Raw genomic sequence first — 120,233 nt, 5'->3', positions numbered from 1 at the left:
GGAACCATTTTATTGTGCAGCACTGTGGTAATGGGCTACTTCTTGCCCCAGTGAAAGAAAAAAATCTTCAATCTTCAGTCTCTTTCACTCTATAGTCGTTAAGAACCCAGTATTTCCATAAACAAATACCTGATTTACATATAGCAGACAGCTCACTAGGAAAATGATATAGCTTCTATAAAAAATACTGCATTACTGAATTAATTCTCAACTGTGAACAGGATGGCACATGTGGACACTGGGTTCTGATATGTGTCTTGAGTGTCTTCACATTTGAAATTGGACATTTTAAACAGAATATTTAATTCATGAAAGGTATGCACGTACTCCCGTTTTAGATTTTCACTGAGCAGCTCTGCATTTGTCTTTAGTTTTACTCTTTTGATGTAAAGCATTAAAGATATCGCAGAGAAGCAGACTTTATAGGCTGTCTGGTAGTTGAGGAGAAAATATGTAGCATAATGTCCTTGAAAGCTGATGTACATTTGTCTGTGTACACCTGTCTACATGTGTGCAGCTGTGGGGGAATGCATATATATGTAAGTACACTAGTATTTGTGTCTTGCCTCCTTGAGAAAACCTCTGGAAGACCATTATGCTTTGAAATAATAACACACACAGATCCTTTCTCTGGCACACAGGCACACCAATGGACATGCTACATACACCTCTGCACATCTCAGCACCGCCAAAATGCACTAAAAATTTATGACCTTAACATTCCTGCAGGGTCAAGCAATTTATCAAATGCTGCACATTCTGGTTTCAATTACACAGCCGATTGTGGAGAGAGGTTATTTTAGCAGGTTCATTTGGCCCAGTAGGGGAGGTCGACTCTTTTTGCTTAACGCACCATCCGCTGAACACAACTGGGCATTACTTTCTGCACAGACACGCCTCTCTCTAACTGCTACACATGGCAACAGAGAAGAAGTCAGGATGCAAGTAAGTGAGCAGATGAGCTGCGGGTGTTATCACACAACTGTCTTTCTCAATTTCTGTTTCCCTCTTGTCTTCTGGCTTCGTCCTTCTTACAGATCTTTTCCAGTGGCAAACACAGTCTATCATTCTACATGCTTGTTCCTTCATCCATCTGAAGCTTTAAAATGACGAAGAGTCTTCCATCCCTCTGTCTATTCATTTGTCTCCCACATCACCCTTCTCTATCTGACTTTCTTGATCTCTTCGTCCCTTTCTCTGCCTCACACCCTTTCCCTCCACATCTCTCCTCTCTCTCTGTGGTAGAGTGGTGATAAATCCCTATTTTATTGCTCGAGAATTCCTCTCTCCCTGCAGGGCTGACAGCTCCCCACGTTCTAAGACACTGCTAGGACCAAACCCAATCCTCCCTCCCTGCATCACTCCATCTCTGCCTCCATCTGGCCCTGATTACCGAAAGAGTGGAATGGTGGCGAGGCGGAGTGGGGGAGAGACTGGAGGAAGGCATCACAACATTGCACCCTAGGATGAGGAAAGAAAGAGAGGAAGGAGGTATGTTGTGAGTGGATGATGCACAACACGTTGGTATGAAGGAGGAAAACGAGAACGACACGAGAGGTCTTTGTAGTGTGTAGATGAAGATGAAAACGGAAAAGAGCAATAGAGAATTTCCGAAGGAATGATTACATTTTATTGTTGCTTTAAAAAAAAAATATATATATATATATATATATATTTGTTTTACAGGTTCAAGAAAAATCAAGTGCAAAAGATGAGATATTGTAGCATTGTGTTGCAAGCAGCTAAACTTAAAGAGGGAGGGGAAAAATACCCACTCTCCAAATAACAAAATGTGACACTGTGGGGTAGGGAAGCTGTTAAGGGAGTAACAATGTATGCAAAATAATGTCATGCTCTTAGTGTTACTATAAAGCTAGAAAGAAATCAGCAAAGTCAAAAGACACATTTAAATGAATGTGAGAAGGAGATGCACAAAGCAAAGTGATGGAAATAAAGATTAAGAGAAAACTGCAGAGAACAAAGAACAACAGGTAAGAGTCACAGTCAACAAGTGTCAGGAAAAATTTAGTTAAATCTCCAAGCAGAACAAACACCCTAAGTGTTCATTGGAAATATTGAATACACAACATACAGCCCCGAGGAGATACAATAAAGAATATTATACTGTGTTGAAATTTGGTGCTTTACCTGCATGAATGCTTTAAACCTAAAGTTGTAAAATCTCACATCAAAGACTGTTAAAAACACACAAAGAGTGCTGTTATATAGTAAAATGCATTTAGATTGAACTTGTGATCCTTTGAGTTTAAATATTGTGTTCACAGTGGCAGGTTGAATATTTTTAAGTTTCCTAAAATAGCAGAGAACACCACTGATAGAGCAGTTGAGTCCTGCAAATGTAATTGAAAAGTGATAATGAGCGTCATTTGGTTGGAAAGAGGCTAAATGGAGAGGAGATTTTGGAAGACTGTGTGTGTGTGTGTCCTGGCAGGCTGACTCAATGCAGCAGGTGCCAGAGGAGTGTGTAATAAACACAACTGCTTTGGACAAGCTGGCCTCTCACATCAAATAATGTGTTTTGGCGATGTCCACCTCAGCTGTTCACACAATCAACACTCAGCAGGCTCTTAAGACAACACAAGTAATTAATATTACAGTTTTTCACCCAAGCATAAAGGACTAGTATTGGTTTAGTTATGGCTCATTTATGAATCTGGGGTTCTGGAAAGTAAAGCGCCTGCTAACTAATGTGTCAATTCTGTAATTCAATATTGTTTAGACTTAAGAAAATTACACAAATACTGGATATATTGTATGTTTATACATTTTTAGGAAGTATCCACTAATATCCACACGTCTGTAAAGACAGTAGGTTCCAGGTTGAGGGTATATGAAGTTTTCTCATTAATTATATTATGAATGTTTATACCACACATCTTAATAATTTCTTTATTTTAGGGTATTATCAGTCTTTATTTACCTTTAATTACACAATATCAGTATGACAGATATCATGCTTTTTAGCTTTTTTACACAGCACCTTGTTTTCCTCTACAAGTAACTCAGCAAACATTAAAGGAAATCCACTAGACACTCTTGACTAAGCTTTAAGCTTCATGTTAGATTATGACTCACCCCCCAACACACCCCCACCCCACTTGCTCTCAAACCACCTCCACCAAAATAATCAGGATAATTTCTATTCATTATTACACCTCCATTTATCTGCGAGACGAGACATGGGGAGGACGGGGTATAACTCTGAGGAATAACAATACCATTAAAAAGCCTGTGCGGCAAATATCAATCATTGTTGCCGTTAATGTCCCTCCAGCCTATTCAGATGGCCTCTCTCTTTTCCTAATGTCCACCCATCTGTGTGTGTGTGTGTGTGTGCCTAAGTGTGTAAGTGAACAAGTGTGTGTGTGTTATATTCAAAGCCCTTTAATCAACAATCGCTGCATCTGGGCCAGATAATGAATGGCATTGTTTATAACCTCACTCCTGTATCTGGTGATAAATGCATACACGCCTAATGCTATCATTTGAATAAGAAATGAGATTGTGCTTTATTTCAATATCGAGAAGAGATTGCGTTAATATAAATTTCTTGGTAAAGTTGTGATGATGGTGTTGATCATGATGTTCCATTGTCAACCAGCCAAAGGATTAAGCTATGGCAATAAAACTGCAAAGATCCAAAATGAAGATATGAAGCAATTGCTTTTGATTTATGACCTGTGACAACAGGATAGATAAACAGGAAGGGTTAGAAGCAGAGAAAAAAATCCACTGAAGTGAAAAATAGCCAGACATTTACAAAAAAATGAACATGTAAAATGCTCTATGAGCATTACTCAAAGTGGAAAAACAGGATTCTGTATATCCACTAAAAAAATCTTCCATCACATGGGCACTAATGTTTGTGCAAAGGTTTTTGTTGTGTTTATTTTTTCACTCTGACACATAGCAAAATTTCTGCGTAACTTTGGATACACTGTGGATTTCACACTTGTAAAGTGGTCGAAGGAAAGCAAACCTACCTCAAACGTCGTCAAAATTACATACGAGGTGTTATGACAATAACGGTTTAGATGAAATATCACACGTGCTGATGGGTAAATGGACGGCAAAAGTTCAGCATGACTCAATCCAAACTCATTTAAATCACCACAAAAGTCACGCTGCAAAGAGTTTGACAAAATCATATAATATACTGTATCATTTATTAAAATTACATCCATGAATAGAAATTACATTAGGTGCAGACAGTAGTTATATACTGTAACTGAATTAGAAACAGTACAATGTTCACACACAAAAAAATAAATTTGAAAAAGTGACACAAATTCACAAAATGTGTTCATTTTCATAAATGTTTGCATGAGAAAATTAAAAAATAAAAGAATACCGTATTATAGCAAAAATACTGTGCAGATGTTTTTCTGGCACTATTTCCTCAGTGACATTATCCCACTGGAATAGCAGTGATGTAGTGTTACAACCCCGCGTGCTGCCACAGTGGAATACAGATAGAGAACAGCTCAGCATTTGCTACCGGGGGATTTTAGCTGTCCAAATCTTTGACAGTTTCTTAGCAGCTCTCGGTCCTAAACTGTGAAAGATTCCAAAGACAGATAGAACCCCCGCCCCACGCCCTCCACCAACCTCCACACCCCCACCATATCAGCCAGTATCATTGATAAAGACAGCCTTTCAGGGATGACACTGATAGCTGCTCCAAAACCATTCGAAAAGTGATTTGCCTGCCATTTTAGCTGCTGCTGCCCTCTTTATGATGCACACGTGTCCAGGAAGACAACGAGTCTGCTTTTACAGAAGGAATTAGGAAGGACCTTAAAAGGTTGCAAATAGGTAGTCACATTTTCAACAATTTCTATACATGACATATTGCATGCAATTAACCTTTATATTATTAAGCTTTGAATTTGTTGTAGTGGCTCAATTTAAAAGTAATTTCATTTTCAACAAAATACACTTATTATAGCGTCATGTTGATTTAAGATGCATGTGAGCATCTCAAGAATTACTGCATTTGCCTGTTCAGTCCTGGTTGCAGAAATTCTTCACAAAGCATTTAGATGATATGGCATAAAGGACCTGCTCTATGTTGTTAGCCAATCGGGGTGCAGTGTTGTGAGGACTTACAATGTGCCTTTGCGAAAAAACTGAAACAGTTTTTTTATACAAAGAAAATAAGACCTTATGTAAAATACAATTTAAAACATATTTAATACCTCAGTTTTTCACCAAAGCGAGGTTTAAACATTCAATCAGCTGTTAATTTGAAAAAGGCACTTTTAGGAGCAAAATTTAAAAGATATTTTTTTTCAAAAACTATAAAAAATGTTTGATGATAATTAAATTACTGCATTCAAAGGCCAACTCTGGCAATCAGATATGTAGACGCTGTCCTTATTTCTCTGCTCCTGCATCCCTTCACCCCTCCTCAGGCCTTCATCCCCATCTTCAGTCCAAATGAATGACGCCAGCTGGGGTCGGCCGGCTGATGCTGGGCCCTGTTAGGTGGCACTGACAGCTGAATTATCCCACAGGCCACGGTGGCTGATTATCAGCGGAGAAGTCATCAGGGCATCCCAGCCTCGCCTCCAACCCCCAAACCCCCCACATCCTCTTCCCCACACCCCTGTCACCCCTTGTCAAGAGAGCAACGCTTTCTCCAAGCTCACTGTCCAGGTCCTCTTGACAGGTAATCTCAACAATAACAATTACCACCATTACTGGTGTCATAAACAAGTGGCCAACCCCAAGCCAGGCAATAACAAAGGCTTTATAATTCACCATGCAAGGCCTTATAAATACATTTCAACAGGTAAGAAGTGTGAAGTAGAGAAAATGAGTATTGGTGCTCTCAGGCACTGAAGTAAAACTGTGTATTTGAGTATGCTGGTTGAGAGGAGCGTTGTTGGTAAAAGCTGAGGATGCAGCAGGAAACTGAAATCAAAGCTGCAGACAGATGTAAATATAATCACATGAGGAAAAGGGATTTGAGATTTTGAATATATTTTATTAGGTGCAAGTCAGATTTATTTATTTACTTACATGTTTAAATGTAGCCAGAAGTGCAGTGAAGCAGTTTTGTCTGATTTTCCTATCGATGAAGCCATTTTATCTGAGAATAGCATTGACTTTATTATTGATTTAGCAATAGAGGCAATATTTCACTGTAAATCTTGGATTATCAGAGAGAAAAGAAGAAAATCTAATTCATCAAATAAAATATCTTCCCGTCTTACATATTGACAACCAAGCAAACAAATCCCAAACAGAGGCATTATAATTTCTTTTTAATGAACTCAATTTGATTTAAGAAATAAGTGATGTGAAATTAAGTGAAACATCACTGTGTTTCGATAATTTAAAATGTATACTTCTACCAATAAAGTATATTTCCAGCTTTATTTAATACAGTTGCAAATTCTCTTTAAAATTTTTATTAATGTTTTTTAAGATATCCTTTTTCCCTCTATGCATGCTCTCTTGTTTTCCATATATATATATATATTATGCATCAGATTATTCTACCCAAGCGATTCGAGCCTTACCATTTGAAGTTTGGGCCAGCTTGCTTCCTTTCCTCAGCAAAGCAAACAAGGCGCTGTGGCCCGGAGCGCTAAAATAATTTGAGACTCCCTGATGAGGAGAGCTGAGCAGCAATTAACACGTGTCAAAGTCGACATCATCAGGTGCCACTCTCATTTTCTTCCCAAGACTCAATGGATTTTTCCCCACTTCTCATCCCGTTTCCTCTTGTTTATTCACCCCCGAAGGCGACGGTGGAAAAAGAGGTTTCCATTTCTGATGCGGCTGGACTCTGGCGCTTTTTACGATCACTAGTTAACGCCGTCGAGATCGTCGCGCTGATGTCTCGCTTCGTCCTTTATTCGTTTTTCTTTTCTTCCTTCCTTTTTTTTTTCAAGCGGCAATCAGATCAGACAGGCCAGTAATTCCTGCAGGAGCGATACTCCGAAACAGAGAAGAGGAGAGGAGAGCAGGGACTGCACCGTAACGTTAATGCTGATGTGAATTCTGCATAGTTTTTTTTTAAATCAACACTTAAATGTTCATTTAGTTTGGTAACAAGTAAATTAGATAATTTTATATAGCGCTAAAAGACGCTTTAAACGAAGTGATTTTTTTATTTACTTTCCCGTTAACATAATAATAATAATAAAAAATTAATGCACAATTGTAAATAAAATCTATGATAACGTTACTGAAAAGTCTCCCCAGAAAACAGATCTGATCATTAGATAAACAGAAATATCAGAAATTATTTACTTGCATTCCAAAAATATTGATTTATTTATTAAAGGCTACTACAAAATACATGGCTTATTTATTAATTCAAGTATAATTTCAGGATAAATTAAAAGTTTGGCACTAAAATATATAATAAAAACAAAATGCATGTGAATCAGTAACTGAAACATACTTGATAACACTGAAATAAATATAAATTGCATTTAGCAACATTATTTCCAGTAACAATCATCTTTCCTTAATTAATAACAAATACACTTTATTCCTGAATGAAAACAGGTCATTTCATTTAAATACTGCCCAATTACATACACCATTATTAACTAGGGGTGTAGTGAGTTTAAATTTCTAAATGAAGTATCAAAACAAATTAATATCAATTTTTCTATTATTAAAGACAACTTTGAGCACAATTAGAGGACACACATTGCATCTCTCTGGAGCACAATTTCATTTTTAACTGTCATTATTTATGACAGTTAAAATTCTGGAAAGTCTGGATGTAAACCACAGATGTGTTTAATCTCCAGCTAATTCAACCCACAATGTCAATGTGCTTGCAAAGATGAAGAAAAGGAAAAAATGAGAAATCCAGAAACTAAAATACATCAACAGCAGCATCATGTGGCAACACAACCTCATTTCTAAGGGTTTAAGTTAACCAGTTTTTCTGTGCCCTTGTGGATGCGGATTGAAGAAAAGGGAAGAAGAAAAGGAGGAGGAGGAGTTTTTGTTGCTATTCTTCTGACCTGAGCTGCTCATCTTCCTCAGAGCTCAGCGGGAGCTCGGCCAGCACTTGCCTTGCCTACCCAGGGTCCTTTTGGTGTGTGCATATCATTAGCATACATTTCTTCCTGGCTGACGAGGCCTCGCTCTCATTAAAGCTTCATCTCACAAATTCCCTCCCAGAATCCTGCTGGTCCTTGCCGCCATGAATCCGTACCTGTGGTGGTGGTGGCTGCTGATGATGGCATGCTGTTGTCCAAAATCAACCAGATGAGGGTGAGAAGATTGGGAGGGAAGGGGAGGGGGGGGCAGAGGGAAAAAAGATGGGATGTATTGGGAGAAAGGGCAACAGTGTCTGTGGAGTGAAAACAAAAGAGAAAGCAAAGGAGAGGAAGAAAAAACTGAAGTCAAGTGAGAGAGCGGATAAATGAGTCCTCTGTGTGCACTAATGCTCTCTCACCCCCCCTCTCTCTCTGTCTCTCTCTCTCTCTCTCTGTTCCCCACTCTCTCTGTGTTTCTCTCTCTCTTTCTGACTCTTGCACCAGGCTCCATTTTGTGTTAAGCAGCTCCCTCTCTCATGACAGATCTCTGGTAGGGTCATGGGCCAAAGTTGAGGATAGGGTCAGTTGTAACACAGCTTGTAAGGGAACTCTGCAAACTCTTCATCTCTCCCCCCTCACAAATATCTCTTCTATCACTCTGTCACCCTCGGCCAAAAAGTGCTTTGCAAGCTCCAGGTTGATGAACTACTGCATCTTTAAAGTAAAAATGATAAGCATATGGTGAAGAAAGCCCATGAAAAGATGAGCATTTAGATTTGTTCCTTTTTTTCAAAAGACTAAACAACAGGAAGGAGCTGGAGGAGTGGGGTATATCACTGCAGGTAAGATCCAAGATGTCCAGTTTGACTAATAGAGAAGTTGCTTATTAGATGCCAAAACACTGCACTCTGGTTTATAACTCCACGAGGACAGATTTTACAACTGTAGGAAATTATAGCAGTGACAATTTTTTAAATGAGCGTGAGGTAAGCAGAAATCCAGTGCACACATTAAATAGGAATCTTGCAGGAATGTGTGCTACTCGAGATTAATTTCCTCACCAGACAACTATGTATTCCCCCCCCCCCCGCAGGACACCTGGGCTTTGACACCAAAAATGCATCAATAGAGTGGTCACACAAGTTTAAACAATGTGTACTTCTGAGTACATCTACATATTGTTTCAGTACTTTTTTCCTTTCCTATCCATGTAAGCTCCAACCACATTTATGAGGGTGCAACTTCAGAATGTATACAGATTTCTAGCAAACTTTTTCTCAAGTATTATATATGTTAAAAATGTAAAGCATGGATTCATTTACCTTTGCTTCAAAATGGTTATTGGTAGCCATGCTCACGATCAAGTAATGAAGACATTGCACATCACTAGTGCAACAGTGTGGTTCACTGATGTGCTTTCCTTTCCTTGTTTTTAAAAACTAAACATTCAGTCATACGCCGTAAAAGCTTGCATCCACTCATGAAACAGACGAGTGGAGGGAAGATGTTATGAAGAGCAAACCATGGCACACCAAAGGAATTTATAGACATTCTGCATGTATGCAGAGCCCATACATGCAAGGACTCGCACTCACACGCAAAATGAACCACACATATAACACAAATACACGGACAAACCGCATCAGTCAAACCTCCATACCGCTAAACACTAGTGGAGAGCGGAAAACAGAGAAAGAGCGCGAGAGAGGGAAAAAATGATGAAGTCGGACTTGAACATCAAACAATAAACAGTCCATTAAGTCTGTGGGTGAAAGGGTTGGGGGAGCAGGGGGTGGGAAGGCAGATATTGGGGAGGTGGGGGGAGAGGAATGATGGGAGTTTATTTAAAGCATGGTGACCCCATGGCCGAAGGCTGCCTCGGTACAGGGATGAATAAAACTTTAATGGCTCATAAAACACAGCGACCCCTTCTCTGAGCCCAGCTTCACATCGTTTATTCCTCCTGGAACAACCAATCAGAATCTGTGAATCTCCAAACACAAAAAAGGGCGAGAGAGGAAAACAAGAGTAGAGTTAAATAAATAGTTCTGAAACTTCAGTTTAAATTCTTGGAGCGAGAGTCATGACTAATTAAGACAAATCTCACTTGTCCTGTACATTTACCGAAGAGAACAAAACACATTTTGAGACTGCAAATCGGGATACAGGGTGGGTTGCCAAAAAGAGTCAAAGAGCGTAATGTTAGACTTGGTGCTTGGACAGTAAATTAAAGACTGTGTTGTGGCTAAACAAAAAAGGTACGAGGCTTAAATTAGTGAACTTCAGAGGTGTTAGACTGCCATGGTTTTGAACAACTAGAACAGAGCCAGGCTAGTTGATTCGGTGTACTTTAAGTCTTCATTACTTTGTGATCGTTATATGGAGCTGGAGCTGCATAACTAAACCATATGCAGGAGATTGACAGCATTCTTCTAATATTACTCTGAGGGAGAATGCTACAAGACAGCGCTTTCCAAAAAAAACATGGACTCAGATGAGAGGCACAGGAAAGGTAGTTGAGAAAGAAGCAGAAAGAGCAAATTTATAGGTAAAAGAAAGACATTTATCATCAGAATGCTCTGACAATGCAGAAATGAAATGTAAAAAAGAAAGAAATTGAAGGCATTTACTTTGTCAAGTAGAGCTTGACAAAGACATGCAAATCACACAAACGCATGGCCACAACCTTTTTATCACCACACTGCAAAGGTACAAACTATCATCAGCAGTTTAATCCAACCCATGTGAACTTCACTTATTGCCAAGGACCATTTGCCTCTTTGGAAATGGGCCCGTGACAATCTGAAGCTGAAGTGTCAATCCACGCCACCCACACCCCTGGGCTTTGGGTTCTGTAAACATGCAGCTGTCACCTTATTTAACGCTCTGCAATTTCTTACCCTCCACTTCACTCAATCTGCACTAGTCTGACTCCAGGAGTCACTCTGTTGATGTGTTGAAGTGCGGTAATTTGCATTTCTTAGTTGCCACTTTTCCCAGGATCACTCCTACTTGTTACTTTAATTAGCAACAGCCATTTCACTGAATTTTTTGTCTAACTTGACCACTAAATACATTCACTTTACATGCATGTCAAAGCATATAGAATTATTAACATTTGATTTTAGTCAGAATGCAACAAAAAGTTAACTACACTTTAAAATAAATAATCTGTGCTGCAGACACGGGATCCAAAAAGTGCAGGCATGCCCCTATGTGACCATATTGGATGAAAACACATAATGTGTGTCTGTATATATTTGTGTGCACTACGGTCTGTGACCCTCCAAAGCCCTTTCCTCCCCTACTTGTTCAGCCCAGCGGGTGTCATTTTCAGGTCATGAGACTGTAAATATACATAGTTAGACCCTACAGCCATAAATCAGAGTGAACAGCCTGAACTCCTACACAGACAGATAACATGAGCCAGACGTGATCTGCCTGCTTTAATAAATAATAATAGCACATATTCACATCTTACAGTAAGATAGGAGTAAAGAGTATATCAATTAAACTGACTACTATCACACCCACACACATCATCACACAGTGTAATATAATGTACAATACTGCTATTTTAACTGCAACTATTCACCATCTTTAAAACCAAATATCACTATATATTACCATACAGTAAATGCTACAAACTATACCATTTATATAGTGATTAAGCAAACTTTTAAATATTTAATTAATTACAATTTGCTTGTTTTTATAAAAATATATCTTTTTATAAATTAATTGGACTTAAATAAACTGGATTCTAGATACACATTTAAGTCCACAAAACAGATAAAGAAGGAAAATCTGGAACTGTTAATATCACTGTAATCCCAAGGACTGCGTCCATATAAGTGTTTTTGACACATATGGATATACACTCCTACGCTGGATGTGTCCAAATGGATGGAGTTTTAGTTACTTACATGGTCACTATTTTCAACCAGATTTCAACAACAACAAGAATTTGGTGGAGTGATGATCTGGAATATTGTAAAGTGATAAGATGACAGATTTTTAAGGATACTTGCAGGTGAAAAAGTGACCTCTGAGTAGCTATTTTGTCCCTTGGTAAAGAAGTTTTTTTTTCTTTTCTCATGCAGGACAATGCACCAACCCACGGACTGCTTTGTAGACATGAGAACAAAACCATAAAATAAATATTCCTAAATTCAAAATTGGAAAATCTATGAAGGTAGAGGTTTTACTGGTGCCAATGCTTGTACATCACCTGCACCACCTGCACTACTGTGCTACAGAGTCTATTAATTAAAATGATATTGTGATATTGTGTCTTCTATTTATAACACTATCAGTGGCATTGTTGCTTGTGTTTTGAACTTGTCAAGGCTCCAACAATTTCCAGACTAAGCTGCTTGATCTACAGTGCATCACTATAGATCATGCAGCATAGCAGTCACACATGCCAAAACTCATTAGCACAGTGGAACGATGGAGGAAATAAGTTGAATCTTTTTATAAAGTTACTTTTCATGCAGAAAGACAGCTCTGTGACTGAACTTGCTCATTTTAATTACTGCTTTGTTTATAATTATCATTACCCATAGGCTAATGCATATTGACTTATGCTATGGCAGTCTCCAAAAGTTGATTCTGTTCATCTGGACGTAGCGTTTTGTGGGAGAAACGTTTCGTCACTCATCCAAGTGACTTCTTCAGTCTCAGCTGACTGCAAGTTTCCCCAATCTTATAAACAGTACATTTGCATAATGACTGAAACCAGCCTGTCAGTCCAAGAAGGCTAACCTGCCACTTTTCATATCCTCCCTGGTGAATTTGATGTGTCGGTCCACCAAATTAATGTGATCCGTGAATTGTGGTACATCCTGAGATTTGATTTTCACCCAGGTGTCATCCACATATCTGAACCAATGGCTTGGTGGTGTTCCAGGGTAGGATAGCAAAGCCCTCTTTTCCACTTCTTCCATGTACAAATTGGTCACAATGGGTGAAACTGGGGAGACCATGGCACACCCATGTTTCTGCCTGTAGAACTGACCCTTGTATGTGAAGTAGGTGGAATAAAGACACAGTTCCAAAAGCAAACACACTTGGTCGATGCTGAGAGTGGTCCTGTTGCTGAGGTTGGTGTCATCCTGTAATCTCTTACGGACTACCTTCAACACTTCCGTGACTGGGATGCAAGTGAAGAGAGATGTAACGTCGTACGAGACCATGGTTTCATCTGCCTCCATAATGACATCTCTCACCTTCTCAACAAAATCCAGGGTGTTGTGGATGTGGTGTTCAGAGCTGCCCACCAGCGGGTTGAGGATCGAAGCCAGAAACTTGGAGGTGTTATAGGTGACAGAGTTGATCATGCAGACAATCGGTCTTAAACGTGCACCCTGTTTATGTATTTTCAGTAAACCATACAGACTTGGTGTAGACTCCCCTGGGTATAGCCCATCTTACAATGCTGTGATTGCAGCCATTCCCCAACTCTCTGTGAGTGGTACTCATGGCTATTGATCAGTGGTCTTTGATCAGTGGGTTTTGGTCAGTGGTTGATGATCAATGGTCATGAGAATTTGCATAATTAAGACCATTGTTCCTTCAGCAGGCTGGTTTCAGTCATTATGCAAATGTACTGTTTATAAGATTTGGGGAAACCTGCAGTCAGCTGAGACTGAAGAAGTCACTTGGATGAGTGACGAAACGTTTCTCCCACAAAACGCTACATCCAGATGAACAGAATCAACTTTTGGAGATTTCCTTTCCTGGATGATTGAGAATGCATCAAGACGTATGTTGAGAGTATTTTGAAGTCGTTAGAATAAAGTAAAACTGCCTTTACTGGTGCCAAGATAGACTGCCTGTATATTGGACCTGGAGTCAATATATTTTCCTGGTCATTAAAGGGGGTCCAATAAATTGAGAGGATATTCACCCCAAAAGATACGAAACACACTCGGTGTCTACAATGACGATAATACGCACGGTAGCCACAGTAACTGAATACTGATGATCGTGTGTATGCAAAGTCGTAAAGCAAAAGTTACTTGCCAAAGCTTGTCATTAATGCCAGGTGTCAAGTGAGATAACTGTTAAGTTTTAAACAGAGCTTTAAAATTGCACTTCTTTCAGTCTACCAAATTTCAGAGAGGTTTTATGACCAAGAAGGTATTCAAGCTTTGCTTCGAGGCAACTGGCCTCTTAAAACATACTTCTTGTAAAAAACTGAGCCAACACCTTTTCCTCTCTCAAAGGCTAGAAAAATTAAGACGGTAGGCATTCTTTGTCATAATTATCGACAATAAAAGTTTACTGAATAGACTCTAAAACCTGTTTGGTGGTTTTCATTGTAATTAAGAGCAGAACATTCACAATGTGCAAAACAATATGAAGCTACTGAGGTTTCTTCTCTGCACAGGGAGCATGAAAAAAAGTGAATGCTTTATAAAAAAAGAAACAAATACTTTAAAGATATATTTCCCCATAAATACAACTACCGTTGTTCACTGTGATCTACTATTACTGACTAAATTTGGAAAAGACTTGGGTTTTAAATTCCTAGTTAATCTGGAGGTACAAATTTGAATGTAGCTGGTTTTAGCAGAGCAGAACTTTTTATCCCTCAATGAAACCAGCCAGCAATATATGCAACTACAGAAAAATAGCATGTGTTCTCCCACTTCGTTTTAAACCAATAAATAAAAGTTAAGTAAATCTAAGGCTCTAGCATAGCCGGTATTATCTGCTATTACAGTTAAATTAGTGTCAACTCCTATCCAGAAAATCATCGACTCAGTCATCCAGACGTTAATAATAACGAGTGAGTTCTACTTGACCTCATCAGGATCAGTCACTACATGGAGTTCTCATTACTATATTAAACAAAATAAAATCATTCATTATGTCATCTATAATGGTGATGCTGTAGGTCAAAGGTGTAAAAGTAGAGTATGAAATGAACGCATTTTTTGTTCAACACCCTGGCAACAGTTAGGACAAAATATGTCAAAAATCTAAACTTTACATCATCGCATGATATCAGGGGGCAGTTAACCTGAACTGTGCTACATTTACATCATTCCGTCTGTGATCTCTGAGGCGGTAAATGTTTGTCCAGGCATTAACACATCATCAAAGTGTCTGAAATCCTAGGGGGTTTGATCCTCCGGATCTCTGGAGGGTCCGTGGACACAAAGTCTACAATTATCTCTCTGTTATGTCAAGTATGCTTGAGCCAAAAATTGCTTGCCTTGGATTGTTCAGAGCTATCGGGTTCCCATGTGAAAACACAAGTACATGACATCACTGAGTCACTTAGCTAGCTATAGCTACCTCACACACACACAACTCACACGCACACACTAATCCCTAGTCTTAAGCATTTGACCTACAAAGACCATATGGCTGACTGTTTCTCCACTGACTTCCATTATTGAACAAAGCAAGGGAAGTATGGTAAAGGGAATACCCTTGTCACCATATTGGTGTTATGGCAATCTGAACATGTCTTTAAACTATTTTGGAGGTTTTTAAGAGGAAAACATTTGATATTCATTAAAGAAACCAGAGGTAAGCTTTTTTTTCTCTGAGCGAATTTCATAAAAAATAAAAAAACAAAAAAACAATATAATACGCAATATGCCAAAATCTATTAGATCAAAAAGACATTTCATGTATGGGAAGTCTGTATATACTCTATAAAAGCCCTCGATTAACTTGTGGTAAACTATATAAAAGAGGGTAGATAACTGCTGATTTTAGCTGGAATGTGACATTTGCATACTCATAGTTTAAAAAAAAACTTGCCAGCTGAGACAAAGAGAAAGCAGCTGTTAAAAGCATCTTTTAAGAAAAGTAAAGTAAGTAGTAAGTAGTAAAATACTCACAGTAACAGATTCGATTAAGAAAGTTAAAGTTTTATTCTTCGGTACGTGAATACATGTTTATTACTTTGAAAATTTATTTTTCTATTGTCCCAACAAAGACAAACTTTGTACAACTATAACATTTTTGTTGGCATCACTAAAACTGGGCTTATTAAACCAGCTTTTTTTGTCAACTATTAACTGATTTTAAGTAGAAAGAATTCAAATACTCAAATAATGCTCCATATAACAATTTAAGCTTTATCCTGCCTTAATTATCCTAAATCTCAAAAGAATTTAATTTTCAATCAAAACCAAAGCTACACAGAGCAGCTACACATTAAATATCAAAAAGCTATACAGCAAGTGAAGTGAAAGTAACAGCGTATAACCCCCTCTGCCCCAGACAAAGGACATTATTGTTTCTAACATTTCTTTCACTCTGCCGACCCCATAAATACATAAATAATTTAAAAAATGTATAGATAATTTAATAAAATAACAATGGCTTTGTGATAATCACAAAGCAGGAGTTCAGTATTCTTTCACCTATTGGTTAAAAGTACCAGGTACATTCATAAGTTTCCACACTACTGATGCAATTAGCAAAACATCTTTTCATAAAGTGAGGACAGGTGAGAACAGGAGAGGAGGAGAGAATGAGGCAGGAAGTTCAAGTTAAGTCATTCTATCAGGAACAAACCTGACAGTAAGTGTAAAAGATTAATGACTGCTGTGTTATTTGAAATGAACTGACAATACTTAATTAAATGAATAATTAGTGTTCATTTGTTGAAACAGTTAAGTGCTGTTTTGCTCGTGTACTCTTTTTCTTTGCAACAGACCTTTACCATGGTAATAACTGAAAAACTACGATTGCTAATAATAATAAGTATAAAAATAATAAAATTTGATGCACAATGTGTGATGCAGCAGCAAGATAATATGGACCCTGGACACTTGTTAACATGATCGTAATAAATGCAGCATGTATATATATATATTTAATCTCCATCAGGACCACAGAGTTAAATTTCTAGGACTGCAATATATTTAAAATAATACTGACATGACCTTGTGTAAAAATAAAGAGGAAGCTAAACCAATGTTGTATCAAACCATAATTCAAATTTTTACAGAGGTCATTATTCATCCTCTCTCCATCTTAACACTGACACTTTCCCTACTCTTTAACTGCCACCATCAACCACAGTGTAATAACATGCACATTCATAAAAAGCACACAGTGTAATAAATTACTAAGCACATGCAAATATCCCATCAAACTATGCAGCAGGGAACTTTACACCACTATCACTGAAAATGTGTCTTGTCACTGCTGGAGAAGCAGAGATACTACAGAGAACATACAAATCATCATTTGTTTCCGACTAAGCTTGCTCTAAATCTCACGGTCTGCCCGGTGGATAGAAATCAGCATGAACTGCCTTAAAAAACAAAAACAAAATAGCAGCCCAGAATTGTTTTTTTTTTGACAAACAACTTTAACTTTATGACAGACCTATACGACCTCACTTTTTACAACGTTTTTTGAAGTTATAAAGACTGAAAAGCTTTAAAACTTCTGTTTATTTCAGTCATGATCTAAAGCTAAAAGAGCTAAAAGATTAAACTCAGAAATCAGTACTATCTTGTTATTATTGATGTTATTTTTACAGAGAAATATTCTACTAAAAAGACTTCTCGACCCAATGCAACAGACTCAAATGGGCAAAAAGTAGATTTCTGAAATAAAATTATTTTTGCCATACCGTGTAAGTTCATTTCTATGTTATTACTTTAAGAAGTGCATTGAGGCAAACTTTAAACGATTAGGACTAATTAAATGTTGGCTGTTTTCCATCACAGTGCAGATACTGCTGTAGGCTGAAAGTTAGCTCTTTCTCACTTTATGGTTCAGCAACTTGAAACTCTGAATGTGATCTTTGACAAACCCACTCTCTCTCTCTCTCTCTCATACACACACACACACTCCTTGTTTTCGTATTGGCTTTGATAAAAGGCCCGGGAGGTGGAGAAGGGAATAGTGGAGTGTGTCGGCTGCTGGTGTAGGCTTACTGTGCTAGGAGATGCACTGGGCCATTACACGTGACCTTTGACCCCAGCAGGCACCTTGAGGTGAAATGACACGGGCCTGCTCTTACTCAGCTGGAACAAGAGAGAGGAGTAAGACACAGGGTGAAGATATATGCAAGGTTAGTGTGTATATATGCACATGTTACGGTGCGTTCATACTGATGTGTGAGTACCATTCATGAATCCCTCCCTTTACGAATGCAGGACACCACCAGCTCGTTCCCAGACGCACAGAGAGCGGCTGGCCTGTTATGGGGCTACGTGATGGGTTGGGGGTGGGGGGTTGCTAAATGTAAATTTTAATTACAAACACCTCTTTCCAGTTACCAGTCAGTGAACCTGAAGAGAATTTGCCTGAATTAAAACACACACGTATATGTATTTTTTCCAAAAATGCAACTGTAACATAGTTTCTGTATTTGAGGACAGTGATTTGCAGTGAAGTGCACATTTTTTGATGATATTCTCAGTCATAGGAATTTTAATTCAGTCAAAATTAAAATATTTATTGAATTTGGTATTTGAGGGTATTTTCTGTACCCCTTTGGATAGCTCACTAAATTCACACATTTAATACACTGTTGAAATATTTTCGGAAGCTACAAAAGAGTAGATTTTCAGATGTGTCAAGCATTGGCTTTTGCTGTTAGCCTCTTACGATTAACAAAAACTTGGAAGAAAAGTATTACATTTCCAGCATCAAAGCTATAGCAGGATAAATGCATCCAGTCAAAAATAAATAAATAAATGAAGGAATAAAAACAGACTTCCACTGACACAAATTTTTTCATCGACTGAATAAAAAAGAAACTCTTCTGTTAATATTGTCAGGAACATCACCTTTCCATCAACAGACTCTGATGTCCCTGCGTGTTGTCAGATATGCCTGATATTTTTATATTTTCATAATCTTGTGCCATTATTAAGAATTAAAAACAAAACAAAAACAAATAACAGATGATTTCAGAGTGCAGCAATGACAGATATATTTCACAGACAGAGAGCACAGATGCAGACATAAGTATAAACTCAGATATAGCACTTGATATTAGGGATTCTTAATTGGTAAGAAGTCCCTTCATCCTTTGCGTCCCCATTGCAGTCACCCATAGTTGTGACAAGTCTGTCTGCGTTAACATGGCCCTCCTCCTAACTGTCCACTCAACTGCTCAACAAACGATCACTCAAGCATGGACATCTTACTAATGATGGATTAATGTGCATGTGTGCTTGTGTGTGAGTGCACGCCAATCAAGGTAAATGACCTAATAGCTAACACCAACAGTCTGCCAAGTACAGTAAAAAAAAATACGGCCATGTGCAAATATTCTCAGTTGATTATCCTTTTCTGAACAAAGAACAACAGGATCAAAAAGACTCTACTGTCTATTATGTTACATATTAATTTAAGTGAATATGTTTTTTACATTTTATCAAACAGTTGCCTCTATTTAGGTATGCATCCATTATTGCATGTACAACTCAATGATCATGTGGTGACTGAATTGAAATGTATTATACATGGAATTGTGTTTGGGCCTAATGTTTGTATTAGTTGATTCAATTAATTGTATATGTCAAACTTTAAAACATGCATTCAGAGACATTTTAGTGAATTTCTTTGAATCTCTCCTGCTGCGCTCCAAATGAAGACTCAAAATGAAAACAATATTTGATTAGTAAATACTACTGATTGCTGCAATAACCTGGAGAAATCTATCAGATCTCTACACCAAAGATATCATAAACTTATCATCTTGATTACCTCAATAGCCACATCTATTCTCTTTTAAAGGCATCAGAGTGTCCAGATGACAGAAAGAAAACACAGTAAATGAGGAAAAATGAGCTTCTTAATCACCAATAATTTGCATTTACTGAATCCAAAATTTTTACAATAACATATTAATCAGCGCTACTGGCTGAAAAAGAAAAAAATTAATAACTTCCCTGCATATTTATGATAACAGAAAGCTCACAAATGTTCATTATGCACTTATCAGCATGCAACACACACACACACACACACACACACACACACACACACTACAACTGCACAGACATTTATAAATCTACACACTCATCATATCAGTGATGAAAGTTCCGTATAGGAGACAAGTTACAAAATAGGTGCTGACATTTATATGTAAATACAAACCAGGGCAAGCCTGTGCCTGCAAGCACCCACATGATCCTTTGTTCATCTGCAGTCAGATACACCCTTTGAAAAACAAAGAAGCTGAGGGGAAAGAGAAAAGGGGGCAGTGCCAAAGTACCCTTTTGCCAAGAGAAGGTGGAGGGGGTCGCAGTAGGCGGTGGTCAGAAGACAGTGAAGAAGGTGAAAGGTCAGCAGTACAAGAGCATGTTTGTGTGTACGCCGTTCTAACTATTGTTCATTGTGTGTGTATATGTGTGTGCGTTTTATCTCCTAGGGCTTACATCACTCACTAAGTGATCCCATTTGTGCTTAGTTAACCAATAAAATCACTAATAATCAAAAGCAAATTAAATAGTTATTCCCCAACTTAAAGTTTTACTGAGGCAAACACTTAAGGAAATCTGAGGGGAAATGGCGAGAGGATTGCAGATTACAGACTAAATGCAACATACAATAGCCTTTCTGTCTAAGTCAATCAGTGTAAAGGTAGGTTTAAGTGAGTAGGAATTTTCTCACATGGTGTAAATGGCCACGTTACCACATGATTATGAAAGTCATTTGGAGCGGCTCTAAACAACTCGGAACAATTTAGAAAATACTCAAGGACACATGAGGTAATCATTGGAGGGTGCCAACTGGCTTCAACATGACAGTTGCGATTAAAAAGATTTCCACACAACACACTTATGCACTCAGAAAATATACACTTCCTGCACATGTACATATATGAATTCATGCAAATAAACACACATGTGCATATGACACATATGTATATACACACATCTTCGAACTTCTCACACATCTGATTTGGCTGCCCTGTGGCTGCACACACACACACACACACACACACACACACACACACACACACTTTATCACACACCAACAGAGCCATTATAACCAGCATAAACAAGAATGACAAGTTGAGATTAATGAAGGGCCTGGCAGTGACAGGCCAATTTAACTGTCAACCGTGATGGCTGTTGAACTTCACCAGTGTATTTATACAAGGGTACCTTAGTGCCTTAAAATGTTACTAATTGATCATGACCAATAAGTAATTAGAAAAGCTGATATTGTGTCCTTCTTCCACACGTGTCAAAGGCACACACTGAGGAGGCGCGACTAAGAATAATGAATAGAAATGGATAGATTTTAAAATGAAGTGTATTGGTAGCCATCTTATTCCTTTTAAAATGTAGCTTCTGTTCAGTGTTTTTTTCTGTTTCAGTGGAAGTACACTGTCTCATAGCCTCTGGCAGTAGACCCATCACTGTGCTTGTCCTGTTAGACCTCTGTGCAATTGAATTTTAACAGGACGTATTGTTATCAGTACCACTGACCACAATATTTACTACAGTATTTAGAATACTATGTTGATATTCAAGGAAATGTGCTTCAGTGGTTTGAATCACATCTATCTCATAGATTCCAATCTGTGCGTGTAAATAGGGAGTCTTCCTCACACACTTATGTTAGTCATGGAGTTCCACAGGGTTCTGTGCTGGGACCAATAGTTTTTACAGTATACATGCTTCCCTTGGGTAATACTAGTTGAAAAACTGTATATATATTTTCATCAGTATCCAAAAACCATCCAGCTGCATTTGTCCATTGAGCCAGATGATACAAATCATCTAGTTAAACTACAGGCATGTCTAAAGACTTAAAGGCCTGGATGACCTCTAACTTCCAATTTCTAAATCCAGACGAAAGCTGTACTTGGAAATCTTACCAATATGGTGTCTAACAAAATATTTACTTTAGATGGCAATACCTTGGATCCAGCCAACACTGCAAGGCATGCTGGTGTCAATTATGATCAGTCCTGCAGAACCAACCGATATGTATGACTACACAAAATATAATTTAAAAAAAGACTGGTGCTTTGGAACAAAACTAAATAAAAATGTTTTAATTGTTATCTGTAAAATGTGCCTGTAAAATTTAAAAGGGATGAATGAGCCACTTCCAGTATAAGTGTGTGTGTGTTTGTACATATATACAAACACAAGGGCTTAGAATCATGGAACTAATGTTTTCATCAGCAACAGTGGTGGCCTTGTGGATGCAAAATAATTTGAAATGCTGCAGTTTCTATTTTCAGAAGTTGCCTAAACCCTGAGAGCCTAAAAATAAAGCATGAACCTTAAGGACACTGTCAAAAGAAGAAAAGCGCTGAGTAAAATGCTGATTGACTATTTCTTACATATTACAGACTCATAATAAAGTTAAAAAGTTAATTCTTAGGTAACAGTTTTGCAGACAGGAAATAAAGTAGGTAATCTACAAACCAATGACCTTTTTTTTAACTACATATCAAAATATTAAAACATCTCTGGTTTCATTTTATCTGCTTTTCTTGATATATTTAACTTCACTTGAAAAAAAAACCTCCCTTATCTATCATCTTACCTCTCACTGATACTCTTTGCCAGCACTGGTCCAGTCCCAGCCCAGTTCCCTGCAGAATTTATTGGGTTATTCTAACCACTGAGAGAGCTGACAGTGGCCTTGGCTCCCTGGCTTGATTTCACATCCTCCATTGGCAGCTCAAGGCCTGGCTCACTGAAAAGGAATGTGTGAGAGAAATATAGTGTAAATATATGGGGTCTAACAGTGACACCACTCTCAGAGGAGACCCTGGTGTTATAAAGAGAATAAAAATAATATATCTTGGCAGCTGGAGAGAAAGCTGATGATTTTAGACACCTGTTACATTTGTATGATGGATTTTACACATAATTTGTGCCAGATATAAATATTTGAAACAAATTCACTACTCCTGCCATTCATTAACACATACTGTCAAGTCATATCAGGTCAAGACATCAATTGATCACACAATTTTACATGCAGTTAAATGTTAAATATGCTAGAAATCTGCACATATATGCATTATGTTTTTATAAAATAGTTTTTAAGACAGTCTCAGCATGCAAAAAAGAACACACATTTCAAAATTAGCAACTTTTTTCCAGGTTCCTACTTCAGTGCATTTCCAGAAATAACTAAAATACATAGCAAACAACAAGCTCTTCAGCCTGAATTATTATTTTTGCATGTTTTCTTTGAACACTTAATGACATTCAGGAAAATTGTTTACAGCTTAATCTGCTAAAAGTGATAAAAGGAACCCTGTGTAAGTTTACACAAGTAAATACCACACGGCATGGGTCTGTATTTCCACAATGACAGTATAAAAGTATAAAGTATAAAAGTGTGAAAATGCTGTATTGGTCAGTTGTGGAGTTTGCTGTTATTTTGGACATGCACTAAATTGGAGGAGACCCTGGTGAATGCCCAGAACTCAAGAGAGGCAAGGGAAAGAAAGGTCTAGGCATCTCTGTCAACGACCAGCCCCCACAACCCAAGACAAGATAAGATTAAGAATGAGTGGATGTACAAAGAAATACAATCAAGCAAATATAAATTAAAGGGAAAGAATAACAAATGACAAACATAAACATACTGTTTGCTTGATCTGAGAGAAATAAATCTTTGGTTGCTACTTGAGTTTTTTTTGTTCTCTAGGCAATACGGTGATATATTATTGACAAGAAAATACTTAGATTTTTGGGTTAGATCTTAAATATGTTAAGAGCTGAGCCATGAATGAAATGTGCTTGGGAAGTTTCCTTTTTTGGCCATTCTCTTGCATGTTTGAGGAGGCTGAAAAAAAAAGACAAAGGATGTAAGATAATGATTCCCTAAAAAGGCACAAAGTAAAATACAAGCCTTTTGTAATCTGGAACACAAGTTAACTTCTCTGCAAAACAGTTTAAAAAGTACAGTGATGATTTTGTGCTTATCTTTTAATAAATGCATTCAGACTTGTGCTAGGATATGTTCAAATGTCATCAGATGAATGGAAAGGAGTGCATTTCTAAAACAGGCAAGAGTGAAAAAACAAAAGTTTTCTACTACACTACACTACACAAACACTCAAGTAGACCCCAAAAAACACACTTAAGTTGTGATGTCACCTCTGGATGCTATCAGAGCAGATTAATTAAAGTGTCAACAAATTTCTTTCTAAACAGCTGATACGCATCACCTAAATATATCACTCTGTAAAAAAATCTTTGCCAATAGGTGCCGTCTCAGTTGGCATCTACAGCTATCCCAGCAGCAAATGCACAACACTTACTTTGGCATTCACTGCTAAAAATATGTGCCTGCCTATTTTCCCAAGTTGTCTTGGGGACCGCTGTTAGTGTAAAGGCTAATGACATCTAGCAGGTTGGGTGTGTTCGCCTCTAGATATCAGTGTGTGTGGAGGGGTAAAAGGTGTTCACCCTTTATTTGCTGAGTGGATACGAACCTCTGCAGACACCTAGGCTGAGAAGGGAGGGTGCGACCTCACCCCTGACATAGGAGTTGGCACCTGTCACACACATTGACACTCACGCATGCAGTACAAACACACAAAGACATGCATGTGTAAATGTACAAAGGCAACATTCAAAACACACACACAAACAGACACACACGTAACACATCCTCTCAAACACTGTCTGCCACCTCCAGCTCTCCTGTTGGCAGCAGGCTGGTGAGCACAGTGGGCACTGCCAGATAAGAGGATATAGACAGGCTATGTTTCAAGGTAAGGTGTGTAACAACAGAGGAAATCAGGGAGCTGATTAAAGTCTCATAAGGTAAATAAAACATTAGGACATCCATTATGAGATACCACTGTAATTAGTGCATGTCTGTACAGGAATGCACAGTAAAAATAGCTGCAAAGGATTACTGTAAAGAGAAGTGCACAATGGAGGAAGGTCTGAGTTCAGTCACAGAGAGGGATCCAAAATAGCAAAAATGTGAAAAAAAAAGGAAAATTAACTATCATCTATCAAACCTCTGTAAGTTGCAGTCATCCAAAGTAAACACTGTGGAGAATCTAGAATTTTACAAATCATTCATCAGGGTCAGAGAAGTTAGTACGGGTCCAAGGTTTGCACAATTTAATTTGACTTTAGCGGTAAAAAGAGCAAATCTAGAGAGCGAGGACTTGCCCAGAATTACACATTTAATGATTTCTTGCGCTGTGGACACATCTTAATGCACTTAATAATATGTTTCACAATTTTGCTCATTGCTGTTAGTGCTTCCTTTTCCTTTCAGTTGTATCATCAGTTTCATTTAGCTGAGGAAAAGTAGCACAGACTGAGAAGTGAAAAGTGAAAAAGATAGATGAGCCAAAACTCAATTCAGTCTCTGTAGCTCTCTCTTGATGGTCCAAAATAAGCACTTGACCAAAGCTAACATCATAGACTAGGGCGATATTTATGGTGCAGATAAAATATTTATATAGTGACTCATAAAGTCTAGTTCTGGAAAACAGCTGCATGGGTATTAGACACTGTAAAATTTTGGCAATTAAAATACTGCTGTTGCAGGATATGCTATTATAGATGGTATGCTGTAACTATTTTTTAAAAAAGGGCTTAACTCAACATCTAAACTATACTGTCTATTATTATTATACTATTTTTGTACATTTGTACCTGTATGTTTTTAGCATGAACAGTGTAAATAATAATTACCAACAATTTTTCCCAACACATCATTTGTGTTTGTTTAAGTCATTTTTATTTAAGTAAGTGATTTGATGTCACCTGAGCAGACAAGAGAGAATAAGCAATACTGTGCACTGGAGGCAGTGGATAAAGCACATTACAAAGACTATATGAGGACATGTTACACCTAAGATTATTGGCATAATGTTGGGGGAAAATTATCAAACAAATTTAAAAAAAAAAAGTTCATTCACAGATGTAAATGCCAAACTGGACTGAAACTGAAAGAGCATTAAAAAGCACTGACAAAAAGAAGGTGAGAACTAAGAAAGATATCTTTTCTTCCCTAGTTCTCTAATACTGAACAGCATCCCTGCTTTAAAATTTGATCTTTAGTGAATAATGGATCGTGGCACTATCAAATACAGAGAGGTAGATCAACCTTGGTATCCCAGACTAAACATTGGCCTAGATGCAGGAGTCAGTTATGTCTATTCTGGTCTATTGTTTCATGATTTTGAATGAGCAGCTAATTAGAGATAAATAAAACATGGCAAGCTATCTGTGGCTGTAGAGCTCGTGTTTGGTGTCGAATGGTAGATCAAAGACACAGTAAGGTCCAGATTGAAGTAAATAATGGATTAAACTTTAAAAGCATTGCTTCTAGTGGTCATAGATATCCTGCTACATGTCTAGCCTTTGTTAATGCTTGTTAGCATGTCAAAGTTACATGTACCCTGTTCAGACTGTTTAAAAAAAAAGTTTGCTGACACTGACTTGATCATGATTATAGTAAGGCCCATTACTGCCAGTTAGGTGAAACTGAATGCAATGCAATTATGTGACACTTTGTTTGTGCACTACTCTCTGTGGTTTCAAAATCCAAAAACCAAAGTAAACAAAGATACAAAAAGAAATATCTTGATTAGGGTGTGCAAAAAACTCGATGGCATGATATCGGTGCCATATGACAGCTCTGGGAGAGACTGATATGCCATGTGAGCCAGGCCTCATCATCCAACAGCAATGACCTCAGTAGTGCTATAATGGCTAAATGGAAGAAAATCACTGCAGGCAGATTCTAACAGTGGGTGCCATTAACGTTTGGCCATGTAGGCTATTTAAAGTTAGACACTATAAAAGCTGGCATAGATAACATGAATATTGCCACTGTTATTAACATTATTTTAAATAGCTCAGGATAGAAAAAAAAAAGATCATTTAGACTGGGTTAATATAGCAAATTGCTTTTGGATGGAAGCTTTAGATTTTCAAAAGATCTAAAATGTATTTACATTATTTATGCCTTTTAAATTGGCATGCATTGAGTGCCTGCATTAAAGTCTTCTTTAAAGGATGTCAGTGTATAATATCACCAGTTATCTGTAGCACTGATTCATAGACAGGCCTCATTTTGCCCTCTACTTTCAGATGCAGCACAAAATGAGACAAAATACCACCAAGATCCAGAGGGGCGTTATGGAAATAGAGCAAGAATCAGGTCGTGTTTGATATTATGCACAATACGTACAGAGGGACGGTGACAGAAAAAAGCATTAATGCAACCATTAAGACACTTTTCCCCAGTCTTATTCATTAAACATACAACGTTCTCACACTCTCAGTGCATCCTCCCCTTGAGATGAAATTCTAATGTGATATTAAGAAAACTGGGGCGATAGCAGCTTATTACCATGAAGCTGAAGGAGGCAGGCTGCCATGTCCTCTGTATGTAAACATGAACAGAGGAGAAAACATTAAGTTGGACTTTGTCACAGCAAGCGCTGAGAGTACAGCTCTCAGGAGTGCAGCAGTGTTTTGGATCAGTATTGACACAGCTTGCAAGTGTGTACAAACGGGGGTTGTAATTGCAGCTTTAGTCTTGAGTGCGGATCAACTCTCAAGAAGGCCTCATGGTACATTAAGCAGAGACAGTGAGGCAAGGGCATCCGTCTGGTTAACATGTATAATGTCAGCTCCAGAAATAAAAACTGCACATAGACTATTTTTGTTTTTATACACCTGAAACTACTCAACTAGCATTTAGTCTAGCAGGATAAAAGATTTTTCAAAAATTTCTCATTTAGGGCTAATTTAAAATTTTGTGTCTAATTATGCATAAACTATTATGCATAACTACTTTTACCTCAAAACACATCTATAAGTAACATGTCTATCACCTAGCCTGTGTCTCAACTCTTAAAAAAGTCGAATAGGATAAAAAGAAATACAGTTTTGCATTATAGGGTCACACAACTTTCAATATATCCACTTTATCAAGCTCTTATAGTGCAAGCACTTAATTCACCAAACATCTATTATCATCGTGATATTTATTGAAGTACAGCTAATCATTATCTTAATTTAAGCGATGGTCAAATGTTTAGAAGAACTGAGTGGTATTTTACTTAGTGAACATTTGCTCTGTTAGGTGTGGTGACACTACCGAACACCAGATGTATTTGTCAGTGTTAGAACGGTTTCGTCTGAGATGATGAGAAAAAAGATTAGTTGAAATGGAAGAGAAACGCTTCTGTGATTTCATCTCTGTGCTGTCATATCATAGTGTTACACGGACTGTGGATGAAATAAATTCTAACCTCAACAAACTCTCTGGTTGCATAAAATGTTACCAACTAACTGGCCTTTTAACTCATTGGTTTCATTTTATAAACACTTTGTTCTGATGAACTTACTGCATCTGCAGATCATCGGTGTAAATCTAATAGACCTGAGAATATAAAGAATATGGAAAAACAGCTCTAGAGGATGTCAGTATCTGAGCCCAGCTAATTACTTTTGTCTGTCCCTGAAGAAGGACTCCATATGTGATTTTGTGTCATCCAAGCTGACGCTGCTCCTGACTTGTGATGGATGCTTTCCTGAAATCCAGACTTTCTCTTCCAACGACGGTGTCTGTGTCTTCCCCTCTTTCCTGTTTTACCAATCTCCTGGTAAAGACTGTAGTTTCAAAGCCACGAAGGCTTACAACGATATGTTTAACAGCAGTTAAACACGTCATATACATGGTTGATATCAAATTATCAAACATTAAAGCCTGTGGTGTGCAGCACTAATTTGTCTCAGCACTGTAGCCCAATCTCACCCTTCCATGCTTCGACAAAACACTGACCCAGATACAGAGATAAGAGCCAGACATCACCTTCTCTCCTTGTCTTTCTGCCCACCATCTGCATTTTGAAGGGTTAAGGTAAGGACGTGGAATCAGTGACCATCTCCAAGTGTGATAGTGACAGCCAAATGTCAGTCTGCTCTGCTGCAAACTCTTCTTCCACTTCTTAATTTATTACGTTTAGATTAAATCCACTGAAATTCAATATTTTAATTGAATGTTTAGAGCCTGGGTGTTCAGTGATAAATTTCCATTGGCGCCCTGTGCTTCACTCTCATGTTTCTCGCACTAATTACATTTGCATAAATGATGTTCGTCATTATTACCGCAGGTTGGTTAGGCACTAGAGGGGTGAAAAAAGGAGCTGTGCAGTGTGAAGGGGCAAGGACGCACTGAAAGGAAACTGGCATCGATGACAGTTTTTTCTTGTGATGACCCACAAAAGTGCTTAGGATACAAGTCTCTTCTGTGCCATGAGAATTAGAGTGGTAGGTTTCCAAGAAGTGAGCACTGGCATTATCAAGTGTCAGCCCTTGAACAACCAAACAATATGGTGAAACTGTGTTCCTCGGACAAAGCTGAACCTGCTGAGGCAAACTGTCTCTCTGTGACCTATTGTTTAAGATCAATGAAAAATAAATTTATCTAAATTTGATGTCAGGAAAATCTAATGTAAAGGCAGTTCAGTTTATTATGTGTTGACCTTTACTAGCTGTTCATTAATCATAGCAAAAGACTGGGTGGCTTGAGAGACGCTACACACTGTTTCTCAAAGAGTTAATGCTGCAAAATCTGAAGCAGCATTAACCTGTACCTTTTTAACTCCGATATGAAAAGCTTGATTGCATGCCAAATTAGCAGGAAATACCACACATCTCTGCAACTCTACAAAGACTTTTAGACTCTTTTAGCTTATTAATTTAGTGTTACAGTCTGCAATTTTACTGTGTGTTTTAACCTCATCTATTAATCCTGCTGGAAGCAGTTCCAGTGGGGAATGAGTGCAGACAAAGCTGCACTGTTGGAAAAAAGCTTGGCATCACTAAAGCATTGGAAAAGAGTGGCTCAGTATTTTTTGGCAAAGTCCAGTACAGTACTAAAGTGAGAGTTGTGAACTTACATTCATCAAGTGGGCAGAAACGTGTTACTGTACTCACGTTACATTTTTCAGTAATTTAGTAATGTAACCAATCACTAAATTCAATCATTACATTGCAGTCACAATTATGTCTTTACATACGTTACATAGTTCCTTCAGTTATTGGCACGTGAAGAACCATACCGAGTAATGTGTAATACATCACTTTTCTTGAGTAACGATCCCAACACTGTATCTTATCAGGGCTCGCAAAATTTCAAAATCCCTGGTAGCCCTTCGGGCAGGCACGCTTCAGTTTTTGGTAGCCCAAAATAAATTTAAGTAGCCCGAATAAAAAAGAGAAGGATTTTTTGATTTATGTTTTTTTTCCTTTACAATATTATACATTAAAGTATAATATTGTGAAGGAAACAAAACATTAAATTACAATCATCAACTCAAATATTTGGTTCTAATTGAGCAGAAATTTCTATGAACTTGTCAGAACTGTGTAGAACATGAATCAGTCTGTGTCAGATCCTGAATCTGAAATTTCCACTGAAGTTACAGGTAAGAGGTAAGTGGAACCAAGATCTAGGCCATTTGCTTTTTGAAGTTTGCAAAGACTGCTAAATTTTGCCAATGGTAGTTCACTCTTTGCAACATAGTACGCTGTTCTAAACAGATTTTTCAAGACTTCTTGTTGTGCTTGGTTTATTTTTAGTATGTTTTGTGCAATTGGTGTTTGTCCTGGGAAAGATACTGCAGATTGAATCATGCATTCTGATGGGGTCTTTCTTAAAAAGACTGGTCCCAGTAACAAAGGCGCTTGTCGACTCAGAAATCAAGGGAAACTCACGACACACCCGGCAGAACATTATGTTATTTAGCTTGTCATATTCCAGCCACAGAAATTCTTTTGTCCATGAAACCAAAACAGCTACTCTTTTTTGCCTCATAGTCTGATTTGTCATAACTTTTCCATTTTGTGGTAGGCTTTTCTTTGTCTGTCCCTTCTTCACCCTGACCTGTCTTATTTGGCTCTGCAGAACTAAAATACCTGCGTAAATCCATCTGTTTTTACACAGATGGATTTCACACACGTAACGGTCAGCTATTATCTGCGCAATCAACCTCTATCACATGTTTAAGCTTGCTGCGGGAGATTTCACTTGTCACATTTGAATAGTAAGCTAATGAGTGATAAGGTGATGTCAGAGGAATTGGTGCACAATTAATCTGTCACTCACCAATCAGTACAGCGGCTCTCTATACACAGTTCGCGCGATCGCAAAGTGAAAGTGAAAGCAAAAAACAAATGCAAATTCAAACGCAAACATATGTCACATATTGACAGTGGCTCATCGATGCCAATGACAAAATTACCCTTTGCGACATTTGCAAAGGAATGCAAAAGCATTGACACATATTTTTCCTTCCTATGATAGCCCAATGGGCAGGACTGAGTTAGATTTTGGTAGCCCGACTGGAAAAATCGTTAGCCCCGGGACGTCGGGCTAGCGATTTTACGAGCCCTGCTTATACACTCTTCTGGTAAATGAGTTTAGATTGAACCACTTGTGGGGGACCTCACAATACATGCATTTTAAGTACATGCAAACAGTATTAAACAGATACGAACATTGCATAGAGAGCAGCAGGAAGTCGCTCAAGCCACAGTAAGCTATACTGATGCTAGGTTTCAGTGTCTGTGCTACTTAGTGCTATCCAAGTCGGACTGCCCGAGAAACAGTATTGGTGGAACGAAGGAAAGGTTTTCTCCCCATTTCCTTTTCTTCTTTTTGACAGTCGCCCTTCCAGTGGGACCATTTGTGATCAGGCTATATTGAACAGTACTGTAGAGCAACTGTGACCAAATACATCTCTCGGGTTCTGTGTGATTTACTGGATAAGTGGGATCTTGAGGACGTAACCTTCAGATGCTGTTCATATGTTCTAGATAGTTATGAGGACTATCACTTTTTCTTTCATCTTCTATTTGTCCAGTTTCCTCAGTTTTTTAAAAGACACACTGCACACTTGTTGGGCACGTTGTCAACTAACAGGGAATCACTTTGCTTGGTGCAAAAACACTATTCTATGCTTCTCAGTGTGTCATCTTTGGGACTCCACATTCATACATTCAACTAAAGAGCAGAGGGAAACAAATTATGTGTTTTTGCGACACGCTGCTACCAACAATACTTTGTTGCTAGCAGCCTGTCCATGGTAAATGGACTGGTTCTTTATATAGAACATTTCTACTTTATCTGAGCAGTCAAAGCACTTTACACAACTTGCCTCATTCAGTCATTAACATAAGCACTTTTTTCTAGGCTCTTCCTAGGTAAGTTCTTTCTATCATACATTCACACACATTCATACTCCGATGGATCCATCAGAGAGCATCTTGGGGTTAATATCTTGCCCAAGGATATTTGGCATGCAGACTGGAGCGGACAGGCATCGAACCACCAACCTTCCGATTGGTAGGTGATCTACCACCTGCTCTATTTGTGCCAACAAATACATTTAAAATGTGTTCCTTGCTCAATGTTATGTGAAAACATGACGCTGGTCTATGGATTCATTGATCAGTGTTTAGTGGCTTAACCAAAAAAACAAACAAATCAAAGCATTCGTCTGAAAATGGTCATGGACTGGACTAATGATTGAAAAAGCAGCCAATGTTGAAAGAAAATCTTTGGAAGACCTTTAGAAAGCCTGGAGAATTGTTGCTCACAGTCACTTTAAAACGATAACAGTCTTATTTGGGAAACAAAATCAGGGGTTCACGCCTTCAACACAGTAGTTTACATCAACATCAGCAGACAGTCATAAGGATGATGTACCACAGCATCCACACATTATTACAAACTGGGCTTCTGTCAGATTTGCAACTCATTACAGAGGGTAAGACAGTCCCTGGTAACAGTAACAACACTTGTGGTAATGTGTACACTGTGCTTCAGAGCTCTCAAGTGGGTGTCAACCACTGATGCAGGCAGGGTGGGGAACGATATACTCCTGAGGAGAAAAGTGGGATCAGAAGAGATGAGCAGAGACAGGAATCAGGGCCTGCTCCCAGAAATTTGCAACAAGCAAGATGTGACTAGAAACATGAGATCATCTCTTGTGCAACATTGGCAATTTCAATGCATTTTAGAAGACTGACATTACAAGTTGTTTTTTTTAGTTGTTATGTGGACGTTTTGAAAAATACCAAGTGACACAACAGTTTTGTAAGCTACAATCTGTATGAGATACAATCTTTTTTTTTTTTTCCAAAACACACTTAAAAAAGAAAAAAAAAAAGAATGTAAATAATGGACTAGAGGTCTGAGTTTTAAAAGGGGAGATTTTTCAGAATGACATCAGCATAGACTGTTGTTTGTATAACGTCCACTGCCTCTTGATTAAAAGCCTGCTCATATTTTCACCCAGAGGATTTCTTAAGAGGAGTAGCTTGGCTTTAGCCTTGGCAACCAGCTCCTATTGAGAAGTGCCTTGTAAGAGGTTTTCTTCTCTTTGCTGCGGAAATAACTGCTGTAATGTCTCTCCTTCTTCACCACTTTGGAATGCCTCCCCCCAGCCTCTCTCAGTTTCTTTTTCTGTCTTCCTTTTTGCTCTCATGCTGAGAAAAGTAAGTGAGAGAAATGATTAAATCATATTTTGTGGAGGTGGGGTCTGGTCAAGACAGACGGGGGTTCTTAAAACAACACAAGATACATTGTCAAAAAGCCATTTTGGTGCTTAGGTTACAGCCACTGACGGGCCGTTACACAGCACCCCATGGTGTGGGGCTGGTGGTTAAAATATGAGTGAAGCTGAGAAGACCCTCTCATAGTGATTGAGGAGGATTCCCCACTGTTTGAGGCAAGCTGGAGGTTAGGGCCCAGAAAGATTCACTACCCAGTGCTCTGCTGGACAGGATAAACCTGTCACCTTGATTGCCCCATTAACAATGGCAGTGCTGCGTTATGCACCGGGATTAAACTTACTATCTTCCATTAAACAATGCTAATTTAACTCTTGACAGAACAAATGTGCGCACAAATTTAGGTCAGCTTTGTTTTAACTGACTTCAAACAGATTTCCAGATGGAGAACTTCACTTCTTTTTTTTTTTAACAGAAGCAAGGTGCTTTTATACACCAACAACAGCAGGGAAACCGATAGCATAATTTGTCCGCTTAGGGAAGCTCCTGTCGCAACTTTAACTTTTGTTGGAATTAAAGCCCATAGAGGGTGGGGGATGCCCAGGGGACCCTGGCGTTGTCTGAAAAGTTAAGAGTAGGGTTACTAGAAAACCCCATCCCTAGAGTAAAACCCCCACTGTGACTATTTTCCACCCCAGGGATGGTCCAATGTAGGCCCTACAGGTAAGGATTGAAGAGAGTGCTTCATGACAGAGAGACAGTAAGTGGTGCCATTATCAAAAGGGCAATCCAGCAGGATATCAGGGGTTAAGTGTCCTGGAGAAAGGTCCTATTATTCCACTTCTATCTAAACTGCCTTCCCAACGCAAAAGAGATCCTCAGCTCCTTTCTGTCTATATATAGAACACTACAATATACTGTGTCAGAGTCCAAATACCACTGTATACACCACACACAGCATCTACACTCCTCCAAATCTCTAAAATGCTGCTTTGACATGACTCCATAATCTTAATGGATTGTTTTTTGTTGTTTTTTTTGCCTGGTTTTTGTTCTTTTTCATCATTGCCAACTTCAAAGCAGTGACTTGTGACAGACGGTTACATTGAGGGGCTGTCACTGGTAGACTTCAAAAGCTGCCATATAATGCCACATTGTCATAACTGCCTACCTGGGCCTCCTGTTATGATGTGAAGATGATATGCCCCCACTGACCTCAAAGTGCCCTATTAAAACAGGCATTCCTTTTGTGTTTTCCAGTCTTTTGATACAGATTGAGTTTTTTAATTAGCTGGAAATATCTGCAGTTTGGCACTTTAGCAATCGTTATATGTGTTTAAAGCCAGTAAAGAGTTTTTCCATCCTTTCTATCAGATTTATGTACATAAGCCAATTTAAATGTGTTAAAAATTTTGAATGCTACATATATCTTATACTGTGTGTGTGCAAGCGTACGGTTCTCCTTTCTTTCTAATAAGACTTATTTTACACTGCCTGCCTATAATTGGATTTTGCAGGTCACTGAGATTCACCAGGAAGTCACTTAGACCGCGATGAAGATGAACACGTGGACTTTTCTCACAATTATTCCTTCCATATTTGTCATCATTTCTGCTTTTCCCTCACCCTCTTTCTCTCTGTCCTTCCGCCTCAACACAACTTTGCCCTGTCACGGCATATTAAAAGTGGTTTACATGTGCATGTCCAATGCGATGAATATGGATGTGACCTCTTTCTTTGGCGCCTGGCCGCCCGCCTGCCCTCTCCCTGGCAGCCCCCCTAGGCACAAGACACCACTTCTCAATGAGCACAGCATGCATAGGAGACAGAGTTTTACCCCCTCTGAAAACACACATGCACACACACACATACACACAGCAAGGAATTACACTCATAATCACATGCACAAATATATATACATACATGCATGCACACATGCACGCACACTCGACTCTCTCATGCTCTCGTTTCTTCTCTGCTGCTTCTCTTCACTGACCTTTCACAATGTGTTTTACATAAAAATAAAAGAAGAAGGGGGCGGTAAAGGCCTGAAGACTGAAGTGGAGAAGGATGCTGATTTCAATTCAGATGTGTGACACCTCTGATGAAACAATGGCCTTGTCTTTATATGTCTTTATATGTGAGAGTTAAGCACTTTTATGCATGTAGATAGGTGTATTTCTCCCCTTACCTTGAGTTGGTATCTGTGAATAACTTGCTCTCTTATAAATTAAATAAAAAGATGTCTTTGACAATAGTGTTGCAATTTTAAGATGAACTGTTTAAATACAAAGCGAAAATAAAGGCAAATGTACATTTTAGAAGATAAAACTTAGTGATAACATTACATTATGTATTGTGTACCATATAAAAGCTTATGCTAAACAGTATATTTTTTACTGGCTGTTTTTTCTATTTTTTTTTCTATTCTTTACACTAGTTTACACCCACTATATGATGTAAAGTATTATCGACATTAAGCTAACATACTTTTTTACAACAAAGCAATTATCATAATTCTGCTTTTATGTTACTTTGCAACAGTTGAAAATAGAGATCTGTGCACAGGCAATAACATTAAAAAGTTACCTCATTTTCCTACTAGAGAAAAGTCTTTAAAAAAGTCTTGAACAAGATTTTTTTTTTTTTGCTTTAATTATTAAATCCTTGATGGGGTCACTTGAATGTTGTTTAATGGTGTTCAGTTATCTTGTTAAGACTAATTAAGACTAATTAAACAATAGCGAAGTTGATGCTGGATTTGCCAATTAGCACAAAAGAGACAAGCTCAGGCTAATAGTCTCAAGCTCCTCTGTGGCACGTAAGATGAGATGCTGGCACACAGTGGCGTACCCTTTGTGTTGAAGGAAAAGGAGGGTTAAACAGTTGTGAGGTGATCAGAGACCAGAGACGATGGAGTGTTTATATTTATAGCAGTATGTATGTTAGTGTAGGCTTGCTTCTTTGTGGGCAAGAACCTATTCTCTTAATTCTTTAAGAGTTTACTTCACATGAAATGTATATGCCTCTGCAAAATCAAGCAAACTAGTTCTTCTTTTTGGCAAACAAAATAGGAAATTTGACTTTCCCAGTGTCTATGAAATTTGGAAGGGAACATTTCAGCAAATAAAAAAAAAAGGATAAACATCTGATTCCAGGCTAGCTTCACGCCAGTCTGGCTTATTTACAGGTTTAATCTGTTACTCTAAACTTAAACATGCACTATTTTAAGGCGCCCACCTCAGACTCATCCTAAGTGTTCTCTTTAAGTCTTTTGGCCCAACTCATTTCACATTTTAGTAATGGGTTTTAAACTGGTGATGTTAAAAAGAAACAAACCAACGGCATTCTAATAATTCACTAGTTAACAATTGCTTTCCAGTAGTACAGTCAAGTTTTGTCAATGGTACTTTCCCAGATGAATTATCCTTGTTTCTTAAACCCAAATTTCCCAAAAAGCTGAATGAGTAGGATGTGGAGGGGAGGGAAATTACACATCGTAGCTATTAATGTCCTTGAACTCTGGTCTTTCCCAAGCATGATTAACAATATGCCTTTTGTGTGGATTCGTGACACGGCAGGGACAGAGCGAGGACTCTCTGAGTGCTGTGGCACCACTAGACCAACACAGTGGCATTGGCAGGCGTCTGGGGTTGAGTCATGAGTCAAGCATGTCTTGCCAAACTATGAATGTGTGTATACATAAGAGAAGGGATGTGCTACTGTATGATTACTCATGTGATGGAAGTGTGGGGTAGGGGGTTATTTTGAGGCAGGATGTTGAAATAGACAAGGGCAAACGAGGCCTTCTTTACCATTTCTTTCTCTATCTAATATAAACACTCTCTAAATGTATGAATAGAAATCTGCATTTTTACATACAGTACTATATAGTTGGATTGATGGATGCATAGATAAGAGCACAGCCATCTCACTCATCTATCATTTGTCAGATGGTTTTCCTCCCTGGCATGGTTTCTGAGTTATGAACAGAGTTCAAAACCCAAATTCCTTTGGTTAGGACTTGTTTTCTTTCCCATTGATCACCAAGCAGCTGCTGACTGATTCTCAGCATAGCCTACATAGCCACAATGTTTTCTTAGCATTTTAGACATGCAGACAGACAGGGTGAGAAAAGAGAGGAAGGGAGAAATGGGAAGAAGAATGCAAAATGGAAAGGAAAAAGCAGAGAAATAGTGTGCAGGAGGAATATTATTTGTTTCTGTAGTTGGTTAAATTCAGAATTAAGCTAGATAGAGTTTTATGATTTGAAACTTGATCCAGAGTTCACAACTTCAGAAATAGAATAGGAAATTATGGAAAGTGGCATCACACTCAACACTCAGAATCTTTAAATGTAAATTTTCACATTACTCAGTGTTGAGCTTTGATTGTGTCTCTCTTCGGCTCAGTCTTACATTCAGTTTGTTGCTAGTCCATGTTGTAAGCTTTCACATTCGATCTCAGTACTAAACAGCCCATAGAAGCACAGTACATAAAAACGATACTCTTTAAGAACATGGAAGTCTTCCAAACTAAAAATTCTCTTGAAAACTTTTATTTTCTAACTCCAGCTAGTTAACTCCACTTTCTGGTTAACAAGCTGGGAGCTTAATTTAAATAACTTTGTTGATAATGAGACTCCTAAAATCTTAAAATTAGTTTGGTGAGCTTCTGTGCAAATCAGCTGTCAGTGAGGAAGCGGTGGATAGGGATGAGAATCGAGAACTGGTTCTTGTAGAAATTGGTGGAAAACTGCATCCAGGACAGAAACAACTGCATTATGCTGCTGAACAACTTTGGTTCTTTGCAAGCATCTGCCAAGACAGCATGCTAACGCTAAGCTAGCCAAGAACCCAAACTGAAAGCTGAGTGAATGCTGACCCCACTAGGCAGACCCTGAACTTCAACAGGTAACAAGCAGACGAGCAGTCAGCAGTCGGGCTGCAGTCTCTATTTTTACCTGTTCACATTTCTAAAACAGAATCACTGTGGCGACCTTAGAGAGATGTGTCCTCATTAGGGATTTGTGTTGTTTGGAGGGGTTGTAGCCTTAGGTTTATATTGTTAAATTGTGATTATGAGACAGTTTGTTAAAGCTGTTTCAAAGAGTAACATAAAAGTAATGTAACGAGTAGTTACAGTACTAGTAGAAATGTAACTAGTATAACGAACAACTTTTTCCCAGGAATAATTAAATGACATACTGCATTATTTTTTAAGAGAAGTGGTTTGTGTGATCTGTGTAATAATGACCTTTTTGAGTAACAACTCCAACACTGACCACAACAAAGAGGTGAAAAACCTTAACGAACATGCACAAACATTTGAACCACGGTATGCAATTCATTAGCATAAATGTCATTTCTTTATTGGTGCTTAGCAATGGTGGTCACTCTCAAAATGGAGCCAACGAGAACCCAATGACAATAGACAAGAAAATGGATAAGGAATTGAATCAATAAATGATATCGATAATGGAATTGGTATTTCTAAATTCGTATCAAGTCCCAACCCTAGTGATGGATCGTTTTTCTTTAGCAAGATGAAATAATATGAACTTAAAATCAATAACATGTAAGGTGGTGGTAGTTAAGATAAACTGTTCTTTAACAAGGGCAATATAGAAAGGTAATCTTTAGTTATGCATAACCACTAAAGCCCCAAACAGAGGACCTAAATAAAGCATTAAATCTTTGTACTGAAAGGGCTTAAATGTAGATTTGATGGACATTAAAATGAATTATATATAAAATAATTTTAAAATTTCCAGTTTTTTTTTTATCTATTCATCCCACATTCCCTCAGCACCAGAGCACCATCCTCCTTTCTCCATCTCTCCAACCCCTTTTTAATAAACGAGCACTGGTGGTAATTGCCCAGTCTGAGACGACGCCATTACTCATTCAGATGTCCAATAAGGCTGCAGAACCTGCAACATACACACATGCAGACACAAGCACATACACACACAGGATGGAGGCTTGGGTTTAGTCTGTACATGCAGATCCATATCATTGATCTCTCTTCCCACCCTCTCCTCTCCTTCCCATGCTCCATTTTTCATATTCAGTGAGTGACTTGCTCAATACAGATATGTCTCAATTAAGAAAAGGCCAGGGTATGTATTGACATACATATGTACTGGTCAAGTAGCCTTGAGGAAAACAGTTCAAGTACTAAGTAGTTCAAGAATGAAGTTTTAATGCAGAAGGCAGATTTCTACATATGCTGAATTCCTTACACTTGAACACTTTGCAAGTTCATGCAATAGTCATACTAGAGACTGTCTGTGTGCAATGAACTGCTCTTGAAATAGTTGCTTCAAAGACGGGACCAGGTCTGCGACCACTTGCTGTGATTTGCCATCTTCAAAGCAACTTTTCTTTGCTGTGCAAATCTGTTATATCTAAACTCAGTGATTTACGTTAACTACTTACATTCAGAGTCCCAACATAGATTTAAAAGAGAAATTCAGAAATTCATCCACAAATAGTGACATAGTTGTTGCAGGATGGTGATTTAGAACAGCAACCTTGCTTTTATATAGGAATATAACCAGAATACAACCAGTTGGCAACCAGTTGGCAACCAGCTGAATCAAATCACCTATTGCAAAAAGACACACTGCAGACTGACTCAGGATGTCAACACGTCACAATCAATCAGTCAGCGTTAATAAATTAGATGACAATTGTTTTCAAACCTTCACCAATCTCTCAGAGTGATTGTTTGCAGACAGGTCGACTCACACCAAGATGACCTGCGTAATCGCCTTGCTATTAGTGGTTGACCAGATTTAAGGGTTTTACCGAATGCAAAAAAAACAAAAACAAAAAGAAAAGTCAATGCAATCACTTGGAAGCCACCAATGTTTTTGATGGCTACCAAGGAACAAGGAGGGTGATAACCTGATCTTTTACTCTAGTGTGACTAAGCCAATGAATTACAGTTGTGCTCCAACTCTAAATGACTTCTAATCAAAGTGACTGATGCATTGCTTTATCAGCATCAACAACTATGATAGAAACACATGTGCTCAAAACTTATGGATCCAAGCTAAACTGAAGTTGAGGGTTTGTGGCTATAACCAAACAAAATTTTAATACTATTTCTACTTTACTTTCTATTTGCGCTTGAGGGAACAGTCTAAGATTGGCAATCTGACAAGCACCCAGTGGTAAAGAGTTCAAGGGTTAAGGCCACAACTTCCAGACAAAAATACACTAATGCCAAATCTGAAATTTGAGGGGGTTCACAACTAAAAGCTCACAGGTTCTAAGGAGCTGATGAGATGTGGTTTCTTGAGTCTAAAATCAAACTCCCTACAGGACCTGAGGGAAAATAAAGCAGCCTGGGAAAAGAGAAAGTGGACTAGGGATTGTGTATTTAATGGAAGTATACACTTCCCAGTGAGAATGAATGCTGTTTTGTCTGTCTGTGTGTGTGTGTGTGTGTGTGTGTGTGTGTGTGAGTGTGAGAGAGAGAGAGAGAGAGAGAGAAAGAAAGTGTACAGATATGTTTTAAAGATTTTTTTTGTCTTTGTTTCTAAATGCATTGCCATATTTGTTCCCTGTAACACAAGGATCATTTCCTTTATGTAGTTCAAACATTTGGTCAAAAACATCGCAAATCCCTGCATCTTAAATGGCTGTGATTTTTTGTGTCTTACTTAGAGACAGAAGTAAGTATTTGATTAAAAGGAACAAAGACACGAAATGCCGTCTCAAACCCTCAAGGAAAACGTAAAGGAACCAACGGTTGAGTAAAATCTTGGAATGTGTCGTCTTTTATGAGGGGGAATGAAAGACTAAAAGCATGCATATACATATACTGGGCAATTGTACATCTCACTGATGTACATCATAAATCTCCAAGACTGTAAAAGCAAAGGATGAAAGACCCAATTGGCTTATTTTGACTGATCTTCAGACGAGTAGTCTTAGTGGAGTTTTTTTTTTTTGCCTGTGGAGAGACACTCCTGGGTGAAGCCAGGGAATTCACTGTCATTTCTGTGTTAATATTAATTGTCCATAAAAAAGTGTGCTAGTCTCAGGAGAATGGTGGTGTAGCTAAACACTTCATAGACACCGGTATGATATCACTGGTGAAGCAGTGTATGGAGTCTATGGTTATAGCTTTCACAGTAAAATATGTGTTATGTCTTTCACTTAGACTATGTAGGTTATGTGCATAACTTTTGAGTTCATTTATACTTACATGGATTGAATGGATTTTTGGCACTGACGCAGCTGTGCAAAATCAAACTTCATAATACTGTGCACTTCAACATTTTTCTATTGTACTACTACACTGTAAACGAGGACCATCAAGCCCCCTCAATGATCAGTGGACCATAATGCTTTAGATAAATACCTGACTGCAACCACTGAGAAACTAAGTGATTTTTAGTTCTCTATATTACAGATTATGTTGCTCAAAAAGCATAGTGAATAGGTAAGGGTAAGAGTAACTGCAAATGGCATGTATTTACTAAGACATTAATGAAACAGTGGAATAATGGTTTCACAGCAAAGCCCCACTGGTCAGTTTATTTTCTTGGCTTTACCTAACTGGAACATCTGGGCAGATGAAGAGAAATTAAAATCATACAAAAAACCAATTTGAGATTAGAATTTACCTTAAACACATACAGCAAATGTATGGAAAATATCATTTTTAAAAACATTTTTAATTATCCTCTTACATCTTAATAGTATCCAACATAGTTTTACTATAAAAACTTACTGTTAATATACCTGAGTAAGAAACTGATCTCCCTTCCAGATGTCTAAACAACACTGAAAATAGACTGAAAAGTTTAAAGTAGAATTCTCAGGTTGTTACAAAAAACATCTAGAAAAAGAAATCCCTTTAAAAAAATCCCTAAATTTGGTTGGAAAGTGAAAACATTTTCCTCATCAACAAACTCCTCAGGTAGACAGCAGATTCTTATGAACTGAATTAAAATTTATTAAATAAAAATCAAAAACATTAAAATAAGAATTCCATGCGACGTGTAAAGAAGCAACAAGTTTTTAGAAAATATTTCTCATCATTTCTGAAAATATAAACAATAAAATATTATGTTGATTTGTACCACTCTTCACACATTTTCATTTTACCCTGCTTATTTTTTTAAACCTCTCTTTCCAATGTACACCTTATTCTTTCTTTCACTCACTTTTACAGGCTTCAGGAATGCGGGGTCTCCTTAGTGATTTATAAACATACACATAATAAATAAATGGGCGGCTGTAGTTTAAGCAGTGATGAAGGATTCTCTCTCTGAGACACAGTGCTGGCCCATGTGTGATTTAAAGGGCTGACATTTATGGCTTGCAGGCCTGTTATTCAGAGTGACTGTCTGTGTACAGACCAATGCTTTACAGCGGCCACGCAGCGGTGAGCTCAAAACGAAGCTAGTATCTGACACAGGAAAGTGAGAATACTTAGAGTAACGTGACGTTAAGGTGGTGAATGCTTGGCAAGATTATCTGGTCAAAGCTTTACTTAATCTTACGAATATCTAATCTAATGCCATTAGACATAGGTTAATCTATCAGATTTCACACCATTTTATGTTTTCGACTTGCTTGAATATTACCAAATATGGCCAGCATGTTCTGCCATAGAGAGAGATTAGAATAGCTCAGAATAGGGAGAACTGTATAGCAGTACACATTCAACAGTTCAACACCAGATGGTTATTTAATCATGAACTGGAAGCCTTGTTGCGCCGCTTTGGAGTACTGTTTTACGATGTGCATCAGTTGTAAATGCTCTGTATTTGACTGGATTAAAATAGCCCAAATTATCCCTAGAGTTAACTGTCCTACTTTGTTTTCACATAACCCATAACGTGTCAGCCTGCCACCAACGTGCAGTGGATTGCAAATCGACGACTCAAAGGCCGATATCGCTATCTGTCCGGGATAATAGATGACAATAATGGAAAACTGTCCCTAAGCACTCGTTTGGAGTCTTCCTGCTCATTTACTGATACCCTTCATATTTAATTCCCCTCCTATAGCCAGGAAAACAGACACTTTAAGCCCATCTAGAGGGAGCGCATTTACAATAAAAGGCCAGCTGAATCCTCAGCTCACATTTCCTTCTAACTGTGGCAGGACATAAACCTTCAAGCCAGACCTCATTTTCTCGGCGCCATCTCCCGAACACTGCTAAAAAAAAAGGGAAAAAAATCAATAAAGCTGCACACAGTACTCTTAAGTTTAGAAGCCATTGTGAAAATGTCTTTGTCGAAAGAATATGGGAAATATTTTTCTTCTTCTGAGCTTGGTTTTCTGTGCCACTGTGATTTCCCTCTAATAGTTCCAATAGTAAGTGTAGCATGTGACTTGTTGCTAAATTAGCATCTTGCTGTGTGCCCTGCTAATCTAACACATGTCTATGACAAAAGCAGTATGTTGTTGTGCATTATGGTCACTGTAACTCGATTCCTCCAGCTAAGCAAGAAGAAATAATTCAATCCCGTTGCAAAGATAAAGATCCCTGGAGCAGGGTGGAGAGATCTGCTCTGCCTGTATCAAGTTATACTCTGGAGATTAGCACGTAGCATGTAGCATTTAGCTGGTAGCAACAGTGAACACTGTGATTCACGCAGTCAATAAAACGGGGGAGGTTCACTGCATCACCTTCTTCACATACATTAAGCTGTTACAGCATAACACAAGTGAAGATTGCCTTCCAGGCTATAACAGCTAAGTGCATGTGTGATGAAATCTGACAGATTTATATTATTTGAATATTTCAAAGAACAACAACAACAAAAAAGCCCCCATCCCAAGGATAAAAACAAACAAAAAAAAAACCAATTGGCTGATAGAAAAAGTAGTAAAGCTGAAGGTCCCTAGCATCATTTTTTTTTAATAACTACCAATAAATTTACATTTTGGGTAGCACTTTATAATGTCACTTTATTAGGCATCAGGAAGGTATTATTAAGGTATTAGCGAGTGCTTAATTCATCATTTATATATCATTACCGCTCCTTGATATGTCATTTATATATACAGATATATTTATCCATCTGTTACTATAACACCATATACGTGTAAGTGCGTATAGCTATCACTACCACTACATCACTGCTAGTAATAATCATAATCATAGCCATAATAATATATTTGTATTTATAAATGGCATACGAAGGAGGAATAATCCTATATTAATGATGAATTACTTATACATTATTAATTGTTAATAGTGTGACATTATTATAAAGTGCTACCAAATTTTGCAACAGTCTATTACTAACTTTTAAATACCAGCTACATTATCATGAGTGGATAAATAAAAAATGCTTTTTGAGGAAAATTGCTTGAATCAACTTTTCTAGTGCTTTATCACATATGAATAATATAATTTTGCAGCTACTGACATACATTTTGCAAATAACCTTGCACTCAATGTCTGGTATGTGTGTCTGTGTGTGTGTCTGTGTGCGAGTGAGAGACTGAGTATGTGCATTTTTGTGTGTGTGCACATTTTCTCCCAACAGACTGCCTTCAATCTCTTGCACTCTCAGCATCTATTGCCTTCTGCTGTACATCACTCTGACAGGAGGGACTTGAGCAGAGGCTCCGGGTGGAAGAGGTCTTCTGGATTGCCTTATATGATGGACAGGAATAGTCTGGAATCCCCAAACGGAAGTAACCTCATGCTGACCTCATCTAGCCATGACTTCCTTGACCCCTCAACTTATAACCTGTGACCTTTGTTGACTGATTCCACAATACATAAACAGAAGTGGGTCAAATATTCTTGCTGTATTTATCTTCAGGTTGGCCGGATCTAATTTTTCATGTTAAGCTGCTACGTTGCCAACCTTAGGTATCACATACAACCAAATGACTTGATTCTACACTAGATATTTTACTTTATACCAGATCTATACTGGAGCCAGCAGGAAATCTTTATTTTTATTTATTTACTTTTTAAAACTTTTTCTGAGAAGGCGCCTAGCTTTAGGCACTAACTTTTGACATTTGTCAAAAATAAGTGTGAACTCATAAGCATATCTACAGAATAATGTGGCTTTACTTTTGAGAAAATACAGGAAATCTCTTTGAGCCCATAAAGGGTTAAAAAGCAATATGTATGCTGCAAAACCAAAGCCACTTCTCCCCAGAGCTGTGCAACAGTGATATTCTTCTCCCCCAAAATAAACGACGAAGCAGCCAGAAGTGCCACATAAATTAAAGTGGCAGGTTGATTGATGACTAAGAGAACAGCAGAAGAGGTTTTTGCATTAGTTTTTTGCAGAACAAGGGGATATGCATATACACAAACATACATACACAATTTGCACATGTATATACATGGAGATGACACAAAAACAATTATTTATAAACACACACAAATAAATGCAAAGACACCAATTGCCATGTGTAACCAGATACATCCAAAACCCTTTGCAGCATCCTAAAACGTACCCTCGAGAGCTGCCGAGAAAGAAAATTACAAAGCAATAGATGTGTTTGCATGCTAGCATACATGTCTGCGTGTGTATTGTACCCCATCCCCACATCCTCTAAATGAGCTCCATGCAATATTAAAGGATGCAAAATTAGTCTGTGAGTGTGAATGTGCTTGGAGCACCATTGCTGACTGACCTTCCAAGGGCACCATGGGAAATAAGTGGATGGGGCATGCAATTGAAACACATATCACTGGATATCCATCACTTGCTCCACAACATAGTTTTCATAGTAGACCGTAAGCCATCCACATGGTGCTGCCATACAACCAGAGGGGATGTTGGCTATATTGAATATGTTTAATGGCAATTAACCCATCAAACTTTGGGTTTGTATTTTACAATAAATGGCCATTCTTTCAGTGTGGTGAACTAATAATCTACACAGGGATTTGGAATTAGGCACTAATTAGCAATTCAATAAGCACTGATGACCACACTGTGACACATTTCTGAAGTATAACGTCAGCAAATATCTGCTGGGCATACACAAGCATCTTGAGTCAGCATTTGTTCTGATCAGCCATGCTTCCATAATTGTTTCCCTCTCTAAATTAGCAGCTACGGGAATACTTTCTTGTATAAAATTCCAGATATTCTTGGAATGGCAGTTATGAATTCCAAAGAAAATTCTCGCAGGAAGAATGTGAAAGAATACTGCAAGAGATATTCAAGTTCTTGAGGGTGAGTCCAGGTCAGCTCAGAAGTGTTTATCACCAAAATACTCGGTCAAATGTTCATAAAACCGGGCAGAACAGAAAAGAAAGCTGTTCATATAGTTTATAGAATTTTTTTCAGAGGACATTCCAGATAATGAAACATTTAAGGTGTGTGGTCTATCTGTTATTAATGTAACAACACAAAATTTGAAATTTACAGTAAATATTTTTTAAGTATGTAAAGCTATTTATAGGGAATTATCTTCATGAGCTGTCTAATGTGAGTCAGGTATTGAGTCCTGTTTTACTAAAGCTTTTAGAGCTATTGAAGTGGCTCGCTGGCTGGATCTGTGTAAATATCATGGTTGAAGAAGGCAGAAGGAATCAGCAGTGAAAGAGTAGGGAAGGAGCGGAGGGTAGATTTCTTTTAAAGCCCCATTCCCACAGATGAGCAGCATCAATCTTTACTTTGCCACTGAGATAAGGCCTGGCTGCTGCTATCAGCAGACTTTGGTATTGGAGGGGTTGATATAAAGCAAACACAAATTCAGTCACCTTCTTCACCAGATAAATGACATCAACACCCCTAAAAGCCAGCTGGGGGGGGTGTTCTGTTCGGTCATCCACAAAACCCAGCTTTAAGGTGGGCTCCAAGTATTGTGCAGGTGAGGTTGCTGGGTCCCTGGATGCTGTCTTCACAGGAGTGTTTTAATTGCACTTTGTCTGTTCTTTTCAACCAGGATTATTTTGCACTGCATTATTTTGCCCTTGATAAAATAGCTCCTGGAACCACTGAAGCACACAAACATCTCTACCACAAAAGGGTAGCGATTGATGGAAAAACATGAAGTGAATGTATGAAACAAGAAAAACACAGATGCTCATTCATGCGGATCATTCACACATACTCACCGACACAGGAACATTAGAGCAACAGTCAAATGAACATCAAACACAGAGGGAGGGAAGTGCTGTCATGTTTTTGGAACATTTGATCGTGTTTTAGTGCCATCTTCCCGCACCAGGTGTCTTCAGTCGGAAACATACAATGACTCACGTGCCACACATGATTTAAAATACCTGTGTGTGCATTCAGCAAATTAAAAAATAAAGAAAAGAAAAAAAAAAAGGGAAGAGCACGTTTGGTGTGTAGTGATGATGGAAAGGTGTTAGGTGTGGTGAGAGGGAGGGAACCAACACATGCAGCAAAACAGAAAATGTTTTGAATTATACATTCCTGCCACCCGTGATAAATTGAGAGAAGGTTTCATCATAAATCACAAGAATACTGTGCTGCCTATCAAGAGAATTGCGTGGTGGGCAGCAGCCTGAGATTTAGGAGTGTTGTTGCTCCCGTCTGCAGTCACACCTTTACCACCTACTCACATGTTATTTTCAACATATACTAGCCTGCAACTTAAACTCTTTATTCTTATCTTTGTTTTCCGTGGTGCTCTTTTCTAAACACAGCGGTTTACATAGATATTCTTGAAAATATTATTTTAATAATTTGTCATCTCTGAAAAAAATTTGCTGATGTGTCAGACAGAATGGTAGATGAATTTTAAACATGAGCATGGACCGTTTTCTTATATTTCTGTGTGAGTATGTGCGTGTCTGATTCACCAAATGCCAACTTAAATACTATTTCATGTTGTTATAACTGTCCACACAACAAGTTCTATATCAGCTCTAAGTTTGGTACAAATGTAATAATGGCATTTATATAAAACATTATTTTCTAAAGTCTAAGAAACCATATTTGAGCGTACGCCACAGAATCGTGTTCAAATTCAAATACAGTCATATCCTTTTCACATCTGTGTTACATACTTGTGTTTTTTTTGCCATACTGGAGCAATTCTGGACAGTTTTTCATGTCTAGAAGCTGTTTTGTAGACCAGACACACCTTTCCAAATAAAAAAAGTAAAGCTAACAGACAAGTGACCAAAAACATCAGGAGAGGAAGACCACATCAGTCATGACAGCTAAACAAACAGCAGCAGGTTAAATTAACAGCACATGGGCAAAAACAGGGATTACTAATGTGATGTAATATGTGTGTGTTGCCAAAAGGAAAATCAGGTGAATACTGGGCTAAAATGAGCATTTCAGGCTGTATATGTCTCTCTGTGTGCTCTCTGCAACTGTCGTGGGAAAGATTGGAATATAAAATCAAAGAAAATATCTCTGTCAAGGTGTGGTGTTAAATATTTAAATGATTAACATCTTACGTAGTTTATTGCACATGTGCATGTTGACCAGGTTTAACAAAATGTTTTGAGACAAAAAAAGTTAACGATATAAATACAGAATTACAATGTTACGACCACTATGACCACACAAAACTTACATACTGAAGTTTTGCACACTGTTGAACTCTTCTGCAATTAATAAGCAACACAAAATAGTTTGTGATCTGTGTCTCAACAGCCATTTAAAGTAAAACACAGTGGCACACATTGTGCATGAGCCCTGTAGAGGTCGAGAATCTCTGGTTCCCAGAACTCAGTGGTCTACCCTCCACGTCTGTAGTCAATAAATAAATCACCAATGAAGTCAGACTTCTGTATTTACACAGTGATTAAAACTCACGAGCCGGAGCGCATAAAACGAACCTAAACAAAACAAATGAGTACAAAGTCGTCCCCACACACACACCCACACACATATATGTTCTTATATGCTACACATGACAAACGCTGATCTAATTTTAGAAAACACACATGCACAGGCATTTAGAGCAAGCTACAGAGTATAAACACTCACAGAAAGAGACTAATCAAATAGAACCCTTTAAAAACTACAAATTTCCTTTTTCATCACAGTTATATAGTGAAGAAAACATCGGGTTTGTTACAACTTTAACATCTAAATATAAAATATCTGAGTTCTAAGATAAAACAGCTATTAGACTACTAGACTACAGATCACTGATAAATATGAAATTACATGGAGTATAAACTTAAACATAACCAAAGATCATTTCTTACAGTATTTTTGATACATTTAAGTTATATCCAATAAGTTATATCTTAGACTTGTACTGTATAAGCTAATTAGATCTATCAATAAAAACATAATGGGCTGGTAAAATGGTCCACAACTTTCAAGCAGAGTGGAGAGTGCCACCTGCTCAGACTAACCTGGTGAGAAATTTTGGCTAGAAGATGGGAATATGGTATAGACATTCAAGTAAACATCCCTAGGTAAAGAACTGACTGCAAGACACGGTACACATCCAAAACCATGCAAACCCACATCCCCTTGACCCAATCTCTGCTCAAAGCTTCTTCAAAGAGCCCCATCTCACTAACTATCAGACAGAAAATCAAATATTTTGTTTTGAGCTTCACTAATATCAGCATTTTTACTCCACCCCTAATGGCATTTTTATTGATCGGCTTCTTAATGGCGGGCCCATATATTTGACGGCACTCATTTAAAGTAGAAGTGAGTAATAGCTGTCTGAGGGAAGGCCGTAAAGCTGTGTGAGAGTGTGTGTGTGTGTGTGTTTTATCGTATTCTGTCATTGGGGTATGGAAGAAAGGGAAAAGAAGAAAGAGAAAGCGACGAAGGAGGAGAGGGGGGAGAAAGAGTTTTCAATTTACTGAGCACAAGAGAGCATGAGGAAAATGGAGAGGAAGTGCAACCAAGGTAGAGCAAGAAAAAGGGACAATTTAGAGAAGAGGGTGAAGGATAAGCAGTAAAAACTCATTTTCCATACCAAACAGAATTCATTCTAAAGCATTTCTGCAAACGCAACCCGTTTCACCTACACACACTCATACATCACCTCCCTGCTTTCGCAAACAAACCTCAAACCCCCTTTTCTCTCCCCTCCTTCATCTCTCTCTCCTCTCCATCCCTCTATCCCTCTCAGGTCATCAGCGAGCGAAGCCACAACAAAGGGGGGCCGTTGCCGCGGTGACCTTGGCTGTGACATCATGTGGCGGCAGAAAGAAATGAAGCCATTAGGCCGAGGCAGCACTTGCCCATAAATCAGACTGTTTCCAATAAGCTGCCTTAATGGTCATCCATCACGCCGCCAGCCAGCGCCCTCCACACCCAACAGCCTGGGGAACGGCCACAGGGACGTGGAGAGGAGGAGGGGTTTGAAATCTGGGAGAGTTGGAAGGAAAGAGTAAAAAGACGAGTAGAAGGGATGTGGGAAATACAGTAAGATGAAGAACCAAGAGGAGATAAGGGAGTACAGTTTGTGGGAGTATGTTTTGCAGCTCTCTTGTTCAGGTCACTGCAAAAGACGAAAATTCTGATCTCAATCAGGCCTACCTGGTTAAGTAATCATTATAATTAAAAATAACAGTGACAATAAAAGGGGAACGATAAGGGGCTTAATAAAAGACTCATATCAGTCAAAATAAGGTCATGTCGATTTTAAAGGGGACAGAACATGGAGGAAGAGGAAACAAGTAGAGAGTGTTAAAACATAAAATTATAGGTGAAGGGAAATTAGGAGACGAGATAAGGAGCGGAGGGTGATGTGGCGAAGGGCTAAAAATGGGACAGATAGGGAGACAAACAACTCAAGTCAATTGAAGACAATAGGAAGAGAGGCTTAAAGAGAACTGCCACAATGATACACAATGAGATGTAAGGGGAAAGAAAAAGATTCAATTACATGAGAGAGCAAGAATCTGTAGATGATGGCAGAAGTAAGAAACTGATTAAAAAAAAGATTATCGATAGAAGAAATAAAAGAAAAAAAAAAATTATAATATTTCACACCATTAGGCTAGGTGTAGCACATTAACTCTTGCTATTAACTCCTGATAACCACATTATCAGCTAATTGCGTTGTCAATAACAATAGATATTCTGTAGTTTCAACACCACCACCCGAGTGAGACTCTATTAACAAGATCTGCATAATCTGTGGGAGGTTGTGGTAAGTTGTGTTTAGGCAAAAACTACTTTGGCAATGAACGCTGAACCTGGACGATCCACATGCTGTGGTATCTTATTACTGAAGTGCTGCATTATCCTTTCAGCATCATAGTGGCCTGAAATGTAGGATTTTTGCAGTGATCGATACAAAACTGTTCAATCAAGAAAATTCCTTTAATTCTCAGAATCACAGATCTTATTTGATCCAGAGGGGTCATTTGTTAGTAGTATAATTAAATCAATCGTACTTATAATTTATGTCATGCATGTTGTGCCCTACTCCTATGGAACCACTTTTCCTCTGTCTCAGTACAAACGTGTCCACTACCTAAATGACCAGTAATATTCTTTTCAGTAATAAGCAACATTTAGACAATTTTTTCCCACTTTTCTTGTTGATGTGTTTCTGTCTAATTTGATTTAATTTTCTCTTTTAAAATCATTTCTTTCCTCTGGGTGCAGTCTAATTTAATTAAATTTATTTATTCCAACTCAGCTGACAGAATTTTATTAACTGAGCGATTTGAAAAGTTAGAAAATATTAATTTGACAATTAGATGGAAAATTTTAGATGTCGGACAAACTCACATAGTGAGCAGAAGTATATCACATGAAAACATGCTTGTGCTGTGGAAACGTCAATGTGTGCCAAACCTCAAACCCGTGGTAGCTAACCATAGCTGCAGGAATTACTTCACACACTCCCAGGACTCATGTCATCAGGAACCTGGTGTAACCAGCCCATTTTTTACCTTATACCACACCAGCCTCTTGCTGAAAGGTTCAATCTAAGCTACGATGCCTGGAGCCTGCAATTGTGGTACATCAACCTTTACTTTCTCTCACTGGTCTGTTGTTTGGTTTTCCTTTCTTATTTTCTGTATCCTTACTCAACGTTTCATGATCTTGCCTTTTTTTTTCACCCCTAAATGTTCTGAGTGTCTTGTATTCTCTCTTCATATTTTATTTATTTCCCTTCTCTCTCCACTTTTTTTCTTTTCACTCTCTGCTTGTGTATGTGTGTATGTGTTGACCATAGTGCCCATTTTGGCCAAAATCAACTCACTGAGAAGTCACTTTACAACCCGTGCTCTTACGAGCCCTGTAAATGTAAGCTGAAAAATGATGTGTGTGGCGTGACTCGCCTCTTAGGTTTCCCCAAGTACAGCGGCCAAATTGTTTTCGCTAGGCACTACGAGAAGCATTATCCATCACTTTGAATGAGCTCTGTAATTGGGATTATAAGAGCAAAAGTGCAAAAATTGACTTTGAGAGTGATAGCATTACAAGTGGGCCTTTCAGATGAAATCACAGGCCAAGTGTGTACAGTATACTAGTGTTTTGGCTCATGTTTGGTTAACCCTACTTAAATCTGGGTGAATGTATGCCCACTTTAAACACTACTACTTTCTGCAGGTGTAGTGTTGAAAATATATTAATTAAAGCAACATTTTATAAATGTGCATTAATGACATGATGACAGAATGAAAGAAATAGAAAACCTTTCACTTAGTGACAACGGATCCACCACGTTTTATAGAAAACATAAAGAGAATCTCACAAATCGTTTGGAAACCATCCAAAAGATTCAAATTACAAGAAAGGAGAACAGTGTGCATGCAATCATAATTACAGCACAAAATTACAGAACAAAGTACTCCATGTCCACCTGAACTTACTCAGTCTATCTGAATACGTGTTTCCATTCTCGGTGTAATTCTTTGTGTACATGTACGCTGCTTCAGTCTGCCTGACTTTGCCATAGACATGTATTTATTGTGAGTGCTATGTGGTAGATTGTGTATACAGAGCAGGGAGGCAGATAAACACCAGCCCAGCAGGTGCTATTTTATTCATGGTGGGTAATCTCTGCTCTGCAGCTCCTTAATCTGCTGCCTTAAAGTGTTTGCCCTCTGCAGTTCACAATTTCTCTGACTTTTACTTTATTGCTCAGGCTATGTACTTGAAGTCCAGTTTTGATTTCTACTCTCCAGTCTAACAGTCTATCCGATGGCTTGTAGCTGAAATGTATTTCTGCTTGTAGGCAGAATGTCATGGAACAAAATCTTCATGACTGATGAAAGTCAGTTCCTTCTTATGAGAGTTATATTAAAACACTCAGAATATACCCATTGCTCTCATTTGGTCATTCTGTGGTGGTATATGCCATTGTAAACTGTACTGCATGTTTAAAATTATATATACATAGACTAATACACATTATTTCAAAGTTCTTCAAGGGAGAAAGTACAAAAAAAAAAATCACAGAAATAGTTTCATTAAAAATATGCATTCTGGTCTAAATAATGAATCGAGATCTGCACTTTCATTGCAAATATCACCAAGCTACTATTTGAGATCAAGAACTTATTTTTAGAGGTTGATTTCTTGATTGGGTATTCTGATTAACTATTAAATTATATGATCCACCATTTTGAAAAATTAAAGCTTCATTTTGAAGATGTACATGATAAAAATGCATTAGATCTTCAAACTAGCTCAAGAGACACCGATGCCAGTGAATGTCAGTTCTGTCCAGCATGTTCTGTCAACAAGACCGGCTTGCAGAACTTGGAGTGAAACTCATCCAATCCTAGGGCACAGCCATCAAAGACTGTATTGATTAACCCAGTAACCTTCGTTCTGCTGATGGGCAAGTTGTCCTCCTTGCAAACTCCTGCAAACACAAACTGTTGCTTCAGCTACTGCCAAAGCAGTTACTGGGACTGTTTCCAAAGTCTCTGAACTTAACCACATTAGATTTCAGCTTGATGGCTCTTTTTACTTCTGGTGTCCACCATCTGGTTCAGGGGTTCCCAGATAGGCGCAATAAACTTAGGCCTGAAGCTGTGCGTGCTCAGCATTGGAACTATGGCCCAAGGCGTATCTGGGCTCAATTGAGTCTTTATTTTTTTTGGAACATGGTGTTTAAACGAAGTAGATCGCAAGTCCAAGAACATTATATGTTGAAATCCCTAGTAGGAAGATGCAGTCATCAGATGGGGGACCTTCCAGCACCAGTCCTGTGGAAGGCTGGGAACTTAGGTATGGTAATTACAGAGGCTGTTCTCCCCTCTAAAGACACAACCTTCTCCTCTCCTCCTCTATAGACCTCCTCTCCAGGAGTATATCCACCCCCAGCTTACAACCTCTGATGTGGACAACTTCAGCGTGGATTAAAGTCCAGCCCCTACACAGGAGATTTGTTTGAGACCCATCCTGTACATTGAGGGAAGCTTGACTATACCTCCTTTAAATCTCTAAGATTTAAAGTAGGTATCCTCACAACTGAGGATTCATGTTCTCCTAGGGCCAGTTCAGGCACCCTGGGAGTGGACCGCCAAAGCCTCTGACACCTAATCCACAAAGCTCTGAATCTGCAGGTGATGGGTTGACCCATGTGGCTTGTTTGCTGCCCATGAAGTAGCGCCTGGCCACAGGCATTTCCCAGCAAGGCTCTCCTGCAAGCCTTGCTTCAGGGCGGGGCCCTGTTTCAGGTGAGGCTGGTGGCTGTCTAGATGTTTTCTTCAGAGTGCTTTGAATTGCACTCGCTCTGGCCCCTTAAGCCAGTATTTTTAGGACTCCACCAGGGGCTCATTACCCCAAATGACATAGCTCCTGGGATCACTCAGGAGCTATGTAAGCCATGTAACCCTCCACCATAATAATGTGCCAATTGACATCTTTGATCAAGTCAGTTTATAAAATGCTACTTGTCAGTCCACCAATTGATTATTTAAACCAACCTTTTCACATAAAATGAATTGTATGAAAATGTTAGCAAATGATTCATGGAACCCAAACATTTCCTATTCTTAGCTGCTTTTATACTGACACAAATACACACGTTTATATTACTTATATTGCCTCCTCGGCAAACACCTTAGAAAAAACAAGTAGTCTTGTCTTATTTGCCCCCACTCTCCCAAATATATTTTATACTACTTTCTAGGCACGTGAATTCAGTTATTATCGCTAATTCACTCTTTGTTCCTCTCTCTTACACACACCCACATATATATACACACACACAGCAGACCTCTGTGGCCTTTCTCAGCTGGTACCAAGCCCCATATGCTCTAACTCCTGTTGTTATTGTTGTTGTTCAGCTCCCTGGCTCATTTGACGTGTGGACCCATGACAGTGTCCAGGACCCCTTCCAAGTCTTGCCTGGTACCACTTTGTGTGTGTTTGTGCATGTGAATGTGTAAGAGAGAGAGAGATAGGTGAGTAGTATAGTTTGTGACTGGTCTCATGCTGTCTATCTATTTCAAGGTGTCTTGTGTCTACGTATCATCAAGATGTGTGTAGCTATGTGTATCTGAAGTACAGAATATGCCACATGGGGCAAGTATCAGTGGTAAATGCAGGCCTAGTTAATTTTTTTTCATGTATATGAAAAAAATAATTAACTATGGTTAGCTACCAGGGGTTTGAGGTTTTGGCACACACTGACATTCCCACAGCACATTTAATCAAATGTTTAAAACAATCATTATTTTCAGGTCTGATACTTCACATTTGACACTCGTGAATTTGAATGATTGTGAACATGATACAATACACTTACTGGGCTGTTTTCCATGACCTTTTTTTTAGTTTTTGTATGTTCCTTTCATACAGAGAGAGAGATATAAACAGACTGTAGAGTGTCAACACAATATGATCTTATAAATGACACTTTAGAGCAGAAACTCTGTCATTTTCTTTACTTGATATATTATTATTTGTTATACTTTGTAATTTCTATTGGCCTCTTGGCCAGGTATCCGTTTGTACATATACATATATATATATTTTATTATCTACATCTCTATTTACATGAGGCAATATGTTCATAAAAACACAAGGACGTGGATCTGTGCTTTGTGGCGTGACTTTTAGTCATCTTAGCCATCTGTCCACTAAGATTGCTGCCCACATTGCTTTTCTACAGTCTGATGAGCTACAAGGACATTATCTCCACTTAGCTCTCGCCGCTTGGCAATTGCAAGAACCATAACAACAAGTCCTTATGAAACCCACTTTAAGCCATAGCTTTTTTGCTGCCTTTGGAACACGAGGCAACATTCCTATGGGTTTCTAGACCTTCCTTCTATTTTGGTTGTACCAAGACATCCTCCTCTAAAAGCCTTCGGTTTTCATTGCTGTAGAAATGTATTCAGAGAGACATTTATCAGTAAGCTGCGTGCCACTGGAGACTGCATTGGCGGCCATTTTACAGGTCTGGTCAGGGAACACAGGAAAGGGGAACTTCACTGCAAGAGAATGACATTTACATGTATATTTACATTTATTCACAGCTGTTGCAGAATGGAAGCAGCCCCAAGCGAGAGAGCGGGAAGACTAGAAAGGTCACAGCCTGGTGTATGCATTAAGCCTTTATTAGTTCTGCGCATTACCATCGCCTACAATTCACAAATGTTTTATCTTTTATATTTGGCATCTTCTAATGTAATCTTTCACATAATTGAATTATATTTATTTGTGTATATTATAAAGATAATGGCGGTAGCAAAGACAAGTAAGTTATTTGAGTGGAATTGCTTGGCGAGTCTCATTTTCTGAATTCTAAACTTAGTCATAGGCTGAGGAATTTGGTCATCTGCACAATGTTTTTCAAAGCAAACAATAAAGTGGTGCTTTGCCACAATAAGAGGAAAAGAGACACAACCAGTTCTGAAATCTAACTGTCAACTAAACCAAAAGTATATATTTTATGACCCAAGTAATTATTTCACTTAACTTTAATGTGTCATTTCATATAGGACATAAATAAAGAAATGATGGGATGAAGCAGCCTCAGATGGACAGAGAGGTTGGTTTTATTTGTGGGTTGTTTTTTTTAATCACTGAAGCTTCTGCTCTAAAGTGTCATTTCACTGAATTTTCTTAACATACAACAGTAACCAAAAAAAGGAAAAGAAAAAAAGAAAACAGATCACTAAGTAGAGTCAATGCAAAATGCCTGCTGTGTTTAAGTCTTAGATGTGATGCTCATTTTCCTCATTTAATGTGTTAGATTACATAATTACTTCTTTCCTACAAAGAACTGCAGCTGTGATAATTCCTTGTTAATTACATTAGCTAACACTTTTTTTTAAATTTAAATAATTCTCTCAAATAACATCTTATCTCCAGAGATGCACATGGCAATGATTCAATTACACAGAAAGATAAAAAAAAAAAAAAAGGATTTAGTGTCTGCGAAAAACCTTTTATACCATCAACGGTCAATAAAAGGTATATTTATTTGATCTTATGCTGAACTTTTAATGTCAGTGTGCCTCCATTCTGCTTCTAACAATAGGCACTGTCAATACCTGAGCAGAAAACCTCCTGACAAGATGATAAATCACACCTTCCTACAGATTCGTGCACATGAATACAATGCACAAACACACATCGTGTTTTTTTATCCACACATATGCATATGAAATACACCTCCAGGAGGTTCCCTTCAAAATTATCTTTGGCCAAGACGCTGGCCTTGGAAACCACATCCACCATCCTATACCCCCCAACCTCTAAACTCCCCTTCATGTCCCTCTCAGGAGCCAAAATGGCGTCCATAAATCAAGGAGCTAGATGTAATCTGCAGTGTCCAGAATGCAAGAGGCGAGGCTGCAAAGCATAATGCGACTGGTTCTCCGCTGTCATTCAGATGCAGGCAGCAGCACAGCGAGCCTTGCCTGCACCTGATAAGGGTGTGCTCAGAGTGAGCTATAAATCACAGATCGTGCCAAGGGTTCCTCCACTGATTTCACAGAAGCAGAGACAGAATGTGTGAGAGGCAAAGAAAGGAGAAGAATCAAGTACAAAGAGTATGGAGAAGGTGATTCCAAATAATCTTTGGTGATAGATGGCCAAGGATGAAGATGAAAATATGAGGAAAAGTAGAGAGAGAGCACATTAGAAAGCAAAATGAGAAGAGAATGCCAAGAATGAGAAACTGGGTGGAAGGTAGAGAATACAAGGAAGAGGAGGGAGAGAAGGAGGGAGGGAGTGAATGATAGATCTGCAATTTACTCCCTATCTCATCTGGCAAGAAGTTTCTCCACACAAAAGGCCTGACCTTCAGGAAATAAACACCTTGCTCCCCCAGAGAGCTCTGCTGATGTCTGTGCTGCATGTCAATTTCATCACTAGGTCTCAGGACAGCACTAAGATGAATACAATTTGGGGAAAACAAACTCTTCCATCTAAACTACTCTGTTAGAACTACAACTATTCCAATGCTTTAGAGAGCGCATGTTAAACCCGTGGACTGTTTTGACAAGGTCTAGTGTAATATTTTCACCACCAAGTCCTCCAATTTAAATCCCACAATAATATTCTTGTTGACATGATTTACAAGCACCTTCTATTACAAACCACTACAAATCATTTTTAGAAGTATAGGAGCACTTCTGACCTGAACTGATGAGAAGCAAACTGGAAACAAAAACGGTCTCCCAGTCAAAAATTACCTTTTTTGTCATTTTAATTCAAACCAAGAAGTTAAAGAGAACATCCTGACAATGAACATGCACCAAAATACCAAATGGTCTAGTTTAAAATTCACCTTTTAATGAACAATTTATAAATCCACTTTCCCCACTTCAAATCCTGTAATGGCGGCAGAGACAAATCCTTCAGTGGAGTGTGATCTTTCCTCTTCCATCTCTAAAAGTGATTTAGGTCTTTGTGTCTCATCCTAGTCAATCTACCCCATCGCTCCACCTCGAGTGGCAGCTCTCACTCACCCTAGCCGCTATTCAATCAACCCCTTATTCCTTATTCATATGCTAACCCCTATAGCAGAACCCCTTTGGCCAAGTGTACTGTGAGATAGATGTTAACATGTGTAATCCCCTATTAACGCACACAAGACAACGTATCCTCCGCGGACACCCTCTCTCCCCGTGGGATTTGCCCTGTGAGAGAGGAGGGGCTGATGGGTAATGGTTCAGAGAAGCTCCCCTCTGTTTCAAGGCATTCTCCCTCCTGCCTCCTTCCCCTACAAACATGGTGTATGAGCTGAGATCACCACCGTCGACGATTTAACTGATATGGACGAGCGTTGGCATTTATATGGCATTTATTCATATTGATCCAAGCCCTAAAGGAAGTGCTTTGATTTGTGAAAAATATAGTCAATTAAATGCTTCTAATTAAATTAAGCAGGTAATGTAGACATTACCTTAGTAGGACCTAAATGTGATTCCTATTTGGTAAACCTATATATGGAAAAGTCTGTGAAATATCTTTATTACACATATGTGAAATACTAGCATTGAAAAACCCTGCAGCACAATATAGTTTTTATGGGACTGACAAGCTTGTTGATTTATAGCCCTGATCAACTAACTGTAATTTGCCAGTTTATTAGATGATGATTTAACAATAAAATAATTTAAAGACTGCTTTCTTTGAGCCACTGGTGTCACAAAATACACACAAGATTCAATTCTCAGGACTACGGTTGGTGTTCTGTCTAGGAGCTTTGCATTTTGTTTTAGGCCACAGACCAGCTTCTGTTTCATTAACTCTGTGTTTATAGGTTATAGTGCCAAAACTGACTGGCTAGGAAGAGAAACAGGCAAAACTGACTGAAAGTCAGTTAGTTAGTTTGAATGGTCATCAATACATGCAGAGCAGGAAAGGAGAAAGGTACAAAAGCTAGTGTCTACAGCCATCTGTAACACACAGTGGGGGCTCTGTCACGGTGCTGCATGTTAGCCAGTGGTGTTGGAGATCTTTTGAAAATTAACAGAATTATGAACACAGAAAAGGGCCGTCATATTTTGATCCACCGTGCAATACCAGCTTGTTAAAAAAGTACAAATTCAGTTTTTGACTTATACCCTGCACTTCTATTTATGCATGCACATTTTGATAAATTACTGCACCTACTTGTCATTTTCCTAGCAAAATATAAAGACATGAGATAGCTCAAGAATTTTGCACAGTACCGTATCTCAAAGAAGACAAAGGTTTCTGTTTATAAGCATCTCAAGGGCAACACCCACCAGCAGTTTGTGATGTTTATAAAAAAAAAAAACACCCACTGTTAGAACTGTCAGGATCAAGATGAGGGTCACTGTTTCAAGATAACCCACTGTCATATTATTCAGCACCAGCCCTCTTGAAACAGCCCAGTGTCCTACAAATTACAAACACATTTGACAATTACCCAACCTCACAATTTTCTCCTGAAAAATGAGTTACCATTCTGTCACAAACAGGCAGTTAAGATTTAGGTTTCCATAAACTGTAATTAAAACTCTTCCCAAGCCTTAACCATGTGTTTCAGCATTATAACCATGCCTTAACAATACGGATTTCCATTTATTAAAAATAAAAATACTTTATTACTACCTGGATAAGAACATCCTATCTACACCTTGATCCTGACTTTTTCTTGTGTTTGTGCTGTGGGCATATATGTTTTCTGGCAGGCAGCAAAATAATACATATACATATTTTATAATGACTATACTGTACTTGTGAAAAGTTATTAGAAGCCTAATAAATAAAAGTAAAAAACAAACAGATAGCAATGATTTTTAAACATGAAAGACTACACGTCATCTACACTCAGGAAGAGTTAAGCATAAACAGTGGTGACATCATCTTTGTGGACTAAGTGGCTGTTTTAGGTTGGCCTGTATGTGCATGGGATGTGTATGCATGCCTCATTGAATTTCACATTATGTACTCTAATCTGTCCAGAGAACTACAAAGGAAACCTTAGACGGAAGACCTTGAAAAGTTTTGTGACTTTTTTGTGAGCTGGTTCTCTTGAAATGGTTTCAAAGTGCAGGCAGACACATTTCTGAGAGAAGGTGTTGATAACTTTGCTGCTTGGTGGTTGTTGTTGGTTGTTTTTTTTTTTTTTCAAAGGAGCTGTATGGGCTAGCAATGAGAAGCATTTCATATCTGAGAAAATTTCCTTAAAAATGATGACTGTTTTACATTTCTGGATGTAGATATGGGAGTAATTTCCACAATAACAGAAAGAAATGCTAGAAAGTATTTAAAGCTCCAGAGGTTTTGTGGTGCAATGGACTCTAAACACTCCCAAATCCATTTCAAGTGACATCAACAAAAAAATCTAAGGGTGTTACTCCTTCAAGCTGCCAGATTTCTTTCCTCTTTCCCATTATCCCTCCCTTATTCTCTCTGGAAATGTGAAATTAGCTGAAACATGAGGACAATTACAAGAAGGCCTAGCATAAAGGCTGGGGGACTGGGAAAATAAACTGATCACAGACCCCTGAACAAATCTGGTTTACTTTACAAAGCCTCCTCTGAACTCCTGCCAACGTTTCCCCCGTCTAGAAATGTTCTCCCAGAGCAGCTTCGTGTTTACACCTTGAAAATCGCTGCATGATCAAGAGGGAAGAGACTCTGATGCATTCCCTTCCTTTGTTCTGACAGAGGACGCTCGGCTGAGAATTGTACGTCAAAAGTAACATTAGAAATATCTAATTGGCTAAAAATATGTAAGTCATTCTTTTGAAGGTTTTTTTGCCCCATTTTTTTGGTTTTAGGGCTCTCGGCTATTAACATCAAATGTGTGGGAAAACACACCCAGTAAGCTATCGTCTATGGTGTCTCTTACTTAAGAATAGATCTTTTTTTTTTCAGCACCAAAGATCACCGAGGCATTATATAGCTTTTCTCATTACTGCATTTTCCAAACAGAGTGCAAGGGGCAGTAGTGCATGGCTGAATTATTCAGGGATAGTATTCAGGGATAATGGTTGTAGGGCTGATGTCTTATACTGCACAGCTGTAAGGGGGTCCTGTGAGAGACATCAGAGGACTGTCGTTCATGTAAACTGATTTTGTCAGTACAAAACTAAAGGACTTTATTTTCACTGAAAAAAAAAACAAACCAAAAAGTTTTAATTGCAGGATTAAGCTAGTTTGGGAGACTTAGCTTCTAGTGACTGATCTTTAATGAATATGACTTTAGTGGCGACTAATATAGTCCAAAGAAAATTGTTATCTCCGTGTGCAGTAATTTATATTCGATACTACGGCTCTGTTCTGGGAACTCCCTGTTCTTCTACAGGCATACACAGAATGAATAAAGTGGGAACAACAGCAGGAACACATCAGTTCAGCGACTGATAAAGTTAGACACCAGAAAAGATGGATAAAAGTGAGTTTCAAAGTGGCTTGCAGGAGCTGTAAACAACTTAAAGCAACTTAAATAATTATTACTATATGAAATGCATAGTAGGGCATAAGCTGGCAAATGCAGCTGAGCTGGACTCCATGGCTAACTACGTTTCTATTTACCCAAAAGCTGGAACTGGACTTCTTTATTCCTAACTGAACCAGGTTAAGTTTTTGAAATATATAAGAGGTTAATGAATGTTCAAAAAGTAACACAATTGCTGATACTTTTTCACAATTTGCTGAATCCTTAGACAGCGGGGTTAAATATTTATTGGCGTGATTGCAAAGGAAGCTTCAAGGTTCTCAAATGACATACATTTCCAAACGTACACACAGAACTATTTAAATAGCCAAAGAGTCATAAAGTTTAGTGTGTACATTTGTGCTCTCATGAGGACAAACCCAATACATTTCAAACACTTGCCTCTCTCTTTATCTTCAGGCCAAAGTGTAACTTTTCTACACAAGTTTTCTCATAACATAATAGTCATGCATGCTGTTAATCACATAAATTCTCTTGGGAAAGTTAAAATCCAAAAACAAATGCTTGCCTTGATGAATCTGCTTGCTAAGTGACAAAAATATCACCTGCAAACTAGTTTCTTGGCATATTTTATGACTAGATATAATTCGTTTTTCTTATTATTATTGTTGTGTTATTGTTTAAGCTAACATTTGTTAGCTCTTTGTTATGACTGGGAGACAAAAGGTACTTTGAGGTAGGTTAGCTGGGGTGGCAGCATATGGCTTTGGTCATGGTACAAAACCTACAGTGTCTGCCATATGTGAGCGCATTTTGTATGCTCAGCCTATACAGCCTTAGAGCTTAATGGCTATAACAATTATACATACCTCCTCTGATCTTGTATCACAGAAGACTTGGTTTCACTCCAGCATGATTCAATCAGCTGCAACATGTCTGCCGTCTCTGAAAAGATAAATTATGCCATTACTGTTCTGAACTGCAGCACTGTGCTCTTGAAAAACTGTAGAGCTACACTGAGCTTTAAAGGAAATGTCACTAATTACCCCGCTTTTGTTAAGGATAATATTGTTAAGTCATTCATCATTGCAAGGAGTTCTGCTCCAGCTGAAGAATTATGAATAGGCATGTCTTTCGCCTCCTGGCAATATACTTTATATACATGATATTTTGGCTCCTGTCATATTCCTTACACTGACGCTTTATTCAACAATCAGTAGTATAAAACACAACAATCCTGAAGAAAAAAAAAGAGCATATCAATATATCAGAAAATGTACTGTCGGCTGTTTAAACATGGAGCCAACTTTCAGCATAACATTTTCTTGGCAGACCTAAGATAACTATTCTTTTAAAATGGAGTTGCAAAATATAAATTCCAGACAACATCTGACAACAAAGGAAAGTCAGTTTGACAGGGGAGACACACTTAAATAATACATCAAATACTTTTTTTTTGTATTGGTTTTTAAAATGGCTTTAAATTATTGCAGTACCTTGCAGCATTTACTCTCCCTGAAACCTCCACTGTTTCTGGGAGATTTTTCACACCCCTCTCATTTCATTTTGATGCTAGCGTGTGATGGTGGCACAGCAAGGCATCCCTCACATTTCCAATAAAGTTGGCACAATGTGGCTCTGGACTATTAATATCACACAATGCCACGACCACAGTGGTGGCATCTGCCGACTTAGGCCTCCCTCTTTCCTCTACCTCTCCCTCTCGTCTCATCCCCCACTCCTGTCCTTTCTTTTCCTCCCTCTCCATCTTGCTCAGATGGACTGTGCAGCCTCGTAGTATGACGCACAGCTTGGTGAAAAGCAGTTGAACCGTTGCCAGAAGCCCCATGCTGTTCTGGCTATTTCTATCTTTGAAAAGTAAATGAACTGAAATTGCAAAATATGTGCTAACTTCCTTCAAAGTCAGGGCAAATGAGAATCTTAAAACTCATCGGCATTTTTTTGCACTTTTTAAACACAAGACAGTATTTTTTTCTCTCCAGTACCATTACTGTTCATCCTTCACAGTTCTGTCTCATTCTACAAGTAACTGCTTGAGCTCTCAAGTCATTTATGAAAGTAATGCTGGATTATATCAGCTTTGGAGAGGACTAAAATGGACATTACTTATGGGCAAATGTTTGAGATTATGACTATAATATGAACACAATGGCATTTATATCAAACAGGACTCCTCTACAAAGGCCATCATCACCAGTGTTTTATGTTTGAGGCAGCACTTCACACTAATCCTTTCTTAGGACTCAGTTGGCATTTATTATGAGAAACATTTTGGACAACTGTCCGCCCGCTCATGGCGCTCGCGTTTCATTAGTTTCACTTGTGCTTTAATTGATCTTTATTTCCCTTGATTACGATCATAATTAAACACCAGAAAGCTGTTCAAGCTACCAGCCATCTGCCAGGTTGGATGATGGGCAGCATCAGTGTGGGTATATGGGTACAAGGCCACAATGGTGCCCCATCAAATGTGCTATAATAAGGTCAGCTGGATTTAGCTTCAGTGTCCTGCATTTTTGCAAATAATTTGTTAAAAACAACGAAAAAAAGCTTATTTTATTTTTTGTTTTTTGTTTTGGAAAAGAGAAGAAGTGAGGAAGAAAGTAAAGTGGATGATTGTAAAGAGACTAAAATAGTCGATTTATTGAGTAAATGTGATTACTGATCTGAATGTACTGTTGCTTATCAAACAAAGTGAATCTTTGAACACAGAATATAGTAAGTGGAACTTCATAATGATTAAAAAAGAGAGATGAAAAGTAAAAAGGTTCAAATTAAGTACAAATACTTTGTTATTGTACTTAAGTAGAATATTTATGCATCTGTCTTTTACTTGAGTATTTATTTTTCTGAGAATTTTTCACTTTTAGTCCCTACATTTTACCTCAAATATCTCTACCTTTTGCTTTTTACATTTTCAGCAGGCTTGTTTGACGCAAGTGAGGGAAATCATTTATTATTTTTGTTACTGTGTGTGCCTTGCCAATGTCAATCCCAATTGAACCTAAATCAGATGACGATAACATATAAAAGCCAACCCACTGGTGTATTCATCATTGGTGATGACTTATGTAGTTAAGAAAGAGGCAAAACAATAAGTGAGCAAATTTCAGAAAACACACAAAATGTGTCTGCAAGATGAAGATATAGTTCTTAGTGAGAGAAAAGAAAGTTAAAGTGCACCAAGTTTATCCTCAGAGATGAAGAAAGAAGTAAGAAAGAGAGAACGGGACCCTGGTATTATATCATATTATATCATATTAATATAACATGAAGTCCAGTTAGCTTTGCACAAAAATGGTTAATAGAAATGTCCTCCAAAGAGCTACTTTATTTTTAATATGTTGAGGGCATTTCAGAGCTTATACTTTTTACTTTGACTTTAGTGAAGTTGAAACACTACTTTAATGTTAACCAGTGTATTTTTTCACAAGTATCTGTAAGCAGCTTACTTCAGAAGCTGGATGTCAGAGCTGGGAGTGATGTCACCTCCAAGTTGAGCGCATTCCAGTGCTAAAGTCGGAAAAACAAGGAAAAACAGGATTTGTTTTGCTTCTTAGCAAGGCAGAGCTATTCATGTGTCACCAGCAATACAGCACAATCCTTGCTTTCATATGCTTAAAAACAACACTGCTGCTTGTTCTCTGTATGGTTATTTAGACTGCACAAATACACAACAGTGGCTGCGCAGATTACAAGTGTTACAGTTTTGCTACTATTTGCATGCACTGCCGCCATCTTGGATTGTAAAGTCAGGGTTCATGGTGGTGCTCTAACTTTCTGAGTTGAATGTCTGACCTGTAGCGGCTTTCCAGTTGAAAATTACTACTGATAACTTGGAAATTCCGGATTTAAAGGGAACACAACACTACCTTTAACAGTGGGGATCCACTGCCAAGGTATGGCTTCAATTTGGTGGACTCTATCTGAACATCAGCTAGCTGATAACTTTGTTTAATTTAACTGTAGTGGAGAGCAATACCAAAAGGATCTGATGAGAACTGGGGAGAAGATGAGGTAATGTCATGTGCCCTAACAGGATGCTGAACACCAGTTTCAACTTGTGCTTTCAACCATACAACTCATGAAAATGCAAGGCTGTGGATCAAAGACATCAATAGTCATCCAGTCAAAAGACCACATTCTCATGATGAAAACAGATGCTATTAAAAATGTCTACTTTACATTTTGATTTTCTTTGGATTAAGTCCTTGCTTTAGATTTGTGTTCATTCCAATTTTTATCGTCGAGACTCTATGCAGTTCAAATCGAGTTATAAACTTAATCAATCCTTACTCTCCTGCATTGACTCCTTTATGATTAGCCGAGGTCACCGTGTTTTATTGACCTGATAACCTAAGATTAAAATGGCAGAGAGTATTTGACTTGAAGTGGAAGAAATGGGCAGGGCAGAAATATAGAGCTGCACAAATTAGACTCCTTTCAGTAGCTCTTACTAGTTAAACACATCATAAACGAGAGATGACGTGAACTAATTTCTTCTGGTGCGTTCTCTGATCCCTTCACTATTGTGAAAAGCAGTCCATAAAGAAAGCAATATATGAGAGGTGGTGTGTAAATCTGGGCTGAGGTGAAGAGGCAGACCCTGCATGAAGAGTGATGGATGAGGTGGGAATCCTGCCCTTTCTTTCTCTGTTACCCTCGATCTCTGAGGTCTATTCCATCTCTTTCCACTGGGATAAGGAGAGACATGCATGCATTCTTGACCTCTATAAGGAAACAAGGTGCTGTTGCCACAGCTGCATGCTTGCCTTTCAGAAGCAGCCGTTGCTCTGTAGCAGGTTTAGGGAGTTTGTGTCTTGGCCAACAAATCCAATGAGCAACAGCTTCCTTTCATGGACTGTATACATGAAGAACTGAAGGACAGGGCATATTTCAGCACATGCAATACTCAAATTAGAAAATGAAAAGAAAGAAAAGAGTTTGAAGTTCACTCAAACACGATGACAGGATACAGACCAAAAGACTTTCAGATTTTTAAATACTGAAACAGCCTTGTTTCAGTTACACAATCATAGTTAAGAAAATGTAAACCGAGATTTTTTTTTTAACTAACTTGAAAGTCAAAAGCCAAAAAATCTTGAAAAAAGAAATCAAGTCTAGTGTGAAGTTTGCCTACATGCAACATCATCACATGTACTACTCTGTGGCAAAGTTATATAATGTTGTATGATATTGTCACTGTTTTTAACTGAAAGGTTTCATTAAATAGGGGTTAGCAGTCTAATTAAAGATGCAGTTGGTTAAGAAAGAAAATGTAGGTACGGTGTTTCTGATATTAAGCTCAGACCATACTGGCGACTGCTGCTGCTTTGAATTAATGAAAGTGCAAAAGAAAGGTACTTTATATTTATTCAATTTATTTTGGAGAATTATTAATTAGAGTTTACCAAATGACAAATGAATCAACAGCACACCTTTGTATCAAAACATAAATAAATAGTTTTCCATCACCTAAACTAACTATTGAGCATAACTTCAGATGGAACCTCCAAATTGTACACACATTGTAAATGTAAAATAATTCAGTATCAGAACAAATCTGTGAAAACCATAAGGTTATGGAACATTACCACTGTAGGTACAAATTTAAACCCCCAGCTGTGAAAGTTGTTACAATTTTAGTCCAATTCTGCTTTTCTGCCTGTGAAGTCAAACTGCCTTATAGTGCAACTGAGACACTGGTATAAACTTTATTATCCTTCATTGTTAATGTTGCAGTCCAACAACCTGCTTGAACAGGAATTATGTTGAAGAATTTCATGGGATCTATAAGCTGTTTAAGCAAATTATAGTAAGGTAAAATATTTAGATTTCACAGCCATGCTCTGTAAAGACAATGAACCCATCATCCACTGTTCTACTGAACTCTGCCACCACTACTGTGGCCCCTTCAGCATTAACGCATATGGCTTTCCTTAGATCATTACTTCCATTAAGTCATTAAGCCTTGGCCTAAGAAAAGGCTGTTAGTTAGTCACATTAAAGAGTTAACACTTTCCGTCTCCACAACCTGATAGGTTGACATGTCTGCCGTCGCATCTGACACATGGCTCCTTCCCTATAATTAGGAAAATTGCTCTTAACAGGTCCGCTGTTTAGTAATGGTCTCATTTCTTCCATCTTCCAAACTGCAAGAAGATGTCCCCATTAACTCTTTGCACCAAGGCTAAAGCCCTTCTGTGTCCATTCAACACTGTTTGATCCATCACCACCCACCCCTACACCCCCATCTCACACACACACACATACACTCTTCTTCTAATGGTTTTAATGAGCCACCTCATGGCCCTTTCCCCTTACAGATCTTTAACATATTTTTGGAGACCTTTGATCGAACAGCTATCATTTTAAACTTTTTGGGAGGGAGTTAATACTATATGTGAGGAGGGGAGAGGGCAATTTGGGAAGAATGAAGGATGGTGAGACGATTCGGCGGAGAATAACATGCCAAGCTTTCATCTCCCCCCCTTCCAACCAGTACCCAGCACTCCATCCCTTCATCTCACCCCTCCATCCCTTCGCTACCACCACACACCCCCACTTCTCTGACCAAATTAAATTGAAACCAGATGGAGTAGGGCCTGGACTGTGCGTTGTGTCAGATTGTCATGGAGCATTAACCATGATTTCACATTGAAATGGTCTGCAGGCCAGAAAGAAAGCAATGAGAGACGTAGAGAGAAAGATAGAGGTATAGAGACAGAGAGGTGGGGCTTAAATGATACAGGGATAAGAGAAGAGCAAGACTGTTAGAGAGAAAGAGTGAAGGAAAAAGAGAAGACTGATGAATATGGTCCTGCTGCCAGCAGATCAATCCCACTGATCGCACAGCTGGCACAGGCTGATGATATGAACGCCATATGACATGGAGACAGGCCTGCATCAGGGAGGCCCAGGATGGTGTCATACCTTTACAGATAGGATTAAATATCCTACATAAATCTGAATCCAAATCCAATTATCTTGTGATTAAAATTTGCATATCACCCAGAAAGTTAAACTTCAGTGGACTAAAGTTTTTCTTTACTCACTTGCTTTGCCCTTAGGATGTCTAGTTTACCTGTAGCTGAATCGTGTATCTTTTTTGTTCTACTGATACCTTGCTGTTGCTTAATCTAGTATGAGTCCAATAAATTTCCACCGAGAGAAGACTGATGTTGTTGCCAAAAAGCTAGCCACAGCACTGTGCCGGAAAAATACTAGGCACAAAATTGGAGACCAAATATGTGGTCTCCAAAATATGATTTCAAAGATGCATATTCCAGATTCTGTTTGGAATAATTTCCTTGCAATAACTAAACTTCTACTACATAACATTCAGCTCTTTAACCTGCCAAAATGTTAAGTGGTTCTCAAAAGCAGAACTGGCTTTGTACCTGCACAAACACAGAAAAAGTGTACGGTTATCTGGTTTGTCAAACTAGGGAAACAGTGGTTAAAGACTGCAGTGTGACTAAAATTATTGCAAACGTGTGCAGTGAATTTGATGCATTTAAAATGGTTGTCTCAAAGATCGGGATCAGGTCTTCGACCACTCACAGTCAGCTGGCATCTTCAAAGTAGCTGGTGCATCAGGATGGTGATAAAACTACAATAAGATGAAATCTCTCTGAATCACTTGGAGGCTGAAAGGGGTCCAGCTGGCAACTGCATCAATCTCTTTATGATAGTATGGCGATTAACTGTGATATTCTGGTGAAAATTGCAAATGTGTTACCAACAATAAATACAGAAATTCAATATAATATAACTGAATTTGGTTGAATTTAACAAAAATACACCACTTGCCAACAAGATAAATCGAATCAAAGGGACTTGTTACAGAAAAGTTGCATTCATGAGACTGGACTGACTGAAACAGGTTGGCCGTCTGTCTGCCTGTCTAAATTAGATGTCAAACTTTCACCAAACTGACTGAAAATGACTGAGGTCAGTCCAAGTTGGCCCTCAATTGTTTGGAGACAGGTTTGCAACTGAAAGTGGTCACCCAGAGGTTCAGGGTGTTAGACGCTCATCACAATGCAATCACCGAGCAACCAGCAGTTTCCTACTCACAAGGAGGTCGGCACCCTATTTTTATTCTACTTTAACTGAGTCAATTAGGCAACTGTTTTACACAGGGCATGCATATGCAACTACAAAAAGTAGAAAATGTATGCAGTCTCTAAAAGAACTGCACCCTAAGACCACACCTCCCTTAATGCAACTCAAGAAAGTCTTTCGCCCTTTTCTAAAGGCTAAATGCCCACAACTTTTAAACCAGCATCTCTGGTTCGTGATTTGTCAAAGCTCCCCTCGACACAGGAACCATTATAAAACTAATTTAACTAATTCAGTAGTGCCTCTTTTGTATCTTTTAACAATGAAATCAGGACATATTCCTAATTTCCATAAACCTCCAATCTGCTCTCTTTCTTGAAACTATTCCAACAACTACATGAAACTTCACTCTCATTTTCTTCTAACTTTGCCCAACTATTAGATGAGTGTAATACTCTTAACCATAGTGAAACATTCATCTTCCATTTGCCACCGAGGGATCAACGCTCCACTTAACCTCTCGAGGGATAGAATTACAAGTTTGACTTCAACCACTGATATCTTCTCATTGCAGGTGTCATTACCCCAGCTTATAATTGACAGAAGCATTAACATGTCATTAACACATAAGCTTAGACTTATATTTGAACCTTTTAATGAGGCTATCATTCAACATTAATAGATTAGTTATCATGGGTAATGACTGAGGTGTCTTTGCCCGTCCCCACAGGTCGGTGTAAAAAAACACCTCAGTGTAATGTTTTTGGTTTGGGGGTGGTTCGGTCCATCAGGAAATGAGACGGGAGGTCGTTAAGGGCAAACGTAGGAAGACAAGGCTAGGTACTGTCATCCATACAGAGGTCTTTAGATGTGGGTAATAATGAATGAAGAAGACTGCACAGTAGGCTAAAGAAAGTTTAATAAAAAGAAAAAAAAGTCAGTCAATAGTTTTGTCCAAGTGTACAAATAACCCAGCCTCATACCCGCTATGATAAAATAGTTGCAAACATGATATTCAAACCAGTTGGCAATTATTCTACTATGTCTTTAGCCCTTTGCTTACCAAAGTGTGGCAATACTGAATTTAAGCTGAATTAGAGATAGATGCTTCTGCCCAAATGCTGGCCTTTAGCCTGGACACACTGCGCACCAAAATGAAAAATCATCCAGAAACAAGTTAATATATTAACTTTTTATCTAATAAATTGCAAATGAATAAAGAAGGGTGAGATGTTAAAGCGACATCACCTAGATGTTAATTCCAAACACGCCGTGGTTTAAAAATCACCCACTGATGTAGCCCTTGAATAAGCAATTGTATTTTATTAGAAGTTTCCAGGCCATTAGCTTATCTGCTCTCTAACCCTTAAACTACTACCCCCCATGTGCCACATACTAATCACACTCGCTAGAGTCATTCCTTGGTTACATCAGGCTTTGAATTAAAGACTACAATTAATCTCCTAGAATGCCTCCTGTCACCTCTGCCACAGCTGATGATTGATTAAAGCTGGCTCTGTTGTGGCAGTGCCTGAACCAGGCTAGAGTTTCACCAACAGGAGAAGCAGTGTGAATGGTGAGGTCCTTTCAATGCCAGACTCATGGCTTGTGAGCCTTTGAGGCCTCGCAATCCCCCTTCCCCTAAACTCCTCTGATGTGAAAACCAGGTAGCCCTTTACCCCTCCACAGCACTCTCCAGCCTCCTGTCTTTCCTCCTTCACTCCCTTTTCGCAGTCCTAACGGACTTGGTGATGGATAGTATTTTACTCCTCAGAAACACATTGTTTTCTTTAGCACAGCAGGGTATTCTATTTGCAAAGGTCTGGTTGGTGAAGTATTGTGGATATCTATCACTGCAGAGGTGCCTCTGGTAAGCGTGGTGCTTCCTTTGAAAGGAGGAGGAGTTGTGTGCAATGGACAGTTGAAGCTGTCAGATCCATATTCTGACACAAGGGTAAAAAACAACAACATTTGACTAATGCTAGATGTCTATACTAAGGCGAATGTGGGTCAAACAGTAAAGTTTTTAGACTATGATTAAATTGACAAAATTTTTTATCACACCAAGTTACCAATCACATGTGACAGCAACACGTAATAATGATTTTCTTATAAACACATTCACTTAAAGGCTGTGGGTTGAGAACCTGAGCAGTTTATCAAAGGTTCTCAGGCAGACCATGAAGCCAGAAACCACAAATATTAGCTTGCTTCAACTAACAGATGAACAAATGAACCAGACCACTGATTAAAAAAAACAAAACCAACTAATTTTTCATAAGAGACACATTGAGCTACCCTGTACAGCAGTGAATTTCACAGGCTTGCCATTATTCTAAGATGCAGTCATACAAGTTGGAGGCAATCATTATCAGTTGATCAACATGGATTAGCTTATAACCTCTTTCATTGTTCCAATGTCACAGTATCTCATGTAATGCAACTCCCCTTTGAGTTTCTCTCAAGTTACAATATCACAATTACCCAAATGGATGCGTCCAAAAGAGGGCTTACCCACGCTAAATCTCCTTTTAGCACCTCATGTGAAAGTCAAAATGGCGGCATTTCGTAGATGGTGACAGATGACAACCTTGAACCCATAAGCGCACATCGGGGAGTCAAATCCAACAGTTTGAAAAGAGTCTGTCTCACAGTATTTCCACCACTTCTTTCACCTCAGGAGAGACTGAACACATATACAGAGGTCCTGAAATGTTTTACATGCTGTCCTCTGAGGGAAACTAGGGGGCATTTGTAACACAGCTATTTCACCAGAGCGATGATGTACACACCCTGGTCATGTTGAAATAGATTGGAGATGATGTGAAACACAAACAGGACGAGTGACTTGGAGACTCGAGGCCAGAAATGTATTTAATAAATAATTAAAGTAGTGTATATCACAGGTCTTTGCCTTTTATCATGTGTTAAAAAATGTTGTGGTATTCAAATATACCATACACAGGTACTGTATATGTCAGACTAATTTTGGCTTTATTGCTACCTAGTCACACACACACACACGCACACACTAACAACACAAACACACATGAATGGGAGGCTAGGGTTCCTGTGTTCCTAGCAGACGGGGGAGTTGAACTTGTGACCCCTCCCTTGGGCGTGAGGCCCGGGGGGTTGCAGTATCACAAAGCTGATCCACTCCAGCCTGCCTGGCTTGGCTCGAGCACCGCCTGCCCACCCACTCCCACAGCTGGCACATAACACACAGCACTCACTGTACAGCTCAGTGCCTCACAGCAGCACTACATGAGCTCATGCTATGATGCAGCGTTAAAGCACCGCTGTGAAAATCTCTGTCTGAAAATTTAATATGATCCTCAAAATTAGTAAGTACATGAAAGATTTTTTTTTTTAAGTACATTTTTGAACAGAACAGGGTGAATGGCATGAGAGGATCTCACTGAGATTATTTAATCTGAAAATTAACAAATAAAGTAAAACATAATATAGTAGTATAAACAAAAATCTGATGTAATAAAAAGGTCAAACTCTACAATGTTTTTTTTAGTTAATATTGTAGAGAAAGTGCTTTCAACAACAGAGGTGTTTATCACAACCAATTTGATTTATAGTTTTATATATTCGATCACAAAATGTAGAGAACAAAACTCAAAAATGAAATCAAGTGCATCTCTTGCAAGCAGTACTGGCAGAATAAATATAAGATAACTCTATCTTTTTATTCATCTGCTATAGATTATTATTCATTTTAATGCTAGTAAGCTTAATTTGTATTGCACATGTGTTTTTTTTTATGCTAAATATGAACACAACTTGTCTTTCAATACAGCTCTTAATGCAGAAGCTGCCATGGTTCACAGGCCTCAGTTGAGTTTACATACATGCATACAGCTTAACATTTAACTAAGAATATTGAATTTAGCATAATAAACACAAATCATCTCCAGTTTAAATGAGCCCTCACATATGGAATATTGCCACATTGCACCATTTATTTATTTTTTACAAATTCAAAAGAGTTTAGACAAAGCTCAATATTACAAAGTGAGATTGAAAATGTAATTTTCACATTTTTATTTATACTATCGTGGAAGTCTGATTTTGAATAATGGCACAATATAAATTCGCTTTATTATTTGCCAACGCAAACTTCCAAGAGTTTTAATATTCATTACTGTGCAACTCAATCAACATATTTAATGCAGAAAGTTTAGGGCAAAACCACAAGAAAGATTCAAACTTATCAGTATTTTTGTCATTTTAATTTGATAGAAAAATTTAGCAGTACAAGTTATTTCTGTAATAAATTTGATGAGCTGAATTATATATATATGTATCGTTAAAATATACATTATTAAAATTTATAAAAACTCTTCCATTCAAATACTTCAGACTGCAGACATGTTTTCTTATCTGAACCCTCAACTGTATAATAATTCCAACATTAATTAAAAAGATTGTTGGTTGAACGGCAACACCGTTTTAATAATTAGGGCATTTCAGATTCATAATTATCATTTTGTAATTAAACATTTCAAAAGTGGATATGCGATGTGGTTGTTCAACCTATTAACATAATTATTTTGTACAGAATATCTTGATTTCTATTTTAATCTCATAAATCAACTATTGAGAGATGTGTATCACATAACATTTAGCATATACAGATAAATGTATCTTTTCTGTTGCACAGTAAGACAAAATGAAAAAGAAAATCAATAAGAATCAAAATCACAATGAGCTAATAAAATGAGAATCTGCCAGATCAAATTCAGCACCTCCTAATATATTTCCATTTGAGTTATGACATGTAGAAACCAAATCATTAGAAGTAAAAAAGTAAAGTGTTGTTTTAATATTTTCCACATCTTGATGTTTTGAGTTATTTCCCCCCCCCACTACTTATTAATGTCCTTTCTAAACACAGTGCAGCCAGTTTATGCTCACCAAGTTCACCAAGCTTCAAAATCCACACATTCTGGATAAAAACTGTGCACAACAACCACATTCAGAGGAGAAGAGAAGGAGAGGAGTTAGCACATGGTTATCAGGGTGTCAGCACCCCCTGCTGGTTTTGGCTGCATGACTGGGACTTCTGCCCTCTGGTCGACCCCCAGCCCGTTCACCCAAATCTCTCAAGACCTGTCCTACCATATGATAAACAGCACCTTATTGCAACTTAAGACTTTCCCGGGGAAATTAATTGTTGAAAACACTCAGTGTGGTCCAAAAAAAGCCTATTCTTTTTACTAGACTCCATTTATGTACAAACAGAATGACAGAGTCATGTTTCTCTCTTAATTTCACCTTTTTGCCATTTTATTTTACTTTACATTTCCAAGGTCTCCTGTTCGATGATGAAATCTTATTTATCAATACCAGGGCACAGTAGTTTACAAAATATTTATGCTTCTCTATATTTAACAAGTGTTTGTGTGTCTGCTTCCATAACAAAAGTGCTAATGCTAGACCTTGCAGTAGAAAACAAGTTAATGAGTTGGCTAAGGTCATGCTTAAGATAAGTTATCTATTAATGCAGCTTCAGATTAAATTTACAGATGTGCCTATTGGTGTATTGGTGGACAGAATGTAGTGAAGGTAATTAAGAGTATAAAAATGAGCGGTCGGTGTGATATGGAGTTTTTATGCACCATTATCAAGCTAAAAGTGTAACATCCTAGCTTTCATTTTAGAGTTTCTCATAAATGAGATATTAGTTTAGGAATGAATTTATGAAAAATATCATGCCTAGAGTAATGAATGAAACTGGAATACTAAACAACTGTTATTGTATTATTTCAGATCTATTTGTGACTCGGTTTTTAATTTGATGAAAATCAGCCACCCCGGGCTGGGTTTACATAAAAATATGTTAGGATTGATGTGCAGTATTAAGCCAATTATAGTTTTGCTCTGATATTTCAATAATGCATTCCAGACACAACTGCAAAACCAAAAACTAAAAAAAGAAAAAGTCTATCAACCTTCCCCAAAGTGAACTATACACTCAAGTCTCCACTAAGACACCTGCTGACATCTGACAAAAAAAGACATACACATACTTTAGGGCTTTTGAGAAATGTTGCATTTAGGATATAGTTATTTAGTGTCAGCAGTAACCACTTCAAATCATGTTTTCTGTTTCTTTTCCATTTCCTTTACTAAAGGTCAAAAACTCTGCTATGTTGCTTTAAATCACTCAAATTAGTCTTGATTAAAATAAACTACATAATTTTTTGAACAAACAATTATCATCTAAATTATTATGATTCTCAAACAAGAGTTTAACCCTGATTTGTACAGACGGTGGAGTGCAACAGGCACAATATTGAAAAACAAGCTTCACACACTTCAAATACAGATAATCATCTATCACAGCGAAAGCTTTTTACACCACCATGTTTTCAGTTACACTTGATACTAAACCTCTTCTCAGGAGTCCCACTGTATACACCGTCACACCGTGTTTGACATCTCACTGACTTACTTCTTGATCACATAGCGATCACACAGCAATGTCTGTGATATTTTGTTTCCTGTCAATGAATTAAATCCTATATGTAATTATTCAATCCATCTAAATACCTTGATGGCCTTTTAAACCTTACTTTCACAAGTTTATATTTTTAATTTGGATTATTTTGACTGGCCAGGGCAACAAGCTAACCTCACCATTTGGTAAAACTGCATCTATACTTAGACACAGGTAAATGTTACAGTTCAAAGTGATGTCAGTTTTCTTCTTTAATTTGCATATAAACTCCTAGTTCCTAACTGCCCCCTGACTTATCTTCCTCATTGGGAAGATTTACCAACCAAGGAATATCAAGGTCTCAAATCAAAGGGAAGGAATGTGAAAATAGAGACAGTAACAGCACATTACTATGACACCACCATCTCCCATGTGGACACACGGGAGAAGGGTGACACTACAGGGAGTTCTGGGTCTTGTCGTTAGCCAGCAACGGGCTGCTCTCTCTGGGTTATCAGCCTTCTCCCGTGACCCCCTGGGTGGAGCAGCAGGGCTGTTCTGTTGTTTCATTATCACAGAAGTTCACGTAGCATGGAGAGGCGCCATCATTATCCATCAGGCTTAATGAGACTATCTCACTGCCGTAAAGGTCAGGCAATTACTGCTGGTGCAGTTTTCAGCCTGGAGACGCGAAGAGGTTGGAGCGAGATGGAAGCAAAATAGATAGTACATGCAGACACACACACCCCCACACAAACAGCTCCCATAAAGGCTACATGTTCAGAATTTGTGCATTTCACTAAAACTTTGTATCTCCAAAGTTTATTAAAACAATTTCTTTAACCACATGGTAGACAGTTTTCAAAAAATTAAAAATAGAGCATAAAAATAACCTTAAACACAACAGTGCCCCGTATGCTAATAGATAAATGCATATGAACATTAATATCCCTGCCTAAAATGAGTCCTGCAATCGCTTATCTTGCTGTTTTTTAAACCATCGTTTTTTTCTTGTAGTTCACTTGCAGGTGTATGAGCGAGAACAACTGTCTGGATCATGTGCAGTATATGACAAGCCTATAATTGGATCAGGCATTGGACCTTTAACCCGTGGCATATGACATTACCAAGAGGCAGAGTGTACGTCTCTTTCACAGTTCTAACCATCAGCAGCCATGACTTCTATCAGCAATGATCTCAATATACACAAGACTCTTGGGGTCAGAAGGTAGAGTGGGTTGTCCACGAATCAATGATCGATGGTTCAATGCTGCTGAATGTCAAATTTCTTAGTAAGAGCCCCAAAATTGCCCGTATATATGATAAGTATGAAAATGGAAAAAAAAAATATGATGTACTATATGTAAAGAATATAAAATAAATAAAATAATATAAATTCAGTCAATGTAATATAACTGAATCTACTTCTACCATCACAACAGTAAAATCTTAATGGTTAAACCTTAATTCTCAAGGTCCATTTACCAGTCTTTTTAGGAGCTTCTAATTGTTGCCTAATATGCACCTTGCCTTTAGCTATTACTTTCACCATGACAAGACAGGTGGCTATCTAAAGAGACAGTACACTTTATTTATTTCAATGGATGACTGCTGGTGTTTTATGGGAATAACTTCCTTTATATACAGTTAAATGTTTGATAAAGCAAGTAAATAAACTACTGTCCTGAAAATACAGAGTTATGAGTCAAGAGATAATTTGTTTTGTCTGGTAAAATGCTTTGTTGTTTGAGCCACTCAAAAGTAAGACAAATAATCTGTTTGTGACATACTTGCTTTAGAGCAAATCACTTGCTCAGAGAGAAAATGTGCTTACATAACCTTGTCTCACAACTCATAGAGATATATTCTCATTGCTTAATTAGGAATGATGAATAATGATAACTTATCCAGTGCAATGACAACACTGAAATGTAGAAATTATTCTTCCCTATATTGCCACTACTTCAACATACAATCATTTAATGCCGACCAATTTCTCCAGCTATGACAAGATACCTAAAGAAAAATGTTTAAGAAACATTGTACCCCTCCCTCCTGTCGGATCACTATCTTGCCTCCAGTGCCACAGGCAATCCTGGGACAGGTTTATGTTCCTCTCACAGAGTTTGAACCACTGGTTACAGTGTTTTAACGGCTGGATTAATGGGGTGGCAAGAGGGGCCATAAATTGATAATATAACCACTGAACATACTTGCCAGGACAATTAAGATAATACAACTGGAAATAGCGGCCCCATGAATTGCCATGGTAAAGAGCAATGGCTGCCTTACAATGATGCCCGCTCTTGAGGCCTTTGGCTGGAAACTGTCATCGCTGTTCCTCCAGATATGAGCGGCAATAAACTCCTGACAATCACACGACAGTTTGAAAGTAAAAAAGGACATTTTGAAAATATGGAAGACTGTCTGGGCAAGTTACAGCACAAGCTTACCTTGTACAGACCTACTATATTGATGGAATATTTGTGACAAAGATTAGAACAGTTATCATGCATCACTTTAAATACATATATAAAAGCCTTCAAACTTCCAATATTCAGTCTAGCAATTTTTCTTGTCAAAACACCATCTACAGGCATAACTACTATGTTACAAGGGGGCATGACATTTGGAATAATATTACAGTAAGCAGAGTGTCCAAAGGTCAATGATCTTGGTCTGTCGTTAACGACTGTCATTTAGATGGAGAGCTTATATGCTGAAGGATCAGAACACAATTTGCTTAACGCCTCGCTCATCTCTGAGAATGGAAAAGGCAATAGGTTTCATCAGTCTTTATGAAACACTAATAATCTGAGAAGCCACCAACTGCCTTCCCTGAATCAAACAAGCTGAAAAGGAGGAGCCCTTTAGAAACTGTGTTTTCAGAGATTAGAATAAATCCAGTGTGTTATTCTAGGACCAGTCAAGATCTGTAGAAGGTGGCCACGCTTGTTTGTCTGCCCCAAAACTGTGGATCACCATCACACTGCATAACAAGCAAGTGAATAACAAACACAAAGGCATAATAAGAGAGTGAAAAACGATGCAAAGAGGTTGTAATGAAGATGAAAAGACTTGCTCTGATGGCTAATGAAAATAAATGCCCATATATCTTTGACACAGTACTAATTACAAGCTGGATTTCCATTAATAGCTAATGAAATATTAAGTTCCATTAGCTAATAAAAGCAGGCTACAAAAAACGAATGCAGTCTCACTGAATGATTCAGAAATAGGTAAAGAGATGCAGTATAAGGTCCTAGTTTTACTGCTGGGAGAAAAATGATGAAAAGTCCTCTTCTTTATTACTGTTTAACATTTGTCAAGACTAAGAACGAACTAATGTAATCCTTGGTTTTTACAAAAAGATAAATATGCTGAGGAATATAATGTTTTATCGTAAGGACTGCATAGGTACATTTGTTGGAGCATAATTACATACTGCTGCCACATTATACTTTCTTCTTAGTTCTTTACTTTAACACAGCAGTTTATGTTTACAAGGAAAATTAACAGAACCAAGTATAATGTCATATTCTCTGTCCTCCATAGACAGTTCAAAACATGGGAACTTTGTACATTTTGGAAGAGATAAAATGTACAGAAAGGGTAATAAGTTCATGAGTGGGTGTTAAAAGAGAAGAAAGGGGAAAAGTAAAAAGAAAGAAAAAAAATCCCACTGTCATTCACTTCGCATCTCCACAAAACCTTTCCATAGTATTGATACTATTTACTACATCTATTCACTCGTAAATTGTGGCGGTGTTCAGGAAGCAACATGTCCAATCAGTGGGATATTACAAGCAGATATCAGGGCCACTAAACATGTATTCATCAAGGTATATTGCCTTCATCATTTCCTTAGAATAAAATGGAAAATTGGAAGAGTAGATCAGTATTAAGTTGTTGTTCATAGATTCCTAAATTGGTTACCACAAAAGCTTCAGTGTTCAATGGAAGGATTTCAAACAGAGAAAAGGGTACAATTTTTGACAGAACATCTCGGTGTAAAAGATTCATTTTCAATGTTCGGATTTATTCCCATGGCTGGTTTAAAATATGCCTGGGGAACCTTGCCAGTCAGCAGTTTCCACACACAATTATAAAGCTTCACGGTACCCTTCTGGAGAGATACCTAAGATGATGTGTGCCACTCAGTAATCAAACAAAACTTATCTGCATTTGGGATTCAACTGTAACCCATCAGTCTCCTGTGATGGACGATTGCCTTTTGAATCCCCGAAGCTTATTGTGAGCAGTAACGATTCTTAGACTTTGGAATCGCCTGCTGCATCAGATTCTTGGTCTGCCACTTGCACTTTCTCCCTGTCACCTGCCAAATGGGCAGGAGCTGGATCTCCTCATATTTTGAGGCAGAGAGCATCCTCACCACATCAACTTAAGACCCTTAAGAAGCCATGCCCCTTGTCGCCTCTGCAGTATTTTGGTTCTGTCATAGCCGGCTGCCTATAGAAGACTTGCACCTCTAGAAGACCGTCTTTGCAGGATACGAGCTGTGGAACTTTTGTTGTTTTTCTATCAGTACTCGCTGCATTTCCTCAGAACGGGTTTATGGCCAACATAGAACCAAACGTCACTACAAAGTACTTTTTTCTGCCATCTCTCCAGAACACTTCCTCTTTCACCTGGTAGCTCCTGAACTTGACCACAATCAAGTGGTCAGGTTTACATCAAGTTCACACAATGTGCCTTGCTTGTGTTATGTTAAGCTTGGCTAATAATGCTCAATGTGCCCACTTAATTCCAGGGGTTTTTTTTATCATGGGAAGGGTCAAGTGCGTTTTTCAACAAGTTGTGTCCCCTCAACCCCCAAAAAAGTAAAAGTAATGTCTGTATTTGGGTATTCCATAGACTCTCAAGTTATCGCTTTATGCTCAAATTTCTTAATCAGTCGGCATGACCTCCAGATTAGCTTGATGCCGCATTAGCCGCTTGACAAAGGTCTAAAGGACAAAGGTCACTCTTTCGAGGATGCCAATGTTCACATTTTGGACAGAGAGGACAGATGGTTTGAAAGAGGAGTGAAAGAAGCCATTTATGTCCGCTGTGAGTGACCATCTTTGAACAGAGGCGGTGGTTTATGGCACCAACTGTCTGCCATCTATAATCCAGTTTTGAGATCCCTTCCCAGACGCCTTAACGCCCACTCACATCCTGGGCCATCTGACCTCAGGAAATCACATGATTGGGTGGGGCCAGGTTTCACAATGAGCTCACCCGAAACCCTGGCTGATTGTGACCCACACCCGTTTTCACACCTTGGCTTGTGTGATTAGGTAGAGGATCATCGGGGGGGTCCTTTGTCCCTCTTTGGGGGGAAACTCCCACTGGGTTTAAATCTGGGACTCTCCACCTTTTGACCTTTGAACTTCTTTAAGTTGCTTGAAGACGTTTCACCTCTCATCCAAGAAGCTTCTTCAGTTCTGACGCTTTTCTGTCCAAGCTCCTTGGACTACGATGACCTGGATGACTGAGAACCTTCACAGACATTAGCCGCTTGACTATCTCTGATGTTACCTGGAATATAGCTTCCGTTTCATAAATTTTCCCCTTCGCTTCATCCAGTCTACTGTTTCCTCTCTGAACTCCTGGATTTCATGAGGAATACTTTTCAAGCTAGCATCCTCACTATGCAAACATGGTCCCAGGGAGATGCATCGGTTACTATGTCTCTCTTTAGGCTAATTTTCTATTGTTTTTGTCCTATTTGTATTTACTGTGAAATTCCGTCTCGAAGCTTATCCTTATTCACTGAGTTGGATTTAATAGGTGAAATGTAAGAGAAACCATAGTATTTAGACGTAAGCTTTTAACCACACTGAAAAACCATTGCAACGTTTCCCATTTTCTGCTTAAACAATATCTGTATTAAGTCTGCTCATTTAACCAAAGATAATACAGATACGTCCTCCCCTCCCAAGAATTTTTTCTCAGCTCTAAATACAAGAAATTCTGGGAGAATTAAGATATTAATCATTAATGGTTGGTCAGTAATGATTCTGGTCCTTGGCGTTATTGGTAATTTATAATGAATGATCATAAAGCCCGGCCTTGCTCAAGTCCCTTAAGCTTGGAGGCCTCTGCAAATGAATACGGAAAAGACCTGTAGTCTTTGAGCATGGCAGGCCTGCCAAGCGCCCGATTGATTTTCTTATTTTCATGCTGGCAGCCTGGCTCTGAGGAATGAGTTTTAATTCTGGCAATGCATGATTAAGTCTGCTTGTGCTTAACGCAGGCTTGTTCGAGTGGAAAAGTGGATGCGGTAGGGAAAGGAGGTAAGAGAGCTAAGTTTGTAATGGGAAGGAATGTGTGTAGGTTTGCTTCTGTGAAGCTTTATGTTTGTGGGGGCTTTTAGGTGTGTGTGTGCATGTGTGTTAGAGGAGCTGCGGTTGTTCAGAGGGTCTGAATGGCACCTGACAGGCTTTTGATTAACGAGGCCCTCTGCCCTTCAATTCCCCAGCCTGTCACTCAGAGAGGACGCATTAATCTTCATCGCCTGCTTGTCAGGTCAGGGCCAGTCCAGGACATCCACCAGTGTGTATGCATGTTTGTGCTTTTTAATGCATGTCTATGCGTGTTTGGACATTGGTCACATGTGCGTAAATCTACGTATGTGTCCTTGCTGGTGTGTGACATCAGATACATGTCTGTGTTTGAGTGCATGTGTGACATTGCCTGGGTAGAAGAGGTGAAGCATTAAGGGATGCTGTTTGAATTGGGGATTGTGCTGAGTAACATCAACCTAAACAAAAGTACAAAGACAAGATCACAAGGGCATAGTGGAGACAGTAAAATACAGAAAAATGCTCATAATTAATATCTGGCCCTTGAACAGTGGGCATTTGCATAATTTATTAAGATTCAAAGGAGCATGTGCAGTCTGTCACACCCACATCATTCCCTTGTGTGAGAGGTGAGAATGCAGGATGAAGTGAGGGTGTGTGTAGGTTGCTCATCACTATTATTAGTGTGTGTTTGTGTAAGTGTGTGTGAGGAGACAGATGGAGAGTAACACTGCCCCTCCCACCAGCCACCACTCACTGGCAGTAGTGGAAACCCAACCAACATCATGCCCCCGAACCCTCGCAACGATGTGCTTGTCCAATCAGACAAGCCCAGCTGCATGAGTACTAGCCAATCCAAAAACAACAAAAAAAAAAAAAAATCACAGCAGTTCAATTAGAGCATAATAAAAGGACATTCATCATTCAATTAGGCATCTGTCACCAAGACACAAAGGGGGTAAAAACTTGGGAGATGCAGAAAGAGGAAAAGGGTGGAACAGAAATCAAAAGGAAGTATAGAAAAAAGTTGCAGACAATAACTGAACAGACCTCCAGAAAAAAGGGATGGAAAAGAACAACAGTCAAGACTGACTTAGAGGAGGCAAGCTGGATAATATGGAGAAACACAGATGGCAAAAAACATGGCATTAGAGAGGAAGTGAAGAATGTAAAATGGTGGAGAAAGAAAACAAGGGGGGGGATGCACAACATTCATTAACTTAATTATAGTGAGAATTGAGCGGCATTTATATGACTAACAACCAGCTCTGACGTCGGGGCATCAAAGAAAAATTGAGACAATTTCTCAACTGTTGTATGAAGATTTGATCATTCTCATTTGCACTAAAGTATGAAACTACATGCTACTCCAATAGCAGATTACACTAAATTGTAGTATATGACAGTGATGCCCATCACAATCTACAGCTATTACACACTGCAGAAATTACACACTGCTCAAATTCACTTGGTTACCTAGTCAATAACAGGTGTGACCACCAATGACTGTCATTGGTGCCCACCTATATAAAAGCATACGTTTTAGCAGTTTGCTGGTCTGGACCATAACGTTGTGTGTTAACAAAATACCAGTCTTCCCAGTAGTGGACATCTCCCAGAAACATGGAGATATTTGGCCATAATGCACAGTATGAAAAACAAACACATCTTAACACAAACACCTCATACCAAGCACGATGGTGGCACAATGGTGATTTGCGCTTGCTTTTCTTCCACGGGTCCCGGACAACTTGCAGTCATTGAGTCAACCGTGAACTCCACAGTATACAAATATTCAACAGTCAAATGTGACGATGTTCGTCCAACAGCTAAAGTGGCTGAAATTGGGTCATGCCAGACGTCAATGTTCCCAAGCACACCAGCAACTAAGCAACAAAATATAAACCGTAAACCTCAGAGGACTGAAGTAATGTCAGAAACTGTTAATCTGCTACAAGTGGTTATAAAACCTATTGAATCACAGGGTGTAGTTAGGTTTTCACAGTCCTGTGAAACACAACTTAAACTTTAAAAGACAGCCACTTTCTCATCTGCACTGGTAATTTTCAGAGGCAATTAACTGATGTACATGTTACCATTTACTGTGACTGTTTACTGTATGCTATTACTAAAATCTGGGTGAATAAGTAAATGGCAACAGCATGAAGCAGTTTATAGTACTGCAAAATTTAATTTAAGATGCCACATGAGTGCGGACCATTTATCATTTGTAGGGGATCTTTTACATCATCTTTGTCTTTAAAATATCTTCACTGAAATTAAGAGAAACCAAAAAAAGTAAAAGAAGAATTGACAAGAGTTTAACAGAAAGCATTGCTTCGAATGAGTGCTGACATGGAAAAAAAAAAATCTACGTTTTTATCTCAGTTCACAATTTTTACTTGTTTGTGGCATGCATCTTTACAAATGAAAATATCTACATCTACAGAAAGATGTTGGGACACATTAAGCCACACAGTTGTTATTACCTATGATATCCAAAATGTGGTTCTAACTGTTTGTCGGATTATACTTAAATGAGACACCAAAACCTTTAGCTCTGTTTAGTAGAAAGGGCTAGTTGTAAAGCAAGTCAGCTGACGTGCTTCCACATCAAACTCCCATTAGGCTGCCAATATTGGCTGTACCTAGTAATTAAAACTGTGTCAAAATGAATGCAGTAATAAATAATTCAGATTAAACTATTAAACATAGTACCAATCATATCGGCCTAATTCATATTCCTAGCAGGACATTTTGTGGCATTGTGTGATCGCTGCTGTATGAGCTGCATTGGACAATGCACCTAAAACAAGTGAATGATGATCATATGCAACACAAGCCCATATTTAGGCATCAGATTGTGTGCTAACAAAGCATTTTATTTGCACGTATGGACTCAGTGGTAAGAGATTGAGGCACACATCAAATTCAGGTTTTTTTATAAGATTTTTATATAAAAAACCTTGAATAACATTTAATCACATCAAACACCCTCATCACACTGTCTTTCTTGTCTTCCATATTTCTCTCTGCCTGTCTCACGCCAGCTGTCTCCAAACCCCTGTGGTCCTCCCTCCCTCGCCCCCTTCCTCTCATTCCTCCTCCCCTCTATCTCTCTCACCCCAGTCCCCAACCAAGCAGGAAAATGATCCCTAGTAAATAATATATCAAGATAAATGATAATTGCGCCGATTTTTTTTTTGTGTGTGTTCCGCGTCACTTAATGAGCGCCATAAATTAGCAATGAATTCGGCTGACAGCATTTGTCAGAACACGGTCGATGTAAATGTCCCATGGCATCCCGATAGTTAAAATTTAGCATCTTTTGCATCTCTCTGTTTCTTCAGCTTTGAAACACATCCTTTATTTCAGATTAGAAAACAAACGGGACTTTTCATACTTTGAAGTAAAAATGAAACCTTTCTACTTTGCTGGGTCCGCTGAAGATACAGGCAAGAGTCGATAAGGTCAAAAAAGACACCTCAACTTGCATGATAGCAGTTTGAACGTGAATTATAAAAAACACTTACCAAGACGTGTTTCATTGCAGCCACTTGATGTTTGTAGCAGTTTTCTTTCATCACAAAACTGTTTCAAGAAAGACGTATTTTTGATTTAGTCCCACACTTTATTTATTTGATAAAAGACCAGAAATATGCTATAATATTTTATTATGGCATGCTGTTTAAGTGTGTGGACACCATGTACAGTTATTGTAGATGCGGGTGAGCACACGCACTTATGCCTCATCTCTCCGTCCCTGTCAGACATCAAACGGGGGGCCTTGGCCACAGATCGCACACACAGGGATCCCTAGAGACGACCTGATTGAAACCTGGCAACAGGACCAAACAGCTGCTTCAAACAAAAGACATCTGCATATTTCAGATTTGTTTTTCATAAATTAACACTGCAACCTGCCAAAAAGCTGGGTGAGGGAGTCTATCGACTTGTGTATAATTAGATAAAGTTTACAAGCTTTGAAAGTTGTAAATTAGCATGAGGTAAAGGGGCGCTCACTTGGGAAGGGTAGGGGGAATGCAGCTTACAGGCATGTTTCTGCCTTCTTTTGTAATGACAGGGAGATTGGGGGATGGGATGGTCTGATGTCTCTTGAAACCACAAGAGTAGCTCATGTCTATTCTTCTCTTTGGAGAGGTATAAGGTGATGTTTTAGCATGTCAGTGGCATGTTAACAGTATGATGCTGCTTGCTACAGCCAGTCAAAAACGGTTCTTTTTTTTGGCTCTGCCTGTGGCCTTGTGACATCAAATGTGTATTTGTGTGGATGTGCATGTGAGCATTTCTGTTAGGCTCTGATAAGGCCCTGTGCGGTGCCTTTATGGGGTCAGACAGTGAGCTGTTACACTTGTAAAAACCCCTTCAATTATTCAGTGAAGTCAAGTCTCCCCTTTATCTCCCGCTTGTCTCCTGGTATGCTTGGGGACAGCAGGGAGAGAGTAAGAGTGAGGGCAAAATAGAGGAATGGAGAGGAGGGTGGGTGGAAGGAAAGGAGGGAGGGAACGAGGGATGGATGAGAAGGCATGGATGTCTCCTCAAAAGCATTGCTACCTAATTACTATCTCATTTAGATCAGCAACCACAGTTATAAATAACCCAACAGCTGGCGCGATGGAAACAGACAACACCAAACACGGAAACGCAGCACAATATCACAGTCAGCTGAAATAAGCGCCGGAATGATAATGATGTCTGTGGTGCACAGAAAAAGTCTGATGTGTCTCAACATGGGTGTGCTGTTTACAATCTCCAACCCTCAAATGGGCCTGGGGTAGGAGTGAGGTTAAGTTATAAGTATAGATATAGAGAGAGAGACGCTAGAGCTTCAGTCCAAAACTGTGTTTGAAAAACATTTGCTGCTGAACATCACATCTTGCATGTAAAAGTATAGAAGCCTTCCAGTGATGCAAATGAAAAAAAGATAACCAAGAAAACTTGTTGAGGAAATGCATCAGAATTTCAGGTCAAATTAAAAGTCATTCTTTTAAACTAGGAACCATCTAAGTACAAAACATGTCCTGACCCACAAGACTTTTGTTTTTTATTTGGTCACATTGTGAAGTATCTGCCTCCCAAAATTCTACTTCCACCTCAATGAAACAGTGGTGTCAGTGGGTACAAACTGTTCAAAAGAACAGACATAATTCATGTAGGTGAACTAAACCTTTAAACTCCCAAGCTGCTCTTTAGTTGATTAAGCAACTTATCTTCCAATTCTAGTGTCATTACATTTGACATCTCATTTGCCCCAAAGATTTTGTAATAAGGCAAAATTTTCTATTTAGAATTTGTAACTAAACATAAGTTCTAAATTGAAACATGTGTTGAAAGTAAATAAACCTATCCTCCCAGCTAATCTCGGTTGCTCATATTATTGCCCGTGTCTGGATATCTCCTCAATACAATCCTTTTGTTCTGGTCAAGGACTTTTTTTCTCCAATGAGCACGTTGTTAATGTCCTCAGGACAAACTGAGAACAGGAATCAGTGCAATAATGCCCAGACGAATTTCAAATATTCAGATATTCTGTGCACCCCCTAAGGCTTAAGGAACATTTTTTAAACATTTCCATGTTTGTGTCAAAGCTCTCACAAATACAGGGCTGCTTCTTCTGTTAAGTGATTATACAGACAACTTGGGAGTGATATAATTACCTCAAATATGGCAACCCTAGTGGTGGAGCTTGTGGAGGTGATAATATATGGTAATTACCAGTTTCTAGGGCTGAACAATCTGGAAAGAATGTATTTAAGATAAAATCAGGAAAACAACCCCGACAGCATGGTGTTTGCACTGTAAAGGAAGACAATGGCTGTAAACATTTAAGAAATGGTAATGAGATAAATGCAGTATCCCTTCCGGAGAACACATGTATTTTTGTTCACAGACTTTGAGTGTAACAGCTCTCACAAGGACTGGATGCAACAATTGAAAGATGAAAATCATTGTCCCCAGAAACCAAGTATATAAAATGACTGTCTAGGCAGTGCTAATTACATTTTAATTGTAATTACAAATGCAATTGCTATTTTATTGTTTAATCTGTTAATATTTGTGAATTTCAGTCCAAAAACACCATAAAGTGCCTGCAGCATTGATAAAAATCTCACCAAGAAACCCTTAAAGAGCTATAAAGTAATCATTTAATTTCTCTGACTATTTTCGTAGGAATGCGCTGCTCTCTTTCTTTCTCCCAATTAAACCCCAAATTTTCATTAGTGCTTTGTAGTGACAATAAAATCTTTGTCCTACCACACATGCCCTCACCGGAGAAACAAATCTCTGACTGAGCTCTCCGAGAGCATCAAGGGAACATCGTTTTTCAAAAGCTATTCATTCAGCCTAAGCTTTTGACGACAAGCCTGTGATACAGCAGATCTGCTTTGGTCGTTGTCTCTTGACGGACATTTTGGCAGCAGATGACGGCTACTCGGTTCGAGACGAGTAGACCAAAAGACTGTAGCTCTGTGTCAGCAAACAATGGGCAGGTTTCTGTTTCAGCAAAGTAAAAGAACAGAGTGAGAAAGGTGATCTTCATGTCCCAGAACACATTTACAGAAATGAAAAATGTGATAGGCAAATCTAGTTTTCCAATCTTATATTGAAGATATTTAATATTGTAACTTATGCATCATCTGTTGGTTCGCTTGGATGGCCGCCTACACAGAAACTCATTCAGAGGAAAGAGGAGCAGGTGGGTGAGATCAAGATATCAATTTACCACATTTATCTTTATGTTGCTCATTTTTCAGGTTCACTGACATTTGGATTTTTAAAAGCCTCTTGTGTCTGTTAACTTTGCCTCGTAAGCGTCGTCTGCTAAAGCTCTACTAGTGTAACTAATTCCCAACATCTCTAAACCCAGGGTGATGGAAGGACCCGGGGAATAGGAGATGCTAAGAGTGGGCGGCCCCTCCTGTTGTAAGAAACTCCGGTGAGGGGTGTTCGCCATATGCTCACAGGGTTCCAAGGGAAAAAGGCTCGGAGGATAAAAGTGAACGCAGCGGCAACGGGCCCTCCATCAGTGTGTTCAAAGCCTCCATATGAAAATGACTGTGTAGATCTTCTGCTGAGGCCAAATTTAGATCAAAGGCAACCCCAAGCAGGAGGGGAACGCAGGGAGGGGGGCGGGGTTGGTTTGGGGCAGACTGGGAGTTGTGCATGAAATGGAAGTTTGTGCAATGTGATGAGCAAATCTGTGAGTGCATGGGAATGTTAATAATAATAAGTGGAGAAATTTGTCAATTTATTTTTCCTTTTACACTCCGGATATCAATACCAAATTGGAGCTGTTAACTTGTGATGTGACTTCCAGCTGGGTGAAATTAAGTTGTGTCTTTTTCAGGTCACCAAACTGGCAGTTTTTGCCGTACAGACTCTGGAAAGGATTGAATTTAGAAAACTGCACAGCAGATGCAAATTAGCTTTTGATGTTTGAGTTATAGTATATTTGTTTCCTAAATTTTTCCCCTGTGCAAACAGCACCGAGGATTTTTACATTTCTGTGTAAGTTGATGTAGCAAAAACAGCATTATTTCCCTTTTTTTTAAAAAAGCAATAATAAAAGTTCCAGTATTGTTTCTGTTATCTGTATGTGCAGTCACATATATAATTTGCAATCAAATTCATAGATTTTGAGCTCACAGATTCTAAATTCCTGTGCAACACTTAAAAAAATATCACAACAATAGTTACCTCAAGGCGATACACTGTGTTTTCAAATGAAAAGTTTAGAGTACTTATAAAAGTACTATTTCAGCTTACATACACAGAGATTCAGATATTTTATATACTTTCTGCAAACATCTATAGTTTTAATCAATTCTTAGTTATTTACTTGTGCATTTTGGGACCATTTGATTGTGTATATTAATAAATATTTACTGCGTTAATGACTGTTTATGGTACCAAGATAATGATGAAAGACGAACAACTGACTAAAATAATTACAGTGCCCATTTTCATGGGACTTATTAGCACATATAGAATCTACTGCAACAACTGTTTTAAAATAGTTCTCGAACCTTTATAGAGTTCTATAAGTCAAACTGTGCTGTTAAATAATAAAACTGAATATCTTTAATTTTGGGTATGAAGATAAGAATGACAGTTTAAAATGACAATGACCACTAGGGATTTCAAAATACCACAAATTTAGTAGTAACAATAGCATGACCTTACAAACGGTCTCTACTCGGTATAATATTAGTTACAATTAATTAGCTTAAGCGTTTATGTAACTTGCACACAATTTGGTCTGTGAAGTGTACAACAGCAATTCAACATGACTCAAAAATGGTGACGACCATTTCAGGGTAACATTGTAACATTGTAAGCTGCAGAAAATGAGAGATGGGAGACACAAACTGAGGGGAATCTGTTTAAACATTCAACATTTTCAAAAGTTTGAGCATTTCTGTTGCTGTTGGCACATATTTTTTTACTCCAGAATGAGTGATCAGTTTGGAAATCATCCAGACTTCATATTAAGTTCTCAAGTGTTTCTGGAGATAAAGTATGTGCACTATGCTGCAAACTTCTACCACAACTCTCTAATGGATGAAGTTCTCACTTCCCACAAATTCCTAGATGATAAGGCTTTGTCTATCTCATGGCATTTTCTAACTATCTTATTAACAGCTATCTTATCCGGAGCAGCAACTGCCACTGTTTCCAATGGGAAGCATTGCAGGAGCAGCCTCAAGCACAAGAATTTTGGTTACTCATGAATGAAGATTGAGATATCTGTAGCTATAATTGTGAGTGGTCAAAACTGGATTACATATAATTGTTAACTGTAATTTTGACTTGTCAAAATGTCCTCATAGATACTTATAACAATAATAAAAGTCAAAATGAAAAATGACTTTGTAATGTTAATTCTGGAGAATCAAACTTAACTTATACATTTTGCCATAGTGTACAGAAGAATAGGTGATGCAAGGCTTTGGCTACAAAGCATTTACAACTAGTATGAACTTGTTTATTTTATGCTTAAGAAACTGGCTCTGTGCTGAATAAAACTGCAGCATCATTCAGTAATAAAAAAAAACAGCCTAAATCTATTAAAATATTATTGATTTCTATATTACAATATTATATATTGTGCAACTCAGAAGCTCCTGATGCTACTATGCTCAAATGCTAACACTGATATATAAGAGGAAGATTTGGCTCAGCATCTTTGTTACATCTCCTCACCTCCTTTTCTTAATCTTATGCTGCCTCCTCCACCTCCTCTTCACTCCGCCCTATTCTCCTCCTCGTTTCCTGCCTCTCCAGAGAGGAGGTCACATGCTGCAGACCTGCTCCGTGCCATCTGGCTGACTTCCTGTCATCCTTACCCCAGGAGAGAGTGGCTCTGCAGGGTACAAGCATAGAGAACCCCCCTTCCCTCCTCCCCCTCATCCTCCTCCAGGCCCACACACACCTGAGCAGAAAGGGTGAGAAAAAAAACACACACACGGGGAGAAAAACAGAGGGAGAAGAAAAGAGAGCAGACAAGACAAAGAACAAGGCAAAAAAGAAAAATATCAGCAGATACAGCAGGAGAAACAGAAAATTCAAAAACCTACGCAGGCTGCATGGTCAGAAAAATTCTGTGCAGCTCTGGAGAAAAGTGACTAATCAAGTAGCATTTCAAAGCCATGTGGTTTAATGTCTGATGCCATAATAATGACAAATTAAGTTTTACCAGTGGGGCAGCTTTTCTGCTGTTATATATGTTTGAAAATCAAAATGAAGAGAAAAGAGTCTCCCACTTTTCCTTTAATCAGTGACAATTGTTCAAGATTTAACCCTGAAATTTCAGAAACATCATTAAGGATGTGGTTGAATTTCCATCACAGCAGTTCATGAAAGCATAGCCCACTTTGTTTCCCACCTTCCTCTCACACATGTCCATCTCACACAAGGCATTATATTAGAATTGGTTAAAAAGCACATACATATCAGATCAATCTTAATGTCCTACCCGTGGTCTTGCATATTCATATAAATATGACTGCCGCTCACATTTGAATTTATTGGTTTTTCTCCTCCACAAATTAGGGGGGCTCCAATTGATGAATATTTTAGCACATGTGCACTCTGCGGGACATTTATCATCGCCTTTGCTATTATAAACAGAATAAATGAGCAGTCAAAGTAGGCTACAGTGTGCTGTACGCAGACACACCGCCCCTCTGTACTCTCTTGCTTTAGCCTTCCTCCACAACTGCTGCTCTGTCTTAATGGGTCCCGCTTTGATGTTGCCTTGATATGTTACATGACCGAGCACATATGGATAAGTTTACCACAATGCAACATATTTCCTATAAATGGTGAATACAGAGATCAGGATAGAAAGGTCTTGCACCTAAACTGTAACACCTAGAGCAAAGCTGCAGTCAAGACAACCTTAGCTGAATCTATGTTAAGTGAAGCCCTAAGGGGGTCGAGACAGAGGTTAATTGGATATACTAAAATTATGTTATTTCATTACAGATATTAAGTTTTGGAGGTTAGCCTAATAAAAAGGAAGAAAAAAATAATAAATTTTAAAATAAATGTATTGCTGAGATAATCCCTGCCTTCTCCATGCCACTCTAAAGATTGCCTGTCAATCAGATAGTTGGGTGATACTGATGATGTCTTTGTCATTGGACTGACTGTTGAAATGTTTTTCAAAGAGCAGGCCATCCTGAAGACCTCACTTTATAGTTTTAGCAATAAGCCTTTTTTTTTTTTTAACCTTGTTGCTTTTCCTGCTCCTGACAGGAACTGGAAGCCTGCTAAGTAAATGTTTAACTTATTCCGAGTCCTGAAATAATACCAGTCTCTGAAATAAACAGAGCAAGAAAGCCAAATCAAAATGCAACCATGCCTGCCTCGCTTTGATGATCATTTCGACTCTTCCTCCTCTTCATCTCAACAATCTACCGCTGGAGTAGAGTGCAGTTGGATGCCCTTTAGCACTTCCTTTTCGCCTCATGTGACCAAAAGGGCTGCTGGGATTCTTTCAGATAGAAGCCAAGCCACCTTAGGCTGCATCTAACCATTGCTGAAGCCCACTGATCTGACGCTGCAGAACCAGGCATTGTTTCAAATGCTTTCATTCACAGTCCCTGCCATTGGCAGACACTGTGAAATGGGTGAAATCCCAGCTTGGTGAAGCTGGCACAGAAAGCCAGCATCCTGGATCCCTTCCACTTCAGAGAGCCCTGCCACATGCTAACTGTCATCCATGAGGCACTGCTAGCCCACGGGGGGGGGTCTGGCAGAAAAGTTGGAGGGTGTGGGTGGATGAAGGGGGTGGCATAAACATTGTGATATATCCTTCACATACAAACACAGAAGACACAATGGACTCCTTGGAGATGCAGAACCAGAGGCCATGAGAGGTGATTATTATTTATGCAGACACTTTTCTGAGTTGAGCTTTTTATTCTCCTCCGTCTCTCACTCAACTGGCAGCTGCCCAGTGTGAGCCATCCCTGGGATCCACAGCAATGATGATCACCCCCTCCCCACACACACACACACACACACACGCGCGCGCACACACACACAAGCCCTTCCTTGTCCTCATTGCTGTCTACGCCTGGTAGATCCCCTGGCATGTTTGCTCCTCCTTCATAAACACTAGCAGCTGCTTGGGCAATTAGCCATTAGCTCTTTACTTTTTACTATAATACCCAGTGCTCAGAAATCTCAACAATTAGCTCCTTAATTGCTTCTAAACAACCCAGGCGTAACCAATAAATAGAAGGCGGTAGGTAGTTAGCTGAGGAGACAGACTTCTGGGAAAGAATGAGACAAGGCTTATAGAATCCACACTAAAATGTTCTTCCTCTCGTCTCCTTTAGCAGGCTTTGGCAATTATTTTTTTCTTGCTGTTACACGACTTGAAAAAGCTTGCAGGGGGAGGAGAGATGACAGAATGGGTAAAGAACACAAGGCAAGCTGATGCCTCATATTCAAATTCAAGCTGACACGTCCATGCCCTTTATTCCCCAGTCTAACTATCACTTCTGAGAAATGCTAGTATTCAGTGTGACAGAGGGTGTTACAGTGACTTTTAGATGGGCAGGAGACGGCGCCCCCCGGGTGTGGATTTTCGTGGCAGCGTGATATGACACAGCTCGCTTCACAGAGCAATGGGGATACCCCCAAGATTAGCTGAATGCATTAAAGAGAGGCATGAAACGTAGCTAACTGTTGATTAAATCACTGTTACATCCATACTGGCGGTTCCAGTTAACCTCTTTAACACTGACAGCAGCTACGCCACTAACATGACAATGGCCTACAGGCAGAAATGTGCGGTATGCTGTGTGCAGTGTGTGGCATCGCAACAGACAATTTTTTTTCTTTTTAGATAAGGGTGCTCAAATGGATTAGGTAACAGAAGAAAATGTTATTTCAGACATTCATTGAGGAAATGCAAATATTACTTACATTCTGCTCTCTAGATTTGAGAAAGTACTATTTTTCACAATTTACACAACAGAAATTTATAATCAAAGGTTTTCTCAAATTTCTTTTAGGTGTTTTTTGACCAAACACACACACACACACAAAATCAGACTTGTTACACAGCTTTAACAATGTGTAATATTTTAAATACAGCTGCATTGAAGAAATCCACTTGCAATCCACGTTTTGACTGTCTGTGCAGCATACTGTAGGCTTTGCCTTTTTAATAATGAGTAAACAACCGTTTTTACAAAGCTGACCAATCTGGGCCACAAAAATGTTTTAAACTTTCACATTTGTTGACAACAAATACTTGGCACTTTAAAATCGCTAAATGAAATGAGCGTGCCCCAAAGATGACATATGCTGCAGCTGTTCTCATCTAACATGCATCTTATCTTTAGTGGTGGCTGAATATCTGCTGATGTTTTGATGGAACAAGAATTATGTTTTAACAGGGAAAGTCGAAGACAGGACTACAGGTCGTCTGTTCATAACAGTTTCTGGCTTTAAATCAAAGAAACACAGTTGATTGGCTTCCCTATGCTGATGAACTGCTTCCAAATGAAAACAATCAAAGCAGAATCAAGCATAATCAAGCATTGTGATTCACTGCAGCGTGTGTGTGTGTGTGTTTTAACTAAATAATATTCCAGCACCACAGCAACTCAGTGTATATTTGCTACAAAATCTGCATTCAGTTTATATTGACTTTAGTTACTGTATCCCCTCCCAACCCTCTACTCCTCACAGACACACATACACGCGCACACACACACGCACACGAAATACCAAGGAGGTATACAAGCACCATCTAGTGCTTTATTTTGGAAATTGCTATGCAGAATTTTACAAAATGTGTAAAAAAAAAAAAATCCACATTTATTTTCTATGTAAAATATTTGTTCAGTTGCATTAACATTTTAAAATTAGGAGCAGAAAGACAGCTTTTGGATTACAGAATAGGAATAAGATCAAATCAAGATTGAACTAATCACATTCTGCAAACCTGCAAGTATATAGAAAAGAGTTAAACACACGAGAACTGATTGATAACAGTTCATATCCTCACTAGCAGAACCTCTGACAACTTTGGTGAAATAGATGTTTTTCACAAGAAGAAGCATCAACTGTGATTGACTAAAAAATAAAATTTCCACCAGTCTATAGTCAGAAGTTTAATTTCCTTTCAGAAATAAGAACAGGGGAGTTTCCAGTTTTTGTGTGTGTGTTTGTTTTAAACCACACATTTAATTTTTCATCAATGGAGTCATGCAGCATTTTCAGTGGAAACTCTGTCACGCATGACATGGTTAAATAAACACAGCACCATTCATCACGTAGTTCCTTTTCTCAGCTTTCAGAGATAAGAAGATGATGATGGTGGAAACATGGAGCAGTTTCAGAAACATAATGAATAATCAGGAGTCATCAACTTGTACGTCAGTAACCTGCTACCACTGAAGTAATTATTCATTCGACCATGACGTATGCATGCAAAAAGCCAACATTTCTGATGTTCACTCAGTAAAAAGCCAAATACAGTTAGAAAGGATATGACTAAGGCCTAGCTGAGTCCCAAACAAATTCCAAGACCTGACTCATTTCATTCGGACTGAATACCGTAATAGGTAACAATAACTGTAAAAACTATGTAGAACAGCCCTGAATGAAAGTCTTGAATATTTAACAAGTCAAAGTAATCATCATTAAAAACATGAAAAAGCCCTCACAAAAAACAAAAATATGATAATCAAGGCAAAATGTGTGTTAGGCATTTTTAAGCTATCCCTTAAAAGCAGCCAAAATCAAGAAAAATCCAAGTTGAATTAAAAACAGCCTGAGACAACGCTAAAAGGTCAGAAAAGCTGTGTGAAGGCAGTGTCCGTGTTTAGATAGCTCAAGTGTTTATGTCACATTTGACTGATGTGTTTTAATTAGAAGTTCAAATTCATCTGAGAATAAATCTTGGACGCAGATTTTGACTCCCTAACAAACTAAAACAAAAGATAAGCCCCTGACCCACCAGCCACCTTGGCTCAAAAGAAGCATGGCCCTGTGCCCAGAATAAAAACTGTATTTAATAGTTTCCCTGACTCTCGATCTTAAGGTCTAGAAATATAACTATGTGTATTCTTTTCAATTCAAACTCCATGTAATATGGTCTTTTTTGACTAAAGACAGGTGTAAAGTGTAAAAGTGTTCCAAAAACGCCCAAAAAAGCTTAATTACATTTCTGGAAAAAACATTTGGATACAACTAATCAGCTGTCTGATTTACTTATTGTACTGCTTTAAACCAGCCTTTCCAAACTTAGATTTAAGGATCCCTTTCTGGGCTATCACTACCTTTGAAATAAACAAGTTGTTTGTAATATCTGTTTCTGACCAATGGTAACATTGAACAACATTATTCAAGTGAACACAATGCCTTGAATAATGTTGCCAGGAAGTAAAACATGACTTTTTTCCCCTTTTGTTTGTTCATTGGGGCATACCATTTTATAGTATACAAGACAGAGTACAAATTACATTTTTGTAAAAGTAAATCCCAAGGAGGCAAAAGTATTGAATTATTATTTCTGGTGCATTACCACAAGGAATACACCAATTAACAACAATAACTACATTAATCCACCTACCTACCCAGTATCGTGTTTGCCACCAAAACAGCTTTGACCTGTCAGGGCATGGACCTCTGATGGTGCCCTGCGGTTTCTGGCACCAGAAAAATGAGAAGCAAATCCTGGCGATCCTGCAGGTTGCAGAGTGAAGCCTCTGTGGATTTGGCTTGTTCCCATGCATCCTGAGGGAGTTCAGTAGAACATGATATGGGGAGTTTGGACAGAGACATTATGACATAAATGGCATGAATTATTTTACAGTAGAGATGGTAGAAGTAGAACCTACAGGGCAAAAGTTTTTTCTAAACTCGATTTTGTGGAAAAGACATCAACGTTTTCAATGTAATTATTAATGTGATTAGTACCACTCATGTTTGCCTTGAAATTCATATAAAAATGGCTGCTGTGAATTGTTTAGTGTGCTTTCAGGGGTAGTTTTTTCTGTCAACGGTGGTTTTAATGTTGTAGCATCTCGGTGTATTTCAATAATCTTTTTCGCTGTGAGAAGATGAACTAATTTTGCCCATCTGCGCTTTGCGACACACAATTATACTCTTTTAGTGTAGTCTTAATTGTATTTTATATGCTAGAATAGTAAACTGAATATGACACGTAAATATAGTGGAATTAAGAGAAGGCCTTCGCCTAGATTTTGAATTTAAAATTGGAGAATGAAGTGGTGAACTTTAGCCAGTAAACCTACTCATATTTATACAGTAGATTTTTAAATATATATCTACAGAGCTGAAATATAACTTATTAAGAATATTTCAGGACACAGAGAAATCATTTCGTACATACCTGTCACAGGCTTTAGCTTTGCCAGAAGTCAAACGAGCTACGAAAAAACTACCCGGCAGCCGTAGGTTTGGTGACGTCACAAGCAAACATGGCGGCTAGCTTTGAGTGAGCGAGCGAACACAACAAGACTCTGCAAAGAAACATTGAATCTCTCGAAGGCAAATTGTTAGCCGCAATGTTTAAAGCCACAAAGGAAAGTGCTGAAAAAACGATGTAACGCAGAGTTGGCTTTGCTGCTGCTACCGCCGCTGTTTTGTGCAGCCATGTCAGAGGCGAGGACGCATGCTGAGTTCACTGAACTGTGGAGGACTGTCTCCAAACTCAGCTACAAAAAAACACAAGACACGAAAGCAGCAAAACAGATGCCTGACACGACAACGACGCCCGTCTCTAAAGGTGAGGCTGTGTGTCTGTTAATATAGGCGACGATCTGCGGCTCAACGCGAGCTTAACTACAGACCATAACTAGTGTTTGTATACACTGAAGAGTAAAGGTGGCCATGAGGTGATCAAAACGAGCGACTGACAGTGACAACATGCCAGCTGGCGGTGTTATCTCACCATGGACACACCACTAATTCCACTCTAACCAGTTGTAAAGTACTGAGACTGTCTAGGGAGGAAAAACTGCATTCGGAATATACAGAAAGTGTTGCCACATGTTCGAGTATCTTTTAAGATATGATGCATTATCTCATCTAAATAATTGTTTTCTCATAGCTGGATTGTTTTAATTAGACAAACACATGTTGCGTGCATCCTGGTATATATCCTTTTAATGCAGCCAGCCCTCTTGTCATGCTATATTGCAGTGACTCAAATGAGACAAGGCTTTAAATGACCATTATGTATCCTCCTCAAGCTGCTAAAATAGAAAGATTCAAAACACAAGTTTTTGACCAGACATTTTCCCAGCTTTTATATTGTGTTCAGCAAGTATTTTTTTCAGGAAATTATCATATAAATATTATTATGGCTTTAACTGTGACTACACTAAGAGAGTCTGTTAACGTGTGAACTGTCATCACGATACATCTTTTATTGTTCTCCTGTTTGTCTTTACTGATATGTCTAACATAAAGTTTAAAGTAACTAAAGACTCGGTGCTAAATAAATACATGTAAGTAAATTTAACGTTACCAAGTTGAATATGATTTATTTTTAGCTCATTTGATGTGGCACTTGATATCTCTGTGCACAGATTTTCAAAGTCCCCAGCATCGAGGTTGCAGCAGATACCCCGGCTTGGCTAATGGAGATTCTCCAGGAGATGTGGAACCTTCACAAGATATCATCTGGGATTCCACATCTCCCACTCAGACTCATACTGGTAAACAACACCGACACTCAGCTCACACTTGCTGGCACATCTCATCAGCAGGTTCTAAATGAATGGCAACATAAACGATTTCTGAATAGTTTTTTTTTTTATAGTAAATTAATTGCAATTGTAAGCTTGTGCTTTTCATTTCAGTCACCACTTTGCTAATTTCTATCATGTGTGTTATTGTCACATTTTTTGGGTTCAGGACTCAGGAACACTAGAGCTGTGGAAATATCTGATATTGTGAACCGCATTGCTCCAAAGGTCTGTTGTTTTTTCAGCTTTTTATTATTTTCATATTGATATTTGGCAAAAATGGTTATTTCTAAATGCCATGGTAAATATAATTAATCACAAACTAAATAAGAAAAAAAAATAATTTTCATTTAGAATAAAATAGAATAATCCTTTAATTGTCCCACAAGGGGAAATGTGGTTGTAACAGCAGCAGAAGAAAAGCACATATACAAACAGAACAGAAACACACACAATTTTTACAGAAAAAAATATTTACATCATGGACAATAGTTACAAAAACAGAGTACTGTACAGTTATTAAGATTAAAGTATTTTTTAAAATTATTATTTATTTGTATTTGTTACAGGTAGACTTTCAGTCTTTTCTAGCACATATCTGTAAACACACTTCAACCTTGTGCTTGTTTCTTTTATAGGATGTAAAACCAGAAAGGACTGACTCTTCTTTGCTGCAGTGGATCGGTGACAGTGCCATGCCCGCCACACCAGAGATTCAAAAGCCAAGACTCAGGAAGAAATCCTCTAGGTGAATAATCAATATATTGACCAAAATACTGTCCCTATAGATTGTTATTATGTACCACCATATGCAGCCTGTATGGGTCCTCATAAGTGTCTGTCTTCCTTTTTCCTTTTGTCTACATAGGCAAAGCAGTGTGGAGGACCTCATGAAACTCGCCAGGCAGTTTGATGAGAACATGCAGCAAGATAAGGAAACTTCAGAAAGCCTTTTGATCAACAATCTTAATGAATGTCTGAACACTTCTGAAACAAAACTGAAACCATCGTCACTCCATGATAGCTTGAAGGACCTAAAGTACCCATCGGCACCAGACCAGATAGAGGCAGAGCTGCATGCTCTGTTTGACTGCTCCACTCAGAGTGCATGGCTAAGCCGTGGCTCTGCAGTATCCACCTGTTCACAGGAAATAAGAGGCCAACCTGTGAATGCAGCTTTATCCGAAGACCAACAATCAGAGCTCAAATCAGCTGAAAAGTCTGGCACAGCTGCACATCCTGCTGAAGAAAAGGGAACTAATAGCTGTAGTGCAAATAACTGTGATGACTTTGATGATGACTGGGAGAATGATGAATTACTTAATGACCCTTTTTTGCTGGCGATGACCCATAAGCCCAATGAACAACATGACACCAATCCTAACACCACCTTTCAGTCTGAGACTAAGACAAACACTACTCACTCTACCCCTGTTCGTAAACCCATTGCAAATGCAATCCCTGCACACAAGCCTTCAAACCTAAACTGCAAGCCTGGCTGCAGTGTGAAAAGTTCTGAAACAAAACTGACACTCCAGGAACTCTGTCCCAAACTGAAGACTACCAACCGAAACACTTTCAAATTAGAGCCAAACCCCAACTTGCGGTCACAGATGGCCAAAGAGGTTTCTACTAAGTCCAACTTCACCGTTATACAACCCAAGCCACAGATGTTTGACCAGAAATCTGCAACTGCAAAGACATCCACTACACCTCAACCTGACAAGGTCACTAATGATCACAGAGGGGCTTCTTTAGGAAAACACTCTGTTAAAGATATTTCAGACAGCTTGTGGGATGATAGGGATGATGACGCACTGCTCTACCAGGTATGTGACAGCGTGGAGAAGATCGCCAATAGTCAGTCGCTCCAAGTGAGCTCCGGTAACTGCCAAGAAAAACAAGATATTGATGTAGACAGACAACGGAAAACCACAGGGCCGCAACCCATCAACATGACTCGGTCTGGGAACGTCGGTGCCAGCACTAACAGACAATCACCTTGTGCTTTTGTTCGTTCTAACTCATTACCAAGGGCTAGTTATGAAACTGTGAACTTCCAAGGATGGAACGTTCCCATGAAGGGTGCCAACAAAAAATCACAGATGTCTCAAAGCTTCCCAGGAAGCCACACAAATTTGGGTACATTAAGTCAGTGTGGGGATTCATCTGGAACTTTCCAGGCTGTAAATGCTAATGTGGATATGAAGCAACAGCCAGTGATGGCCAGAGCAGTACACAACGCCAAGAGCCATCACACAGCTTTCAAAAGAAATCTATCTGACTCAGCAGCCATAAGCACCAAAGGTATGATGTCTAAGTTTTGATGATTACCACCGAATTGTATCAAAGTATATTATGTATGCAACTTTATAAAAAGCTAGGGTTTTTATAGTGGGCGTGCTTTCCAAAATAATTCATAAATAATAATTATTTTTTTAAACTGAACCAGAACAGCACCAGTTCTCACACTTGCATGCAGTTTTTCCAAGGTAGTTGGCAGATCGGCTGTTCCAAAGATCTTGGAGAGCTTGCCACAATTCCTCTATGGATTTAAGTTGTCTCAGTGTCTCATGTCTCTTCAAGCAATCCTACATTGACTTCTTTATTGCTGAGATCAGTGCTGTGTGGGGGCCATAACATCTGCTGCTGGAGTCCTTGTCCTGGCCAGGTCTCCCTTGAAAAATATATTAAATAAATGTGTTTTCTTTCTGCCAAAAAGACAGTTCTTTATGACTCTGGCTGTATGGCTGGACTTGTTGTTATGCTTAAGAATTAATTTTTCACCAGTCAGGCTCTGATAGTACTGTGTCATGAGAATAATCTAAACATCTAAAATGTGTAAAATCTTTGTGCTAAACTGTATATTCAAAGATAATAGGAATAAAAATTTTGAATAGGTTGAACATTTAATAATATTATAAGACAGGATTTTATGTTTGTCAATGAAAAAGCCACCAAGAGTGTTATGTACGGATACTTTTTCTTAAAAACAACACAAATAAATCTAAAACTAGATAGAATGGCTTTGCTTTGATAGACTCAGTCAAATGTCCAGTAACTGAATACACCTCCATTAGTTGTTTTGTTTAATTCTATGCATTTGTCTGCCATGGCTATTCCATCAAATTTGCTTTAAGAATGGATATTTAACTGACAATTCACAAGTAAAACAGATGTCACATGTTGTTCTTATAATCACTGACAGTTCGGTGCATGTGCACATTAACCATTTCCCCCCAAGCAAGTAAACTGCGCACTGTGGCTTTAATTTGTGATCTTGTCAAGGGTCCAAACCTCAGCAAGCATCATTGCCAATGAATTTGTGGACAGATTTTATTTATTTATTTATTTGTCTTTGGACTTGGATGTTTTGGGGTTCTTTTGTTCTTCCAAATGAGTAGAAGTTTAATGTTTAGAAATGAAAACTTGCTCGAGGTCATGCAACAACCAAGCTGAAATTGTGTCTTTTTCATTCAGTTTTCTCACTTTTTTCACTTTTTTTTCCCTCTTTCCAGTTTTTGTCACAAGCCAGATGACAGGAAAGTGCTCTGCTGCAGAGATTGAGAGGAAAAAACAGGAAGCTTTGGCCAGGAGGCGACTGCGAATGCAGACTGCCACAAAGCCATAGAGCGACTTCGTCCTGCCAGTATTTTTTGCAACTTAATGCACTCTACATTTCATACAAGTGGTTCAGCCCTTTTTCAAAATTTCTTGTTTTTTGATCATTGTATCCAAGATGAAGGACTGTTGATAGTTCAGTGCATGACCTGATCCCGGGATATGTACTTAGCTTTCCGCACATATAGAACCTACTACTGGCTGTTTTTGCTGCTAATGTAATGTGTTTCATGGTAAGCATTTTTTAGGAACAGTTTGTTACAGAATCTCATCTGTGACAATGTAAAGAAAAACTTCTTCACTACTTTGAAATATAGTTTACATCCACCGAGCTTGGAAAAAAAATCCAAATGCTCTGTTTGTTGCTTTCTGATATTTAAGCCAATTTTGGATAGAACATTTTTATCTGGTGCTTTTTGCTTTTGTTAAAAAGTAAATAGCTTAATCTCTGTGTCACTTTTCAAATTGTAGCATCAAAGGCTGACACATAAAACAGTGTATTTTTGAAGCTATCCATAAGAAATGGATGCCTTCGCTTTAAAGCGAACATTAGCATTAACTGCTGTGTTCTCTGTTTTATGGGTCTCCTAAGACTGCTTAAGTGCCTGACAATTCTTTTAAAGCATACTTAAAATATTCATTCGTCTTCATAACTTTGTAATGAAAAAAGCCTTACTTTATTAGAAATAGAAATGAAAGGATATCAACACAACCTAGCACCAAATCTTTGCTTTGAGGCCAAGCTGAACATTTAATAGATGATTCTTATTTGTGTTTCCTCTGTGCTTTCTTTGCTCACGTCAGTGTTTCTCCTTTCAGTTTTGCACAGGTCAGCATCAACAGTTGTACTGTAAAGACAACGTTGTGGCCTCCGCTGGCAAAGTGTACTGTAATAGCTATGCTATGCACCTTTCAAAAAAGTTTAACAGGAGTAAAAAAAAACAAGGCTTGAAATTGTTTTTATATCCAGACAGGATGAAAATGAGAAAGATGAGAAACTCACACTACATTTTCCTATCATATTTTCATCATTTGTGCTGTAAAGGGCAGACCTGTGACATACAGGTGACAAATTCAAATAAAACTTTCAAATAGACTACTTTGTTTCTACTTAATTGCTTCAATATATCCTAATACTTTTGACTCCAGTACCTGTTGCTTAAAAACAGCATGATAAACGTAGCTGTATTCATTCCCCCAGTAATTTCATTATGTTCATGTCTTGTGTTAAATCAGAATACAGTTGGCTGCTAATGGTCTGTAGCAGTTTCATTTAATTTCGTTCACATTTTCAGGCTTTTTTTTTTTTTGCAACATCAACGACACCCCTGTAGTATTGAACAGCTGCTCAGGATTTTGAGTTTACACAGACGGCCTCCTCACTGGAGTTATTGGCGTCCATTACTGTAACCTCTATGTATTTCAGGGCTGTTGACAGGTCAAGCAGATATGATGGGCCCATTTCACAAATACTCAAATTTGTTTTCAACAAGTTGCCGCCCAGAAAGAAGAACCATTGTGAGCATGCAGTAGCCTCGCTATGAAGAATATTGTTGTTATTAGACATGAGGGATTATTTTAATATGAAAGCTAATTCGTCTTCTGACTCCTTATCATTCTACACAGCTGCTATATTGTGCGTGAGGGTAGTACAATGTTCGCCTTTGTAATCCCGAGAGAATTCCTCAGCGTTCCTCCTTCAAGACCATTCCCACCCATTACATGCCTGTGAGAGTTCCCAGGTGTGTGTGTGTATATGTGTGTGAGAGAGACGGGTGGTCTGCAGGTGTGTGTATTTGAGTATTTATTCCATTCAGAGGCGCCAGCCACCTCCCTGCCCTATCTCTTTCCCCTCCCCGCCCAGTTTGACTGTAAATCAGATGGCAGGGCAATTTGGCAACAGCATAAAGGCCTCTGGTTTTTATGACTATGATTATGGTTATGATGATGACTAGTATTTATTTCAACTATCTGATGAAACCCTTGGCTAAAGCTAACAGGTGTAGAGCAGGTACAATATCAAGCTCGCTGAAGGATCCCAGTAATGTCGCCATAGAGAGTAAAATATTGTCCGCCAAGCAGAAGAATGGGCTGTTTCAGCACCCGCTCGTCATGCCATACATGGAGCAATTTCTGATTATTGGATGGGAGTGGAGAGCCACAACGTTCTCTTTGTAGAGGGAGAATGATTTATGGCTGTTAGTCAGGCATAAGGCAGTAATTGCCCCAGTGACGATTATGTTACCATAGCACCTGTTTAAACTGTCTATTCTTATGTGAATGTTTTCATTTTTGGAAGAGGAGAGTTTGCAGCTTGAAAGTGATGTGTGAAGACGCTAATTGAAGATGGAGAAGGGTGCAGGATGGTGTGGTAGCAATTTAGGAGAAAGGGAGAGTGCATGACGGACAGATTTGTGTTGTGTCATCTGATCTATTAGGAAAACAGTCATTTCTTAAACAAGCAAGAAGAAAGAAGTCTATTCAGCAAGTAGAATAAATATACTGTACTTTGAAAACGACTGAAAAGGCAAGTTGAGATCGTTTGGATATTCACAGCTGCATGTTTAAGCACTCTAAAAAAACAGTGGTAGACAAAATGTAAAGGACTACTTTAAGCTTTGATACTTTTACTTTACTCTTAAGATAAAAAATCAGCAACGATAACTAGGAATGCAATGCTCATGGCATGACAGCTGAAAGGCTGCTATTCTTGGCTCAATCCAACTATACACCACTGATGTGTGAGCATTTATATGAAGTAGATCAAAACTGTCATTCATCACAGTACTCCTGAGCTCTGCACTGATGAAAGATATGAAAAAAGGAATCATCTCGGATTTCCTCTGTGCTGGTAAAGTCAACGATTGTGCCCTCAAAAACTGCCGTGAAGGAGCTTTTGTGTGTGTTTGTGTGTCTGTGCTGGCTTTTTGATCTGTGAAACAGAGATTCCTTATCTTTGCGGGCATTTTATTTGAAAATAAATGATGACGGCAACAGAAAGTATTGCAGCTTTCCGGTTTGATGTCACTTCCTTATACAGATGTCTTCTGTTGACCCCACAGTTTAAATTATTTAAACTACAACAATTGCTGTGTGCACACCCTAATTATCAAAAGTGTCTTTCCTTAGGGTTTTGTGTGTGTGTGTCTGCTTCTCTCTGATTATCTGAATTTTCTATATTTGTACTATTGTTTTCCAGCACTTTGAATGTAGATCTACACCCACATGAAGCAAAACCACACTATGTTTCAACAGGTGGGGTTTTGCCCCATTTGATCTGAGTGACCACTCCTCTCTTTTTACATGTCTAAGGGATGTTTGCAAGTTTAGACACTAGTCGACAGGCTGATGTTTCAGACCACAGATGTTCTTGTTGATCTGTTTGTTTCCCCATTCTTGTCAGCACGACTTTTAACTTTTATGGTAACTTTCACATTTTAACAATTCTAGTAAGGCATTTTTTTATAGTTTTTTTTTTTATTATTATTATTATTATTTTATTTAGTTAACCTTGTTAAAGCCCTTCTCGCGTTAGCTCACATGACTCATACTGCATTGATGTGGGCTGACCCCAATGCAAAACAGAAACATTCTATTGTCATTAGATTAATTTTAATGACTATCTAATTAGAACCAAGCAAAAATGACCCAGAAAACCCACTCACAGCTGGGATAACTGGTGGTTTTCCACTACCGAGTGATGCAACACACTCATCTCACTTATGGCTTGTACAGAAGACTCTGTCTAAATAGTTGGTTTGCTATTACTGCTTAAGGAAACTCAAGCTCGAACACTATCTTCATCCCTTCCTTTCTTTTCTTCTTATTGCTGCACTTCTCCCAGCATGGGGTTCATATTGCGGAAGTGAGTAATGAGACCTGGGGGCATACTAGTGTGCTGGATTACCAATACACTTGCAGCAGATTAATATGAAGCCAGGTTTTCTAAGTGCATTCACTGTGCCGCAAAACAGACTCCAAGAACAGCAAACATAAATTAAACATCTTTAGAAATATGACCTGAGGTAGCTATTGCCTCCCTCAACCAAGTGCTGAGCGGCCAGTGGAGATAGCATCTCTAATCGTTTTCCCATGCTGTGAGGCCATGCTGCAGAAAGGCTAAACAGTGTTTTCATAGCTCCCAGATTACCTCCCAGAGTATGACTAATACATATCACACATACATCAGTTTTTTTCACCTTTTCTTACACTCTATCTCTGGCTGTTTCTCTCTTATCAGTCTGTATATCTGTGTCATGTCTGTTTCTATTACACACACACACACACAGATGGAGGAGGAGGTGTAGTGCAGTACTCTGGCAGCAGCCTGTCAGCAGCGTAAATGACCTGTGAAGAGTTTCACGGTGCGTGTCATTAGGCAGCTTAAGATTTGTTTCAACAGTGCTTTACCTGAAAGCTCCATTCATGGGCCCCCAGGTATGACTGCCCTCCCCACAGGGGGATTCAAAGGGTAGTTGCCAAATTCAAGTACTCCATCCACACCGGACAGTGATGGAAAGCCAGTGAGCATCATGGGGCAGTATTTAAGTGTTGAACATGCTTTGAGAAAGAGGTGTCATGTTTTTCAAAACTTGTTTAGACTTATTTGTGCCGTTTTGCTGGGACACTTATTTTAATCATTGCTCAGTATTTTACCTTGTAACTGGATTTCTTTGGAAATTCACTGAAAGAAGATGGATTGTACGGCATTAAAGATGGAGTCACATTTGCGTAAAAGGATTTTAACAGTGTATTTGCGTCTTGTTAAGATATTGGAAGCTTTGGTGTGAAGACAAACATACATCCCTTGCAGTGATATTACTGTTCACCACTTTTTGACCTCCTCAGGCAGAACTTATACAGTATGTTGTTTATTTAACTCTGCTGTCTGACTAATTTGCAAGTAGTTAATCACTATGATATATTTTGTTGGCTAAAAAGTCATGTAAAGGTCAATGGCACTCAGACTTAAGAGCGATAAGGAGGATGAAGCTGTCTACCGAACCGTCTTGTTATTATAATCTAAATCATTGCTTTGGAATGGAACAGAGGAATAGAAAAAACACTATTTGTGAAGGATTTATTATCTCACTGAAAGCTCTGCAGTCAACGCAACTTTCTTAGATTCCTAAACTTGTACACTTTTCAAGCTGGATTATCACTGTTGGTTTTTTTTGGTTGTTGTTGTTTGTTTTGTTTTTTGTTTTTTTAATCTTCATCCAAATAGATCTCATGCTCTATTAAGCATGCTGATAAGGGGCTGCAGACTTTACTTTGTTTTGAGAAGCGAGACTTTCTTGCACACAGCCAACAAATATCCCCGCTGCCACATTCCTCAAGCCTATATCTGCCAACACCTTTGCGCTACAATGGCTTTGGCCCTTTTCTCCCCAGCCCATAATAGTCAACGTGGGCTGTAATGGTCTGTTGACAGGTTTAGGCTGAGGTAATTTTGTTGCTGGGCTTTACAGTGAGGTGCCAAATCTTCCCCTGAGGAAAAAAAGAGCAGCAGAAGCATTGAAGCTAGCTATTAGCTTTCGACCACTTAGTTATAGGCAGATTGATATTAAAAAGTCTGGAGAGAATGAGGCAGCAGATCCTTTCTACATTGGGGCCTTAAGGATCTGGAGGTAATTGGAGGCTTAGTTTTTGCTTTGTTGTTCAGTAAGTGACCCAATATATAAGCTGGGTGCTAAAATGTTAAGTGGCGCTAGCTTCTGTGAGTTGTGTGCTCCTGAGTAAAAGTGGCTCCCACTGTGCAGAGACACAGTTCATTATTTGAAGCAGGACTGCATAAAGAGAGGCCAGCTGAGTGGAACTCCAGCTGCCAAACTAATACACACACGCACACAAATGCAATGCAGAAACACACCATGGAAAATGCAACGGAAAGTAAGACTACTGGGGCCAAGGGGTTCCCTATGCAATGTGCAAAGCAGATCAACCACACACACACACACACACACACAGGAGTGCACAAGCACCTGCCAGCTGACCTCTCCTGTGGGATAGAGGTCCCAGGCTTCCCCACTGCTCCAGAGCCTCCCACCCACTGCACACACGCACGCACACGAGCTGTTGTTGTGACCTTTTCAGGGTCATGCTGGGCCCTGCCTGTGCCTGCAAGCTGATGGTGACTAGCTAATGATATTCGTCTCTGCACTGCTATATCATCTGGCTCTCATTTAAGACTTGTTTCAGAGGAGGGAAGGAAGTTCATTATAGTGTACTCAGAGTATGGATGTGTTTCTTGTATTGTAAAAAAGCCAAAACAAATGTAAATGATTCAAAAACATTCTGTTCTTCCTACATGCAGTCTTCACTGTATTTTTCTTATATTTTGCCTTAAAAAAATCCCAAACTACTTTTAAACTGAAGTACTGCTGCTGTCTGTACTGCAACAGTATCCTTTACTCAACTCCAGTCCTGAGACTAACTCTAATCTCAACCCTTAAACCTTCCAACATAACACTATTACTCACATTGATCATTTGTATTTTGAGTGGGCAGATTATTTACCCTTGTTTCTCATTTGAATTAAACAAATTAAAAATATCAAAATAGATAACCTCTTTTTGTATGTAGAAAAGTAAACAATTCACACGCACAGAACATGAAATGATAAATTCCTTGAACAAATGCCAAACACCAAGTCTCAGGCTTACTCGCCCTGGACATTTAACTCCAACCTCCCTTCTGGGGTAGAGCATATTAGCTGCAGGGGTGTACTCCTCATCTCGGCTCAGATGTCTCCCCTGTTTCCCAACCCTCTTTACATACTGCAAACTTGGCAGCTAACTAGCCCTACAAAAACAAGGTAGTTTCAGTTACTACTCGATTGGTGTACTCCCACGCTGCCAAGCAAGGCCCCGACTCCTTGTGAAGACATGCAAAACTGAATCCTCAAACAAAAACATACAAATCTGCGTCTTGCTCTCAACGGAGAAAACACAGGGCAAAGTCTTGATGGAAATGTTTCATTTCTTTTGCCTCCCAACAGATGCTAAACGAGCAGCACAGCACTCTCTCGATTTGCATCTTTAGTTGCTTTGTTGATTTGGTAACACATATTTGCATTTGGAAACAGCTCGAGTAATTTGACTGGGGACCCCCAATTTGCCTTTGAGGAGAAGTCTGTTCTACAAACATTGCTGCGTGTTGGCATTCCTTTCTTTTCCTTGCTGTTTGGTTTTTAGTGTGTTTGGGAGTGTGAGCTAGAAAAAGTGAGTACATTACTGAACATAACCTAAGTCTTATAACTGTGCGAGAGCCTCGATCTGCGATACATATGAGCCACTTCTATGTGTTATACTTTATCAGAGAGAGAAAACAGAAAACAGTAGGCTCTGGATTTGGACAACTTTCTGCTCTATACTGGGATTTGTATTTGTGTGTGTTCTTGTCTTGTACACTTACAAAGAGAGACACATAAAAGATAGATTAGGCACAGATCTCGAGGTTTGGTCTGTTCTCACATTTTTGATGGGCTACGTAAAGGTTCAGTTTCACTACACTTGCTGAAATACAAAACATAATCTATTAAATCTTGTTCAATGACACAAATTCCACATTTTTAGTCAATATGGACACAGAAAACAGCTGCACTACAGCCTGATGGCAGTCTGTGAAATAGTCATGACATTTTTGATTTGTGCTCATGGACACAAACTGGAAAATACCCACTGGGAAGCAAGAGATAATGCAGGTGCAATCACAGGAGGTTCACATAAGAGACTAGAGTTTGAATCCCACACTAGACTAGTCTTATATTTCTTTGTTAGGTTTAGACACTAAAATTAGTAGGTTACGTTTGGAAAAACAAAAGTCATGGTTTGGTCATGTTTATGGAAAAAAGTGTGCAGAAAAAAAATTATGAGGCCCTAAAAGACTACAAACATACAAGAAATGCCACTTTTTTTTGTGTGTTTTAAAAATGATCCATCAGGTTTTTGTGTATTTTTATTTTGGCTGCATAACTGCTGGTAATCATTAGACCTATGATGTTTCTGCCCAGGACATTTGGCTGGCGTATTAAATGCTGATTCAACACTGAGAACTGTTGCGAATACCAACCTTCCACCTTTGTTTACCCCAAACAAACTGCTATTCCCGCTACAGGAGGCCACGTTCCATGTGTGCCCAGGACATTTTTCCACAACAGACCTCAAACTGAATGTTTGGTGAAACACACGCAAAGGCTTTCATGACCTGGATCTTCTGTGCTGTGTGTGCTGTAGCTGTGCATGGATAACAAAACCAGCTCTTCGATTCACATTTTCAGCTTCTGTTTGCAGAAAACAAATGCAGTCAAAGCAAACAAGGACTTGCTTTGGTGGATGTGGGAAATCTCAGAACAGCTTGCATCATCTGAAATATAGGAATCACTCGTACAGCCATAACTGATTTGTAGTTTTTCATTCTTTGAGTTAAATTAAGTGTAGTTTTTATTTGGTTATATGTGCCAGTTTACTTGCATCTACACCGAGCAGAGTACCCCCAACGAATCACCTCAACCGTGGTTTTCTCCATCAGTACTATCAAAACAAGCCTGTTCTGTGTCACACATGCCACCTTGACATATAAGGCCTGTTTTCATGCTGCAAACCCCCCCCACTACACCGCCACTCAACCGCCCACATGCAACCCACGCTAAAGGTTACCATGCTGGGATTTTAATCTACATGTGAAATGTGCTCTCCTACGCCTCTTCTTCTGTCTAGTCAGCAATCTGGCTATTGCCCTGCGACTCAGAGAGCCTTGCTTTATTGATTGAATGGGTTTTAGTTTGGAACACACACACTGGAAAACATCCATCCATCCACGTACACACATACTGGTGACTTTGTTGCAAGATGGAGGGAGGGAGAGGGATGAGTGTCAGGCCTCGCGTGATGGGCGAACATCAATCATTGCTTGTCAGCCTCGCCTTTTTTCTTCACCCCACTCTGCCCCCACCTCCTCTCACTTTTTTTCTGCTTCACTGATCAGCCTTTGTTTTGAATGGTGGTGCTGGTGTGTATGTGGGGAATGCAGTCTGGCCACACGGACAAGACGTGGGCAGCTTCCAGGTGTTATTATTCTCAGATGCCAATTAAATCTTGTGTCGTCTACTTTTGTACCTCCAGGTCATGACAAACACCATGCATTTTAATAAGTCTGACATGTGATAGACATTAGCATTGTGAGTCCATTAAAGTTTACGTGTATGCGTAGGAGTCGCGCATCTATGCATTTCTGTTCCTCTGTGTTGAGTTCATTTGCACTGTGTTTGTGAACGCAAGAATTTCAAGCAAATATGAAAGTCATTAGAGGTCTGTTATGAAAACCGGTCTTCAGAAGCAATTTTATTTTAATTTTAACAAATTGCAAAAAGGTAGCATATTACAAACTTAATCACATTTGACTTTTTTTATTGGTTCCCATCAATGCACCATTAAGATTGCACTCAGCTGTCTAAAAAGGGACATTTTAAAACCTGGTTCCTCTTTACTGCACAATGATCACAGACATGATCTCCAGACACATTCATCCATTGAAGAATTCCAAAACAATTTCCCACTGAAATCATCACTGTCTCCATGTGGTGTGAAATGTGTGCATCCAAAGCGTTTCTCTCTTTGCTGTAACTTAACAAACGCCACCAGCTTTCAATCCCACAGAAATATAATGAAGAGGGTATGTCTTTGCAGATTTTATTTTATACTCACATATCTGCTGTTTAAGAGGTTGCTTGCTTTGCCCAATGTAGAGTAGGCCACAGGGACATGATAACTTGTAAATCACATGAGTGATACAGTCTTTAAATTCCCTAAGAGGAATTTTATTCCCAGCGTGGGGGTGATTTAATAATTCTGTGTTTATTACATCTTTCCAGGAGGTACATTTCCACATACACATGCCATTTGTTGTAAACCATGTATTCTTGATTTGATATTATTTTATATGGAAGAATACCGTAATTTATTTTTTCCTTTTCTTCTCTGACTGTGCTACAAACGGTCGAGATGCAGGTTTTGACAAGAAAGAGCAGTGTGCAGCACAATAAGGACAGCTGATGTAAGCCGTAGAATCAGATATGTCTGTTCTACTGCACTGATTTTAATCTAAAACTGTCAATCATGGGTCTCTGACTTATCATCTCTTTTCACAAGACACATTATGAAAAAAAGCCCTGATTGAGCTTGATTAAAAAGATATTTAAAGGTAAATGACAGAAAACTATGCTTTTTTTCTGTGCTTGGAATGGCCTTGTATTGAAGCATATATAACTATACAATATGTTTTTTTTTTAGTTTATTTGTAGAGGAACAAATATGTTGCATGAAGACACCACAGCATTCATGGGCTTGTAAAAACATAAACCTGAATAAAAAATTACCAAAAGACGGTACAAAATATAAATTGTTAATTTAAAGCTCTTTTATTTTTGAGGATAAAATGATCCTAGCTATTATTCAATGTGAATTCTGCAGGTCAGGAATTCCGCATGTTGAAACCTAAAACTAAACAAACAAAAAAGCTGTTGGTCTGAATGAAGAATAATGTAAGGACACCTTAATTTCCTTTTGGATCCTACATGTGTTAAAAAAACCCAAATTCTGACTATAACAACAAGGTCACTGGGCATACGAGGAGCCTGATTATGAAGGCATTTATAGATCAGTTATTTGCTTTATGGCTGTTTCTTTTCATTTGTCCATCTCTGTGTTGGTTGACTTTTCTGTGTGCTTCATGTTCAAATTTCAGAGAAACCGGAGGATAAGAAGACATCCGGAACTAATAGACTTTCCAAAGACTTGAGCTCAGAATATAACGATTTATGAATCAGCCAGGGACAAGTGCTTCGTCTGTTTGTCAGGGAAACATATATTTCTTCTTTTCCCTTTTTGGAAAAATGGATTTGGCCCTCCACCAATCACTGGGAGTGTGTTCTCTTCATGTTGTGCCAAAAACTACAGCATGCTTCTCTTTCTCTGTTAGTCGCTCTCCCTCTATTTGTTATTATGCTTTGTGTTGTGTGGAGAAAGCCCCAGTGTGTCTTATTTGTAATGGGTGCCAGGGGCTGGGGGAGATGTTTTCAATTACCACTTGGTAGAATGACTGATGGTAAGACAATCAAGCACAGAACTTGAGCTCAGTGTGTATGTGCGCGTGCACATGTGTGTGTGTGTTCATCCACACGCAACAGCTACATTTGAATGTGTGCAAGCTTGCCCGTGCATGCTTCTTTGTGCACTTTTATGTGTGCATGAAGGCATGTGTGTTTCCATGAGATCTGCACTCTGATTTTTCTCATATTCTTTCATTCAACATTGTTGGGTCAGCAAGGAAATTGTCACCATTGTTAAAGAAATAATTGAACATAGCAGCCAAAAGGAATAGATTTTTTTTTTCTTTTTTTGCTAAAACATAATGACAGATTTCCATTGCTTAAAATTATTACTCTTATCTATTACGTTTCAAAATGATCCTCGGGGATACCGCCACATAATTTTTTACTTCTTTAGCTGTTTGCCAACATTTCCTCTTAAACCAAAATCAGACCACAACAATAAGAGGCATATGATACTAAGAGCAAAACCAATCCTGACCATGGTTGTCATGAAAAATATCTAGGAAGCATTGGTGGTCCAATACTGAGGGATTGTCCTCAGGAAACCAAAGCTGTAAAGACACAAGATACAACAGTCTGCCTTAAATGTACGTGTACTGAACAGTATAAAAAACAGAAAAGAGCAATTTTGTAGCATTAACATAAATCGCCTTAACCATTACATCCAATCAAGTGCAATAAACTAAAGCATTTGATCCCATTGACGTTTCTTTTTTCACAATAACTGAATTGTCATTTATCTAGAAGCAGCAACTCATTTGGCACAAAGGGCCCCCTACTGGAAGTAGAAAGCCGCTTTGCTGTAGTTGTACTGTATATTTTTTATACCTGTAGTTGTGGATAAATGACAAAATCCTCATCTTTTCCTTCCATTTAACATTATTCCACAATTTTCAGTCATTTTTAAAAGTGTTTCAGAGAATGCTTTGCTTATTTTCACTCATAAGGTGTATACCCTGAGTGTGGTCAGCAATATATAGCAATATGCATGTGCCGAGATTCTTGCAATGAAAGTAGATGGAACATATTTTACCCTAAGTGAGGCTAACTACATGTTACCACATTACCGTTTTACCACAAATAAATATAACAGATCATCGCTCAAACTACACCTAGTACTAGCTAGAGGTAGCAGACAGTTCTGTCGAGACGTAACAGTAACGTAACCTGACACTGTTTACTTGGAGATGCCCCCTGTGTGAACTTTGCCAGTCAAACAAACTTAAGTAATGGCAGCAGGTACTGATGACAATGAAATAACACTGAAGAAAGAAAGTGTCTAATATTTAGCTTTTACAAGTCCAACCTCATACATATGTTCCACAGCAAAACAATATACTTGCGAATAGGACATTTTCTCTCATCCTGTTGTGTTTCTCAAAAACTGGGCTCATAGCATTTGCTAATGTAATGTTAACCCACAATGTATCACTCCGTGCTACATTAGTACACTCTACATTCAAAAATATTTTAAAGTTTATGTAGTGCATTCAGTATGAAGGGATGCTGCTCAACTATAGAGCAGGTTGGGAAGATCAGGTGCACTTAGTGAGATTATTAACTGAATCACAATTGTGCCCTTTTCTGTTTTTTTATTTGCCACTGAAATGCACTAATTTCATCCTTTAAGATCCTTATGTAAACTGTGCTTGCTTAAGCCCCTCAGCATGCCTTGGTTCAGATGCTTGGCTAAGTATGCTTTCATGCAGTAGACTCCTACACTACATACTTACTTGTGTAGTACATAAATTTTGACAGTGTAGTGGTGTCTCAATCTGCACAACCTGCACATGATTTGTGCACTTACTGAGAATGATGTTTCTCAGTGTTTGGCTGTGTTGTCATGCTAGCTCCTGTCTTTTCTGGACATTTTCAACTAGCCATGCTTCTGTCCACATGTAAAATTTAGCATATATATTAACAAAAAATTAATGTGTGGATTTACCTAAAATGCTTAAAAAAATAAGGTTTAAGTAGTTAGATATTGTTGGTATGATTATAAGGCATTAAGTATACACTGTCCCACAGTCATTAACATAATAGAGGGTACAGGGGCATCCACACTTGGTGAAAAGACAGCCCAAAATGACACTCAGTGACTTCAAGTGATGACAGACAAAAGAACCAGTAGTGATGCAAAGTGGGAAAGATCGCTGGTTCAGTTCCAGCTGAAGACACAAATCCCATTTGTGGTTGTGCCAAGAAGCAAAAAAAAGCATAATAGCCAAATCAATTATGCAATGCTACCCCGTGAGGAAACTCTGTGGTAAGGGAGTAGTTACTACTACTTAAATGTTGTTGAAATGGGAGCTTTACTGACTTCACGAAATTCCTCCTGGATGTCAGTCTTTGAGATTCTTCGTTAAGTTTGTTGGGCTGCTGCGTGTTCGGCTGCTAGTGAGGGGAGGGGACGTATCCTCGCCTGTTTGCAGTGCTGCTGTGTGAACTGGATGAGGCCAGGATGGCACTGTTGGCATCAATACTATTGCAAATAAGTTTCCAGTCTGATAGTAATTTTTAGTATCAATTAGTAATCACGTATACATTTTTTGACAATCATACTTGGTATATACACTGTCTACAATACTTACAGTACTGAGAAAAATGAGTAATGTAGTGTTTTCAGAATGGAGTCTGGAACGTCTGCTGTCTACAAAGTGTTGCGCAATGTGAAGTGATGATCCCCTTTAAGTATAGAAATATGGGATTTAAGACAAAGTGCTTGTTTTCCATTTTATTATGAGTCTTAGATATGCTGTTAAATGAGTGCTTAAATAGTCACAGTTGATGTGTTCAAAGTTCAAAGACAACCAGTTACAATTTCAAGATGTGTAATACTTCTTGTCAGTGGTTTCTTAAAGTGTAAAAAAAATTTGGAAGCAAAATTAGGGCATCACTAAAGAAAACAAATCTGGATACAATATAAAATCTTCTTGCCATTTTTTTTGCCAGCATGGCTATCCAAACAAAGTGGAACAGTACTGTTGAATAAAAACACAAAACATCCATAGACACAGACATATGGGCACACTCTCATATCAGCACACAGTGTGACGAAAAAGGGTGTATTAGAAGTGCATTGTATATTTATGAGGCCATGTGGCATCACATTTAGCCCACATTCATTAAAATATTGAAGAGCTTTCTCTCCCCTCTCTGACGGACTTAAACTAACTCAAATGACTCAAAACAAGAGCACAAGTTTTTTAGAGTGAAGATAGCACCTATTTTAAATGAATTTCATAATAATTTATATTATTTTTTTCAAACAGATTAAAAAAATATGAACACACAAACCAAGTTCTGCTAACAGGTTTACTCAACAGTAAAATTCTCTTTGTGGGAGTAATAGTTATAAAATCAAAAGAAAAATAGCAGTCACGTGTAGTGTGACTCATATAGTCTCACATAGTGTATTCAGTAACATTCAACTAATTTAGATAAGTAAGCAACTCAAGAATTAAAACCTCATTAGGAATAATGTCATTTTTATTCCGTTTCTTTTTTTTCTCTTTTGATTTTTTGCTATTGATCCTCTTTTCCTTTGGAATTACAACAGTGACCTCTAGTGTGGTTGTTTCCCTGAAGACCTGAGAGTAAGTCTGCAGCAGCAGATATGATTGCACAAGTAACGTGTACGTCCATGTATGAAATTTTACTCTTGATTTTAGCCCACATTGCATCGTTTGAGCCACGGCTTAACAGCGTGTTTAAACTCGTTGCCTTTTTCAGTAGCTCCAGGTGATTCTGTTGCAGCCCAACAGTCTGAGTAGAATTTCCAAATAATGTTTGTTTTACTCAGCTTGCAAAACTAGATGGATGGAGTTCAACACTTGCAACAAATACCAGGAAGTTTAGATAATTTTTGGAACATAATAAAAAAAATACAGCTGAGTTTTGTGTGGCTGAAACTTTATCCACCATCATCTGAAGGATTTTTTGCGCAGTACATTGAATTTGTTACTGCATGAGGGCTAATTATTCCCGCAAACTACAACGCAGCAATTACTTAGCGACTGAATGCTACGTAGATTGCAATCTTATGTTCTCTTTCAACTCAAAACAGATGACGAAGTGTTCCCCAAAAATCTGGAAAATTAAAATGTCAAGCAGTACACACACACACACACACACACACACACACACACACACACACACACACACACACACACACACACCCCAACCCTGTAGTGTGTAATATAAAAAGTGATGTGTGATCCCCTAAAAATCACTTTATGTTTGATGGGCAGAATTCAGAGTAAATCTTGCAAACCGAATGTTCCTTAAGGCAACAAATGGCACTGCAATAAATTATAAACCTTGTGTTCAGGTGTAAACACAATCACAGTACTCAGACATACTGACAGCAGCCACATGACAACAAACTCCCACCAGTACAAATGCCACCCAAGACTGAATCACCACATCTCAGAAACCCCTCTCTCTTTCTCATACACATGCTTGTTCTCCACCAGTGAGGCCCTTTAGCCTCAGACTCTCCACAATGAAATTTTCATGCAGCCATATGGAGGAGTATTGGTGAGAGAGATTTACTGTCAGGGCTAGACGTCCCGGTGGAGAAAACAAGGAAACTTGAACATATTGGCTCCTGTAAATCAGAAGGAAAGGAGAAGAGCTCCTGGATT

The 120,233-nt window shown here is 38.6% G+C and overlaps 1 protein-coding gene and 2 long non-coding RNA genes across 3 annotated transcripts; 1 reads left to right on the top strand and 2 right to left on the bottom strand.

The window, feature by feature from the left end:
• Positions 1-5,642: 5,642 nt before the first annotated feature.
• Positions 5,643-7,087, bottom strand: LOC146375213 (uncharacterized). Its single transcript, XR_014802108.1, has 3 exons — positions 6,549-7,087; positions 6,046-6,115; positions 5,643-5,949 (listed from the first exon to the last, which is right to left on the bottom strand). It is a non-coding gene; the product is annotated as an uncharacterized LOC146375213 (long non-coding RNA).
• Positions 7,088-22,547: 15,460 nt separating this feature from the next.
• LOC146375212 (uncharacterized) lies at positions 22,548-66,278 on the bottom strand. Its single transcript, XR_014801989.1, has 3 exons — positions 66,216-66,278; positions 63,612-63,687; positions 22,548-22,694 (listed from the first exon to the last, which is right to left on the bottom strand). It is a non-coding gene; the product is annotated as an uncharacterized LOC146375212 (long non-coding RNA).
• Positions 66,279-99,566: 33,288 nt separating this feature from the next.
• etaa1b (ETAA1 activator of ATR kinase b) lies at positions 99,567-105,570 on the top strand. The gene is made up of 6 exons (XM_084949277.1): positions 99,567-99,889; positions 100,695-100,823; positions 101,023-101,081; positions 101,492-101,601; positions 101,722-103,160; positions 104,372-105,570. The coding sequence occupies exons 1-6, from the start codon at positions 99,757-99,759 to the stop codon at positions 104,482-104,484; spliced, it is 1,983 nt and encodes a 660-aa protein (XP_084805403.1). The 5' UTR covers positions 99,567-99,756; the 3' UTR covers positions 104,485-105,570.
• The last annotated feature ends 14,663 nt before the right edge of the window (positions 105,571-120,233 follow it).

The sequence above is a fragment of the Perissodus microlepis genome, chromosome 13, assembly GCF_051167445.1.
Source record: "Perissodus microlepis isolate ML-2025 ecotype Zambia chromosome 13, ASM5116744v1, whole genome shotgun sequence".
Lineage (NCBI taxonomy): Eukaryota > Metazoa > Chordata > Actinopteri > Cichliformes > Cichlidae > Perissodus > Perissodus microlepis.
Note: the sequence above shows the minus strand (reverse complement) of the source record. Positions and strands in the feature narration are given on the sequence as shown.

What these genes read in the sequence shown, in the direction of transcription:
- etaa1b (XM_084949277.1), top strand. Translation starts at nt 99,757, where the DNA reads ATGTCAGAGGCGAGGACGCATGCTGAGTTCACTGAACTGTGGAGGACT. An exon ending in TCCCACTCAGACTCATACTG is followed by an intron (nt 100,824 to 101,022) that starts GTAAACAACACC and finishes TTTTGGGTTCAG; the next exon opens with GACTCAGGAACACTAGAGCT. An exon ending in AGCAGCCATAAGCACCAAAG is followed by an intron (nt 103,161 to 104,371) that starts GTATGATGTCTA and finishes CCCTCTTTCCAG; the next exon opens with TTTTTGTCACAAGCCAGATG.